The following is a 137,254-nucleotide window of genomic DNA, read 5'->3' as shown; positions in this document are numbered from 1 at the left end:
TTTGTTGAAGAGCAGAAAAGCGATTCAAGGTACTAGTAGCTGGACGAGTAGCGTCTGGTGCTAGGGAGACAGAAAAGTGCATTAACCTACTTCTGCCTTCTGAGTCAGGGTTTCAGGAGTGCACATCTTGCGCTCGCTTTCCTGCTTTATGCACCGCTCATCATTTAGGACTCTCCATCATAGTGACGACAGGAAAGTAATTCACTCCTTGGCATCATGGACACAACTCTCCTTTATTCATTCCCTAACTACTTATTCTGAGGGAGAAGAGCAACTGCCCAGCTCCCTACCGTGGCCGCCATACCTGTGTCTGAGGGCTTGGCTCCTGAGCCCCCACTGCTGCCCTTGCCCCAACTCAGTCGTCCTCCAGGTGCAAAGAGCTGGTTGTTAGAATCGATGGAACCAGGCTGCAGAAGAGAGCAGACTCACATCCCTGACCTTGCTTAAGCCCTCAGCCTACACTACCCCACACAGCCACTCTGGATGAACTGCCCAAAGGAGGGATGTGGCAAGCCTGACTGTATACCCCGACAGTACGCACATCACATAAAGGAATAACTGTTGTTGAATCAAGTAAGCATTCAGACAGTGGAATTCAAATTCTACACACCTAAAATATTTATATGGTATTCTGTCTGCATGTATGTCTCCAGGCCAGAAGAGGGCATTAGACCTCAGCATTAGATTAGATGGTTGTGAGCCATCATGTGGTTGCTGGGAATTGAACTTGGGCCTGTGGAAAAGTAGCCAGTACTCCTACCCTACGATCCCAAACTCGACATACTTTATAGAGGATAAAGTATCACCCTTTAACTTTTCTCTATCTGTCAAATGTAAATTCACTCTTAGCTTGATTTGTGTCCCTCTCAGTTTACTAAGACCAATGTGAACAGACACTTCCCCTAACTAGTTTATGAAGAGAAGTTCAGCTATCACCACCCTAGCTGTGGGGACTAATAGACCTTTCAACTCACCTATCCCAGAATAAAACCCTACCTTTGTGATCTTCGTGAGCCGTGAGGTATCAATGGGGCGGCTGCCTTTGCTGATGGGGACTGTATTCCAGCCACCATCATCCACAAGTGGAAGGCCACGGTCTGAGACAATGACAAGGGGGGAGAGAGAAGGAGCATGTTGGTGTAACAAGTTGCTAGCAACCCCTTCTCAGGCACCCTCAGCCTCTCTTCCTCAGATCCTCAATCCCATCACGTGGTCTCAGTGGCCCAGACACGTGGCACTAACAGAAGTCATCAGTGGAAAGCATGATACCCTCATATCCTCCAGGAGCCTCACTGTCTCATCCTTAGTCCTAGCCTCAAACTCACTGATGGGCGGGCCTGGAGGTCCACCCCGACGCTTGTCGCTGCCCTTGGCCATGAGCTGCTGCACTTTGATGTGTTCTCGGTGCTCTTCCATCTCAGCCTCCTTATGGATCTGATCAATAGTCTTAGGACCTTGATCTCCTCGGCGTGGCACCCAATTGCTCTTTGGGACCAAAATGAAAATAGCAGTTATTTTAGGGTCAGCAGGGAGTACACAAGGCAGTGTCAGGGCCTGGAGTGGCAGATGGGAGTGGGGGACACACCTGCCGCAGATCGAGAACATCCTGCAGCATAAAGCGGATACGAGATGAGGTCTTCTTCTCTTTAATGATTTTTTCCATCTGGTTGAAATACTGATCCATTCGAGGCTAGGAAGCAAAGGGATCCATCAGGCCAGGAACTTCTCATACTTCACCCCTGACACTGGCTAAGCACCCCAGACCTCTGCCTGTATACTGTCAGTAAGCAGGAGGCCCACTCACCTTACCCATTCCCACCACACCCCAGGACCTCTACCTTAGCTTTTGCAAAGTCCAGGTCTTTGCCAATAGTGGTGAGCAGACGGCAGAGACATTCCAGGGACTCCTCATCATGGTTCTTAAGTAGTTTCACCACACAGTCATGCATTATTGCTTCTGTTAACATCTTTAGCTTGAATAACTCTCCAATGAACTTAATATTCCCTAAAGAGCGCCGCCGGGCTATGTCCCTGGCCTCTTCTAGCTCTTCTTTCAGGCGCCCCCGTTCTTCTGCCTATCGGTGACAGGACGAAGACTATGTCAAAAAGATAACAGGGGACTGAAAGAGATGGTCAGTGGTTAAGAACACTTCTGCTCTTGGAGACCTGGATTCAGTTCTCAGCACTCACAAGATAGCTCAGAACTATAACTCTGGATTCCAGGGATTCCAGTGCCCTCCTCTGGCACCAGGCATGCACATCGTACACATGTGTGTACACACACACACACACACACACACACACACACACACACACACACACACACACACACACACACACACTGTAACCCCAGCACTGCCCAGAGGCAGAAGCAGGCGGATCTCTGTGATTTTGAGGCCAGCCCAGTCTACAAAGTGATTCCAGGACAGCCAGGGCTACAGAGAGAGACCCTGTCTTTAAAAAAAAAAAAAAAAAAAGCTAAGAACAAAACCCAATAGGCACTTGGCTGACATCTCCTCGCTCTTAGGTAGAGCCAGCTGAGCACTAGGCACCGCTGTCCTAAGGCAGAGCGCCCCCAAGATCCTTAGTACTATGCCCAGACCTCTAAGGTCAAGCTCTAGCTGGCGAGGAGGGTGGGAAGCACAGGTGTGACTGGCGATGTTTCCTCACCGTAGCAGCTTCATCCATCTCCTTTTGCTTTTTTTCAAAAACTTCATCATCATCTTTATCCTTCTCAAATTCCTTCTGGCACCGATTTAACAACAGTTTTCGGAAATTCACAGTCACTGTTGGCTTTTCTGTAGTGGGCACTTTGAGCTGTAGGCCAGAGAGGACATCACACTGGGATCAGTCAGTACAGGGCACAGGAGGACTGTACTGTACTGCACACTGCGCTATCATAACAGGCAAGGGCTGGAACCAAGGAAAGCTGGACTCCAGGAGCCCCAGGAAGATGTAGGAAGCTAAACAGTAAGATTTAGAAAACTGGGCTAGCAAGATGGCTCAGTGGGTAAAGAGGCTTGCCATACAAGCTGGCCAGTCTGAGTTTGATCTCCAGAATCCACATAAAGGTGAGAGACAACTGAGTCTGTCAGTTATCCTAACTACTAATTGGGCTGTGACAGACACGCAAGTACACACACAGGCAGATAAAATAAAATGGCAATTAAATAAAAAGAAGGATGAAAAAAAATCTGTAAGAAAGACTGAGCAAATGGTGGAAACTAACCGCCATGAGGCATCGGCACATGTTGGCATAAGCCACAGAGAAATTGGGCTCTGAAATGGCTTTCTCAAAGATGAGGTCAATAACTCCTTTGAGGCGTTCCTCGGTGTCAATGGCCAGCTGTGTCACCTGCTTCATCAGCTGCTGGAACATCTGGGGTGTCAGCTTATTTAGGATGGAGCGCACCCTGCGGAACAGGTCCTGTGGGGAAGAGAGGGTAGAGAGTAGACAGGAGCTAGTCAAGTCTCAAGATAAACACAGGCTGTTGAGACAGGACAAAATGCTGAGGACTAAGCCCAGACACTGGGAGTAAAGTGGCTCAGAAGGCAGGTCTTGAGAAGCAGAGATGGAGACTAAAGGCCAGACTCCCCAGTACCTGGGTTTTGCTTCCATCAGCATCCTCTTCCCCTCGATCCTTATCAGCAGCTGTCCGTTTGCTACTGGGTTTCCAAGCCTTCTCTGCTTTGTTCAGTTTTATGTCTTCAGTCAGTATCACTGAGGAAATGATCTTGCGTGTCTCCTTTCGTGGGCCCTGCTGAGAGCGCCTGGGTCCTAGGCCAGCCTGCTAGACAAAGGGTAAGGACAAGACTGAAGACAGAACCTCAAATGTATACATAACCCCATTACCACATAGCACGGTAGACTTCTCCCCAAAGGGGAGACACATAAGACCCCACATTCTACCCATCTGTCCCCCAGCCAGCCCCACTCACCGGCCCTCGGGGCAGCTCCCCACCTGGCCCACCCCTTGGGGGCCCGCGGTTGCTGAGGGCTGGTCGGCCAAGGTTGGCAAAGGATGGAGTGAAATCTGGGCCACAATTTATGCCAGGTAATCTGGAGGGATCCAGTGGCCGAAGTGGTGTTTTATTCGCCTGCAAACAAGATGTGTGTCTTAGAAACAGGTCTGGATGACTGTGGTCTCTTTGAGGACCTCAGGCACTTCCAGGGCAAACCAACCCCCCTCAAAACACCAACCTTGTCCAGCACCACATCGGTGATGTGAGGCAATCCTTCTGGCTTCTGCATGCTGGCAAAGATGAACTGAAAACCCAGCAGGAATTCCCTATCATAACGCTTCTTCTCTTCAAGGTTTAGAGGCTTCCACTGATCTGCAAGACAGGATGCGTCAGCGCCACTGTGCCCCAGCAGGGCTATGCCCTCTCACATGAGCAGGCCCGCGCTGTGCAGCCTCCCCGCGCCGTCAACACACCTGACTTGTACTCGTACTTCTGCTCCCCAGGCTGGATGTTCTCAGCATTCTGAATCTTATCTTCCTTCGAGTCCCAGCTTTCCTCTGCTTCCTCAGGCTGTGGGGGCACAGTGGTGCCCTCAGACTCTGGGCTGGGGCTGCTGCCTGTGGGAGGCTGGTTCTCTACCTCTGGCACTGCTGGGTCCACCTTCAAGCACAGATGAACACCCAGGTTCAGTTTATAAGCACTGCCCCTAAACTGTCTCGTCTCCCTCAACTGTTGATCGCTCCCTTACCTCCTTGAAGGCGTCCAGAAGGTCACCCACAGCCTCCTTCTTATTTAGCTCTTTAATTTTCCGTCTCCTCTTTGGCACAGATACTGCCACTAGAAGGAGAAGAGAGAGGAGGGTACGGTATGAACAATTTAAAAAGTATCCCTTATAGAGGAAAAAGTAAAAATAAAAACCAGTCACAGCAATACTCTACCCATCAATCCCACTTGAGGCTCTAAAATGCTCTCTGTAAACCAAGCATCATGTGGCACACTCAGGTAATACCAGAACTTGGGAGACAGACACATAATGGATCAGGAGTTCAAGGCCAGACCAGGCTACATAAGACCTGATGTTAAAAACAAAAAAACTAAACAACTCGTGTCTTCACTCTCTTTCTTAGGGTCTATTACTTGCCAAAATGGGAGCCTATTTTGTGGGAGGCTGTGCTTTTAACTCTAGCACTTGGGAGTCAGAGGCAGACAGACAGAACTCTGAGTTTGAGGCCAGCCTGTCTTACATAGCAAGTTCCTAGACAGTCCAAGCCACGCTAGAGACCCAGACTCAAAACAAAAGAAAACAGAAAAGATGCCAAATGGGAGGTCAACGATGCAAGCATCCCTGGAGTGGGCAACATCAATCATCTAGCACCGCCTCCTTACCTTGGGCGGCTGCCGCCACCTCCGAGTTCTGAGACAACTGGGCTAGGACAGGAGCACTGTCAAGAGGTAGGTCCTCTCCTGCCTTCTCACTCTCAATGTCTCCGCCTTCCTCCTCCTCCTCTATTTCCTCCTCCTGAGCAGGAGAAATATCTGCAGGAGCCGCAGGTGGAGGGGGAGAGAGAATGGCGGCCAGTGGCACTGATGAGACAACCTCCTTGGCCTGCTCCTCTGGCTCACTGACGGGGCTTAGGTCCGCAGCTGGTGGCGAGGGGGCTCCATTGAGCAGTTCCTCAGGTTGGGCAGTTGGAGCGATGGGCACAGGAGACTCAGAAGCACAAGCTGAAAGAGGGGGAGGAGCTGGCTCTGTGCTCGACTCCACCTCTGGGTCCAGATCCTCAGAAGGGACTACGCCATTGGGCTCATGAGTCTCCGCCCTGTGAGGCAGCAGGGCCGTGGGAGCCTGGAGAGGACTGGAAGAGAACTCAGGCTCTGGACCGCGTTTGCTGAGTGTCACTTCGACTTCCAGTATGGGTTCAGCAAGTGTGGGTTCTGGAGAGAGGCAATATGGCTCCCCGGTTTCACAAGAGATGGGGGTTGATTCTTCTACAGACATTTGCATTATCCCCGTTGTCATAGTGTCCCCAGGAAGAGAGAGGACTCCAAGATTAGACTCAGACCCCGGCTCCAAAATTGGGGGTGGTGATGGAGTTGGAGAAGGCGATGAAGGCTGAGATTCTGTGCCAGGGCTGTGCTCCAGGCCAGGCAGTCCTGGCCGCCCCCCAATGGCTGCTCCCTGTGACCGGTCATCTGCACAAGAATGCATGTGTGATCCTTCACTGCTGCTGTTCTTCCTCCCAGTCAAGGTTACTTCCAATTTAACACTCTCAACCCACATCCCAACCTTCTCCACCCCAAGGCTGTTTTCACTGTTCAGCTAACTGCAAACCCACCACATGAACCGAAATCATTCTTCTCTGGTGCTCAGTTCAAATCACTCCACCTCCTTCAAGTTAAAATCCTCCTACTCCCCCACATCCCCATAAAGGCTGTGCTACTGCCTTGCTTACCTGGCCGGATAATGACAGCAACCTGAGACGACTCCCCATTGGGTTGAGGCTCCAGACCGCCTCCCGTCTGCAGGACACAAAGTGTTATAAGTTTGCACTGAGGAGTTCCACACCCTTCTTTCCTAGTCATTTCTACTTTAGCTCTGCCTAGAAATCCAGGAGACCAGGGAAACAAACCCCTTAGGTGAAAGAAAAGATCAGGTGACTTGGGAAGCCAGGGCAGAATAGCTGTCCAAGCCAAGGTATCACTCAAAAGTTGACAGTACCTGGGGAGGAGTGGGTGTGGAGGCAGTGCGGGCCCCAGACATGATCTCTTCTGTGATATCCTTCCCTCCTTGGTTTGGGTCTCGAATTCGGATCTGAGGGAAAAAAACTATAGGATGAGTGGGAAGCAGAAGGAGCCCACGGCTCCACCCTGTCCCACTCCTAAAACTCGGGGCCGACCTCCCACCCCTACTGGGAAGCAGGTGGGTGGGTGCCAGAAACCCCATGAGTTCTACTGTCAACCCATCCGGCTGCTCTTGTAGTCGCTGCCCTAGCCCCCACCCTCAAGACTCTTGACCTCACAGAGCAGTCCTGTACATCACAATGCCCCTCCCTCCCTCCCTTCTACCCACCAGCAATCCCTGAGTCAATAGCCACACACCCTGGGGCTCAAGACCCCCAGCTAGCATCCAGCTAGCTCACTTGTGGCTAGTCGGCCTGATCTCTAGGGGTAGGGCCCAGATGCAGTGGGTGGAGCCAGGGTGACTCAGCGGCTTCCCCAGCCCTGGCACCCTATTCTGGGCACCATGCCCAGGGCTGGAGGACTGAGCAGAGGCGTAGGCCTCCAGAGCTTCCAGGACTAAGGGGTGAGGAGCACAGAAAACAAACCATTTTCAAAGCTAACCACCAGCAACCCCAAAACACTCACATATCTTGTGAGCCTACTAGAGCCCAAGTCTCTTGGGACTCTCCCTGCTGCCCACTTTAGTCTTCCCATGAGTTGCTTCTACACTGCAATCCCCTTAGAAGGGACCTTCTTACTCCACAGACCTTATGCCAGATAAAGGACTATGAATTTTTGCTGCCACAGGTACAACAGTCTAGCAACACCAGACCATGAATTTCCCTTCCCAGGTGTCCCAGAGCCCCTCGCTGCTACTTACAGTTTTTCGTTCCCTCTTAGGAGCAATCTGGGGTGGCTGGTTCATCAGAACAGGGGCAGGAGCCACACCAGCAGGAAACTGCTGCACACCTTGGGCTGGGTAATAGGCACCAGCTTGGGGGAAGAAGGACAGAAAGGAAGACTTGTGACAGCATCAGGACCCAAACATATACTAATATGTGCTTGAATGCCTCCCACTGCAGAACCTCTCATCATATAGAGCCGGCCCCTTGCCCTGCCCTGCCCGCCTCCCTAGGGAATTAGGTGTCTGTCAAAGCAGAGGAACCAGTTTGAACTGCATTTACAAGAATTCCTCACATAGACACACACAACTTGTAGGCAGGAACTCCTTCCTGTCTACGCAGCTACCAGGTTCTGCTCTACCCCATGAGGTACTCATATATGTGCCCTACCTAGCAGCACATGCGCACTCTCAACTTGAGGCACAATTAGCTCTTTGGCAGAGAATGAAGAGCCATTCCACTCAAGCTGACTCCAACTCCTAATCCAGCCCTTTGCAAGGGGCAACGGCAACAAAAAGTAACATTGGGCCCAAGAGAAATAAAAACTAATTCCCTAATGCAATTGTTTCCAAAGTGGGGTAAATTTGTAACTCATCCCTAATTCCCACTTGCTCCTTTTGAAAACATCAGTGCTGGTTATCTACTTAAATCCCACACACATACAACTTTACACATATCACAAGTAGAGACTTAACATCTTCCTGATGGGAAAATTTTTTAGCTACTGCTGTAAGCTACCAGGGTAGTACACACTTGTAATTCCAGCCATCAGAGGCAGGGGGATCACTACAAGTTTGAGGCTAGCCTGGCTTCCACAGCAAGCTCCAGGCCAAGCCAGACTACCTAAAAAACCAAACCAAATTACATATGGTTCATAATAATTCTTTGAACATAAATGAAAAATAAATGCAAAAACCACCCAAATCCATGTTACTGTCTCCCAACTATGAAAGCACCATATAGAAAGTCCATTCACTTGGCCTCATTTCCCCCGCTGCCCCCAAACAGGGTTTCTTTGTGTAGTCCTGAACTCTTTGTAGGCCAGGCTGGCCTTGAACTCACAGCTATCCACCTGCGGAGTGCTGGGATTAAAAGGCATACACCACAGCATCAGACTGGAGCCTGAATTTCTTTCAGTTTATTTTTTATTATGTGTCTGTGTGGAAATATGTGTGTGTACAGGTACCCCCCAAAGCCAGAGGTGTTGGATTCTCCCAGGAGGCGAAAGCTACAGTTGTAGCCTGCCTGACTTGGGTACTAGTATGGAACTTGGGTTTTCTACAAGAGCAAGTCACTCTCAGCCATTGAACTGTATCTCTAACCCTTTACTTATTTAATGGGCTTTTGTTTGTTTGTTTTTTGCTCTTTGGATCCCTCGCCCCCCCCCCCTCCCAGAAGGCTTCTCTGTGTAACCTTGGCTGTCCTGGACGCACTTTATAGGCTAGGCTGGTCTCAAACTCAGTGATCCACCAGCCTCTGCCCCCGAATGCTGGGATTAAAGGCGTGCGCCACCACTGCACAGCTATTGGGTTTTTTTTGTTGTTGTTCTGTTTTGTTTTTGAGATAGGGTTTCCCTGTGTAGCCCTGGCTGTCCTCGAATTAACTCTGTAGACCAGGCTGTCCTCAAACTCAAGAGATCCACCTGCGTTTGCTTCCCAAGTGCTGGGATTAAAGGTGTGTGCCACCACTGCCTTTTTTTTTTTTTCTTTTAAATGATCAGTTTATTTTGTTTTGTTTTTTGAGACAGGGTTTCTCTGTGTAGCCATGGCTGTCCTGGACTCGCTTTGTAGACCAGGTTGGCCTCAAATTCAGAGATCCACCTGCCTCTGTTTCCCAAGTGCTGGAACTAAAGACATGCACCACCACGCCCGGCAACGATCAGTTTATTCATTAGTGTGTGCATGACTGAATACCACGGCTCATGAGTGGAGGCGAGAGGACAACTTGTTAAAGTCAGGGATTTTTATTGTTGTTGTTGTTTAAGTTTTTCAAGACAGGGTTTCTCTGTGTAGCCTTGGCTAGCCTGGACTCACTTTGTAAATCCGGCTAGCCTTGACAGAGATCCACCTGCCTCCCCAGTGCTGGAATTAGAGGTGTTTGCCACCTCGCCCAGCTTTCTGAAAGTCAGTTCTTTCTACCACCTAGGTCCAAGCGATCAAACTCATTTCATCAGGCTTGGGGCCAAGTGCTTTGATCCACAGAAGCTTCTTGAAGGCCCTGATCCTATGGGGTTTCTGTCTTTCTTTCTCTTTTGAGGCAGAATTCAACCCTGCACCTCTGGCTGTCCTGGAACTCACTATGTAGACCGCGTTGGTTTCACACTCAGATCTGCCTGCCTCAGCCTCCTGAGTGCTGGCTAAGATTAAAGGCATACGACGACACGCCTGGCTTAATCCTGTGCTTCTTCAAATGGGGAAGACTGCAACTCTCTTAGCAAAGGAGCAAATCTTACTTTACCAACGTAAGTTAAATATTAGGCACCAATTCCTAACCTATTAATTCTGTCATTGAAAAACCAAGCCATGCTGAGGAAGGGCTTAAGAGTTTAGAGGTGCTGAGGACGTGAGATGTTCCCTAGGACGCACTCTCACCACAGACTCCTTCCCCTGCTTACCGTAAGTCCCAAACTCGGTAGGGCTTGCACCCGGATAGAAGCCTGGGGCTCCTGGCTGCACAGGGTACTGCTGTGTTGGGACAACATATGTGGAACGCCCCTGATAGGGGTTGGGGGAGAGAAAGGAGGGAAAAGAAGGAGATGAGGAAAGCTACAAACACCATGTCAGATTATGAAGCAGGGTAAGCCAAGCCTGGGCAGTGACCGGAAGTCCCACCTCTATAAGAGAAGTGGGTCTAGAAGGTCAGGTAGGAGAGGCGGAGGATGAGGCACAAAGCAGCCTGTCTTCCAGCCCCCAGCCTCACCTGTCCAGGGATATAGTAGGCTCCTTGGGAAGCTGAGTAGGAGATCTGGGAAGGGATCATCATTACTTGGGATCCAGCAGGGTAGACATGGGCAGCTGGGCCAGGTCGGGCAGGGGCTGCACTCTGCACTCGGGAGGCTGCACTGCTCGGGGGCTGAGCCCGGCTAGGGTAGAAGTGCTATTAGGAAGGAGGAAAGCAGTTGGGGTCACGAGGGAGAGGGAATGAACAGCAAAATCAGCACTCCACAATGTCCACACAAAACCTAAGAGGACTGCAGGCCTCAGAGCACGGAGACCAATCCTTCCAAGACCCAATGACCAAGTAGCCACTTGTACTAATCTCCAAACCTGGATGAATACTTTGTATCCTGCACTCTCACTGCCATGCATACTCAGTCACTTCCAGACTGTCCCTCCACACAGAGGATCCCTAACATCAAGATGCAGCATGCCTAAGTAAGGCCCTTCTAGGCAACATACTCCCCAGCATGCACTATTTCATCTCAAGTACTGAGGTTAACTGCTACATGCAACAGTCTTCCAGGTCTGGGATACTTGTTCAACAGTAAACCTCTAGCATGCAGTGTTTGGACTCAAACTAAAGACCTAAACAGCAAACAAAGTCCTACCCTGAACATCTCAATAGGTGTCTAGCTATGGACTAGGGTGGAGGATGGGTGACACCAAAGAGGTAGCTCAGGATTAGGTAAGGGGTATTACCTGCAGAGACCTGAATCCTCCCTGAGAGCACATGGGGGCAGGAAAGACGACAATTATCCCCAAGGTGATGGAGGGGGTTTAGGGGGAGCGAAGTAGGTAGGAAAAGAATCCTTCCACTTGGGAAGAACTTGGAGAACAGAAGGGGGGGAAAAAAGAAGAAAAAGAAGAAGGAGGAGGAGGAAAGAAAGAAAGAAAGAAAGCACAGCTGGAATGTTTATATCATCACAGTTCAAAGAGAAAGTGGAGAAGACAGGATAACAGCAGCCTCCTTGTGTAACAGGCAAAGAGACAGGGCCCATAGCACTGCGCCCAATTCTCAAAGTCATTACGACCCCAGTAATGCCACACTCACAGACTACAAACTTCACAAAGGGTCAGCCACCATAAGTAACTAACACGGGACAAAAGAACACAGAGCAACTGTCAGGAAATGGGGTGGGGGGAGGGTATACACAGCCCCCATAGTTCCCATACTAGCCCCAAACCGGCAGCACATTTCCCAGTGCCCACCCAGTGCCCTACTCTATCCACAGCCCCTCACCTGGCGGGGCTGAGAAGGCGTGTTCATTTGTGTCGCTTGTGGCGTGCTAAACACCACCGGTGCAGTCTGCCCCGGGGGAAACGCTGGCTGAAGGGGAGAGACCAGAGTTCAGGAAGAGGGGAAACATGGGTGGAGCCGAAACCCAAGCTGGTGAAATAAGGGGAGCAGACCTGCAGTAACAGCCCCAGCAGTCCACATGTTTGCTCCCTGTGACAGCCCCAGGGACAGCCAAGGGGCCCTATCTCAATTTGGCAGCAGGCAGCTGCACTTTGACCTGACACAGATGGGGGTGGGAAAACTGAGAGCTGCGGTGACCTCCACCCCCACCAGAGTCCTGGTTCATTTAGCCTTGATTACCTGTGGGAGTCCAGGGGACCTGGCGGGTGGGGGGCCTGTGGGCTGAGGAGCTTTGTTCATTTCATTTGGTGCCACATCAGGGTCCCCCCAGCACCTGTTGGAAAGAGCAGCGCTCGCAACCGGGAAAGGACCCAAGCTTATGGCAAATGGGCTGGGGAAAATGTTGTATCATGAGCTAGGGCCAACACGGATCAAGGGAGGTGACAGGGGAGTGGAGAACAGAAAAGATACAGCCTGTGGACCCCCACCAACACACCGCATCACCCCGACCCCACCCTTGCCTGCTCACAACAGCCCCTGCTCACTCACCCCCTCGGTTAAGAATAAGTCCACAGTGCGGCCTACAGGTTCTGGGCATCCGAAGGCCTGGGGTTGGGAGGTGAGGGGTATCAACCTGGCTCCACGGGGCCCAAGACCAACCAGACCGGAAATTCCAGGTCTCGCTGGCACCAGGCTCCCGGATCACAAATGAAGCCGGCTGCTTCGGCCGTGATATCCCCACCCCCCACCCGGGGACACCGAGTTCGGAGCCTGGCGCAGGGCACTCGCGCGGGGCCGGAGAGGCCTTGAGGCCGCCCGGGAACACAAGCCAGGAAGGGCGCGCGGGTCTGGCCGCCCCAGCAGGGCGGGCGGCAGCGGCGGCGGCGGCGGCGGCGGCTCGGGGCAGGCGAGGGTCGGCCGCCGGGCGGGGCTGGGGGGCTCCTCCCTGCCCGCCGCCGCCGCCGCCGCCTCCCTGCCCTGCGCAACGCGGCCAGTGCCAAAGAACAACGTGTCACTTCCCGGCGGCCGCCCGGGCCACGCAGGGGGAGGGGGCGGCGGGTCTGCGCCGCGCAGCCTGCGGCCGGGCCACGGCCCAGGCCCAGAGAAGAGGTGGCAGTCGCGCCGCCACCCCAGCGCCCTCCCCGCCCGGGCCCTGCTCCCCACCCCCACCCCGGGCCCGACCCGGCACACGTGGGCCGGGGATCGGCCTGGCGACTAGGGCCTGGGCGCGGGCACGGGACCGGGGCGCCCCGGCGGCGGCGCAGGGTGGCGGGCCCCGGCCCGGATGGCGGCGGATGCGGGGGGAGGGGTGGGGGGCCGGGTCGGGCCCGGACATGGCGGCTTTACCTTCAGTCTCCTTCAGTCCGCGCGGCCGAGCCCCACGCAGCCGCACAGACGTAGTCCACAACCATTTCCGGCTCCCCGCACAGATCCCGCTCGGCGGCCACCGCTTCTCCGCAGGCGCAGCCGGCGCCCCACGTGACCGGCGCGCAGAGGGCGGAGCCGCGCTGGCGCCGGGGAAGCACATGGGATTTGCTCCGCCCCGTCACGTGACGCCCACTGCCCGCCCCCGTGTCCCCTCCCGAACTTTGGAACTCCCAGGCCGACCCCCTCTGAGGCTCCGCCGGTTCTTTTTAGTTCATTCATACTTTGCGCAAGCATTTATTGCGCGCGTGAGTGCTAAGCGAAGTGCCGGCCGGGAGCCGAGAGTGCTGAGTTTAAACGCAGTCCTGCCCTAGAAGATGGCACACTGCCTCTGAAAACGCTGTAGATCTGATCTTTGGATAGGCCTATTAACAAAGGAAATTGAATGTTGCACCGAAAGAGCCGATGCATGCTAACTAAACAGGCAATTTTATATTCGCTGTTTACAAAAAGTCTCCTAGGGGAAGGCAGACTAGTGGAAGAAGCGATCCCAAGCCTAGTGTAGAGGTGCTGTTTGTGATCCCCAGAATTCTGATGGGCAAGGCAAGGAGACTGGCACGAGTAACTGTTAGCCCTTTTTGTTTGTTTTGTTTTTCGAGGCAGGTCTCTGTGTTAACAGCCGTGGCTGTCCTGGACTTGTAGACCAGGCTGGCTTCGAACTCACAGAGATCCGCCTACCTCTGCCTCCCTGAGTGCTGGGATCAAAGGCGTGCACTACCATGCCCGACTAATCTGCCTATTTTAAAGCTGACCATAATTGTGCTAGGCGTGACTGTGCACGCCTTTGATCCCAGCACTCAGGGGGGCAGAGGCAGGCCGATCTCTGTGAGTTCGAGGCCAGCCTGGTCTATAAAGCTTTAAGACAGGCTACACAGAAAAAGCCTGTCTCAAAAAACAAACAAGAGATCCTATTGACCTTACCAATATAAAGTCTTACTCATCCGCATTAAAGGGGAATCTTGATCAGAAAAAAACCCAAACAAACAAAAGGAAGATTTCTGAAAGATGGCTCACTGGTTAGAGCACTGGCTGCTCTTCAAGGAGACCTGGGTTCAATTCCCATCACCCATATGGCAACTCACAACCATCTCTAACTCCAATTCCTTAGGATCCTGCCCTCTTTTGGCCTCTATAGGCACCAGGCATGCATGTGGTGTACAGATATATGTAAAAGCAATACACTCATACACATAAAATATTTTAAAACAATATTTTCCTTAGTTTTTTGAGACAGGGTTTCTTCGTGTATCCCTGGCTGTCCTGGACTCACTTTGTAGACCAGGCTGGCCTCAAACTCACAGCGATCCACCTGCCTCTGCCTCCCAAGTGCTGGGATTAGAAGCATGTGCCAACTGGCTAAAAATAGAAAAATTCTGAACTGGGTAGTGGTGACTCACACCTTTAATCCCAGCATTCCAGAGGCAGAGGGAGGCGATTCTCTGTTCAAGGCCAGCTTGGTCTACAGAAATAGTTCCAGGACAGCCAGGGCTACAATGAGAAACCATGTCTCAAAAAAAAAAAAAAGAAAGAAAGAAAGAAAGAAAAACAGATAGACAACAATAAAACACACACAAACAAACAAACAAAAAACATGATCGCTAAAAGCTGAGAACCTGCCTGGTGTGGTAGCGCACGCCTTTAATCCCAGCACAAAAACAAACAAACAAACAAAAAACCCTGAGACTTGAACTAGGCTGGTTTCAATTTTTCCTTTGTTTTTGTTTTTGTTTTTCAAGACAGGGTCTCTCTGTGTAGCCTTGGCTGTCCTGGACTCACTTTGTAGACCAGGCTGGCCTCGAACTCACAGCGATCCACCTGCCTCTGCTCCCCGAGTGCTGGGATTAAAAGTGTACGCCACAATACCTGGCCCATATATATATATATTTAAGAGAGATCATCACCACACCACAGCTTTTTTCAGAATCAAAATTGCATTCTAAAGTGGCGGTGGTGCACACTTTCTTTCTTTCTTTCTTTTCCTTTCTTTCTTTTGTTTTTTTCGAGACAGGGTCTCTCTCTGTGTAGCCTTGGCTGTCCTGGACCACTTTGTAGACCAGGCTGGCCTTGAACTCACAGCCATCCACCAGCCTCTGCCTCCCGAGTGCTAGGATTAAAGGCGTGTGCACACCACCGGGTGTGGTGGCACACACTTTTAATCGCAGTGTACAGGAGACAGAGGCAGGCAGATCTCTGAGTTCCAGGCCATCCTGTTTACAAAATGAGCTGCAGGCCTGCCGGCACTATCTAAAAACAAACAAAACAGGCTGGGTGTGGTGGCGCACACCTTTAATCCCAGTACAAGGGAGGCAGAGGCAGGAGGATCGCTGTGAGTTTGAAGCCAGCCTTGGTCTACAAAGTGAGTCCAGGACAGCTAAGGCTACATAGAGAAACTGCCTCAAAAAACAAACAAAAAAACAAAAGGAAGGAAAAGAAAGTGAATCTACTCCAGAAGACTCTCTTGGAAGATCCCTAGGGATTGCCAGCCAGCTAGTTTACCTGAATCAGGTGAGCTCAATATTTATGAGAGATTTTGTTTCAAAAAGGAAGATTGACAGCTCCCTAGTATAACACCAACCTCTACATGCATACACATATGCATGTCTACCTCTACAATAGAAATATCCATACACACACACACACACACACACACACCAGATGGGTGGGTGGGGGCATTAGGAAACTAAACCACTACTCTAAAGACCTGAGCAACAGTTTTGAATAACTAACAAAATATTCAGTTATAGAAGGAAACAATGTAAAAATGCATAGTATTTTGTGACTTTTCACTGTATTGAATGACTGTTGTCATGTAGGACTCCTTTCTCTGCTGGCTTTTTGTTCTTTCTCTAAACAAACTAGTAAATAAAAATCAATTACCGGCCGAGCATGGTGGCGCACGCCTTTAATCCCAGCACTCGGGAGGCAGAGGCAGGCAATCTCTTGAGTTTGAGGCCAGCCTGGTCTACAGAGTGAGTCCAGGACAGGCAGGGCTACACAGAGAAACTCTGTCTCAAAAAAAAAAAAAAAATCAATTACTGTGGACCTCAGGACTCTCTCAGTTCATTACTAACCAGAAACCACTTTTGAACTTTTTCTTTTTTTTTTTTTTAAAGAATCATTTATTTTGTGTTTAGGAGTGCTCTATTTGCATGTACACCTGCAGGCCAGAAGAGGGCATCAGATCACACTACAGATGGTGGTGAGCCACCTTGTGGTTGCTGGGAATTGAATTTAGGACCTATGGAGGAGCAGTCAGTGCTCTTAACCTCTGAGCCATCTCTCCAGAGCCCCTGCCCACTTTATTTTTTATTCTTTTCTTTTCTTTTTCTTTCTTTTCTTTTTTTTTTTTTTTTGGTTTTTCGAGACAAGATTTCTCTGTGATAGCCTTGGCTGTCCTAGACTCACTTTGTAGACCAGGCTGGCCTCAAACTCACAGTGATCCACCTGCCTCTGCCTCCCAAGTGCTATGTGTGTAGCCTTGACTGTCCTGAGAGTCCAATTTGTAGACCAGGCTGGCCTCAAATTCAGAAATCTGCTTGGGATTAAAGGTGCCAGCTGGCTTTGAACTTTTTAAACATCCTAACCTTCCCCAGGCTGATGCCCGGAATGAACATCATTGGTCTTTAATCAATGGAGTCCCCAACTTCACCCCAAATACACTGTTGTTCATTGTGGTGGTTTGAAATGAAAGTGGCCCACATAGGCCAGGAAGTCCTAGGGCTGGTGAGATGATTCCGTGTATAACGCAAACCAGGAGACCCGAGTTCCACCGCTTGAACCGAAGCCCACCAAATCTGCTCCCTTTCACTTCCCACTTCTCCTCTTCCAGTTCTGGGTCCATCTCCTATTCCTTATCAACTGGCTCTGACAGGCAGAGCTTTCTCCAGACAGACCCTGCCACTTACCTATTCTCATCCTCAGGGAGAATTCTTAGCAAAGCTAAACTCTTTTGGACTTAACTTGAGCCTGAAGTTTGGAGACAGGGTTTCTCTTTGTAACCCTGGAACTCATTCTGAAGACCAGGGTAGCCTTGACCTTACAGATCAGCCTGCCACCTGAGCGCTGCAACTAAAGGCACATACCACCACCACTACCACGCAGCCTGGGCCTGAATTTATAGTGTAATTTCCTTTGCCACCTTTCCCTGGACTCTATATCCTTAGCCAAACAGAATTACGCCTGATCTTTGGAAAGGAGCTCTTCCTCCCACCTGCCTCTGCCACTCCAAGCCACATCCTGAAGTCTTTGCCTCTGCATGGCTATGTTTCTCCTAGTCTCAGATTCCCATCTGACCCAGGTTCTTTTTTATTTTTGAGAAGGCCTTACTATGTTGCCCATGGTAAGTTTGTTCTTTGTTTTTTGTTGTTGGTGGTGGTGGTGGTGGTTTCTTTTTTGGAGACAGGGTTTCTTTGTGTAATAGCCCTAGCTGTCCTGGACTCTCTTTATAGACAAGCTGATGTCGAACTCACAGCGATCCACCTGCCTCTGCCTCCCGAGTGCCGATCCAGAGTAGTTTTAAACTCATTATGTAACCCAAGCCAGCAGTGACTCTTCTATGAGACTTACAAACAAGTACCTGGGTTTACAGGCCCATAGCACCTGTCTCTGGCCTTAGGCCATGTCAAAAGTACCAAGTAGCTCTTCACATTCCAGCATAATACTTACTGATCACAACACAAACATACAATTGCTTTCATGTGACTTCCCCACACCCAAACATGGTTTCTCTGTGTAGCCTTGGCTGTCCTGGACTCACTTTGTGCATCAGGCTGGCCTTGAACTCAGGGATCCACCTGCTAGGATTAAAAGTGTGTGCCACCACTGCTTGGCTTTTTGTTTTGTTTTTTCACTGCATAATTTAGGGGATTGGGGCAAGATTTCACTCTGTAGACCAGGCTCAATTTGAAACCTTGAAAATTCTTAAGCCTCAGTTTTCTGAGTGCTGTGATTACAGGTGTGAGCCAACACACCTGGATTACATTTATGTAAAAATTTTGAAATAAATTTATTTTGTGTGTGTCTGGAGTGTGTGTGTGTGTGCTAGTGCACATGTGAGGCTCCTCAGACAACTGCTAATGGTTCGCTTTCTACCACATATGTCCAGATAGCATATCAAGCTGTCAGCAGGTTTGTTAAGTGCCTTTACTCACTGAACCACCATGCTGGCCCTGGTTTTTGTCTGAGATAGGTCTCTTGTAGCTCAGACTGGTCTCAAACCCAGTATGTAGCCAAGACTGACTGCTTCTATGTACCACCTCGCCCAATTCATGCAATGCTGGCAACGGAATCCAGGGCCGCATGCATGTAAGAAGGAGTCCACCAACTGGACACAGCGCCGCCCACGTCAAGCTTATGCTTATTTACTACTAGGCCACATCAAGCTTTTGTTTGTTTATTTATTTACTTATTGGAGACAAGGTCTCAATACGTAAACCAGGTTAGTCTGGAACTCAGATCAGCTTGTTTCTGCCTCCAAGTGGCCTAACTTATCTTATTATTGCATCTAGAAACCAGGTAAGGCAATTAATTCTCTCACTATTAGACAGTAATAGAGGCTTTTTCAGGCAGCAGTCACACTGACACAATAGGCTTGCTTGATACCCAAGGCTTAAAACCCTTTCACACAGGCTGCCAAGTGAGAGCCATGTAACTGTGGAGTCCTAAAGCTGCTGTTGCTTCTCCAGCTGAGATCCCGAGTTACAGGGTTTTGGGAGGTGACTCAATGGTTAAAAGCAGTGACTGCTCTTCCAAAGGACCTGGTTTGATTCCCAGAGCAGCTTATAACCATCTGTAACTCTAGTCCCAGGAAAGTGACCTCTGGCCACTGCACACACATCCAAACAAAACACCCCCTACACACACACACACACAGATCAAGCCAAGTGTGGTAGTGTACATCTTTAATGCCAGCACACAAGAGACAGGCAGGTGGGTTTGAAGTCAGCCTGGTCTATATAGCAAGTTCCAGGACAGGGCTATATAGAGAGATCCTGCCTCAAAAAACGAAACAAAAGCAAACTGTGTGCATGTGCACAACTCTTAAATCCTAGAGTCATGCCAGGGATGGTAGTGCACACCTTCAATCTTAGCACTCCAGAAGCAAAGAAAAGCAGATCTCTGAGTTCAAGGCCAGCTTGATTTACAGAGCAAGTTCCAGGACAGCAAAGGTTACACGGGGAAACCCTGTCTCAAAAAACAAAACCCAAAAAACAAACAAAAACAAATCCTAGGGTCATATTACCATGGTGACTAAGGGCATAAGATATATTTTAGATCCCAGGCAAAGATCATGTTATCAACCTCTCCCAAAACCACAGGACTATACTCACCTCTGAAACTGCTGTACACTCAGATACCCAGTCATTCTACCAACATTTAAAGCAGAGGTTAGCTCAAGGTAAGTGCTGAATAAACCTAGGACTATTTGGGAGGACCATGTGCTACTCCCACTGACACACACATCTACCAGGCACATCCTGAGTAGTGGATTTATGCTGGCACTAGCCATGCCCAGGAGTGCTGCCCAACTAGAGCGATTACCTTTCCAGTAGCTGCTCTTCTTCCCTATGACTGCACTAGGAGGCCAGTCAAAGTCAAGCAGAGATGTCAGCATGGACAGATCTCTCAGAGCAGCCTCCTCTGAGGAGCACAGTGTGACCACCAGATAAAAACATCCCTCTCAGCACAAGCTGGAAAGGAATGGAGCTGCTCGCTCTTGTGCTTCTGTAGCCCACGGTCAGAAGAAGATAGGCTTGAAGGGAGGGGGGCACAGAATCCTTTCAAAGTTAGCTAGAAGAGCTTACATGTAAGCAGGCACTGGTAGTACATGCCTGTAATCCCAGCACTCTGGGAGGCAGAGGCAGGAGGATCACTGTGAGTTCAAGGCCAGCTTCGTATACAAAGTGAGTCCAGGACAGCCAGGGATACACAGAAAAACCCTGTCTCAAAAAAGTGAGAAAAAACAGTTTACATGCAAATATGCACAGATCAATCTTCTAGACTGTTTTAATGCTGGGTGTGGATACATGGACTATAACCTTAGCACTCTGAGAGGTGAAGGCGTAAGTATTGAGATTTCAATGCCAGACTTAGAAATTAAAGACCTTTAACCCCAGAACGCAGGGAAGAAGAGGCAGGCAGAACTCTGAGTTCGAGGCCAGCCTGGTCTACAGAGTGAATTCCAGGATGACCTTTAGTCTCAACACTCGCATACAGAGGTTGGCAGTTCCCTTGAGTTTGAGGCCAGCGTTGTCTATATGGGAAACTGAATAAAATTTAAAAAAACATTAGATCTTTCAACTTCCTAGGGACTCTAATAAGCTTAGTTTCTCTTAGGCTCAGTGTTACTCTAACCAATGCTTTCCCACATCCACTCCACTCTCCAGTATAGCCCCAGACCATGACACCCAGTAAACAGACAGAGACCTTGGGGATAAAGGCCTTTATTCAACAAAGTTATCTTACTCAGTAACAAAACAATAGGAGGTAACAATCCCCCCCAAAAAACCTGGAACTGTATCCACCCTGGCAGCAAGCAGTACAGCCTGCTAGAAACTCAGCTGCAGTCAGGGTCTCTAGTAGCCACTTAAAGATCATAGTTGGGGTTCTTCCGAAGAATAACGAAACCTTCCAGAATGGGAGTAACAGGAAGAAACTCCTCAGTGGCCAGTTCTGCCCGCTCCCCATGGGCCAACAGCACTGGAGTGGTGTGCGTCTGGAAGCCTGTGATCGTTTTAGGCTTCCCAGCCTGGCCCACCACATCCACAGCCTGTGGGATGAAGAGTTGAAATACAGATTCCAGAAAGGCGAGAAGCAACATCCCCACCCCCGTCACTGCCAGAGGTTGTGAAATGGATTATATCCACACTGTCCAAGTTCTCTGATATAGCCTGAGCCCTCCTTTTTAAACTACCCAATTCCTCACCTGACCCACACGGACAGAAACCGGCAATGGCCGCAGCTCCTCATCGAACGTCACCAGCATTCGCGGCTGCATGGCAGCCACCAGCCCATACAGTACGTAGTGAGACTTGCCTAGAATGACTGAGGGAAGGAAGCAGAGAGTGAAGGCTGTGGACACTGGGGCAGGCCTGGCCTGGCCACTACCCTATGAGCTAAGGGTGAACTCTGCTCCAGTACACCCCACTACTAACCCACGATGCCTCTCCCAGTCTTTGCTCACATCCCTAGGACCTGAAAATCACATTTCCTGGTCGCTTAGGAGTTCATCTTGAAACCTTTTGGGCCAGATCGAAAGTGTGAGAAGTTGGGGCTGGAGAGATGGCTCAGAGGTTAAGAGCACCGTCTGCTCTTCCGAAGGTCCTGAGTTCAATTCCCAGCAAGCACATGGTGGCTCACAACCACTTGTAATAAGATCTGGTGCCTTCTTGTGGTGAGCAGGCACATGTGTGGACAAATATTGTATAAATAATAAATAAATCTTTGGGGGGAAAAAAGTGTGAGAAGTTAAGGTGTCCTAGGGCCTCCCATAAGCCCACTGAATCTAGCAAAGTTAACATGGGGTCTAGACCCTAAATTGCCAAGGTGGCCGTGGTAGGGGCAGATCCAGGCACAACATGCACCATGTACTGTTTCTGACAGGAACTCACTGTTTCGAACGTCCAGGAAAGAAACAAGCACAGTGAGCAATCCCGCCACAGCTACTTGACTCATGAGCTGCCGATCACTGTGGTACGGGCACAGGGTAAGTGTGCCCTTCCCTAAGTGTGTCAGGCCCTGCAAAAAAGCAGAAGTGTCAGTGAGGAGTCAGACAGCTTACCTGTCAGGCAAACAAAAACTCCATGACCCATTCACATGTCCTCTCCTAGGCCCTCCTAATCACCACAGACACTGCTCCTGCCACACTTGAAAGAGGAGACTCCTGTTCTTTACCTGTGCCAATCGCACCATGAAGAGGTTATTGGGGTCCTTGGCATGATATTGGGCTAACTGGCGCAACATGGCAGCCAGTCGGGCGTTATTGGTACCTAGAAACAGGAAGCATTACATAAGTTTAAAAAAAGAACCTGGAATCTTCTAGTCTGTTCAAGATCTTTTTCCAGTACTTACCGCTGCCTACCATGCCCATGGCGAAGATGGAGTTATAGGAAACTTCTGGATCAGCATCATGAGAGAATTTGCTTAAAGTATCCAGGATGTTGAGTCGTGGATTTGAAACAGAGATTAGCGCCAGTGCTAAAGGTACGGCCCGACGGAGGGTAGGCTCCCCATATCTCAGCTGGGGATAAAGTAAATAAGTAAAGTAGCATGGAGAAGAAGGAAAAGCAAGCTCAGGGCTGAGGTAGTTCAGGGGGTAAAACTGCCTGCTGTGTAAGCAAAGGAGCCGAGGTTACATTCGTAGACCCAACATAAAAACCAGAAGAGTAGTGCAGACACCCGCACTCCAGGGCTCCTACCAGGAGACGGGTGGTGCCAGCTAGTCTGGTGGACTCAGAGGAGACATGTGAGAGACTGTGTAGTGGTCTCAATAGAAATGCCTTCCATAGGCTCATATATTTCAGTGTTTGGTCTTTAGGAAGTGGTGCTACTTGGCAGGGAGGTGTGGTCTTGTTGAAGTGTGTCACTGTGGAGTTTCAGAAAGAAGCCCAAGCTGGGCCCAGTGTCTCCCGGCCTGCTGCCTGCAGATCTGGATGCACAGCTCTCAGCAACTGTCTAACACAGCGGTTCTCAACGGAATGATTCTTTCACAGGGGTCCTCTAAGACCATCAGGAAACAAACATTTACATCAAGATTCAAAACAGTAGCAAAACTACTACTGTTACGTTATGTTGTAGCAACAAAAATAATGTCATGGCTGGGGGCCACCACCACATGAGGAGCTGTATTAAAAGGGTAGCAGCGATAGGAAGGTGGAGAACCACTGCTCCAGCACCATGTCTCGTCTGCATGCCACCATACGTGCTGCCATGAAGACAATGGACTAAACCTCTGAACTGTAAGCCAGCCCCAATTAAATGGTTTGTTGTTGTTTTGTTTTTTCGAGACAGTTTCTCTGTGTAGCATTGCCTGTCCTGGACTTGCTTTGTAGACCAGGCTGGCCTCGAACTCACAGAGCCCCACCTGTCTCTGCCTCCTGAGTGCTGGGATTAAAGGCATGCGCCACCACGCCTGGCTTTAAATTTTTGTTGTTGTTTTTGCTTTTTTCGAGACAGGGTTTCTCTGTGTAGCCTTGGCTGCCCTAGACTCATTTTGTAGACCAGGCTGGCCTCAAACTCACAGTGATCTGCCTGCCTTTGCTCCCAAGTGCTGGGATTAAAGGCATGTGCCACCACATCTGGCATTTTATTTACCTTTTTGGCTTTTTTGAGACAGGGTTTCTCTGTTTTATCTTGGCTGTCCTGGACTTGCTTTGTAGGCCAGGCTGGCCTTCAACTCAGTGATCCACCTGCTTCTGCCTCCCAAGTGTGGAATTAAAGGAGTGTGCCAGCACTCCTGGAGACACCTGGCTTTTAAATGTTTTGTTTTAAAAGATTGTATTTATTTTATATATGTGAGTGCTTTATCTGCATATACACCTGCTTCCCAGAAAAGGGCATTAGAACGTCCAGATGGCTGTGAGCCACCATGTGGTTGCTGGGAATTGAACTCAGGGTCTCTGGAAGAGCAGTCAGTGCTCTTAAAAGCTGAAGCACCTCTCCAGCCCTTCCAATTAAATGTTTTCCTTTATAAAAGTTGCTGTGGTCATGGCGTCTCTTCATAGCAATAGAACGTTGACTAAGATAGAGACCCTACCTCAGAGAATGTGGAAGGTGAAGATTGACACCTCTAAGCATTGACACATGAAGATGTGTGGCAAATCAAGTTTAACGATAGGAAAAGGTTAATGAGTTAAACAGGACTTGCTTCTCCACAAAGGAACTCTAAGACACCAAAATTAGAACTACCCGGGGCGAAGGTGTAGCACGGTGCTGAGCCCCTTCCACGTATGCATAAGGCCCTGGGTTTAATCCCCAGCATCAGACACAGACACCCCTCCTGCCATGTTTTAGTCTCCTTTGTGCTACTCACCAAGTGACCAAAGGTTCGCAATGCCATCTCTGCACCAATCTCTTCCCCCATGGCAATAAGCGCAATCCCCAGAACTGCCACTCCCTGTAATTCAAGAGGCACAAGAACCCAGTGAGCTCCAGGAACAAAAACCCAGCACCCAAGGCTCATCTCAGCAGAGCTGTCCTGCAGGGAACACCTTGCCTTCGTGGACAACTCAGCTCCGTCCAGCTATTCTGATGTGTGGCCAGAACCGAAGCTAAACTCTGCTGTGCGTCTTGTGTCTACATGCTACCTCTGCTCAGAGAACCTGCTGGCCACACCTGGTGCGCTCCCATGTCGGCCGGGGCGTCCTTCTTGTCCTTGTCCTTCTTCTCCTTCTTGTCTTTGTCTTCTTCCTTTTCTTTGGAGTCAAAGTGCTCGCTGCAGATGTGGAGAAGCTGCTGAACCTTGAGCACGTTCCCCGAGCCTGCAGCGGGGCAGCGAGAATGAGGGAAAGCACGAGAAAGCACTGAGAAGAGCATACTCTGTAAATACAAAAAGCCTTAAAAATCTAAAGCACTCTGGGGGGCAGAGGCAGGTGGATTGCTGTGAGTTCAAGGACAGCCAAGGCTACACAGAGAAGCTGTGTCTCAAAAAACAAACAAAAATCATTATCCTTATGATGGGTGGTGGCTTTTAATCCCAGCCCTTGAGAAGCAGAGGCAGGTGGATGTCTGTGAGATAGAGGCCAGCCTGGTCTACAGAGTGAGTCCAGGACAACCAAGACTACACAGAGAAACCCTCTGCGGGGAGGGGAGGGCGGGGATCTAAGGAGTGGAATTTAAGTCAAAGGAGAAAAAATCTGAGAAGAGGAGCAGGGGAGAAGTGGGATTGCTGGGAGACAGTGAGGTACAGACCTGCATAGGCACAAACATCCACCAAGGTATTGGCAAAACTCCGGAATGGCTCCGACACCACCTCCAGCGCAGCCAGGATGGCCTCAATAGCTTCACCCTTCCCTAAAAGAGATTCAGAGGGTCAAAGAACGCAAGCCTGGACCCTGCCGGTCTGAGACACAAACCCTCCAATGTGTCAGCCCTTTGAGAAACACTGCCTCACCCAGGTGATTGAGGCCCAGGCCAAGAGGAAGCCAACGAGCATAGGTGTCCTTGAGCTCGGTCTCAGATTTCTCCATGATGGTCTGAAGGATGGTGGAGGTGACGTCTCCATTGCAGGATCCCACTGCTATCATCCCACAAGCTAGAGCCGTCACACCTGCTACCTAGAAGAACAAGTCAGCATTATACGGAGCCAAATTGCCTTTCCTGGTCTTTGAGACTAGGCTAGCCTGGAAATCAGAGACCTGCCTGCCTTTGCCTGTGTGTGCTAGATCCAAGGTGTATGCCACGTTATTACACTTACTTACTTAGCATGTGCATACACTGTGAGGTCAGAGGATGAGGTGTAAGAATCAGTTCTCTCCTTCCACAGTCCTCAGGCTTGACTGCAGTGTCAACAGCCCTAGCTTTGCTACTCCTAAATACTTACTCCTTGCAACTCCCTAAAAAAGAAAGGTGATGGGAAAAACGAAGCCTGAAGAGTCGGAGTTACCTGTTCAATATATCCTGCTTTTAAGTAGAAGTAGCAAGATTTGAACTAGGATCTTTTTACTCTAAAATCTCTGCTTTTGGTAACCATACAGTATTTATCATTAAAATGACTCTGCATAAGAAAGAAAATTTAAGGCTAGCTAATGACTTCTGTGGCTTCTACCTAGAATGTCCCCTAAACCATGTGTGAGGTGGCCTGGACCTCTTGTCAGTAAGACGGTGGCACTCTTGGGAACTAAGGGGTACAGCTCTTTAAAAGCATCAGAGGAGCTGCCTTGAAGGGGACAGTGGAAAACAAAGTGGGAAAGAAGGGGAGGGTCCTGGTGGGATCCTGGCTCTTTCCCGCTTCACTTCCCACCATGATGTGCTGCTTTTCACAGCGGCAGGATGGCCAGCACCATCATCAACCCTCAGGCACTGGCTTTCTCCTCCTTATAGTCTAAGTAGTTAAACGGGTATCTCAGGGGCTGGAACTCAGCACAATACGACACTAAGCTTCATCTGGTCTTCAATTTCCAATCTGTCTCTCCCTCTTTTTTTGGGTTGCGGAGGGTGGGGTGGGGGGGTGGGGGTGTTAGAGGGTGCTTGGTACATGATCTTACTCTGTAGCCAGGCTGGAGCTCATGGGAGTCTTCCCACCTCAACCTCCAAGCACTGGCATTACAGACATGAGCCATCACACACAGCTTGAACTGCAGTTCTAGGAGCCTGTGTTGGGGGCCCCTTCCTTTTTCACTGCACATCAGCGACTCACCTCCATGCTGGACTTGGAATCTCCCATCACAGGCAGCAGCAGGGTTAGAACATCTTCCCGGTTAGAGCCAGCATAGGCCAAGCCTAACCTACAGAGTCAGGAGATAAGTCCCAAACACGTACTCAGGGAGGCGGCAACAAAGAACAAACCACAACAGCTCACCAACACATTCACCATGAGCCAGATTATTCAATGGCACACGACAGTCTTTGGCAATATCTTCTCTAGTGTTTATAAGCTGAGCACTAATAAAAAGAGAAGCAGTCTCATAAAGATCAAAAACTTAAAAAAAAAAAAATAAGCCAGGCACTCAGGAGGCAGAGGCAAGTGGATCTCTATGAGTTTGAGGCCTGCTTGATCTACAGAGTGAGTTCTAGGACTGACAGGACTACACAGAGAAACCCTATCTCAACAAACCAAAACGGGGCCGGGCACTGTGGCCCACGCCTTTAATCCCAGCACTAGAGAGGCAGAGGCAGGTGGATCACTGTGAGTTTGAGGCCAGCCTGGCCCACAGAGGGAGCTCCAGTACAGCCAAGGCTACACAGAGAAACCCTGTCTCAAAAAACAAAAACCAAACAACCAAGGAAAGAGCGGCAAGAAACCTTACCCAAAGATGGAACCAAGTCTCATGGTATTGCTGTTATGGAGAACATAATCTGAAAGCAGTGCCAGGGCAGGGTCACACTCATTCCGGACCCCAGAGTTCACGATACCACAAGCAAGGAGAGCGCCAGACTGCAAAAAGCAAGCAGACTCTACTCAGGCTGTCCACCCTTTTAACTACAAAGTGCAGTATAGGCCTCTATGGTGCCTGCCTTACCTGGGGTGGAAACTAGGCATGCCTCATGTGGTGCTCTCATCAGAGGGATCACACAAGACTATGATGTATTTGAACTCTTGTCCCTACTTGGTGGAATCGTTCTGGGTAGGATTAGGAGGTGCAGCCTTGTTGGAGGACATACGTCAATGGGGGTGAACTCTGAGTGGTTTTTTTGTTTTTTTAAAGATTTATTTATTTAATGTAGATGAGTGCTCTATCTGGATGTATACCTTCATGCCAGAAGAGGGCAGGAGATCTCATTGCAGATGGTTGTGAGGCACCATGTGGTTGTTGGGAATTGAACCTCTGAAACAGCAGCCAGTGCTCTTAACCACTGGGCCATCTCTCCAGCCCCAGACTTTTGAGTTTTCAAAAGCTAACACCAGCCAGGCCCAGTCTCTCTGCCTCCAACTTGCAAATGAGATGTGAGCTCTCGGCTACTGCTCCAGCACCATGCCTGCCTGCTGCCTGCCATGTTCCCCACCACGGTGGACATGGCTACCCTCAGAAACTGTAAACAAGTCCCATCTATTTTCTCTATAAGTTGCCTTAGTCATGGTGCCTCTTGACAGCAATATAAAGTAAGACACGTCATCAATGAAAGGAGGCATCTGAAGAGGAAAAAAAGCCCCCAGTTGCTAAGCTTTCGCAGACTAACCTTGATGTAGTCCTCAGAGGAGTACAGGTACTTGTCAATCTGAGTGAGGCCACCATCCACATCCCACAGCAGAATCATGCCGAGGGACGCAGCAGCACTTAACATTCCTGTGACAAGGAGGACTGTCAGCCTTGGCAGGGGCCCCCCGACCCTGCTAGGCTCCCTCTGAGACCCCCGTGGGCCCTCTCAGGCAGCGCCGGCACTCTAACAGAGGCTAGGCTCCCCCTGAGACCCCCGTGGCCCTCGCAGGCAGCGCCGGCACTCTAACAGAGGCTAAGCTCCCCCTGAGACCCCCGTGGCCCTCTCAGGTAGCGCTGGCACTCTAACAGAGGCTAGGCTCCCTCTGAGACCCCCGTGGGCCCTCTCAGGCAGCGCTTGCACTCTAACAGAGGCTAGGCTCCCCCTGAGACCCCCGTGGGCCCCTCTCAGGCAGCGCCGGCACTCTAACAGAGAGAGAACGGTACCATGGTCCTTGTTCTTGTACAGCCATTTGTTGCCGTCATCAGTCAGCAGCTTGTCTTGACCAAAGGCTGCATTCACGAAGCCATTCACAAAAGAGGAGGCCAGGTTCATGCGGGCAGAATCCACCTGAGAGCCGCTGCCTCCAAACCCTGGACAAGGGAGGGAGGCGCAGCTCAGCACAGGACTCAAGGGCAGGCCCCGGCCCTTTCTGCTGTTGTTTTGTTTTGTTTGAAGACAGGGTTTCTCTGTGTAGCCCTGGCTGTCGTAGAACTTGCTCTGTAGACCAGGCTAGCCTGGACCTCAGAGATTCATTTGACTCTGCCTCTCCCAAGCGCTGGGATCAAAGGTGTGTACCGCCACCACCACCCCAGTCTATAACTCCAACAGAGACCCAGAGACTGGGACACCAAGTTCATGGGAATCTGAAGTTCTTTACAAGTAGGTTATCTTAACTGGCATTCCCAATTCTTTTTCTTTAATTAGACAGGGTTTCTCTGTGTAGCCTTGGCTGGCCTGGACTCACTTTGTAGACCAGGCTGGCCTCGAACTCACAGAAATCGGCCCCAGCACGCCCGGACTGTTACTCCCAATTCAGTAGAAGACTCAGCAGTCCCTGCAATGCCCACACAGAGCTACTCACTGTTATTCTCCAGGTGGGTTTTGTAGATGTCATCAGGCACCTTGGGCTCCATGATGTCCAGCTGAGGAGAAGGCAGAGGGTCACAACTGCGTCCCCAGCACTCCCCTAGCTGTCCCTCCTGCTCTCCCACTGAACAGCAGCTTTAACCAGGGGAGTTCCTGACAGGCGTCAGGCAGGGAGGTAGAACAAGCAGGTGGAAGTTCAGCCAAAAAGCTTTAGAGCGAGAGCAGAGGGCCTCACCTCCCGAGCTAAGGCCAAGAAGTTGCTGTTGAGCTGCACGTTGGACATGATCTCTGTGAGGTCCTCGTACTCTTCCCCATCCTCACTCAGCTCCAGGAACACCCCGTGCCGGCCGAGCATGAACGCCATCTGCTTCTGGACCACCCTGCGGGGGAAAGCCAGCACACCTGCTCGCCCTCACCCGCCACGGGACGGGACAGGAAAGCGTCCACGCTGATTTTCACACAAAGCGCACGCACAGACTTAGCTCCTTTGCCCGTCTCCCTACATACACATCCTTGCAGGAGGTGAAGATGTCTTCCACCAGTTCCATGTCGTTGAGCATCAGCGCCAATCTCAGAGCTTCCGGGAACCGGCTGAACTTCCGGAACACACCCAAGGCGCAGCGCAGCAGGGCGGAGTTCTCAGGCTCTGGTACGTAATTCACACAACTACAGAGGCAAAGGAGTGAAGCTTCAGCTTCACCCAGCGCCGTTCACTTCACTTCGTTCCGGGATAGCTAAGCAACGAAGTTCCTGTCCTCCAGAGGTGAGCTGACCAGCCCAGGAGGAAAGGCGCGAGGGAGACCTGTGCTTACCTGGTGAGATAGAGGCAGACCTTGGCGTAGGCGTTCTCATCGATGTCTTTCTCCAGCATATCCACCTGCTCGATCTCCATGAGCAGGTCACAGGCCTCGTGCTCGGCGTTGTGAGCCATGTTGTAGGGCACGATTTCCTTCACCAGGGTGAGCAACGGTTCCCGCTGCGCCTTCTCCGCGTCATCCAGCTCTTGCCACTCCTTGGCCACTTCTCCCGCCAGATGTCTATGGACAGACACGCCATTAGGAAAGCAGCTGCCCAGGACCGACGGACTCAGGGTCTGGGGAAGTCGATACAGTGACACTTTCCCAAACCAGCAGCACAAGGCCAAGTCCCTTCACACTCCCAAAAAAAAGCCGTCCTACCTGACATACTCATGACCCCATGATGCCAGTTCCTCCTGGGAGCCCACTAGCCGATACTTGAGGCATTCCCGCTCACCGCTCATTGTCATGGCCAAAACGGAGATGATGTCAGCAGCGAAACACTGTAAGGAAACCAATCTTTTAAAGTCAAACCCAAAGAAAACAGTGTGTGACGTCACAGAATCGAGATCACCGTCTGCAAAACTCATCAATAAAGTTCAGTATATACTAGTCTATACACACACACACCACACACACACACCACACACACACCACACACCACACACACACACCACACACACACACCACACACACACACACCACACACACACCACACACACACCACACACACACACCCATACCACACACACACACACCACACACACACCACACACACACACCACACACACACACACACACACCACACACACACACCACACACACACACACACACCACACACACACACACACACCACACACACACACACACCACACACACACACACCACACACACACACACACACCACACACACACACCACACACACACACATACACACACACACACACCACACACACACACACACACCACACACACACACACCACACACACACACACACCACACACACACACCACACACACACACCACACACACACACACACACCACACACACACACACCACACACACACCACACACACACACATACATGGTGGTTGCGCATGCCTTTAATCCCAGCACTCGGGAGGCAGAGCCAGGAGGATCACTCTGAGTTCGAGGCCAGCTTGGTCTACAAACTGAGTCCAGGGCAGCCAAGGCTACACAGAGAAACCCTATCTCAAAAAAACAAAAAAAGAAAAAGGGAAAAGAAAATTACTATGTGATCTAAGCTAAGCCTCACACAAAAAATAGATTGGTGATGTCAGCCCCCTCTGAAGCTAACCTAACTGAGGGTGCCAAACACTGGTGGTAACAGAGGGACAGACGCTCCTGAGTTTTAAGTTAGGAGATGGTGGTTCTCATTACATGGCCTAGTTTGGCCTCAAGTTTCTAGACTCAAGAGGTCTGAGTGAAAGCCAGGATTAGAAGTCTTCACCACACTAACCACAAATTTTAATTGCAATAATAAAGTAGTAAAAGGTTTTATAAAAAAGATCCATAATCTAGGAGTCTAGAGAACTGGTTAAACAGTTACAAAAACATGCTGCTTTTACAGAGGACCTGAGTTCAGTTCCCAGCCCCACACAGGGGTTCACAACAGTCTAACTCCAGTTCCAGGTGAAGTGCTCCCCGCTTCTGGCCTGACAGACACTACAGGAAGGTAGTCAGCATACACATGGGCAGGCAAGCAAAACATCCATTCATATAAAGCAAAGATACGTCTTTAATAAAAATTCCCATGATCTAGGCAAACCACTGTAGCTGCTGGATGATAGACAGATGACGTAGGGGGTCAAGGACAAAAGCAAGCAAGTCAAATAAAGACTTCCGGGTTGTACAGTGGGTTCTTAGACATAAAAGAAATGAATGTACATGGGACAGAAGGTGGGGGGACATAAGCTTCAGAGAGCCCGGCATGCTGGCTTATGCTGGCATGCTCACACTCCGGACGCTGAGGCAGGAGGGAGAATGGCATAAACTCAAGCCCAGCCTAGGCCACATAGTGCATGTAAGGCCAGCCTGGGCTATAGCACGAGACTCTCACAAAAACAAAGCAACACAGCACTTCCTGCATGATCAGGAGGAACAGAGTTCAAATCCCAGCACCAACGAACACACCAGGCATCCCACAACCACCTATAAGCACCGAGGGTCTCTAGCTATGCAGTGGTGTGACAGCTACGTCCATGCACACACATAGAACTTAAGTTAGAAACACATCATGCTAAGAAAACCTCAGACCCTAATGAAGCAGACACTTCTGAGGAGCGGAGGGGCATTTAGGGGCTATTCTGACTATGATCAATTTTCCAACTATGTGGGGTCTACTAAGCTTTCAATGACATACCATGAGTCCTGTTTTCTAGTTTAAAAAAAAAGAAGAGGAGGAGGAGGAGGAAGAAGAATAATTATTTAACTGCCAGACCCACTCCACACGCACACCATATTCCAAGTCACCTTATTCTCCCCAGGAGCCATGTTCTCATAGATTTCCTTCAGTTTGCCATAGTGTGGACGCAGAAACTTGAGAGGCTTGGGTACCGAAGTCATGGAAGTTGTAGAGGAACGAATTTGTCTTCTCAGTTCCTCCAGCGCTGGTCGATACAGAGATGTATCCTTCTCCTGATCAAGGGACGACGTTGGTGCTCAGACTGAAGGGAGTCGCCATCCTCCACACCATAACCCAGACATATTTAACCAACGCTGTGCTCAAAAGGCAACTGGTTCCTATCCCATGATTACTCAACTCCTGTCAACGACCCCATCTAAATATCCTTTGCCCTCAAATTATCATAATACCTAATATGTGGGAATCTGATTCTTGTCTGAAAATGAAATAGGGCAAACCAAATGGGAAGCATGCGGATATACTTCCGCCTCGGGTAACATCTTGACTCACCCCGAGCCGTTCCACGAGCATCTCCAGTTCATCCTGAAGTTGTTTGTCTTCCTCAGACTGGAGGGAGGAGAAGAAGCTCCATCAAAAGATGGAACCCTAACCACAGTCTCCTCCCATTCACCCCGGGAGAGGTGGAGAGTGCGAATGTCTCTTCGGGAGGGGACCAGATGCGTTAGGAAAGGGAATGAGAGGGGAAGCAGCCTTGCTGGAAAGGCTGTCTCCTTCTGAGCCAAGGAGGCTCGGCTTGGAAGCCATTCTAGAAAACTACGGCAACGACCCGCGATGTGGTGGTGAGGGCAGCATGGGGTGGCAGAGCGTAATGAGGGGGGGCGCATAAAGACAGGGTCTCCCCCATGCGATGTCTCCCGGGGTGCGATGGGCCGTAGGGAGTCGGGCCCGAGGCCTTCAAGGCAGCAGTGACTCAGCCCAAAGCCTCCATCCTAGGCTCCCGAGGCTGCGCCTCACCAGCTCCTGCTCTTTGTCTTTGTCCCCGGCATCCCGCCGCTCCTTGCCGCTCGACTTCTCGTCCGCGCCGCTGGGGGCTGTCGCTGAGGGTTGCTGGGACTGCACCGGCGTCTTGTCTCGGCCACCCTCCTCCATCTCCGCCACCACTGCCGGCCCGCTGCGCGCGCACCTGATCGGACCGCCCCCTTTTCCCAGACGGCCTAGCGCGTTGTCCTCCAGACCGGAAACGCCCGGCGGATCCCGGGGCCCCCCGCACGCTGAGGCAGGCCGGGAATTACAGTTCCGGGTCTCCAGCGCGGACGGCTAGTACTGAACTCGGGGTCTCAGCCGTGAGAGTGCTCCGCCAGAGGAGATGACTAGCTTTCCTCTCCCTAGGCTTCGCCACAGCTGGATGCGCGGTGCGACAAGAAGGACAGAACGTCCGTAATTTTTCATGCTTGCGTTAAGTCCTCTGTAGTGGATTTCTACCAGGACAAGAGTCTTGAACTCTTGACTGCGGTATGTGTGACGTCAATTGACTTATGTCTAGCCTCCCGCAAAACACTCCTCCCCACGTGAAGATGAGTGATACCACCCGAAGCTTACTTAATAGCCCAGCCCAGCCTCGAACTTGCTTGCATGTAGCAGAGAACGATTTTAAATCTGATGGTCCTGCCTCCGCCTCGGGAGTGCTGAGATTACAGGCATAAACCACCACTACCACTGCCGCTGCCGCTCGTTATTAAAACCTATCACTTTTAAATCCAGTGCTTGGATTCTAGGCATAACCATCCATTTCCACTGTCGATGACTTCTCCAACCTTTGGATAGAGATTGAACGGCCCATAGCTGCTCGGCATGTTCCGTCTTGAGGATGTCCATGCATTTTCATGCTTGCTTTAACTTTGGTGTGTGTGTGTGTGTGTGTGTGTGTGTGTGTGTGTGTGTGTGTGTGTGTTCTAGTCACATACAAATCAGTACGTTGGAAATGAATTGGATGCTGTATCATAAAACACTTTATCAAACAGCTGATTAGATGACATATGAAAAGTTGTTGGAAAGATGGGAGAACGCAAACTTTAGAAACAAATGATATTAAAACCAAATTCCGCCATGTACCAGCTGTGTGGTTTTGGTAAGTTACCTAAACTCAGCCTGTTTTCTGCCTACATGAGGTACAAAAAGTCCTCTTGTAAGAAGACTGAAAAAATGAAATGAAGCCGGGCGTGGTGGCGCTCGCCTTTAATCTTAGCACGTGGGAGGCAGAGGCAGGCGGATCGCTGTGAGTTCGAGGCCAGCCTGGTCTACAAAACGAGTCTAGGATGGCCAAGGCTACACAGGGAAACCTGTCTCAAAAAACCAAAAAAAAAAAGCAATGAATAGATATATAAAGGTGCCTAAACTAGGCACAGTGGCCCCCACTTTTATTCCCAATATTTGAGAGGCAATGGCAGACTGTTCTCTGTGTGTTCACTGCTAGCCTGATCTACATAGTGAATCCTAAGCCAGCCAGGAACTACACAGGGAGATCCTGTTGAAAAATTTTAAAATGTTATTATTATGTATACAGTATTCTTCCAGGGTATATGCCTACACGCCAGAAGAGGGCACCAGATAGCCTTATAGATGGTTGTGAGCCACCATGTGGTTGTTGAGAATTGAACTCTAGACCTTTGGAAGAACAGTCAGTGCTCTTAACCTCTGAGCCATCTCTCCAGCCCTGCTGTTGAAATTTTTAAAAGTGCCTAACAATTATACCACTTGGGGCGATGTTCCTCTCAAAGACCATAGGCAGTGCCAGGCACAGGAACCTTCCTCAGAGTTGTTGGTCAGGAGTCCAGAAGACTCCTAACACGATATAAGCTATTGCTGCTGCCCTTACTTGCCTCCCAGAACTAGATGGCAAGGCTTTGCTACTGAGGACACCATACATTTCACTTGGAGGAGCCTCCTCCCTGAAGTCTATCTCTCACAGTGCCCAGAGGTGCTATGCAGGCTGCCAAGGAGAAGAGTAATCAATAGTCCTACCCGGCTGGAAAGCTTATAAACCACAAATGACCAGCTCAGTGTGATATTCCCAAGGGTGCAATAGTGGCCCTTATATTTTGGGGGTAACCAACAACCACCTAACTGGACTTGAGGCCTGCTCAACGGGAAGGAATTCATGCCAAGTGTCGTAAACCTAGCCAACTAGGATTGCCATTGGGGCTACATAATGGGACAGGGCTGTTATTTTTTTGTATGTTGTATTTTTCTAAAACCAAATGCTTCGTGGAAATTTTTACTGTTAACTTTAGACGTGACTGCAGATGTTGCATTCACTTTTATTACTGATACCCAGGTGGAAATTACAATATGTCCATTTATACTCTGACCATCCTAAACATTTCACAGTTCTGAACACGCTGATTGGCCTTTCCAAGTAGTTGTTCCATCGGGAAGGAATGGCCTTTCTTTCAGCTGGGACATCCTACCATCCCCTGAGCTCAGTATCGTCTCCTAGGATGCTTCTCCTTTCTTGCCTCTCAGGTTATTCATTTCTTTCCTGAGTTCCGGCTGCACTTGGCACATATCTCTCCCACCTTGGACTCTGAATTCCTGGAGAGCAAGGAACTGTATCTGATTAAATTTTGTGTCCCAAGTACCCACGTAATGCCTGGTTTGAGGCAGGCTTTAGCAAATACTTAACAGATGACTGAATGGTTTTGCATTGGTCCTTAGGTCATCTTTGTATATAGTAAGACTTTGGGGGTTTCTCTCTGAAGCCCAGAGCTATGAATCAACTGTCAGGGTTGTCCACTGGTTAACCATAAAAGGCCCTTCAAATTTGTGCTTATTTTTATGAAGTACTCTTTTCTTGCCTGATAGTTCTAGAGTTTTACCAAGGGTAAAATTGTTTTTCTTGGCAGGCTTCTTTATTTTGGATGGAAATGAGTTACTCAATGGGATAGCATAGATGGCCCAGTGTTGTTCATTTTCTCTTCTGGCTCAGCACAACAGAATATATAACAGAAGCATTATTCATCAATTTGACAGGGCTATTTTTTCTTTTTATTTTTATTTTTAAACTTTTCTTTTAGGTTTTCAAGACAGAGTTTCTCTGTGTAACAGCCCTGGCTGTCCTATACTTGCTTTGTAGACCAGGCTGGCCTTGAACTCGCAGAGATCCACTTGCCTCTGCCTCCTGGCATTAAAGGAGCGCGCCACCATGCCCGCTTGGCAGGGCTATGAAGCATAAGGGTACATATATTACCTGAGGTCCACTTTGCCTCACTTTAGGTACCAAGTCCTTGCGGAGTGCTCACAAAGAGGTGCCACCTACTCTAACCTTGGTTCGTTGCATCTAAGTCTCCTGCAGCTATCTGGTTGTACAGGTGTCTGGCCCAGGCGATCTGTGTCGTATGGAGAAACACTTGTTGCTGGTGATGGTCCCACTCAGTCTGGAAGACAGATGTCTGCATTTGACTTAGGTCAACTGCTGGTAATTAAGAGCACCTGAGTCCCAAGTGTGTCTTTAGTCCAGTCTGTCTTGTCTGAAATTGAAAGTCCTGGAATCTTTTCCCATTTTCCCCACTCCTAAAACAGAGACGGTGGTGTTGTGGGCATGTGAGATTTTTCTTTTTGTGAGACAGGGCCTCGTGTATTCAAGCTAGCCTCAAATTCTCACCTGTAGCTGGGGATGATGCTTCTTTGTCTACCTCATGCCCTATGATTATGTAAATGAATGCCTGTCACCGTGGACACCTTTGTGGGTCCGGCTGTCTTGTTCCACTCATACGTGGCTTCTGGAGCTCAAACTCAGGTTAACCACTGAGCCATCTCATCGGTCCCAGTCAGGGGTTTTGCCTTGTTTTGTTTAGACAAGGTCTCACTGGGTAGCCAGGCTGGCCATGAAGTCACAAGGAGCCATGTGCTTCTGCCTTCTCCCAAGTGCTGGGATTACAGGTGTATGATGCCATGCCTGGCCTGATCCAGGTCTAAAGATGCTCTCTGCAACCAGGCATCAGGAAGGCGGAGCTTTGCATCACCAGGCACCTCACACGATCGGTATGCTTTAACATTCTAAGAGTTACCCCCTGTTCCACAGCCAAGCTCCATTCATTATTTATGAGTATCTCTTTGGGTTCTGGAATTTGCAAAGCACATAAATTCATTTTTCCCCCAGTATGTGGATAAACACAGACCCTCATTTGTGCTAGGAAAGCAGTCTACCATTGAGTTACAGCCTTTGGCCTTTTCTATTATTTTGAGTCTCACTAAGTTATTCAAATTGGCCTCTGACGTATGACTCTGCCTCAGCCTCCCAAACAGACTGGACTCAAGGCCTGTATTACTATATTGGGTTGAATGTCCTTGCCAAGGTATTGAAGCTGAATGGTCTCAGAAACCGTCTTACCCAATCCACTTATTTTACAGACGGCCGAGAAACCAAGGCCTGAAGAAGGGATGAGCCCTGCCTTGGGTCATACACTAGTGGGTGACAGAAGCTGGCACCAGACACCAAAGCTCTCCTCTCCCGAATACTTTGTGTCCACCCTGTGGTTGAGCTTAGAGGCTCAGACCCAGCACTGTGGCTCAGTGGTTCTTGTCCCTTTTGGAGTGTAACTGCCTTCCCTGGATAAGCAGCTGGTGCTTCCAGATAACATGACAGGGCCCCATATGGGGACAGCCTTGTCCCCTGAAACGCTGGGGCAGAACACAGGTTATGGGGTACACATTAGAGACATACCCAAGGGACCAGAGACACCAGACAATCATAATAAGCCCTGTTTTCTGTTCCTTACAAACCTGACACACTCACCCATACTTACACCTCCAAGAGTGTTCATATGATTGGTCTCTTTCCACTGTTTTGCTGCCATTCTCGTTTTATAGATGAAGATATAAAGGCTCACGGGGACAGGCAGACGGTAGGTCATAATTATCAGAGCCTCAGGCTCAAACCAGATGTCTTTGATTACAGTAAAGTGGCCAGGGCTAGATCTGCATCCTGGGAGCAGAGTACTAATAAAACACCATGGCTGTGGGGACTGGATCAGCTTGTGAGGGCGAGAGTGAAATAGCGGGGGGGGGGGGGGGGGCGCTGGAGGATGGCTCAGTGGTTAAGAGCACTGGCTGCTCTTCCAAAGGACCCTAGTTCAGTTCCCAGCATCAACATGGCAGATCTCAACTGTCTGTAATTCCAGTTCCAGGAGATCTGACACCCTCACACAGACACACATACAGGCCACACATCAATGCACATAAAATAAAAATAAATAAAAATTTAAAAAGTGGGGCTGGAGAGATGGCTCAGAGGTTAAGGGCACTGACTGCTCCTCCAGAGGTCCTGAGTTCATTTCCCAGCAACCACATGGTGGCTCACAACCATCTGTAATGTGATCTGGTGCCTTCTTCTGGCCTGCAGGTATACATGCAGGCAGAGCACTGTATACATAATAATAAAATAAATCTTTAAAAAAAAAATTTAAAAAGTGAAATAGAGTCACCAGAAGAAAGAAATCACTTTATCTTCAGAGCCTGAGACATAAATTAGTGGTGGCCAATAGCTCATTCAAAAGTAAATCTAAAGATCAATAAAGTTGAGCATGTTGACCTTTAATCCTAGCAGTTTGGAGGCAGGGGCAGGTAGATCTTTGAGTTCAAAGCTAGCCTGATCTACATAGTGAATTCCAGGACACCAGGGCTATTTCGTGAGGCTCTGACTCAAAAACAAAACAAAAAACAAGCTGACCTACCACAACAACCCACCTACTCCCCAGATTCAGTGACAGGCTGGCCACAGATGCAGGGGACAGCTGCAACTCCTTCCAGATGTGGACAATGCACTGTGACCAAAGAGACCCCACTGTGCTCCCCCTCTGTCTCCATGTGCTTCAGATCTCAGCGCCCTGTTTCTACGAGTAAGTCAATGTAGCAAGAATTACTGATATACTGTAGTTGCTCGAATATTGGCAGGATGGAGAGGCTGAGTAAGGAAAAGGAGGACTGAAGGAAGAGACAGGCTGACTGGTAGGGATCTATTCTTTATTAGCAAAGGGTCCTATAAAGCCACGACTACACCCTGCCCACCCTCTACCCTGCAAAAATAAACTCTCTTTCCATTTCTTTACTAGGTCTGCTTTTCTGTTCGGCCCAGGGACAATCAGTCATCCCTAAGACTCACAGGGAACCAGTGCCCACTGCACATACACATTTCTCCTGTCACCGGTAAGAGCCCTTGGCCACGTGAGTTCAGTTGTTCTGTCCTTGAGGGGAGCAGCAGTACTAGGGAGGAGCACAAGGGACATAGGTGGGGGCAGCCTGAGGGTGGGGCCCAAGGGAGCTGAGTTTATTCCCATAGAGCACTGGGTATGCCCAGGGAGAGCTGGGCACGCCCCAAGCATATCCTCTTAGCCTCCAAACTGAGTTAAGCTTGGAGCCAAAAGAGACAGAATCCTCTCTGGAGGAGCTGATCCTACTGCCTAGACTCCCTCCAGGGTGACACATGAATGGATGTCACAGTGAATGGCTGGATCTCTGCTAGAGGCATGGGCACCCCTAAAGCAGAGGCACAATGTGGTGGTGGTGGTGGTGGTGGTGGTAGTGGGGACTAGATTCATGTCACTTGTGGTGTGGAGAGTCAACCACACCAACTGACTTTTACTTCTCCTAACTTGGAAGCCCCAGTCCCTGGCCATGGTTGCCCGCTTCTCTCCCAGCCCAGGTCTACCACACCTCACACAGCTGCCCTGGGTTCATGGGGGAGCCGACAGGGCAGCCGAAGTGTCGAAGGAAGTCACGGGAGTTGGAGAGAGTGCCCAGCACTCGGTAACGGGCAGGGCTGTGGGGGTCGGTCACCAGCCCCTCGTGAGAGCTCTCTGGTGTGCGGACCGAGCACCACACCTGCGGGCCAGGACAGACATGGGGACATATGGTGTCTAGTGTGGAAGTGAGCTAAGCCACAGCTTCAACTACAGCAGAGCCATCTTGGTCATGAGCCACCTCCGCTGCCCAGCTGGTGAGCTCAGGAGGTCAGGGCCACTGCAGGAGGCTTGGTCAGCTCCACGGGAGGGGAACATGCCTCCTTAGTCCCTGCAGACTGGGTGTCCCAGCACGGCCATGGCTGTGGGGAAAGGCTGAGCCTTGAAGATTGCTTGCTGTGGCACAGAGTACTTGTAGAGGCTCTGCCTGGTTGCCAAGTCGGCTGCTTATTTTATCCCTGGGTCAGCCTGAACTAGCCATTTTGTACTCCCAGGCTCTAGCTTTCCTCTCCACATCCTTCCATAGCAACAGAAGTGGATCAAGGCTTGTTCTCATCCATTCCACTCAGGCCAGCGGCTCCCCTTCAAATAAAATCCTACGGAAGACTTCCCTCTCTTCAAATCTGCTTTCAGGGGCTCTGGACTTTAAATGCATTTCCCACATGGCAGCTGTGGCCCCATTTCCCAGCACCTTTCCTGCATGACCCCAACTTTTTCTTTCTTTCTTTTTTTTTCAAGACAGGGTTTCTCTGTGTAGCCTTGGCTGTCCTGGACTCGCTTTGTAGACCAGGCTGGCCTCGAACTCACAACAATCCGCCTGCCTCTGCCTCCCGAGTGCTGGGATTAAAGGCGTGCACCACCACGCCTGGCTGACCCCATCTTCTTCTACCGGCATCCTTCTTTCGAAGGGAGTGGATAGGAGCCGCACCCAGTTCTCCCAAGGGGCCATACCTGAGCAAATCCCACAAAGAAGAGCTGGTGATTGGTGAGCCCCACCGCGGGCAGCTGCTGCTCCTCCCCGTGCTTTCTCAGCCATGCCTTGTAAGCCTAGGGGGGTAATCAGCAGCTTGTCCACCTGTGCACTTCGCCAAGCGCCCTTCCACACAGCCTGGGGGACCGCGGCCACTCACATTATAAGCAGCCTTAAGGCCGCCATTATCGGCGATGTTTTCCCCCAGTGTCTGGAGTCCGTTGAGCCTCTCCCCGTTGACCTGGTACTGGCTGTACTGTTCTTCCATGCAGGCTGTGTGATTCTGGAAAGCCGTCAGTGACTCATTCTGCCACCAAGGACGCAGATTCCCTTCTTTGTCATATTCACGCCCTGAGAAGAACTCATCTTTGCAAGCCACTGTGGGGCAACAAATGCCCAACCGTACCCCCAAAGACGCCAGGGTCCCCAAGGCTTGCCCTCAAAATCCCAGATCCCTGAAGTGGCCACTGGAAATTCTGGCCTGGGCCAGGCTCCTACCTTGGTCATCAAAGGCATGTGTCAACTCATGGCCCATCACTACGCCGATGCCACCAAAGTTCAAGGCCCTGGTAGGTGGGGAACGCTGAGTAAGGATGTGGCAGGAGCATTTCCTGATTTCCCTCCAGCTCTTCTCCCACGTGGCCAGGCCCCAGAACCCAGACCCTCCTGCCTCAGACCCACTTTGGGTGGTTGTGAGCATAGAAGGGGGCCTGCAAGATGCCGGCAGGGAAGACTATCTCATTCTTGGTTGGAAGGTAGTACGCGTTCACAGTCTGAGGGGTCATGCTCCATCTGCGGGAAGAAGGAGAAGGCTGAGGCCCCTTGCTCTCCTTATGCTCCTCAGACCAACAGCAGCCCAGGCCTGCCCTGCCTGCCTCCTGCAAGGGCCTCCTACCACTCCTCACCCCATCCCCCCAAAGCCCTGGTCTACCTCCCCGTGTCTGCCCTCCCGTTCTCACTGATCTCTGCTGGGAGGTTTGCGGAGCTGGTCAGCCATCACTTTAGCAGAGAAGTTGTACAGATTCAACATGTTTTGGAAAAAGGAATCTTCGGACACTTCATACTATGGGAACAGTACAAGGGCGAAGGTGAGAGTCGGAGCAGTACCTGTCCAGGTGAACCTCAGCCCCCACCCCCACCCCACCCCACCCCGTCCCCTGCTGTAGAATGGAAGTAAACGGCTAATTGATAACATTTTTAAAAACAAAAAAGGACTTAGGCCTCAAGAGCCGTTTTGGGTTTTTTGTTGTTGTTGTTGCTTTTGCTTTGCTTTGAGTAAATTCTTCACTGGCCTGAAACTTACTGTGTAGACAAGGCTGGGCTGGAACTCAGAGAGATAAACCTGCCTCTGCTTCCTGTGTGCTGGCACTAAAAGTAAGCCACCACACCCGGTTTTGGTTTTTTTGTTTTTGTTCTTGTTTTCATTTTGTTTGTTTGTTTGTTTTGAAGCAGGGTTTCTCTGTGTAGCCTTGGCTGTCCTGGACTCCCTTTGTAGACCAGGCTGGCCTGGAACTCACAGAGATCTGCCTGCCTCTGCCTCCTGAGTGATGGGATTACAGGCGTGCGCCCTGCAATGAGCTGAGTTGAGTCTTTTTTGTTTGTTTGTTTGTTTTATTTTGATTTGTTTCGAGACAGGGTTTCTCTTGTGTTCTCTTGTATTCCTGGCTGTCCTGAAATTCAATCTGTAGACCTGGCAGGCCTTGAACTCAGAGATCTGCCTGCTTCTGCCTCCCAAGCACTGGATTAAAAGGTGGGAGCCTCCACTCCTGGCAAGGTGAGTATTATTTAAATTCCATTTTACAGATGAAACCGAGGCCCAAAGATATCCTGTCCAAGATTACACAGAAGTAGGAACACGGTCAACTGAGGCTGCAGTCCAAGTCCCTACACTCATTAATGCTACACGTTCTGCCATCTGGCCATGTCTGGCATAGGATCGACATTCAAGCCGCTTAGTTACTTGTGTGTGCCCGCTCTCCTCGGCGCTTGGGCTTCTACTGCTGAGGCCAGGAACCACGGCCCCATGGCTCTGAAAGTTAGTGCTGAGAACAAAGGTACTCACCCCGTCATAAACATCATCCAGGTCTTTGGGTTCCAAGATGAAGTCAGGGAAACCAATCATATCATAGATGGCGTCTGCCTGAAGAGACCAAATTAAGAGTTTCCCTCGCGGCTCCCCGCAAAACTGTGTCTTCTATCACCACCTCAAGATGGCGCCCCAAACACAGTCACGGCTCACTTTCTCCTTGGCTGCTAGCCGGGTCTTCTCGTCCATCCAAACAAGCTCTCCCAGTGTCTCCTCAAAAGCCGAGCGGATTTCGCTGATCATCCCCTCGGCCTGCGTGGGCGGGGTCACGAGTCAGCTCCCAGCACTTGTTGCCACTCACCCTTGGGTACCATCCTGATCTATCCAGGAGTCATGCAGGGGCAGTGAGACCACCACAGGTGACAGCATTGCTACTGTGGGTGGCATTTTTTCTAAGTAATTAAATGAACATTTGAATTGGCAGTTAGGCAAATTCATATTATAACTTCATATGCTACATTGGTCTTCATCTGGTGATGAAGGGAATGCATGAAAACCAAGGAGAACTAAACATTCATAATCTTCTTACACAGCTGTCTTCTTTTTTTTTGTTTGTTTGCTTTTTGTTTTTTGTTTTTTCTTCAGCTGTCTTCTTTTAACAGTCTGATGATTCCTAGTGTTTTTCCTAGCCCAGAAATTCAGACCAAATATGGAGCTGTGTTATGCAATGTGTATATATTTTTTGCAATCTACTTTTGTTCTGCTTAAAAATGTATCACTAGGCCAGGTATGGGAGGCAGAGGCAGAAGGCACATCGCAGGTTTGAGGCCAGCCTAGTCTAGTGAGTACCAGACCGGGTTCAGCTCATGGTTCGACTTCTTGCTTGGGGATAACAAACTTGTCGAGCATGTTAAGGGCACCACCAATGCCTTTTTTATTCTAGAAAATAAAGCCAGGCACAGTTGTCTAATTAAAAATAATAATTCCAAGCCAGGCGTGGTGGCGCACGCCTTTAATCCCAGCACTCGGGAGGCAGAGGCAGGCGATCGCTGTGAGTTCAAGGCCAGCCTGGTCTACAAAGTGAGTTCAGGACAGCCAAGGCTACACAGAGAAACCCTGTCTCGAAAAACCAAAAAAAAAAAAAAAAAAAAAAAAATCCAGCTGGGAGGTGGTGGTGCCTTTAATCCTAGTACTTGGGAGGCAGAGGCAGGCGGATCGCTGTGAGTTCGAGGCCAGCCTGGTCTACAAAGTGAGGCCAGGACAGCCAAGGCTACACAGAGAAACCTTGTCTCAAAAAACAAAACAAAACAAAAAAACCCAAAATAATAATAATAATTCTAGGCATCATAAGGCTGAGGCAAGTTCTAGCCTGGAATTCATGGTAAAGTTCAGGCCAACTGAACTGTTTTTAAAATGTGAGACTGGAGCCAGGAGTGGTGGCGTACACTTGTAATCCCAGCACTTGGGAAGTAGAGGCAAGAGGATCTCTGTGAGTTCAAGTCCAGGACAGTCGGGCCTCTATTACACAGAGAAACCCTGTCTGGAAAACAAACAAACAAAGAAAACAAAAAGAAAAAGTGAAACTGCTAAAAATTTTAAATAAATAAATAATTTACCAAACAAACAAACAAAGAAAACAAAAAGAAAAAGTGAAACTGCTAAAAAATTTTTAAGTAAATAATTTGCCTTCAATTTAAATGTGGCATCCTATTCCATCCTATTATTTATTTTTCTTTACTCCATAATTGGACATTTCATATCTCCCCATTATAAACAACTTTCCCATAAATACCTAATATTTAAGTATACTCATTATTATCTCTTAGTATTATTTTTGTTTTGTTTTCTTTTGGTTTTGGGGTTTTTTTCATTTTTTTGTTTTTTAAGACAGGGTTTTTCCTGGAACTTGCTTTGTAGACCAGGCTGACTTCAAATTCACAGAGATCCACCTGCTTTGCCTCCTGGGTGCTAGGATTAAAGGCGTGCGCCACCACACCTGGCAATTTTTGGTAATTATATAGGTAACATAAACCCAGTATAAGAATTTGTGAAATTACAGAAAACTTTAAGGAACCCAACACTACACAGCCCCGCCATCCAATTTGCTGTTTAGTGAGCTCCCTGCCCAATTTTCTGTGTATACACATATATGACGAGCAGATTTTTAAACAAACCAAAGAGTAGTTTTAGAAGCCTGAAGACTCACGATTTCCTTGCTTTGTCGGTCAAACGTGGCCTTCACAAAGAGCGAACCCAGCGCAAAGCCAAGGGCATCGTCCGTGTTGGAGATGCAGGTCTGCCACCTCGGTGTGCAGGACTGTACAGGGACAAAGACAGCACGGACTTCTGGTCTGAAGGCCTCTCTCCCTCTCCGGGACTAAGCCTTCTCAGCTGAACAGAGGCTTGGACTTGGGGTGCCCCTTCTCCTCCAGACTCCAGAGATGTGTAAGGCAGTATCTCAAACTGTGCTCAGCCCAGAAGCAAAGCTTCAGTGGAAAAGAAATAGAGGTGCTGCCCACCCTATTCTCAGTTATCACTCCTGTTATGGTCCTAAGAGTCTCCTTTGGACTTCAGGCTTATTGTTGTTGTTGTTGTTATGTTTACTTATGGGGGGCATTCTTCCTTGCCATGGTCCAAGTGTGGGGGCCACAAGACAACCTAAAGGAGCCACAACGTTGGACTTGAGTTTGAACTCAGGTCACCAGGCTTGGTGGCAAGTACCTCAGCTGTTCTGAGCCATCTTGCTGGCCCAAGTTTCTTTGCTCTGTTCTACAATTCAGACTTACGTGCAATCAGTCCGCTAACCCTGGAGCCTGGCTATCACCCCGGCTTCCTCGACTGCCTCCTCTACTAGTTTCTACTAGCTCAGCCTCATTGCCTCCTGTGTAGCCTGTTAGCATTTTCCTGTCCTACTACACTGTCGTCATCTGTCAAAGCCAGACTTTTTTTTTTTTTTTTTTTTTTTTTGGTTTTTCGAGACAGGGTTTCTCTGTGTGGCCTTGGCCATCCTGGACTCACTTTGTAGACTAGGCTGGCCTCGAACTCACAGCGATCCGCCTGCCTCTGCCTCCCGAGTGCTGGAATTAAAGGCGTGCGCCACCACGCCCGGCCAAAGTCAGACTTCTTAACATAACGGCCAAGTCCCCTCATAGATGTCACGTGCCCACTTTACCTAATTCAGTCTGCTGCTCTGTTTGCAAGCTCATCCCAGAACCCCTACAAACACACCGAGCTCCTCCAGGCCGCGGTGAATTTGCACCTACATTTTTTTCTGTATATATCTTTCTTTTTTTGTTTTTTGTTTGTTTGTTTATGTTTGTTGAAAGACAGGGTCTCTCTGTGTAGCCCTGGCTGTCCTGGACTCGCTTTGTAGAACAGGCTGGCCTCGCTCAGAGATCCTGCCTCTGCCTCCTGAGTTCTGGGGTTACAGGCATGCGCCACCGAGCCCAGCCTCGCACATGAATTTCTTATGCCTGAAATGCCGCCCCCCTCCCTGCATTTTCTCATTCCTCACATGACATATTCTGAGAAAAATTCCCTATCACCTCCCCCCTGGTCCCCCACATTGAGTGTGCTGTCCTGACATTCTCTCTAACAGAAAGGAGGCCTATCATTCATTGTGGACAATTAGAACCCGCCCGATACACGCATCTGTTTGCAGTTTCACTCCCCACACTAAATGAGGCCTCTTGAAATGAGGAGCAGCACTTGATAACCTTCATCCCCATCGTCAAAGATGGATGCTATACCCACCACACGCTGGCATTAACGCAAGTGATCCCTGTCTTACAGACCAGGGAAATGGAGAGCCAGGGGAACTGCCTCCATACCCAAGGTGCCATAGGCTAAAACAGGAAGGAGCTGGGACTGGCAATCATGACGGCTCCATTCCAAATCTGTCCCATACCACATGCTCATGTCCCATAAAGAAGATGTTCCTGACACAGTGCGGGCAGGTAGTGCTGGCTAGATTTGGTCAGAAAGGAAGCAGAGCCAGGGAGCCCACCTTCTTCGTACCGTAGAGGGTCTCCAGCAGCTTCTCCTGTGCAGACTCGAAGCGCTGGTCAAGGCTTGAGGTCGTCTTCTGCACCAGGTTCCAAATTAGGTAATTGTTCAGGATGCTGTTCCCATACCGGAACATAAGGAAAGACAGACGTGTGATAACCCATTTCCCTCCCCCAGCAAGTCCCCAGGAGCGCGTAGGCTATGGAAGTCCTGAAAGGTGTGTGAAAAAACAGTCCTGGAGGCTCTTACTCTGGGACAAAACATGAGCTTGGAGCAGGGTGACGGAACAGAGGTCACAAACGGGCACCCTAAAACTCCACCCAGAGGAAGGGTCTGCAGCCATTTTAATCTGAAGTTTGGAAGGTCCAGGGCCTTGTCACTCAGTCTGTGTGCCAATTCACTGCGGCTGCTCCTTCCAGAGGTCTCCAGAGCCCTGAGTCTCCTCCACTACCACTACCCTCTCCCTAACTCCCATTCCCAGTCATACCTCGGCTCCGTGCGGTTGATGAGCTCCGATACCTGCTGTAAATACTCAGTCCCATATACCACCACAGGCTCAGAGGCTCCCAATTCAAGTGGCGCCAACAAGAAAGACAGGAACTCGAGCCAGTCCATGGAGGGCGCTAGAGCCTGAAAGCAGACTGTTTTCAGGCTCCCCTGCCTTCCCTCTGGGCTCAAGAGACACTCCCCCCCCCCCTTCCTCCACCCATTTGCTATAGCCTGGGCATCTTTCCCATTGCCATAGTAACAGTTACCGGCTGCTTGGGGACCCCTTCCTGCAACAAATGCTTTTCCAGGCCTAAATGCCCTGCAGTCTGGGAGCCTAACCACTTATTATACAAGGAAAGCCACTATGTGTGATATTCAGCTTGGGCACAGAAATTCAAATATTTTCATGCCGGTTGATAAAACACCACTTCCCCAGCGCGTGCCACATACCTGGCCTCGCTCTAGAATCTCCTTTTCCTCAGTCTTTCCATACTCCAACACCCAAAGGGGTGGCCCGGGGGGGGGGGGTCAGGAGATACCTCACACAAATTCTATTTTATAGGTATCTCATCAATTTGGTTTTCCCTTTACTTGCTTACTTGAGTTGGGGTGGGTGGGTGAGGTATCTCACACTGTAGCCCAAGCTAACTTGTAACTCATTATGTAGCCTAGGCTGGCCATGAACTCACAGAAATCCTCCTGCTTCACCCTCCTAAGTTCTGGGACTACAGATATGAACCACCATGCTTGGATACATATATGTGTGTGTGTGTGTGTGTATGGGGGGGTTGTTTTGTTTTGTTTTTGTTTTTTCGAAACAAGGTTTCACTGTGTAGCCTTGGCTGTCTTGGACTCTTTGTAGACCAGGCTGGCCTCGAACTCACAGCAATCCACCTGCCTCTGCCTCCTGAGTGCTGGGATTAAAGGTGTGCACCACCACGCCCGGCTCCTGGATATGTATTTCAAATACAATCTTTTCATGTAGCCCCAGACAACAAGAAAAAGACTAACCGTTGGCCTCGAGAGAGGTGGCTTAAAATGTTTACCACTTTTCTTTCCAAGATAGTGGCACGCATCTGGAAAGCCCACAAAAGCAGGAAGCAAGGAAGGGACTGGTTGCCTCAGGAAGATGGGGCGATGGGGGTGGTCTTAACGGAGGGCTAGCCTCTCCTGAGGTCTCTAGTCCCCGCCTACCCCACCTGCAGCTCTGAGATGCTCATCTTATGGTAGATCTTCTCCTCATCGCGACGCTGGTCCTGGGGCACGGTGATGTTAGCCAGCTGTATCTCCAGCTCCAGCACCTGCTGCATCTGCTCCCGCGTGGAGGCTGGCTGTCCCCCCAGCAGAATTCCCAGCTCCTCCATGTAGTCCAGGTAGGCAGTGAGGACCTGTGAAGGCCCCAGTCATCCTCAAAGCCAGCAAGAAGCGCTGCCCAAGGCTGGGGTCTGCTCTGGCCCTCGCCTCCTCCCACTGTCTCCTTAGCTTGGTGCACCTTGATGAAGTCTTGGTGACTCCAGCTAATTTCTGATCCATCACTGACCACTGTCTGTTTGACTTACTTAATTACGTGTGCATTTCTCACCTATTCCCCCAGTAGACAGTTCCAATTATGTTAGCTGTTCACCACTGAACCCCAACAGCCTGGATCAAGGCCAAGCACAGAATTGGTCCCCTGTAAATGTTTATCCAATGGATGGACTCCCACAGTGCTTTGCGTTCTCCTTTCCTAACTCCCTTCTAATTGTCCCACTCCATCGAGGGCCATGCGCTCTTTACTTGAACAGCTGAATGGATCCTGTAGGGAATCTACTCAAGACCCTTCCTCAAGTCCCTCATTCTAACAAGCCTCAAATGTGCTTTCTCTCCATTCTCCTAGGGGAGAGAAAAGCACAGAAAAGGAGCAGTTACATTGAACATTATTATGTATCCATTGATCAGATGGCAAAGGGGTTTACACGTAATGTATCTTGTCCCCACAGCCTCACAGCTATTCCATAAAATCCACATTAGTCGCCATGCATGCGGAAGCAGGGGAGGCCGAGGCAGGTGGATCTCTGAGTTTGGATCTCGGAGGTCGAGCCAGTCTACAAGAGTGAACTCCAGGACAGCCAAGGCTACACAGAGAAACCCTGTCTTGAAAAAAAATCCGTATTAGTCCCAATTTTCACAGAGGAAACAAGCTTGGGATGATGCAGTAAGGACTCCTATCATAAACTACTCCTGAGAGGGTCAGAATGTGGTAGAGGCCTGAGCACCACCTGGGCCCAGCACCGCCTCAGGCCAGGCGAGTGCCATCAGGACAAAGCCTGTTTGCTTTGCTTGCCACTGGAATGTTGGGTTACAGTACGTTGTCCTCCCTATGTTTTTGTTTGTTTGGGGCTTTTTGTTTGTTTGTTTGTTTGTTTGTTTGTTTGTTTTGGTTTTTCAAGACAGGGTTTCTCTGTGTAACAGCTCTGGCTTGCTCTGTAGTTCAGGCTGGCCTCAAACTCATGGAGATCCGCCTGCCTCTGCCTCCCAAGTGCTGGGATTAAAGGTGTGTGCCACCACCGCCCGGTGCATCTTCCCTATGAAAGGTTTTCATTAGGTATTTGTTGTGGAAAGGGAAAAACATGGAGTCAGATCGTTAGCTCTGCTCAGCAGCTGACTCTGTGACCCCTCACCCCTCTTCTGAAGACAAGATCTCACTACATCGCCCAGGGTGGTCTTGAACTCACAGTCCTACTTCAGCTTTCAAGTGCTAGAATTACAAACATATACAACCATGTTGGGTTTCCTTCCAACTCCTGACTTGAAGCCCTGCCCTGGGCTCACTTTAGTGCTAAAGGCCATCTCTGCGGAAGGTTTTGGTCTCTTGATGTTCATTTTTTGTACTACAAATTTTCTCCTTTTCCGACGTTATTGTTGCTGGTATAAGAAAGCTATCAAAAAAAAAAAAAAAAAAAAAAAAAAAAAGAAAGCTATCAATGTGTCACCCATCCTAGCTTCTAAGGGGAGGCTGTTAACTCAGCCAAGACATACAGACACGCACACCTACCTTTCTCTGCCTCCTTACCCTCAGCTTAAGACTTACTCTGAGACCTTCCTGAACCCTCTGCACTCCTGTCACCCTAGCTCAGCCGTTGGACTACACCTTCCCCTATCTTATGGCAAGAGGCTTCGTTCGTGCCTAAGGGAACCAGTGACATAAAGAGAATCAAACCCAAGGCCTTTTCCAAAACCACGCTGTTTCTTCCATGCATACACGCAAACATGTGTGACTGCGGTCATTGGGCCTTTCTGCTGGCACCTGGTGCCTGCCGGGCCATCTCTCCAGGGGCTCATTTCCCTTCTTTTGGGGTGAAGCCTAAACTAGCCAGCTATGGAAATGTACTGCGTGATACAATCTTAACACTAATGAGGCTGGGACAGTAAAGCTACTAAATGCAGGAGTTCAGACCCACGTGGGATGCGTGGGTTGCGCTGTAGGGAGGACGAAGGGCCGGGGAGGGACCTTCCTTATTTTGTTTCCTCTCTCCCTCAGTTGCCTTCTGAGCTGCTTCCTCTTTGAGCTGTCCTCCTCAGTTTCAGCCCCACCCCCACCCCCATTCAGCTCGCTCCCAGTTAAACACTGTGCATCTCCTCTGTGACTGTGAGTGACCAGGACTGTATCCCAAGATGCACCCCTTTCTCTCCACCAATGGGAGAACACACATGACTAGAGGACGCTCCGGATGACGACTTCAGGAAATGCTTATGACGTAATGATGCAGGACTCCCCCCACTTGGCCGCCTCATCAGGCACTCTCTCTTCCACGGCCCTTAGCACCCAAGCACCTCTGCTTCCTTTCTCCCACCTCTTCCACACCTTTGTTGACATTTTGAAGGAGACGCACCCTTGAGCTTCCGGCTCCTCACAAGGTCCTCTCCAGCACTCCACCAACCTCCTGACCTCTCACACAGAAGGCGCCAAAGTTCCTCCAACTCACACATCTAAAATGAGAGACACCCCTCCCCGCCACCACAGACACTGCTTATCTGTCCCACGCAGGAGCATAGGCTTGTACCTCACTGCTCAAACCTCCGCTTCCTGTCTTACAGAATCAGAGTCACCAGGCAATTCCTACAAGCAAGAGAGCTGAGCTTGAAAACAGTCACTCCTGGTGTGGTGACATCACACGACACCGCCTCCTGGTGCCCAGGTTCTATCGGCCCACTGCATTCCACCATGACTAAGCCTTGTAGCTTCAGCCGCCTTTCCCTCTTTCCCCTGCTAGCAGCCATGATTTTAACTCGGTGGTCTTGCAACTTCAACTTCTTAACCCTCACCCTCCAACGCTCCCTCACCTGGGCCCTTGCTGACTCAGAGTCCAGGCACTGTAGAGACTCCTGTCTCCAGGTCCCCTCCTCAGCTTGTCTTCCCTCCAGACAGACTGGCTTCCTAAGGCACTGCTAACAGAATCACTCCATCCCTGCTCTGGAACCTGGAGGTGCCTTTTGAGGGGCTGCTGAATAAAGCCTTCTCCACAGCCAGTCACTGACCGCCTTTCTAGTGTTCCATCAGTAGCACATCTTGCCAAACCATACTTCCTGTTACAGTCCAAACACATTTAGTCTTTCCGGCTTCAACATGTACTCTCTATGCAGAACGCCTTTTTCATAGTCCAAACACACTAAGCCTTTTTCCTTCCAATATTTGCTCAACCTGTCTCTACATAGGACAACCTCTGTTGATTTCTATTGTAGTTCTTTTTCTTTTTCTTTTTTTTTTTTCCTTTGAGACGAGGTTTCTCTGTGTAAGTAGTTCTTTTTTTTAAAAATTACATTTATTAAATGCTAGCACTTAGAAGGCAGAGGTGGGCAGATCTCCGTGAGTTTGAGGCCAGCCTGGTCTACAAAGCTAGTCTAGGAGAGCCAGGGTTACACAGAGAAACCATGTCTCTAAAAACCAAAAAAGAAAAAATTAAAAAATTATTTTAAAAATTACATTTATTGGGCCAGGTGGCAGCGGCACATGCTTTTAATCCCAACACTTGGGAAGAAAAGGCAGGCAGATCTCTGTGAGTTTGAGGCCAGCCTGGTCTACAAAGTAAGTTCTAGGACAGCCAGGGCTACACACGGAGAAACCCTGTCTCAAAAAGCAATAAAAAATAAAAAATGCTGGGCATGGTGGCACTCGGGAGGTAGATGTAGGCAGATCTCTGTGAATTCAAAGCCAGCCCGGCCTACTAGGTGAATCCAGGACAGCCAAGGCTACACAGAGAAACTTTGTCTCAGAAAAAGAAATTATTTATTTTGATATTTGCATGTGTATTTGCATAAGTATAGAGGTCAAAGGGGATTTTGGAGGAGATGTTCTTCTCCTTCCATCAAACGTGTCCTAGGGATAAAAGTCAAGTCACCAGGCGGGACAGCAAGTGCCTTTACCTGTTGAGCCATGGTGCGGGCCCTCATCTTTGCTTTTATAGAGAGCCCAACTCAAAACGTGATCTCATAAGGAAAGCCCTAGATGCCTGCATCTCACATAGGTCCTGGACACCTTTTGGTCCACAAACCTATTGGTATCAAAGACTTCCTGTGACACTGACTCTGAAAGGTATATCTCCGAGTTTTCTCCACTGCATCTGGTGTACGGTTAGGTGTCTTCCCAGGGCCGGGGGTGTAACTCAGTGGTACAGTGTTTGTCTAGCATGTGTTACGCACTGGGCTTGGTTATCGGCACCACAAAAAGAAAGAAAGAAAAACTACTTTCCCGGAAGACTAATAGGAAGAGAGGAAGGGAGGGAAGAAGAAAAGGAGGAAGAGAGTCAAAGAAAGGAGAGAAGGCGGAATACAGGAAAGTTGGCTTGTAGGCAGCGCAACAGGCTCACCTTTCTCACGCTGACCCTAGGCAAAGAGGAAAGAATATAGGGACCAGGCAGCCGAGCAAGGGATGGGTAGGAGTACTAGGCTATGCCTTACTTTCTCATTGGCAGTTCTATTTAGGTAGTAATCTCGAGAGGGCAGGAAAAGCCCAGACTGGTCCACCTGCAAGAAAGGAGGAAATGTTAGTCTCCTTCTCACTTTGTACCAGACTTTCCTGTACATCGGGGTGGGGGTGGGTGGGTGGGAGTTGGGGTGGGGCATGAGAGTGGGGGTGGGAGTGGAGTTTGCTCAGCCTGCAAGTCACAGAAGGGGGAGATCTTGGTTCAGCAAAGGTTCCCGTGAGTCCCCACCCGTTCCCAGGCAGGCACCTGGATGACACTGCTGTTGGAACTCTTAGAATCTGCACTGACATAGACGGTGAAGAACGGGGTGGCTCTATAGGTCCCAGCTACTGCCTTTAGCACTTCCATGAAGTTGTCCTCGTCCCAAGGCCCCGTGACATTCCAACCACCAATCTGAGCAGAGATCATAAGTGTAATCTGTAGGGCAGGGGTTACCAAAGCTTCCTTGAACCTCATCCTGTCCCTCCCTCCTCCTCCTCCTGCCAGCAGCCCACCCAGTGGCCCTGCCTTGTCGATGAGGTCTTGAAGTGGCTTGGCTCCAAGCCTCTCGATGCGTTCCACCTGTAGGCAGGATAGGTAGAAGCGCTGCGTCTTCCGCTCAGCTTCGCTGCTGGAATTGAAGGTGGTGTTCTCTGCAATGGGTAGGACACAGGATGGGAACCCAAGGACTAGGCCTTCATCCCTCTCCTGGTCCACATGGGTATGTATCTACGTGGTGCTGCTGCGGACTGAATTTGGACCTTCTACATGCTGGATAGGAACTCTCTCCCAGTCCTCTCTCTGTTTTTTTTTTTTTTTTTTCCGTAAAGTCAAAAATAGGGTCGTAATAAGTTGGCCAGGAATAGCCAGGCATGGTGGTGCACGCCTGTAATCCCAGTAGTCGGGAGGCAGAGGCAGGTGGATCTCTGTGAGTTCCAGGCCAGCCTGGTCTACAAAGTGAGTTCAGGACAGCCAGGGATACACAGAGAAACCCTGTCTTGGTTGGGGGGATGGGAGTTGGCCAGGCTGGCCTTGACCTTCGAAACCTTCTGCCCTCAGTGTCCTTGTCCTGAGTAGTTGGAACTATTGGTGTACATTAACAAGCCAGGTGGTCGTCGTCTTCTTCTTCTCCTTCTTCTTCTTCTTCTTCTTCTTCTTCTTCTTCTTCTTCTTCTTCTTCTCTCTCTCTCTCTCTCTATCTCTCTCTCTCTCTCTCTCTCTCTCTCTATTTCTATCTCTCTCTCTCTGGTAATTATCTCACTGTATAGACCAGGCTAGACTCAAACTCACAGACATTCACCTACTTCTGCTTCCACAAGTGCTGGGATTTTGAAACAGGGTTTCCCTATGCAGCACTGGCTGTCCTGACACTCACTCTGTAGACCAGGCTGGCCTAGAGTTCATAGCGATCTGCCTACCTCTGCCTCCCATGCTGGGATTAAAGGTGTGCGCCACTCAGGAAGACTGAAAGAGCAAACTGTGGCTTTCCATTTCTGTTTCTGGAGACCCTGTGGAGGCCTCTGTCACTCTTAGAGGTCTGCCTCATCGGTGCCATCTCCAGTCACGGAGAGCTATATACCCTCCCTTGAGAGCATCACAGGGTGATCCTAGGCCTTCACTTGAGGACATTTATTGAGTACCCACTAAGTGTTAGCCCATGTGCTGGACATGAAGCCTAAGATCGGCAGGCACAGCAGCCCTCACAGCCCTCACAGCCCTCACAGTCTCACCAAGCAGATGCTTCAGGATGGCCTGGTTCTGGTCCCAGAGGCTATTGAAGGTGTTCCAGCGAGACCGCCCGTTGGGTAGAGGGTTTCTTCGAATCCAGCCTCCACAGGAGAACTGGTAAAAGTCCTGACAGGGGCTCACCCCACGGTCCAGAGACTCCAGGATTTTTCCAGCCACCCGAATGCAGGCCTCTGTGAGGCAGGTGCTATGGGCTGGGTCTGTGGCAGGAGACACGGTGGAAGGTGGGAGGCTGTCAAGCGTCAGGGCGGAAGAAGCAAACTTTTTGAGATGGCAATGACAACAGGAAGTTGGAAAGTCTCGCCCCAACAAGTGAAATATTCAGAGGCCCTTCAGTTCCTAGACCCCAGAGCTACTAGCGCTGCTGACAGGTGTGGACCCACCTACCTCTGTGGTACTGGACCCACAGAGCCACGAGGCAGCCCAAAAGAAGGGCCGCCAGGATTAGAGAGAGGCCTGCCAAGACCAGCTCCAACTGTGTGTGTGACCCAAAGGGCTGTCTTGTCCTCTTCTGGAATCCCACCTAGGGAACACAGGACAGGGGCAATTGAGCTGCATCCCAGGGACCCAAGATCACAGAAGTCCTCGCAGCAAATAAAGGTACCGACTGTGGTTTCTAGAGTCATGGAGCAAATAGCTAGGGGGTTAACTTCCAGGGCCCAAGAGCAAAGAGGCAGGTAGAGCCTGTTTTGTGCAATGTCATGGTTTTGAATTGCCTCCCCGTAGTCCTGGCGCAGAGGCCAGAGCTGGCGTGGAAATCAGGACAGTGACCCACCGGAACAAGCCAGAACACATGGTTATAGCAGGCAGGCGTCATGCCAAGGGTTAGGCCTGATTGAGAAAGGGGGAACCCCCTTGCCCACCTCCAGTGAGTCCGGGGTGGCCCTGCCTTCTCCTGGAGTCTCCGGTGCTTCTTCATCCCGAAGCTTGGCTCGTTTGTAGTCCATCTGCAAACAGTTCGGGAGTGCCAATTGAGGTCGAGCAGCTGGGCCGTTTGTTTGCTCAAGGTCCAGCCCGGCCCGGGTGTCCCTCTCTGGGCCAGCTTCCTCCTTCATGCAGAGAGGCCCTTCCCAGATGCCGGATTCCCCTCTGCTGGGGGGGTCCCCTCTGACACCATCCCTCTCTAACCCGCACAAGAATCCCCATCCCCGAGGCCAGCCCGGTGTCCTTGCCAGACGCCGGCAGCTCACTCGCACCCTCCCCTCCACACGTTTTGCCCTCCCCACCCGGGTCCTCTCCCCTGGAACCCAGGGCCACCACTCACGCCGCCTCCGCCACCCAGCTCGTGCAGCGCGACGCTCATGGTGGAGTGGAGCAAGGCCAGGGCCGCGCCTTAGGGCAGGGCGAGGTTGACCCGCCCAGGAACTACGGCCCAGGGCCCCCGCTGAGCCCAGCCGCGGCCCCCCATCACAGCCACTACCGCAGCCCCTAGCCAGGCTGCCGCGGCCCCCGCTTTCTCATGTCTCCCCCACCCAGCGGCGCTCCCGGGGGTAGGAGCAGGGGGAGGGGCGGAGCGCGCGCGCCTCCCCGCCAGCATCGGCGCTCAGACCGCGCAACCGCTGCTCTCCATCAAGCCTGAGAGCCCCTCAGGCCAGCCACCCATAATTTGCTTTCCTTTAGTTGAGACCCCATATACCTGCTAATAACCTTTACCCGGACACGCCAAATTTCAGGCCTTCTCCAACACTTTTAAACACCATAGATGAATCATGCCCCTGTGAGGAACCTCTGCGTAGTAGTCTGTCTGCGGGGTCTTCTTTTTTTTTTTTTTTTAAACAGCCAGCAAATATACATAGAAGCTACAGGCAGTTCACTCCTATACACGTGTCCATGGGAAGTCTATAACAGCACAGATACCAAGCACAATTGCACACAGAGAACTCAGAAGCAGCACTGAAGATTCACAATGTATATATATATGCGAAAGCCCACTGTCATTGGGGACACACACAAGCACACACCAAGTCTCGGGACAGCATGCACTAGACACACAGTCCACGATAATGTCACTCTTACACATTGCTTCAAGATGGCACTTTTACTCTCTGAGATAATTGCTGTCATCAGATCGTCTCATAAAGGGAGGGTTACAGATGGTGACAAATTGGCAGGGAAAAAAACAGCCATGCACAGATATTTAAAGAAAAGACATGCTAACACTTCTAACTCAGGAAGGCAAACGATTTTATTTGGGAGGTTTACAAGGGGAAAAAAAAAAAAAAAAGCCCAAGCAATATTTAACTGAAACGCAACAGTGTGGCATCCATGCATCTGCCATCTGCTTTCCATATTGTCATTCCTTGAACAGGCAGGGGAGTGTTACAGTCTGTTGCACCAAAGAGTGCCTCATGTTTTTTACAGTGCTGGGGCAGGAATTGGGACACTAAAGCATTGCCTCATCTTCCTCTCTCTAGCCCTACCAGGAAAAAGCAGGAATTTGATCTGAGGAAGCCTTAAGTAGTGGCAATGGATAATAATGTATTGATTCGCACCTCGGTTCTCAGACATCTTACTGCGAGCAGTTCTAGCGTGGAATATTCCTGTGGCTGAGGAAAGCAGCTCAATGAATGGATTCGGCAGGGAAGTGCTAGACTGCTCTCTCAGGCACTGTTCCAGCCCCCAAACTACGTGTTCTCGAATAAGACAGACCACCGCGTCACTATTAGGATGAACAGCTCTGGATTCAGGCTCAGTTTCCCCATTTGTAAAATGGAAATGAGAGTAGTATGCTGGGCAATGGTAGCACACTCAGGAGGCAGAGTGCTGGGCGGATGGATTTCTGAGTTTGAGGCCAGCCTGGTCTACAAAGTGAGTTCCAGGACAGCCAAGGCTACACAGAGAAACCCTGTCTGAAAAACAAACAAAAGTAGTGCCTGCTTCACAGTGTTCCTAGAAATAAATGAAATAGTACATGATGTAAGGTGATTGGTGGGTTTTTTTCTTGCTTGCTTGTTTGTTTGTTTGTTTTTCGAGACAGGGTTTCTCTGTGTAGCCTTGGCTGTCCTGGACTCACTTTGTAGACGAGGCTGGCCTCGAACTCACAGCGATCCGCCTGCCTCTGCCTCCCGAGTGCTGGGATTAAAAGCGTGCGCCACCACGCCCGGCTATGACTGGTGTATTAAGAGTGTACTGTGATTCAATCTGGGCCCTGCATGTACTAATAGGTATTCTACTTCCACATTATTTAGGGGCTGGATTGATGGCTCAACAGTTAAGAGCACTGGTTGCTTTCCCAGGGGACATAAGTTCAATTCCCAGCAGCCACATAAAGGCATATGACCATTAATAACTCAAGTTCCGGGAGAGCTAGCACCTCCTACTGGCCTCTGCAGGTATCACATGCACATGCATACATGTATGCAAAACATCCCTATACATAAAATTAAAATAGATTTAAATTTTTAAAAATAAAATTAAGAGCCAGGCATGGTGGCCCATGCCTTTAATCCCAGCACTCGGGAGGCAGAGGCAGATGGATTGATGTGAGTTCAAAGCCAGCCTGGTCTACAAATTGAGTCCGGGACAGCCAAGGCTACACAGAGAAACTTTGTCTTGAAAAAATAAAATTAAATTAAAATAATGTTTTTTTTGGGGGGGATGAGGTATTTAAAATAATGACTATTTTGGCTGAGTGTGGCACTGCACAACCGGGAAGCAATGGCAGATGTATCTATATGAACTCAAGCCAAGCTAGTCTATATATTGAACTCCAGGCCAGCCAGGCCTATATAGTGACTTTCAAAAATCTATTAATTTTTAATATTTATATTTGTTTGTTGTGTGCATGATGCGTGTAGCAGGAGAGGGGACAGTGGCACACATGTGGAGGGCAGAGAACATGTATGATTGGTCTTTTCCTTCCCCTATGTGCGTTCCAGGGATCAGACGCAGGCGGGTAGGTTCAGCAGCAAGCGCTCTTACCCTCTGCGCTGTCTCTATTATTATTAATTTAAGGGAAAGGCTCACTAAATTGTCCAAGCTGACCCTAAAGTTGTAATTGTTCTTCCTCAGGCTTCCCAATAGTTGGAATTAATAAGCCTGACTAGTTTTATTTTATATTTAGTTATTTTGGGTTCCCCCCTGCCCGAGACAGGGTTTCTCTATGTAGCCTTGGCTGTCCTGGACTCACTTTGTAGACCAGGCTGGCCTCAAACTCACAGCAATCCGCCTGCCTCTGCCTCCCGAGTGCTGGGATTAAAGGCATGCGCCACCACGCCCGGCCTATTTTGGGTTTTTCAAGACAGGGTTTCTCTATGTAGCCTTGGCTGTCTTGGAACTCACTCTGTAGACCAGGCTGGTCTTTTTTTTTTTTTTTTTTCCTTAATAAAGATTTATTTATTTATTATTATGTATACAGCACTCTACATGTACTACTGCAGGCCAGAAGAGGGCATTAGATCACATTATAGATGGTGTGAGCCACCGTGTGGTTGCTGGGAATTGAACTCAGGACCTCTGGAAGAGCAGCCAGTGCTCTTAACTACTGAGCCATCTCTCCAGCCCAGACCAGGCCGGTCTTGAACTCAGATATCTGCCTGCTTCTGCCTCTAGAGCACTGGGATTAAAGACACAGCCTGGCTTTGTTTATTTTGATACATGTTCTCACTACGTAGCTGGGGCTGGTCAACTTGCAATGATCTCCCTGCCCCTGCCTCTGCCTCCAAATACTGAAATTATAAGTGTATGCCATTCTGCCCTGGTGTTTTTTTGTTTTGTTTTGTTTTGGTTTGGTTTGGTTTTTCGAGACAGGGTTTCTCTGTGTATCCTTGGCTGTCCTGGACTCACTTTGTAGACCAGGCTGGCCTCGAACTCACAGCGATCCGCCTGCCTCTGCCTCCCGAGTGCTGGGATTAAAGGCGTGCGCCACCACCGCCCGGCTATGCCCTGGTGTTTTAATTAGTGTTATCATCATCCAAGCCCTATAATGAGAGTAAGACTAGCAAGGCTGGAGGAAGTGATGGCGGAGCAGGCTAGGTTGGTCAGGGCTTCCCTAAGAAGCAAGCGTTCACACTTTGCTCTGCTAGGGTCTGATGCAGCCATCTACTTGGGCCAAGTTTTTGGCTTGCTCGTGCTCACTCTGCAGGCAGTCTGTCATCACAGTGCCATCCCTACTTCCCTCCCAAAACTAGATGGAAGAAAACTGAGCTTGGGAGAGTCAGGTGAAGTGGCATATGCCTGTACTTGGAAGGTGGAGGCAGGAAGACCATTTGTAGAGGAAGGTTAATGCAGAACATGGCCGTTGTGGCTAGAGATCACCTCCAAAGACCTTCTAGGTCTGTGTCATCTGGTGGAAATACAAAAATGCCTTTAATCCAGGAGACCGAGGCAAACAGATCTGAGTTCAAGGCCAGCTTGGTATAGAGCAAGTATCAGGTAAAGAAAAGCTTAGGTCTTGGTGTGGTGGTACATGCCTTTAATTTCAAAAGAAGGTAAAGTTACTTTGTAGGAGGAAGCACCCATGTTTGAAAGTGAGGTCTAATTGAGCGGCAGAAAAGGTGATGAATCAGAGAAAATTTGACAGAATGGATACACCCAACTCTCAGGCGAAGAGAGAGGAAAGGGAAGCTACTTAGAGGCAGTTTTACAGAGAGGGGAGGCAGTTTTATCAGGACAGTTATAGAGAGATGGGCTGCAGAGAGAGAACGCAGGTGAAGATGGAACGAACCAGAAAATGAGAAGAAGCCAGAAGATTAGAGCAGATTGCTGAGTTAGTGTGAGGCCAAGGAGAACAATTCCGGGCCGAGGGTAAAGCCAGATTAAATAAGTCAGCTGGGAGAAGAGTTTGAGCCAGAACAGCTGAGTTGAGCCAGCCAGAGCTCAGAAAGAACAAGTAAGGGTGAGCTCATTAAGCAGTAAGTCTCAGAAGCTGAAAACATTCTAGGCCTTGGTTAGACTGTATAGAGGCTAGAGGCTTCCAGAACTAGGCCTACGTTAGCAGAAGGCAGTAAGCCTCCCAGACAACAACTGAGTCAAGAGAATAAAAGGTGCTTTTATAACCATTAGTTCAAGGTCATCTTCAGCTATACAGTGAGTTTGAGTCCATCCTAGGATATCTTGGACCGTGTCTAAGAAGGAAAAGGAAGAAACAGAAAGAGGAGGAAAGAAGGAAGGAAGAAGGGAAAAAATAGACTGAGTCAGATCTGGTACTACAGTTCTGTAATCCCAGCTGCTTAGGGATCCTGAGCACTTGGTGAGACCTTGTCACAAAATCCAAAGAAGAAAAGAGGCTGGGGAAACAGTTCAGGCGCAGAGCACTTGCCACCATGCACGAGGCCCTAGATTCCATCTCCAGTAACTGAAAGACAAGAACGGGAGGTAAAAACAAACCCACCAAGTCTATACAGCACTTCAGTTAGCGGTGGTTTGAATGAGAATGGGCTCCATGGGTTCAAATATTGGAATAACCGGTTCATTCCAGTTGGTGGAACTGTTGGGGAAGGACTAGGAGGTGTGGCCTTGTTGGAGGAGGTGTGTCACTGGGGGTGGGCTTTGAGGTTTTCAAAAATCTCACATGCCTTGTCTGTTCTCTCTCTGACTCCTGTTTGTGGACCATACTCTCTCAGCTATTGCTGCAGCACCATGCCTGCCTGCTGCCACGGCTCCCCGCCACGATGGTGGCAGACTCGCCCTCTGAACCAGGAAGTTCTCATTAAACACTCTTCTGTAGGTTGTCCTGGTCATAGTGTCTCTTCACGGCGACAGAAAACAACCAAGACAAGTGTTCCAGATCTGTTACGAATATATGGACTCTTTCATCCTTGTGACACAGTTATTGCTAATTAGCTGAGCTAGGATTCAAAGCCAGGGCTTCTGACTCCTTTCTGGAAAGCAGATTGGAAGTGTGAATCAACAGGAAGCCAGGCTTCTCCAACACCGTTGCTCTTCTTCTACCGTATCTCTAAGAAAAAAGAAGACACATGTCTGCCTTGACGCCAGGCTAACTTGGACTCAAATCTAGGCTCCATTTCTTTTCTTTTCTTTTAAGATATTTTTGTTTGTTTTTTGAGACACGGTTTCTCTGTGTAGCCTTGGCTGTCCTCGACTCACTTTGTAGACCAGGCTGGCCTCGAACTCACAGCAATCCGCCTGCCTCTGCCTCCCGAGTCCTGGGATTAAAGGCCTGCGCCACCACACCCAGCTTCTTTTAAGATATTTTAAAAATTGCATTTGTTAATTCTTTGTATGTGCATCGCTGTTTCGCCTGCATGTCTGTGTGTTTGTGTAAGGTTTTCGGATCCCCTGAAACTAGAGTTGGACAGTTGTGAGCTGCCATGTGGGTGCTGGGAATTGAACCGGGGTCCTTTGGAAGAGCAACCAGTGCTCTTAACCACTGACCCATCTCTCCAGCCCCCCCCCCCCAGGTTCCATTTCTTATTAGCTGACATCTTTATCAAGTTACTGGACAGCGCTAAATTTTCCTTGCCTGTAAAACAAAAGCCACCGCCCCTATGCCAGAGAACTAAACGCAGCCACCACACAGAAAGATCTAGTACATTTACAGTGTTCTCAGACACCTGAATCTTTTGCTTTCATGTCTCCTTCATGATCAAAATCAGTTTTTAGGCTGATTTCGAAAACCAAAATAAAACCCGACCAGTAGCTGTTCCTGTCTGCATTTTAATGCCCTACATTAGAAATTTGGAGATGCCTCTAGTCTCCAACCTCTTGTCCTTGCTGTGTGTTTATCTCCTGTTTCTTTCTCTGTCCTGTCGGTCCCTTCCTTCCCTGTTCTTCCTTTCCTAGGTGTCATTGATTTGCTTGGTTCTAACAGAGTCTTACAATGTAGTCTAGGCTGTCTTCAAACTTTCTTTTTTCTTTTTAATTATAGAGTTCAGTATTTATTTATTATTATTATTATTATTATTATTATTATTATTATTATTATTATTAGTTTTTTGAGACAGTTTCTCTGTGTATCTTTGGCTGTCCTGGACTCACTTTGTAGACCAGGCTGGCCTTGAACTCACATCGATCCACCTGCCTCTGCCTCCCGAGTGCTGGGATTAAAGGCATGTGCCACCATGCCCGCGAGTTCAGTATTTTTTAAAGCTTATTTTTATGTATATGGCTGATCTGTCTTCACACGCACCAGAAGAAGGAATCAGATCCCATTACAGATGGTTCTGAGCCAACATGTGGTGCTGGGAATTGAACTCGGGACCTCTGGAACCACTGAGCCATCTTTCCAATCCTTGTCCTCAAATTTTCTATTCCCTGCCTCAGCACGCAGGGTATTTGGTTTAACAGATATATACAAGCAAGCCTGCCTTTCCTACCCCTACGCTTCAGGCTTCTTTCTCTTTGATTGGTTTTGAGTAAAGAGAGAGTGGGCAGACACTTTACTCCTAAATTTACAAGGACAGTGTGGCCATTATGACATGAAACACCAGTGGTCAGTATTGACAAAGATGGGGAATACAGTTGCCTCCATATACTACAGTTATCTGGTAAATTCTTTGTGCTATGAAAGGTGAGAATGTGTGTACGTTCTGATCGAGAAGGTCTACCTCTAGGAAATGTTATCAAAAAACAAAACAAAACAACCCAAACCCGTCGGCATCAAGTAGCCTTTGTTCCATAACAAACCACACCAAATTTAATGTGTTAAAGTAAGAACTAAACCAGGCAGTGGTGGCACACACCTTCAGTCCCAGCACTCCGGGAGGCAGAGGCAGGCGGATCTCTGAGCTCAAGGTCAGTCTTGTCTACAAAGTGAGTTCCAGGACAGCCAGGGCTACACAGAGAAACCCTGTCTTGAAAACTTAAACAAATAAATAATAAAGAAAGAAATAAATAAAGCAAGAGCTATTATTATTCATGTTCTATGGTGTGGTTGGACGGCTCTTCAGGACTGGGGCTGGCCGGTCTAGAATACTTAGACGGCCTCATTCGTTTTATAGGCTATGACTGGGAAGACCAAACCCTTTGTAATTAATTCCTCTTCTTCCAATAACCATGACATATCAAAATAACAAAAAAGGAGAAGAAATGCTGAGTTAGTGTTATTCGTCATGCTCCCAGCACACAGCCATCGCTCAGACCTTTGCGTCTTCACATTTGCTAGTGCCCCAGGAGAGCAAGCAAGTCCTGTGGTCAAAGTCAGATGCAGGGACAGGGAAATGGACTCTACTTTTGCATTGGAAGAGCTATAAAATAGTGTTGCCTTTTTCTTACTACATTTGTTCATCAGAGCATATTTATAGTACTCTCTGCCAAAATATAGAGGAAAAATGCCTGAGTATAACTCAAACATCCATACAATGAAACAGTATGCAACATATGCAAATGATAGAAGAGGAAGAGCATCAGGAGAAATTACCATATGAAATTAAGAGAGGAACAGGCTTGGGTTTTTTTGTTTTGTTTTTGTTTTTGGAGACAGGGTTTCTCTGTGTAGCCTTGGCTGTCATGGATTCACTTTGTAGACCAGGCTGGTCTCGAACTCACAGTGATCCGCCTGCTTCTGCCTCCCTAGTGCTTGGAGTAAAGGTGTGTGCCACTGCACCCAGCTAAAATCTAATTTTTATAAAGCAAAATATATAATCCAATACATGCAAGTACAGGTTGAAAAAGGGTCAAAAGGATGTAAACAAATGTTTATTACAGGGGCTAGAGAGAGGGCTCTGTGGTTAAGAATACGGATTGCTCTTCCAGAGGTCCCAGTTTCAATTCCCAGCAACCATATGATGGCTCACAACTATACAGAGAACCTGGCACCCTCACACAAATGTGCATAAAATAAAATTGAATAAATTATTTTAAAAAAGAAGAAAAGGCAGGTACAGGGGTGATCCTAGCACTCGGGGACGCAGAGGCAGGCAGATCTCTGTGAGTTCAAGGCCAGCCTGGTCTACAAAATGAGTTCAGGATAGCCAAGGATACACAGAGAGACCCTATCTCCAAAAACCAAACACCAAACATAAGCATTTGAAACATACATTAAAAAAAAAAAAAAAAAAAGCTTAGAGCTGGAGAAATGGTTCAGAGGTTAAGAGCACCGTCTGTCCTTCCAACGATCCTGAGTTCAATCCCTAGCAACCACATGGTGGCTCACAACCATCTGTAATGAGATCTGGTGCCTGCTTTTGTTTTTGTTGTTGTTTTTTTGGTTTTGGTTTTTTTTTCCCCCAAGACAGGGTTTCTTTGTGTAGTCCTGGCTGTCCTGGACTCACTTTGTAGACCAGGCTGGCATCGAACTCACAGAGATCCGCCTGCCTCTGCCTCCTGAGTGCTGGGATTAAACACGTGTGCCACCACCGTCCGACTTTTGGGTTTTGTTGTTGTTGTTTTGGTCTGGTCCGCTCTTCAGGCACACATGGGGCAGAATGCTGCATAAATAACAAATAAATAAATCTTTTTTAAAAGGTATAGTATGAATTTGCTTAATGATGATGTTACTTTCCCCTTTTTTTTTTTTTACTTATTTATTCATTGTTATGTGTGTTTGCACATGCCATAGCACACATGTAGAGGTCAGAGGACACCTTGTGGGAGTCTTTCCTACCATCATGGGGATTGAAATCCTGTTGTTTTGTCAGGCTTGAGAGCATGTGCTTTTATTTTCTGAGTCATCAAGCAAGCATGACGTCACTTTCAAGCTCTTTGTGTTTGTTTATAACAGATAACCATTTATATGCACCCCAATTTAATCTCTACAACAATCTAATAATCTATACTCAACTAAGATACTGGGAAATTTAACAACCTGCCCCAAATCAAATAGTAACTCTAAGGCAGGAGTCTGATTTAAATCTAGACCTTGTATTCACTAATCACCACACAAGTTCTTCAGAGTTAACTGATGTATCCTCGGCTCTGGTGTAAGCCTTGGTAAATGGATTCTATCATCAAATAGGGTTTTGTTGTTGCTGTTTGTTTTTCCGTGCTAGGGAACCAACCCAGAGTCTTAATGCTCTGTCCCTGAGCTTCGTCCCCAGACCGGATCTCAAAGAAGACCAGGCTGGCATGGAACTCAGAGATCCTCCTGACTCTGTTTCCTGAGTGTTGGGACTAAAGAAAGGCATGGACCACCACTGCCTGGCTAAGACAGTCTTTTAAAAAACAAACAGCAAATGAGCATCAGGTTAAATCACTAACCTTATCACTTCTGTCCCCATACAATACCATCCTTGGCAAGAACCCCTGGGCTCCTTCCTCCCCAATTTAGGTGAGTCGCTGCTCTGTTCCTGAAATAATGCAGCTTAGCTCAGGGCCACTTCATCCACAAAACTGGCCTTAGTGAGTAGCCTCTATTTTTTCTGTTTAGACTAGAAGCCCAGCTCAGAGAGGTCTCATGTCTGTCTGTCTGTCTGTCTCTGTGTGTATGTGTGTGTGTGTGTGTGTGTTTCTGACGGTGTTTTCCTGTGTAGCCTTGGCTATCCTGGATTCACTCTGTAGACCAGGCTAGCCTCGAACTCGCAGAGTTGACTGCCTCTCCCTCCTGAGTGCATGCACCACCACACCCAGTTGACAAATTCTCATTGGGGAAGATGAAAGATATACAGCCCAGGTTTTGGGTGATTTTATTTTTCTAAAGCTATACAAGCAAAAATATAATTTTTGGTTTTGGACAGGGTCTTATTATGTAGCCCTGGCTAGCTCAGAGCTCACTATGCAGGCTCAGCTGGCTTTGGATTCACAGAGATCAGGCTGACTGAGCACTGGGAGGAAAGGCCACCTCTACTAGGACCAACAGAAATGATTTTTTAAAAAATATAACATGATTATTGGGCCTTCGGTTCAAGGTCATTTAGAAAATGGCAGATTCTGGATTGAAAGTCATTGCTGTGCAATTTCCAAGGGGAAGGAGATGTTCTGGACTCTCTGGTCACCCAGTTACTCCTTTCTTCCTTCCAGATGTCAGGGCCCTTCCATCTCCACCCCCAAGGCCCAATTGGTGGCCCCTCCTGCCAGCCACTAGACACAGTACAGGAGTGTTAGAAGGAACCTCTAGCTGGGCTGCAACCCAGAGGTAACGCCAAGGTAGTGCCCAGCACCTCCTCCCAATGCCATAGGCCCCATTCGGTGTCCTGACAGCAGAGACCTTTGCGTTTAACACCTGAGGAAGTGGCATTTAAGGACAGAAAATCAGAACCCAGCAATCTCACTAGAGCGTGATTTGGCGGGACTAAAGGGAAGGTGTTTTGCTGGGGGGGGGGGGTGCGGGGAGAGGAGGTGGACAGAAGCAACAGCGTCATTATTTTCTTTACCAGCTCGTCACCATGAGTGAATGTGAGACACACCCTCCCTCCCAAGGCCAATGATTGCGCCAGAGCCCTCTCGCGCCAGAGAGCCGGTGACGCTGCAAGCTGACTGCAAGGCAGAGGCGGGGTTGGGGGCGGGGGGGGGCCGTAAGAGGTGAAGGGGTGTGTGTTTGTTCTGGTCCATAGGAGTGGGGGTGGGAGAACTCTGCCCCGGGCCCCAGCAACAAGGGCGGGAGACACCCTGTCCCTCCCGACGCCGCTTACTAGCGCGCGCCTCGTGCTCAGGCACTCCGGGCTTCCCTGCGTCATCCTCAACCAGGGCGCCCGCCGCGATGCTGCCATTCATTTCTCCCACACTGCCAGCTAGAGCGAGCCTCCTGGGCTAAGGGAACCTCGTGGAGCGACTGGCGCTTTGAGTCTGGATTTTGGCGCCAACAGCGAGCCCAGCGTTTGTGGGGAGTCTATTCTGGTGCTCGCTACGGTTGCGGTGTTAAGATCCTTTCCCCTGAAGGGTCGCTACGTAGTCTGGGAGGACAGACCCAATGGTACTCATACGGGGGCCAGGTATGAAGGCAGATACAGAAAGTTCAAACCCGACACACAGAGACCGAGATCAGACGCACAGAGGTAACCTGACAGGCGCACAGACAGTCGAAAACAAATTGACCGACTGCTGAAGACTTGCGAGCCTCTAGGATACTGGACCGCGCCAAGCACGGTGGCACTCCCCCTCCCCCCAGGTCCAAGCTCTTCCCGCGCTCCGGTCGGCTGGTACCTTCCCCTCTCTGCCCGCGTAGTCGGCCCTTTCCCAGCCGCTTTTCAGAGGCGGGGTCCACGGCCAGTCTAGCCGCCGACTTCTGAGGCCCTGCCGCGCCCCCAGCTTTTGGCGCCCAGTTCCCAGGCGCTCTCCCACTAGCCCCTGCCTATCCTCCTAGGCACTTGGCTAACCGCTCTCGCCTGCCTGTCGCCTGCACCGGCCACTGCGGTTCCCCCAGGCCCACGTGGCGGCCATTCCCGGCCACATCGCGGGAACCTCCCACGGTTGCTCGCTCCACTCCAGGGATCACCGGGCTCGCTCGGACCGCTGGGCCCCGCCTCTTTCCGCTGGCCGGTGCCCGCCCCGCCTCCACCGCGCCCCGCCCGCCGTTCTCTGCCGCAGTCGGGCGCTCATCGTCATTCCGCTCTCGCCGCCGCCGCCGCCCCCGCCCCGCCCCCGCCCGGTCCCCGCCGCTGCCGCCGCCGCCTGCCCAGCGGCCCGGGAGGCGGAGGCGCGGGGGAGGAGGCCCCGCTCGGCTCCGCAGTCCCGGATGCTGTATGACTTCATCCTTCCGCCGGCTCCCCTGCTGAGCTAGGGCCGGTCCGGCAGCTAGCCTCTGCCCGTGCCCCCGCCGCAGTCCCTAGCCCTCCCGGTGCCCGCCATGTCCGAGATCCTACCCTACGGCGAGGACAAGATGGGCCGCTTCGGCGCAGACCCCGAGGGTTCCGACCTCTCTTTCAGCTGCCGCCTTCAGGACACCAACTCCTTCTTCGCCGGCAACCAGGCCAAGCGGCCCCCCAAGCTGGGCCAGATCGGCCGAGCCAAGAGAGGTACGCGGCCCGGGCCCGGAGTCGCCGCCTGACCCAGAAACCCTTCGCTTGGTGTCCCCAGGCTGCCGTTCCCCGTCAAGTGGCAGCTGCTCTTGCCGCAGACCAGCGCAGCCAGCTGCGCGCCCGCCCGGGGTGGGGAGGGTCCCTGCTGTGGACTTGTCCCATTCTTTCCCTCTCCCGGGAATACGGTGTCCCGGATTCGAAGCTCGCCACTTCTGGAAAAAGAGCCCTGGCTTTTGGTCTAGGGGGAGGGGCCTCTTAGGGTATTTGGGTCTGCTTGGCACTGGGAACGCAGGATGGTGGGCCAATTCATTGGGCTAAGATGAGTAGGTGGATGTCACTGGAGGGCAGGGAAGCCAGGCATTCGGTTGTCTTGTTTGTATGGGGAAGGGACTCCGGGTAGCAGTATCAGAACACGGATTCAGGTGAAGGACAGGGTTATACCAGGTGGCAGTTTCATTTGAGCCCAGTTTGAGGAGGGGGCTGTGTCGAAGGGAGAAATTTCTGGTCAGTTTAGATGGAGGCAGGCTCAGGTGACAGGAGGGTTCGCACTGGGAGTCTCTGCAAGAGGAGTGTTCCCACATAGGGAGGTTTGGATCCCAGCTTTGGTAGCGGGTAGGGTCCGCAGGAGAGTTTGGGTATGGGAGGACATGGGCTTTCGAGTGGTGTCGCGGGAACATAGGCAGTAGAGTAGAAATGCGCGGGGCGTGAGGACACGGGCCCCACTCGCGCCGCCGCCCCCCGAGACCGCGCGGCTGATGCGCTTTCCTCCCTGCGCAGTGGTGATCGAGGATGACCGGATAGACGACGTGCTGAAGGGGATGGGGGAGAAGCCTCCGTCCGGAGTGTAGACGCGCCGGCTCTGGCGGCGGGCTCCGGGCCCAGCCCCGCAGCGGCCAGGAGCACGGGCCGGCGATGCGGCTGCCGGCGCACCCCCGCCCGGGCCGAGGTGCCTGCGGGCGGGGGCTGCAGGGCCACGCCGCCGCGGGGTCAGTGTTGCTACCGCCGTTGCCCGGCGCCTCGGAGCTGTCCGCTTCAGCACCACGGCGGCGGCGGTAGTGGTGGTGCGGACCAGCCCGGAGCCCGCCGACGCACTCATGCACTTTAGAACCTCGGGCCGCAGCTCCACCCCGCACACCGGAACCGACACAGAGACCCACGGCCCCCAGCCCGCCCCCTCCCGCACGGCTCCCCTGCCCCGCCCCTCCTCCGATCAATCTGGTCTGCAGCCCGGGCAGCTGCGGCGCGTTGGACTGCGCGGCCAGGGAGGTTTGGCTGCATATTTGCATGAGCTTCCTTCCCACTTCCATCTAGCCCTTCGGGCCTTTCCTCAACTGTACCCGTGTCTGGCGTGACCCCAGCCTCTTTCTAAGGGACTCCTCAGCACATTTGTATTTTTATATCCGATTCTTTGTTTACTGGCTCCCCTCATGGTTTGTGCCCTTCCCCCACAGCCTCCGCCATGCTCTTCTGCGCCTGGCAGATAGGACAGGTGTTGAGACTGGGATGGGACAAGCCCCCAACATGGTAACTAACCACATGGCCAGTCTGCCCAAACCTGACCCCAGGAGGCTCCTTGGGAGACTCCTCCCTCTCAAGGTATCACCTTTTAAGGGCCCAGATCTGATTTTACCTTGGACCCCTTCATGCTACCCCTGGGAACCCAGATGGTGACTGCTCAATACCTTTGGATGACACCTGTGGCCCTGAACATGTTCTCAACCCAGGGTTGTCCTTTGTAAAAACGTTTCTCCATCCTCAATGTAACAGGAGTGTGTGAATAAACACAGACCTCCGCGTGTGTGAGGGTGTGAGTGTGTGAGTGTGTCTGCTGCTTCAGTCTGCTAGGGGACAAGTGTCGATCACTTGGGGTGCAGGTTCCTGGTGGGGAAGGGTTACCCAGCGAGCACTAGCAGGGAATCCTGGTGTAGGAACGTCATAACTATATGGCCTCCTTAAGGACATGGGTTGCCCAACAGGGCGGGAGGCTGGCGTTGGGGCTGGAGCTGGGATCAGAGGCATAAAGCAATCTAAACGCTAAGTCTTTAGCCTCTTACAGATAAGTCCAGGTTGGATGAGCATAGCCAAGGCAGAGGAGCTGTGCTGCACTCTCCCCGTGTCATTCAGTACGGTGGTGGAGGAGGAGGTGGGACAACCCTGTAGAGACGAAGATCCTAGAAGCCGGAACCCTGGGATCTGGGACCTAGATGGTTCCCATGGGCTTGATCCCACAGCACTGGGATTCGAGCACCCAGCCACCGATCCCCAGCGCCAAACTCAGAATTCTGACTCCCCGGGAGCCTAATGCACAAAGGCAGAGAGGGCTGGGAGGCCTTGCTTCCAGTCTCACAGCTGGATGGCACTGAGGAAGTCCTCGTCATCCGAGTCTTGGAGGAAGCAGGGTGAGGCAGAAGGGCTGGGGGGCGAGAGGATCTTGGCCCCCAGGGCCAGCTGGGTGGCACTGAGCTCTCTGCCCTTATGCATGATGTAAAAGTGGAAATGAAAGCCACTGCCATAGGTTGTATGCCTCAGTGACCAGCCATAGCGGGACTGAGCATAGTGTCTGGTCCTAAAGTGGGGACCCGCAGAGGTCATTGAGATGAACCGGCCTCCAGGAACCAGCACCCGGCTCACCTGCAAGGCAGACAGAGAAGCCATCAGTGTGGAATCATCTCTAGTTACGCTCAAAGGTCAGTACAGCCCATAATGATCTCCGAAGCAAACCTTAGGTTCTACTCTGTCCCCAGTAGTTCTGGCTTTCTGTGGCAGACTAAGCCATCCTCCGCCTTTGGCTGTGCTATATAAGGTTCAGTTCCAGACAGGACAGAACAGGACCATGCAGAAGGTATGGCTTTGCTATCAGCCACTCTTCTGGTGTTAGTTTTTGGGAGGGGCGAGGGCGGGTTTCGAGACAGGGTTTCTCTGTATAGCCTTGGCTGAGACCAGGCTGGCCTCAAACTCACAGCAATGTGCTGTGTCACCTGTCTGGAACCTGGCAAGCTATGTCAAGCTAGCATCCAACCAATGATTGGCCTTTGTGAGCCTTGGTTACTTCAGGCTCTGTCCTCCAGAAAACCATACTTTTTTTTTTTTTTTGGTTTTTGAGACAGGGTTTCTGTTTTAGCCTTGGCTGTCCTGGACTCGCTTTGTAGGCTAGGCTGGTCTCAAACTCACAACGATCCGCCTGCCTCTGCCTCCCAAGTACTGGGATTAAAGGCGTGCGCCACACCGCGCGGCTTGAAAAACCATACCTCCGACCTCCTCCAAACCTCACTTTCTGATCTTCGAGTTCTTCCAATCTCCTGAAAGTTCAACCCCCTCCCCCTGCATCTTGCTCGGTTGTCTCGCTGCTTCCTACCTCACGCAGCACCTGGTCCACAGTGTGGACGCCTTCAGAAGATACATTCCAGGGATCGGGCTCCCCGGCCAGCAGGGCATCCAGCGTGCCCTTCTCGAGGACAACATCAAAGGAACCGCTAGGGAAGTCCAGCGCTCGCACATCCATGGTCTCCCAGCGCAGACTGGGTACATCGGCGTAGCGAGCTTGCATGGCTACCACAACGACTGGAGAGTAGTCCACACTGCACACGTTAGGGAAGCCTCCAAGGAATAGCTCGTAGCTCAAGGCACTGTTCCCGCAACCTGCAGTGGGGTGGGGGCGGGGCGGGCAGCAAAATAGCTGGGTGAGCTTCCGCTCTCAGCCTGCAGCTACGACACACTCACTGTTTGCCCTGTCTCCACTCCATTCATTTCCCCGACCCCCTGCACCAAGCTCTTCAAGCAACAGGGGGTAGGAGAGTGTAGAATTCTGGAGTCACAGAGACATGGGCACAGACTGTCTCTGTCCTTCTCAGCTATGTGGACTAGGGTAAGTTGCTACAGCAGCAAGAACTTGGATTTTCCATTTAAGAGAGTGACAAGCACAGTCGGTAGCTAGCCTACACACAGATGCAGTGCACTAAATTTAAGAGCTGAAAACATCTGCGGAGTTGCTGGAGGAGTTTGGAACTCAAGAGTTCAAAGATTTCGATTTTACTCTCCCTGTTACAAAGGAAAAGTATTTGGTTCTTGGGGCTTCAGTTTCCTCAAACTCAGAATGTATAAAGTATTGGCATCATTAGGACCCTGATGGTACCCCTGACCTTCCGAGGATCTTAGAAGATACCAACCCCTGGAGGATGTCATGTTAGAGGTTATAATCTTACTCTGATGGCCAAGGCAGAATTAATAAACTAAGGGAGCTGGGAATGCCTGTGATCCCAGCACTGGAAAGGCAGAGGCAGGCGGATCTCTGTGAGTTCCAAGGCCAGCCTGGTCTACAAATCGAGTCTGGGACAGCCAAAGCTACACAGAGGAAAAAAAAAATTTAATTAATTAATTTTTAAAAACTAAGGGAAGGCTAAATGGGGACATGCAGCCAGGCTAATCTGCAGTTCTAAATGTATGCATTGGACACTCAGCTTTAGTCTCTGCTGATAATGAGTGCCTGCTCTAGCTGGGTGTGGTGGCATGCGCCTGCAATCTCAGCACTCAGGAGGCAGAAGACAGGCAGCTCTCTGTGAGTTCGAGGCCAGCCTGGTCTACAAAGTGAGTCTAGGACAGCCAAGGTTACACAGAGAAACCCTGTCTCGAAAAACAAAACAATTCAAGAGTACTTGCTCTGGAGGAGTAGCTGTGTGGACAGAGTGCACCCTGGCATGCACAGTAGCCCTGGGTTGGCTCCTCAACACCATAGAAACCGGATGTTGTAGTGTGTGGTAGTGCAGGCCTATAATCCCAGGAAGGGTCAAGAACAAACTCAAAGCCAGCCTAGGCTAAAACAGACCCTCGGTTTTTGGCTTTTTTAGACAGGGTCTCTCCGAGTATCTGGCTGTCCTGGGATCCACGCTATAGAGCAGGCTGGTCTTGAAATACAGATCTGCCCTCATGTCTTCTGAGTGCTGGGACTGACGGCATACACCACCACTGCTCAGCTTTGGTTTTGTGTTTGTTTAAGTGCTTGCTGTCAAGGAGTTTGTGCTGTGCTGGGAAGACCAAAATGCAGATTTACAACTACCATATAATGTAATGAGGGGCAGACTAGCATGCACATGTGCAACTGACCCCTACCTAAGGTGGGTCTGGGGTAAAGTGTCTACAGTGCAGTCTCTAAGCTAGGTGTGGGGGTGCACACCTTTAAGCCCAGTACTTGGAGGCAGGGACAGGGGCAGAGGCAGAGACAGAGGCACACTGAGTTGGAGGTCAGCCTGGACTGAAGTTAGACCCTGTCTCAAACACAAACCAAGACAAAAAGAATGCAGACTCTAAGAGGGCAGGGTCGGGCTGGAGAGATGGCTCAGGGTTTAGGAGCACTGACTGCTCTTCCAGAGGTCCTGAGTTCAATTCCCAGCGACCACATGGTGGCTCACAACCATCTATAATGAGATCTGGTGCCCTCTTCTGGCCTGAAGGTGTACATGCAGGCAGAACATTATATAAATAATAAATAAATAAATCTTTAAAAAAAAAAAAAAAAAAAAAAGAGGGCAGGGTCAAGGAGGGTGGTGGTGGTAGAGATGATAAAGAGTGACTATATAGGGCTAGAGAGATGGCTCAGTGGTTAAGGGCATTGCCTGCTCTTCCAAAGGACCCGGGTTCAATTCCCAGCACCCACATGGCAGCTCACAACTGTCTGTAACTCCAAGATCTGACACCCTCATACCAATGCACATAAATTAAAATCCTAAAAAAAAAGGAGTGAATATATAGCCCAAAGGACACACCCGCTTTGAAAGGCACAGTGCTCTCTTGCAGGTCTTCCTGCGACCAGTTTTGGCCTAAGAATGGGCCTAGGTGGCAGCTCTTGGCAGGTCCCATACAGAATCTCTCTTCTTGAGATCCAGACTGCTTCGAATCCTTGTTTGTCTATATCACAGAATCATAAGAATAGGAATTTAGGGTCAATGTCATCTCCATAGTAAATTCCAGGCCAGCCTATGTTATATAACACCATGACTCAAAAATCAAAAACAAGCTGGGCGTGGTGGCACATGCCTTTAATCCCAGCACTTGGGAGGCGGAGGCAGAGGCAGGCAGATCGCTGTGAGTTTGAGGCCAGCCTGTTCTACAAAGGGAGTCCAGGACAGCCAACCCAAGGCTACACAGAGAAACCCTGTCTCAAAAAAAAAAAAAAAAAACAAAAACAAAACAAAACAAAAAAAACAAACCAACACCAACAAAAAATCAAAAACAAGCTGGGCTTGGTGGTGGGTGCCTTTAATCCCAGCAGTGGGGGTGGGGAGCGGGCAGAGGCATAGATCTCTGTGTTCCGGGCCAGCCTCGGCTATATAGTGAAATCCTACCTCAAAAAAACAAAGACTACAAAATGTAAGTACTTTCTTTTTAGATAGGATGGCTATATAGCTGAGAATGAACTTCCAGCCAGTGTGATGGTGCACACCTGTAATCCCAGCACTTGGGAGGCAGAGGCAGGCAGATCTCTGAGTTCGAGGCCAGCCTGGTCTACAGAAAGAGTTTCAGATCAGTCAGGGCAGAGAAACCCTGTCTCGAATAACCAAAAATAAATAAATAAATAAATAAATAAATAAATAAATAAATAAGAAGGAGAAGAAGAAGAAATTAAAAGGGAAGGACATGACTGCTCCTAAGTATGGTAGAGAAGGTTTATTTTTATTTTTTAGAATTTATGTATTTATTATAATTTATTCACATTACACCCCAATTGTTATCCCCTCGCTCTTACCTTCCAGTTCCCAACCTTCCTCCCGGGAAGGTTTATTATAGATAAGTGGGAGAGCATAGCCAGAGGCAGGGACAGGTGAGAGAGTCTGGAGTGGACAAGCCCCTGAGCCATGTGAGGACAGTGGGGCGGGGAAAGGATAGGAGAGGGGAACCAGGAGCAGCAGCTGGGAGGCCCAGATGAGAGTAGATAAAAAAGCCAAGTAACCAAAATGGTTGCATTACGTATGGAAGGCAGCTGAAGGAAGGACAGACCAGACCAGCCCCTGGGCTGAAGAAGTTTAGAGTAGGAGGGCAGTGGTGAATTCCAGCTGGGAGGGCTCTCTAACAGGTAGAAGCCCAGGGATCCCAGGGAGACCAGGGCTTTTGGTGGGATCCACTTTGATATGATAAATAGGCACCTCAGCCATTTGTCCCAGATTTGAAACCTGGCACTTCTACGTCTGGAACGCTGGGATTTCAGTGTGTACTACCATTTCCAATTTATGTGGCGCTAGGAATTGAACCCAGAGCTTCGTGGATGCTAGGCAAGCCCTCGTCAAACCAGGCTACATCCCTAGCCCTCCCCCCAAATTATTCCAGTTAATAGTCACTGGATACTCAGTGTTATGTTAAGTAATTCACAAGCATTGTCTCAGAGCCAGTGTGACGCAGTGGCTCACACCTTTAATCCCAGCACTCAGGAGGCAGAGACAGGCAGATCACAGTGAGTTCAAGGCCAGCCCAGTCTACAGAGTAAGTTCCAAGACAGCCAGGGTTAAAACAGAGAAACCTGGGGCTTAGAGGTTAAGAGCACTGAATGCTCTTCTAAAGGTCCTGAGTTCAATTCCCAGCAACCACATGGTGGCTCACAACCATCTGCTGCCCTCTTCTGGCATGTAGACAGAGCACTGTATACATAATAAATAAAAATCTTAAAAAAAAAAAAAAAAAGGATAGAAAAGAAAGTGGGTACACACACACACACACACACAGAAACCCTGTCTCAAAAAAAACAAACAACAACAACAAAATGAAACAAAACAACTATCTCAGTTTATTTTCAATATTGATTCATGCAGAAATAGTATTTTATTGTCCTCAGTTTTTAGATGAGGAAATCAAGGAAACGTAGACAAGGGACCTTTCCGAGGACACACAGAGACGGAGCCAGAATTTAGGCTGACCCTCATCTCACCCCCAGCCACAGCTTTTGAATACTGCTCAACAGCCTTTCAGTTTTCAAGAAGCCCACTCAAGTCTGGTGGTGATGCTCCAGCTTCGGCTACAGTAGGCCGGAATTCACTAGGAAGCCATTACTGAGTTCTGATTGCCTCTCCCAACCAGGAAAAAAAAAAAATCAGATATGTAAGTTTTTCCGGTTTTGTTTGTTTGGTTTGGTTTTTCAAGACAGTGTTTCTCTGTGTAGTAGCCTTGGCTGTCCTGGACTCACTTTGTAGACCAGGCTGGCCTTGAACTCACAGAGATTTGCCTGCCTCTGCCTCCTGAGTACTGGGATTACAGGCCTGCATCACCACACCCAGCTAGTTTTCCTTTTCTTGTTTGTTTTGTTTTTGTCAAAAGAGGGTCTATGTAGCACCCTAGCTGTACTGAAACTTGCTGCATAGACCAGACTGGCCTCTTGCCTCCCAGGGCTGGGATTCAAGGCGGGAACTACCACACCCAGCTAGGTTTTTATTTTCTTAAGGCTTGGAAATGGCGGCACAGAAATGTAAAGATTTTGTGCAAGATTACAATTCCAGCTAAGACAAGTTTCTTCCTGCTCCCAGAGTCCAAATTCTTAGGCAGTAAGTTATATTTTCTAGTCTTGGTCATTTTCTACTTCCCAAACTGAGCAGTGCAGACACACACATTATACCATTTATTCTTTACATATATATTGTATGTATAAGAGATATCCTTTTGGGGGCTGGAGAGATGGCTCAGAGGTTAAGAGCACTGGTTGCTCTTCCAGAGGTCCTGAGTTCAATTCCCAGCAACCACATGGTGGCTTGCAACCATCTATAGTGTGATATAATGTGCCCTGTATACATAATAAGTAAATAAATTTAAAAAAAAGAGAGAGAGAGAGATCCTTTTGATCTCTATGGAGTATTCCACTATATGTGTATACAAGCTTTAGAGACAGTAGAAAGTGGACCTCTGTGGGTTCCAAACCAGCCTGTTCCACAAAGTGAGTTCCAGGCCAGCCAGGATTACAGTGTCTCAAACAAAACAAAACAAATTGCATACATGAGACTGTCTCAAACAAAACAAAATAAATTGAATACATGTATACTGAACAAAATGCTTAAAAACTATATTTGGGCCCGGCGGTGGTGGCACATGCCTTTAATCCCAGCACTTGGAGAGAAGAGGTAGGTGGATCTCTTGAGTTTTAGGCCAGCCTGGTTTACAGAGTGAGTTCCAGGACAGCCAAGGCTACACAGAGAAACCCTGTCTCGAAAAAAACACAAACCAAACCAACCAAAACAAAACAAAAAAATCCCAAAACCCGTATTTGGAAGGCAACTCTACTTGTTCAAACGTCTGAGTTTCCAGAGACACTGGGAGGGAAACACCAGCTGGCGCACCTGGACCGCTCAGAGATCCTTTCCGTCCTAGCATCATCTTTCACCTACCTTTGCTGCAATTCCCCATCAGACTCAGAGGGCGTTATTCTACCCTATTAGTGATTAGGACCGAGTTTCAGCTGGGGCTCTGAGCTGCGGTAACTCCCTCTAGCTGACAATGGCTCCAGGTGCCCACTGGTGCGAAACGAAAACTAGGTGTTATGCTCGAGGTGCACACGACTTACTCCAGAAACTGTCTCAATCCTGTTCCTAGAAATGGAAGCTGAAGCACACAATGGATTCATGACTTGACCCGGGTTACACAGCCAATTTATGCTGGGACTTGAAGTAGGTCCACAGAGATGAGCTCTCTGTTGTCCTAGGCTGCCTCCAGTGTACTCGATGGGACACCGAAGCACTGTCTTTTTTTCCAGAGTGGGTACGATCTCATATTTGTTTGCCCTGGCTACAGACAGGTGGATTCTGAAGGTCTTGGCTCTGAACTAGGGCGTCCGCGTACAGGGGAAAGCAGAAGGGAAGGGATGAGGTCCGGCCAGCAACCCGTGGCTGGGACACTACCCACCTAGCACGAGGATACGGTCCCCCGGACACAGCTCCGGCTCTAGGAGGGCACGGAAGGAAGAGAAGTCCCCAAACCACTCGTAGGGTCCAGAGTCGGCCGCATCTTTATAGCGCCGGTCCCAGTATTGGACTTGGCAGTAGTGGAAGTTCCGCTCGGGTAACTCCGGAGGGGACACAGGAGTCCGGGAAGAGGCCATGCTTGGGGCTGCGCCGCAGCCAGCCAGGGCGGGGCTTGGGAGCCCAATCACCGGGGTAAGAGACGGGAGGCGGGGCCTGCGTCTCCGCCCTCCCCTGCGGTTACTCTACACGAACACGTGGAACTTCCGTCATCTTCTAAGCTCTTTTTTGAAAGTCTTCCGGCTGGGAAGCGGAGTTGCTTGGCGCCTTAATGTACTCCCCACCTCAACTCGACCACATTAACTCGTGTCAAGACTCTCACCCGGGCTCGTCGCTTCGACCTCTCTTGTTCAGTTTCAACAATCCTTTCCATGAAGAAGCCTAATTAAAGGTTCCTTTCTTCCCAAGGTTTTTTTTTTGGAGGACCGGAAGGAAGGCTAGAGGGATCTAATGTGATCACAGTGGAAAGCTGGGCTTGGAGAACGCAGGCCAGAACTGTTGTTTTTCTGAGCAAACGTTCTGGTATGTTAGCGTTTATGTGTTCTGGATGGGACATACAACGGGAAATGTGTGTATATTTTATATTACAGTAGCGTGTAGTCCTCCAAAGAAGACTGCCAGCTATCTTATCCGTACTCAGGTCCACATATACACATTAGAAATATCTCTCACCATTGTATATAATAAGCACTAAATATCCAATGAGTCGTCTTTACCTAGAAACTCCGGCGTCCTAACCCCAATTAGAAGAAACACGTTGCTATGGAATAAACAAGGATTCTGGTTACTCGATCAGCGTTTAGTTTGAGAGGGCGCCCAGGGCGGCCAGCGGAACCTAGTGTCCTAGGGTTGGGTTTCCCGGGTGGTGGGAACCACAAGACTGGCGCACCGTCAAGATGGCTGCTAGGCTGCGGAAACGCGGCCAGCCGGGTTCTGTGCCCCAGCCGGATTCTGTAGACCAGCCGGCGGGACTCTGGAAACAATGGCTACAGCGGGCCTGGCAAGAACTCCACCAGCTGCTGCAGGAGCCACGCTACACACTGCTGGTGGCCTCCTGCCTCTGCCTGGCAGAGGTGGGCATCACCTTCTGGGTCATTCACAGGGTGGCATGTGAGTTCACTGAACGGGAGAAAACCGGAGGGAGGGAGGAAGACCCGAACCTCTGACGCAAATTAGATTACAGAGCATTCATTCATCATTCAAACCCTTATTCTTTACGGGAGCCCGGAGCCCACTTTCCAGAAAAGTGATCATAATCTGTCTCCCATAAGGGAGGGAGGTGGCCCTAGAGTTTGCCAGCCCTCTGCCTGTTAAGAAAGTGTAAGCAGTCGGGAAGTAAGTTCTGGCCAAAATTAATGCGCTGTTGCTGCTCTTTGTACCCGTAGACAGTCACTTCCCCTCTCAGATCTGTTTTTTCATGCATTTAATACTTAGGTCTTGAAAGCCCTTTTGAAGAATGGCATTTTGTGACCATTTGAGTCCATTAGGTACTGGTGTCTTTTTTCCAGGATCAAAAACAAAGAAAAACAGGGCTCAGCTTGGGTATCTGTAGTCCCAGCACTGGTGAGGCAGAGTCAGGTGGGTCGCTGTGAGTTTGAGGCCAGCCTGGTCTACAAATAGAGCCTAGGACAACCAAGACTACACAGAGAATCCCTGTCTTGAAAAAACAAAACAAAACAAAACAAAAACCAAAAAAACAAAACAGGGGTCTTACTATGTACACCCAATTGGCCTAGAATTTGCTATGTAGACCAAGGTGGCCTCAAACTCACAGGGATCTGCCTGCTCTGGCTTCTGAGTATTGAGGCAGACACCACTGTGACTGGCTTCATTAAGACCCTGATTTTAAAATGAGAACGAGGCACATTCATAAAAGATAACGCACCATTAGTCTTTAGCCTCCACATGCATGCATATATACATGCATACACACCCACCTATCTGTGCACCCACATTTATGCATATGCACACACACAAGACAGAGAGCAAGCCTGTTTCCATTTAAGATCTTAAAAGGAGAGAAGTGTATAACAAGATACCCAGGTGAGTGGTACTACCTGAAGAACCCAGGAAAGAAAGCAAATTTGGAGTAGGAAGAAATATCATAAATTCAATTCTAGACATTGAGTTTGAGACACCTGGATTAATGGGCCTAAATAGATGGCTTAGCAGATGGTGTTTACATGTAAGTGTGAGGACCAGAGTTCAGATCCCCGGCAGTCTACATGAAGGCGAGGCAGGCATGTTGGCCTACCTGTAACTCTAGCACTGGAGAAGCAGGACAAGGGATCCCTGGAACAAATTGACTAGCTAGACTCTATTATATGAGTGATGGAGGAAGACACCAAATGTCAACCCCTGGTCTTCACGTGTATGCATGCGTGCGCGCGCACACACACACACACACACACACACACACACGTATCTGGGTTCATCCAGACAATGCCCTGTGTGCAGTTAGATAAGGGATAGTGATGTAGTGATGGAACCCTGTGCTTTGGTGGTCTGAGGGCATGGAGGTTACCATGTTCTTTTGTTTGTTTGTTTGTTTTTGTTTTGTTTTTTTGTTTTTCGAGACAGGGTTTCTCTGTGTAGCCTTGGCTGTCCTGGACTCGGTTTGTAGACCAGGCTAGCCTCGAACTCACAGCGATCCACCTGCCTCTGCCTCCCGAGTGCTGGGATTAAAGGCGTGTGCCACCACGCCCGGCTCCACCATGTTCTTTTTATCTCCTTCCAGACACAGAGATTGACTGGAAGGCCTACATGGCCCAGGTAGAGGGTTTCATCAGTGGCACATATGACTACACACAGCTGCGGGGTGACACCGGACCTCTTGTGTGAGTGAGGATAGGCGGTTTGAAGAGACTGTGAAGGGCTGGGTGGGTGGGTACCAGGCTGGGGGTCCTGACCTAGGCTTGTGCTCCCTTCCGTCTTCCAGCTACCCAGCTGGCTTTCTGTACATCTTTATGGGGCTGTACTACGCTACTGGCCGGGGCACCGACATCCCCATGGCCCAGAACATCTTTGCTGTCCTCTACCTTGTCACCTTGGTGCTTGTTTTCTTAATCTACCACCAGACCTCCAAGGTGAGTTTATGCTACAGAAACCAACTGGCGCTGGCCTGAAATAGGGGTGGGGGGTGGAGGGGGGTGGGCTGGTAGGTGGCCCTGGGTTTGGGGAGCTGACCGTGGTGCCCACCCTTTAGGTACCTCCCTTCGTCTTTTTCTTCATGTGTTGCGCCTCTTACCGTGTCCACTCCATCTTTGTATTGCGGCTCTTCAACGACCCAGTGGCTATGGCCTTGCTTTTCCTAAGCATCAACCTCTTCCTGGCACAACACTGGGGCTGGGGCTGCTGCTGTTTCAGGTCAGTGCCTCTCTCTGCCTCTGCCCCTCTGCCACCGCGGACATTTGCATATCTCCCCAGTGTTCTGCAAAGAGGCCATAAAGAGTGGTTAGATAATGGGGTCACTCTGGGTCTCCCCGAACAAGTCAAGGATCTGTGGAGAGTCCCTCTTTCCCCACGCTTTCTTCCTGCCTTGTCCCCAGAGGGCATCTGTTTGTTGGAGCTGACCCTCGAATGTAAATATGCCATTCAGCATGTGGCCAGCTAATCTGGCTCACGGACTGGGTGTTATTCCCTTCCTCCCTGGACGTCTTACGCCCCTCCAGCGGTTCTGGGTGGGGACCACATCCTGGTGCTTAATGGCCTGGGAGAGAAATCTATGGGGAGGTAGGTGGGTGTGTCTTTGGTGGGACACACAGTCCTGGAGCTGACCCTCAGCCTGCCCTGTCCTTTGTCCATTTCAGCCTGGCCGTGTCTGTGAAGATGAACGTGCTCCTCTTCGCCCCAGGGTTGCTCTTCCTTCTCCTTACTCAGTTTGGCTTCCGTGGTGCCCTCCCCAAGCTGGCCACCTGCGCTGCTCTTCAGGTGCCTCTTCACCCTCCCTTAGCAGCAAGAAAGGACCACTTTCAGGCCTCCTTAGATCCCTTAAAGCTTCCTCAAAAGCCAACAGGCGAGAGTCTGGGGTTGGTTCTGAGCTGGGCAGCCACTGGCTCTGTGCTTTAGGTCCCATGGTTACTGAACTTGGCGGGCCTCTGAGACCTGCCTCCTTGAGACCTGGTGAATCGGCTGGGCATGGTGGTACGTCTTTAACCTTAGCATTTGGGAGACAGAAGCAGGTGGATCTCTGAATTCAAGGCCAGCCTGGCTTACAGAGCAAATGCCAGGCCAGCCAGGCAACCCCCTCCTATGTTTCTTTGGTGTCAGCCTGTGGCACAGTTTGGGAGCGGGGAGGCTTTCTTGATGCTCCTTGTGGAAATGAGAGAACTTCTGGGGCTCCCCTCACACTGTGCTCTCCTAGGTCTCACCCTGAAGTCTGGGGTGAGCCTTAAAAGCTCTGCTGGCTTCATGCCCATCCTCAGGTAGTGCTGGGACTACCCTTCCTGCTGGAGAACCCCATTGGCTACCTCTCCCGCTCCTTTGACCTTGGCCGACAGTTTCTTTTCCAATGGACAGTGAACTGGCGCTTCCTCCCTGAAGCCATCTTCCTCCATCGTGCCTTCCATCTGGCCCTGTTGGCCGCCCATCTTGGCCTCCTCTTGCTGTTTGCCCTCTGTAGGTGGCACAGGTAAAAAAAAAAACAAAAACAAAAACAAAAAACAAAAAACCAAGAGTCAATGTCATGAGAAGACTAGGGGGATGGAGTGAGGGGCTTCAGCCTTAGGAGTGACTTGAGGGAGATGTTAAGTTCATGGTGGTTAATCTTGAATTTGGCACAGGGCAGTGGTGGCAAGGCATGTAATTCCAGCACTGGGGAGGCAGAGGCAGGTGGATCTTTGTGAGTTTGAGGCTAGCCTGGTCTACACAGTTCCAGGACAGCCATGACTACATAAAAACCCTGTCTCAAAAAAAACAAAATAGAGCCAGGTGTGGTAGTGCACGCCTTTAATCCCAGGCAGAGGCAGGGGAATCGCTGTGAGTTCAAGGCTAGCCTGGTCTACAAAGTGAGTCCAGAATAGTTAAGGCTACACAGAAAAACCTTGTCTTGAAAAACCAAAAGAAGAAAAAATAAGTAAGTAGAGTGTGGCATACACTCGGGGCTTGATAAATGTCCGAATGATTTCTCTTCAGAACAGGGGAAAGTATTCTGTCGCTGCTGAAGGACCCTTCCAAAAGGAAAGTCCCACCCCAGCCCCTCACACCAAACCATATCCTTTAAATCATGGAAAGATAAGTTCTGAGCTCTCCAAGCGCAAACAGAATCTTAGTCTGCTGGCCTCCGGTGGCTGGAGCCGTTCATAGACTGGCCTCTGCAGCACACGCTGCACTGGGCATGTCACACCTCAGCACAGCCGATCCTGAAGTCCGCATATTGGGCCAGCCGCCATTATAGGTGCATGCTCTTCTTGGTATTGCCCTGAGAGTCCATACATCCTAACATGTAAAGTCCACCTGAGTCAGGGACAGGAAGGAGAAATTAATGTTAGTAAGTGAGGGGTCCAATCTCCTAAGGCTTTACGGCCCCACGCATTCCTGTCTCCCTACTAAACTGAGGAACAGATCCAGAGAGGCTAAGAAGCATGTTAGAGGCATGCATGTGGAAAGGCAGAGCCAGGGTAGGGTGCTTTCTCACTCCAGAACTTCTGCCCCTCTTTTTGAACCCTTGTTTCCCCAACTCCCCCGCCTTCTATTCATGCCCAAAGCCTTAACCATCACAGTACAGATTGTTTCCACCCTCTTCACCTCCAACTTTATTGGCATCTGTTTTAGCCGCTCCCTGCACTACCAGTTTTATGTCTGGTATTTCCACACACTGCCCTACCTCCTGTGGGCCATGCCTGCAAGCTGGCTCACAAATCTGCGCAGGTACTGGCTGGGACTTCGTGGGAGGGTGGGGGAAGGGCTAGGGAACGCCTCCTCCTCCCAAGACTGTGAGCCCAGAAGGGGGTGGGGGAGGGGTGGGCCTAGGGCATAGGGATGAAATCCTTTTCCTTCCCAGGCTGCTGGTGCTGGGCCTCATCGAGCTCTCCTGGAACACATACCCATCCACGTCTCTGAGCTCCGCTGCCCTGCACATATGCCATGCTGTCATCCTCCTGCAGCTCTGGCTGTCCCCTCAGGCGCTCCCTAAGAAGGTCAAGTCTAGAAGGAAGAGGTCCTGAACCCCACCCCTGTCTTCTAGGACTCACTCAGGATCACGGGTGGAGTGGACTCTGTTCTTAGAATAAACCTTGCCAAGTCTACCTTTGTGCAGCCTACGTAAAGGGAGTGGTTGCTCGTACCTACACCTGGCTAGGAGGTGCATCTTCCCATCTTCCCAACAGGGGAAAACAAAAACAACTCATCAGGCAATCTCAAGAGGCACTTTATTGCATAGGATTTGGGACTGTAACTCTCTCCTCTTCCATCATCCTATAGAGAGCACATGGAGGGTGGGGGGTTATGGAATGGGAGGAGAGAGAAGAGAGCACAGGCAGGCACTTTCTGTGGTGGCAAGAGTGTTTGGGGAAGAAATGAAACAGTGGAGGACAGCAGACACCAGCTTATTCTTTCCCAGCACCAAGAGGCCAGCCCTGGGTGGCAGTGACTTTGTGTTGGCAGTCCCCAGCCAGAGCTGCAGGCAGCCTTACACATTTGCAGGGCTGTAACACAGCCAGTGTAGCTGCAGATTCTGGTCCCAGTGTCGCAGTAACAGGAAGAGGCCCCGGGCAGCGGCTTTAAGAGCAGTCAGATCAAGGCCATCAGGCAGGTGCTGGGCCCTGAGCCAGCAATCAGCTTTGGATGCAGTCAGTTCCCACTCGCCGAAGGCAGCAGCACAGCGGTGCTCCAGCCATGCCAGGGCCACAGCTGTGGCCCAAGTGCGCCCTCGCAGATCGCAGCTGCCCTGCCTTTCCACTCCGTCTGAGGCCTCGGTATCGGAGCCCCGCCCACTATCTACCTGGCCTGGACCCTCAGAGCCTGAGCTGGGTGACTGGCTGCAGGAGGCTGTGGCACTGTCACCCTGGCCAATACCAGGGCCCAGAAGTGCCCAAGGAGATGAGGCTGAGGTGGGACTGAGGCTGGCGCGGTGTGCCGCAAAGGGTGAGGCTCGGCACAGGCGGTCTTGAGGAATGCACACAGCAGCACAGAAGGGTTCATCCAGGCGGAAGGAGCCTGGTGCTTCTTGCAGTCGCACCTGAGGAGAGAAGAGGTGGGGGGAGAGGGGAGCTGAGCCAGAGCTCTGGCTCTCGTGGTTCTACCCTCCACCTCCCCAGTCCTCACCAAAGGCAGGTAGTCATGATTGCTGCCTTCATTGTTGCTCTCGCTTGTCTGGCCCTTATTGGAGCTGCGAAGTCTGCGATGACGACCCAGGCTGAGCCTGGAAGAGGCTGGAGGCTGGTAGGGCAAGTCATGATGACCTCCAGGAGGGGATCTGGGCTCCCCCAATGCTGACTTGGGGTTGTCATTTAGGTGCAGTTCCCCGGCACCTGCAGAAGAGCCTCCCTGATGTCCTACAGTAGGGTCACCCCATCCCAGCAAGTGGTCTCCAGCCCGCCTGTGCCCAGCCCACTGCATTTGAGCCCTACCTTTAGAGTGGAGTGCTGTGGGCGGAGGGGCCGCAGCTGGGTGGTCTCGAGAGGCAGACGTGCCTAAGAGCTCAGCTGGATCTGCAGGAGTCTGGGAGTCAGTCCCACTGGGCAGCCAGTGAGTGAGGGCCACACCTTAGGTCACCAGGGAAGGACCGTACCTGAACTCCACACCTGTAGGGCTCCAGGCAAGACCTCCCTAGTGACAGCATCTACAGCCACAGGGCAGGTAAAGCAGGATGGGGCACAGCTAACCTTGCTTGTCTGAATGGCTCGGAGCCAGGACCTTCTGACTCGACCTGTGAATCAAAACAGCAGCATGCTCAACTCCTGCCCTCTATATAGAAAGCTACATAAAAAACATTGAGGTGGATCTCTGTGAGTTCAAGGCCAGCCTGGTCTACAAAGCGAGTCCAGGACAGCCAGGCATACACAGAGAAACCCTGTCTTGAAAAACCAAAACAAACAAAACACTGGCAAGCCACACATGGTGACTTTAATGCCAGCACTCGGGAGGCCAAGGCAGACCGATGTCTGAGTTCCACGCCAGCCAGGGCTACATAGTAATACCCTGCCCCCAAAACAACTAGAATACCCACAGCTTCAGTTCCCCCTTCAACATGGTGGACATCCATCTTTGGTCCAGAACCAGCTCTTTCCAACTTTGATAAGAAATAGGCTGACACCTCAACCCAGGACCCCCTAGTAGCCCACAAATTTGGTAGTCTGGAGTGATCCTCCTGTGTCTGCCTCCACAGCGTTGAGATTACAGGTGTGTACACTATACCCACACCCAGCTTTTGGTTTCTTGTTTTGTTTTGTTTTGTTTTGTTTTGGTATGCTTCCAATGTAGAGAGGGGCAAGACAAGCTTCAGGGTATTAGACAGTCCCATCACAGGCCTTCCCGGATGCTCTTTACTCTTGACAGGATCTCACTATGTAACCTAGGTTGGCCTGCTAGAGTTCCAGGCCTGTGCCACCACAGCCACGGCCGTGTGCACTGCCCACAGCTCATTTCAGCACTATCTAGAACTTTCTGCCGCTATGAATATGTTCTATCCATATCATCTAGCGTGGTAGTCACTGACCACAGGTGACTGATGGATACTGACAGTGTGGCTAGGGACAGTGAGGACTGAGGTTTTAACCTGGAATTTAGTAGTTCCTGAGTGGGAGATTTTTCATGTTACACGTGACTTATTACGCAATCACGTTGCCTTCCATTTAGGCTGCTAGGAAGCATCCTAGTTTTGGGTCCTTTGCTTGTGGAATATATAACTTAGTGTTGTATATCTTGTAATATACCTTTATGTTTCTTTTCTTTTATCACTATTATTACTTTATGTGTGGAGTGTTTTGCCTGCATGTATGTCTTTGCACTACATACATGCCTGGTGCCCACAGAGGTCAGAAGAGGATGTTGGATCCCCTGGAAATGGAGTTACAGATGGCTATGAGCCACCATGTGGGTGCTGGGGATTGAACCTGGGTCCTCTGGAAGAGCAGCCAGCACTCTCAACCACCGAGCCATCTCTCCAGCCCCAGTTTCCCTCATTTTCCCTTTTTCTCATTACTCTGCTAAATCTTTTACCTTGTCAGTGTGGCGAGTCGCATCAAGTCCTTAGGGACAACGTGAGGGGTAGAGTGGTCTAACACACGGATCTGAACTCTCACGACTTTCTCTTCGAAGCCTTTGTGCCTGAGCTGTTTTTACTGGAAACTTACCGGGCTCAGCTGTGGTTTCAGCTCTTCCGCGGAGAGCCAGCTGTTCGTTGTCCCGGACCACAGAGGCTGCTGTCAGCCGGTGGAGTGCCTGATCCCATGCGGCTTCTCTCACAGGGAGCGGTGCAGGTTGTGAGCCATTCCCAGGACCCCAGAGTTCCTCCAGCCCAACCTCCACCTCCCAGCACATCGGCTGCTCCCCACACAGGGCCCGGATCACCACGTGACAACGTGGAGTCTGGGGAGGCAGAGGCTCTGCTGGAGGGGCTGATTCCCCATTGGGTGGCACAGCCTTGAACAAGAAAGATGGTTCCATCAACATATCCCAGTCCAAGGGGGCTGGGGAGAGCAGGTTTCCTGGGGAGAGATGCCAGAGGAATAGGCAACATGGTGCGCTGTACTCCATCCACTTCCCCAAAGCTTTGGTACCAGAAGCCCAGCTTCCCATCCTGCCCTTACCTGAATCATCCAGGCCTTGACCCAGCTGTTGTCCTGGCTCAGGGCCTGATCCATCTGGTATTGCATCTAGAGACGGGTGCCTGGGTCTACCAAGGACTGGGTTTGCCCGGCCTGAGGGAGATGAAAGACTTCGGCCAGCCAGAGCTGCTCTGTGCGGGCGGCCCAGCACCTCAGCACTCAAGGCTCCCACCTGTGTGTGAGATACTGGAAGGTCACTGCTCAAGGAATGCAGTGTTTTATGCAAACCATAAAAGACTTGCAGCTACCCGTAATTCCTGTCTTCTATCTATATTTCCCACTTCAGGCTGTTTCTTGTTGGTTGTTTGTTTTTGTTTTTTCTAGACAGGGTTTCTCTGTGTAGCCTTGGTGTCCTGAATTCGCTTTGTAGACCAGGCTGGCCTCAGGTTATTTCTTAATATATCTTCAATGTCTTTTAACTTGTTTATTCTTCCTGAAATAGCTTAGTTTCCTAGCCCCCTCTAACAGCCATTCTGACCCCTGTGTCCATTACTTGTGATGTCACCCATCTGTCTCTCTAGCTAGACTTCATAGTAAACGTCACACCCAGGAGGTGGCAAGTACATGTGGCTGGATGCATGATGGATGAGTGTGTGCTAGATCTCACCTTGAACGGAGATGGTGGGGGTACAGGTAGCGGGCAGGAGCGGGAGCCTGCAGGTTCTACCCAGGCCAGGCTTCGGCAGCCCTGCTGAGAAGGGGGATCCAGGGGAAGGCTACCACTGGGGGAGCCAGGGCCTTGGGAGCCTGGGGACTCGCTGCTGCACGTGGAACCTGGGCCTGGCTCAGGGCTGGCGGAGCAGTGCGTAAGCACGTACTGCTCCCGGATATATGAAGACTGGAAGATACGGCGCCATATAGCTGTGTCGGAGGAGGGGTTGGGTCCAGGGTCCGTGACTGGGTCTGTCAGAGCTTCCATACCTGCCGGGGAGCAGGAGCGTGGACTCAGCCCTGACTCTACCCTTTGCCCTCTCCTACACAGCTACACACGCATGGCAGGGGACTCACTCTGCTCTGCGTCTCCCACAGCCCATGGGCTTGGCAGCTCTGCTGACACAGTGCCTGTCCCCAGCAGCTCTGTGGTGTGTGTAGGCTCAGTGCCAGGGCTGGTGACAGATACTCCCTCCTCTGGAGATGGGAACACTGAACCACCCGAGCTCTGCCAACCAGGCTCTTGGCCCTGGGGAAATAGTATTGAGGAAAAGGTATATACTAATTTACTAAGTTTATAATACCTTATCTTTTCTTTTCTTTTTGTAGGTTTTTTGAGACAGGGTTTCTCTGTGTTAGCCCTGGCTGTCCTGGGCTCGCTTTGTAGACCAGGCTGACCTTGAGCTCACAGAGATCCATGTGCCTCTGCCTCCCGAGTGCTGGGATCACAGGTGTGAGCCACCATGCCCTACTACTTATAATTACCTTTTTAAAGCATAATTTTAAGATGAGTCGTAGCAAGTAAAAACTAATAATTCAGAAGTGAAAGCCAAGTAACAAACAAGAACCAGGAAAAAAAAGTCTAAAAAGAAAGAAAACCAGAGCTGGAGAGATGGCTCAGCTGTTAAGAGCACTGGCAGCTCTTCCAGAGGACTCTGGTTCAATTCCCAGCACCCATGTGGCAATTCACAACTGCCTGTAATTCCAGTTTGAAGGAATCCAACACCCTCACAGAGATGCAGGCAAAACACCAATGCACATAAAATAATTTTTTTTGAGACAGGGTTTCTCTGTGTAGCCTTGGGTGTCCTGGACTCACATTGTAAACCAGGCTGTCCTCGAACTCACAGTGGTCCACCTGCCTTTGCCTCTGCCTCCTGAGTACTGAGATTAAAGGTGTGCACCACCATACCCGGCTCTCATAATAATATTTTTAAGAAAGAAAGAAAAGCCTTTCCCCTGCCACCATCCAGTTGTGTGGAGGCGGAGGCTCGGGTGTGTTCAAGATTCGGCCTCACTCGTAATCCACTGCCATGGCCTAGGAAGGCGTTGCTGCTGTAGGTGTGACAGATGTCAACACTGCTCTCCAAGAGGTGCTGAAGACCACCCTCATCCATGGTGGCCTAGCACATGGCATATGCAAAGCTGCCAAAGCCTTAGACAAGCGCCAGGCCCACCTTTGTGTGCTGGCATCCAACTGCCATGAGCCCGTGTATGTCAAGCTGGTGGAGGCACCGTGTGCTGAGCACCAGACCAGCTTGATTAAGGTTGATGACAACAAGATAGGGGGAATGGGTAGGCCTCCGTAAAATCCATTGAGAGGGAAAGCCACAGAAAGTGGTTGTTTGTAGTTGTGCAGTGGTTAAAGACTATGGCAAAGAATCTCAGGCCAAGGATGTCATCAAACAGTACTTCAAATGCAAGAAATGAATCAATACATTTTTGCTAAAAAAAAAAGGAAGAAAGAAAAGCAAGTGTAATGCTTGACAGGACACCTCTCACTGGGAAGATCCCAGGCAATCTGTCTGGGGCTCTAGGGAAGTCAGGGAAGAATGGGAATACAAGGACTTCAGCCCTCCAGGCCCACCTCATACCCCAGCCCAGTCCTACCCCTAGAGCACGGGACCGGAAGCCATCCACCCTGAAAAGTGAGCAGTAGCCAAGCAGCTGGTCCCCAGGGTAGAGTGTTGGGATCTCCCGGGGGGTGAGCAGCGCCTCCACCGCATCAGGCACAAACCAGTCCACGGAGATGTCACTCAGAGCAGGTTCCAGTGCCTTCCGCAGGGCCTGCACCAACTGCTAGGACATGGGGAGGGGCGTGGAAGGGGATGTCACAAACAGATGAAGCCATCAGGCTGCCTGTCCCCCAGTGTCCTCTGCCCAGGCCTGAGCTGACGGAAGCATAATCAGGCTGGGCTGAGAAGGAGTTGGGGTATATGCAAGCCAGGGAGGGAACTGAGAACTCAGTCCTCAGGCTTGTTCCGGCTCCTGGCCTGAGCTTTGTCACATGAGAGAGACAAGACTTGAGGAGACTCCTTTCAGGTCCTAACAGTAAGATTTCGGGGCTGCCTACAGGCTGTGTATGTCCCCAGCCTAGTGCCATCGATAGCTCTCCTGGTTGGTTTCTCAGGGAGCGAGAGTCTAGACTAGACAGAAGTCCTGGTTGGAGTGCTAAGGTCATAGGCCAGACCAGGCTTTCTTTCAGATTCCATGCATAACTTTGGAGAAGGGCCTCCAGCAGTGGGCAAGCAAGCAAAGACTCACACTCACCTTGGGCTGCAGTCTCTCCCCAGCCCTCAGGACATAGGTCTGCCCCCTGCTGAGGACAGACAAGCCATGGAGCAGCTGGTGGCAAGCAGGTGCCAACACAAAGGAGAAGCACCTGTCCGGGGGAAGGGAAACAGCTGTGACATTCAGGATATCTTAGGAGGGGTGCCGTTCTTACCTGGCTGCTCCTACCCACTCCATACCTGGCTGCCCCTCTGTGCCACCTCATGAACTCCAGGGCTTGGTGAGTAGTGGCAGCCGTTGGCGAGGCAGCCGTGATCAGGAACAGCTGTCGAGGGTAGGCCCTGTGCTGAGGTTGCCCTAAGGCCCAGTCCAATACAGCTCGCACATCAGGGGAGCCACTAGGGGCCTGAAGAGCCTCGATGCTCTCACAGATCTGCTGTACAGTCTCCTGGAGAGAGAAGGCTTAGGTTGGGCTGAGCTGGCCTCAAACATCTCCACAGAGGCACCCAAAGTCTGACCCATACTCACATCACTGCAAGGCCGGCTCTCTGGGAAAAGGGGCTGGACCAATGTCCCAAACATGACTAGGTTGACAAGTGTCTGGGCTGGGAGGGATTTTACAGCCAAAACAATAGCATCCTGGAGAGACCCAGAATAAAAAGCATGAGAGGCCCCACTGGCACCGGTGGGAAACAAGAAACACCAGATTGTTTTTCTCCAGACGGTAGCTAAACAGGGGCTGGCTAAGAGAAGCCCTGAGCATCTGAGGGAGTGGGCTCCTTGGAGCATAAGGGAGTCTTGAAGTATGTGAGAGACATTTGGGTGTGGGACTCTCCGGAGGAGTATGTCTGTGTGAAGTTTTTTTTGTCTCTGTGCTTAGCTTACAGAGTGTAACTCTGAGCCAGGCAGAGTGGCGCACGCCTTTAATCCCAGCACTCAGGGAGCCAGAAGCAGGCAGATCTCTGTGAGTTTGAGGCCAGCCTGGTCTACAAAGGGAGCCAAGGACAGCCAGGGCTACACAGAGAAAACCCTGTCTTGAAAGACCAAAAACCAAACCAAAACAACAACAACAACAAACCAAACCAAACAAACAAAAACCAGAGTGTAACTCTGTAGAAAAGAGACACTCATGAGCACCAGGGATGGTGGTGCATGCCTTTAATCCCAGTACTTGGGAGGCAGAGGCAGGGGATCTCTGTGAGTTCGAGACCAACCTGGTCTACGTAATGAGTCCTAGGACAGCCACGGCTATAGAGAGAGACCTGTCTCAACAAAATGGAGCAAAAAGGGTGTCTCTTAGAGATTGGGAGAGACCCTGTGTAGGTATGAAAGAGGCAGAAGCAGATCTGGTCCCTCTGGGTAGAGAGCATGTTAAGCAACCAGAGACCACTTGACCCAGAAAGGCTGGTTCAGCCTACCTCAGCAGGCTGCCAACCCCACCCTCAGGCCCACGCTGCCCACACATTGTGCCCCACAGGCCTTGTGTCCTGCTCCGCTGCCGTCTAACAGGAAGAGGAGCTCCCGGGTAGCTTCACTCAGGTGTCCAGGCTTGGAGCTCAGGTCTGGGCAGAAGTTCAGCACCAACACAGGGTTCAGCAAGATGTCCTTATGGAAACGTCGCTGTAGGAACCACACCTGAGCACGGGAGCTGGGGTTAGCCTGAGCCAGGGGCAGTGCAGCTCACCTAGGAGCTGGGGTTAGCCTGAGCCAGGGGCAGTGCAGCTCGCCTAGGTAGGGCAGGGGGACCCAGCCTTGGGTCAGATTCAACAAGACAGGGCTATTTTTTGTAGCAACTGAATGGCAACGTGGCTGTAGTCTGCCTACCTTAGTCCTGCCTCCACCCTCAGAGACCTATCTGAGAGGGATTCGTACAAGGCTTTCTGGGACTATTGGCTGCCCTCTGTGATGGTTGGGGACACCTAGTGAGAGAGCAGGCTGAGAGCAGAGGCCCCCCCCCCATCCTGACATGGTCCACCTTCCTGCTTCTCATGGGCTGTTTTAGCCAGCATCAAAGCTTGACCTCGGCACAGCCATACCTGCCGGTCCCCATCACTGTCCCTTCGCTGCAACCTCTGAAAGTCATGGCGGGTCCTCACTTGGGCCTCATATTCTGCCGAGCTCAAGCTGCCAGCCTCCAACATCAAGTGTGGCTGATGGGGCTCTGAAAAGAAGAGACACAACTGTCGGGTAGTCCTTGCCTCAACCCCAACCGCCCAGCCCTTCTATCTTCAGAGGATCCCTGCATGTCCAGCCTCCTTGCCTCATGGGCCCATCCTCCAAGACAACTTGGTCCATCTTGCCTGAGGGTTTGAACTCTCAGTGAAAGCTGCTGCCCAGGCCATTCCTAAGCATATCAGAGCTGGCCCACTGTGTGCCCCATCTCTCACCACTGGGGTACAAAAGGATCTCCAAGGCCCGATCACATCGATGGCCCTCTGCCAGGGTAACACAGATCGTAGCTGCAGAGCTGGCATGAGGGAGGGCATCTGCACGCAAGGCATGCGAGGGGCTCTCCAGGCCTGAGGAACAAAGAGGTAAAGATGAGGCAAAGTCACTTTACTTCAGGCCCCAAGAGCACAGGTACTGGCTTTCCAGATAATGGTGGCTATGGGCAGGGATTCTGGCGGGTTTAGCGGGGTGCCCAAAATCTGATCATATAGAGACTTATATAAGGCTTATACGGGCTTATAAAGACAAGGAAGGGCTTATCTGCTTAAAGGGACTAGAATGTGGATTTCCAGTTCTGTGCTCAAGCTGGTCAGAAGGTTACACACTCAATTAGTATCCTCCCCCCACCTCTTTTTTTTTTCCAAGATTTATTTATTTATTATTATACAGTGTTCTGCCTCCATGTACTCCTGCACACTAGAAGAACACATCAGATCACCATGTGGTTGCTGGGAATTGAACTCAGGACCTTTGGAAGAGCAGGTGGTGCTCCTCACCTCTGAGCCATCTCTCCAGCCCCCTCCCCCTACCTCTTGCACAAAAAGAATTTACCCCATTACTTGGATCAGTCCCACTGTTTCTCTCTTAACCCTGGTGAACGGAGTAGTATATAAATAAATTACATTGCTAAAACCAGTGTGGGAGCCGGTTTGGCATAGGCTGTGGGGAGGCAGGAGGATCAATGACCTTTGTCATCTTCCCCTATGAGCTGTCAATGATTTCCCTGTCTGCCACACTGAGTAGGGTGGCAAAGCTAGGCGGGATACACCACCCACCTGCCAACAGACACGGTCCAGTCACCAGCATCTCGAATGAGAAGGTGTATGGAGCAGGACAGCGCGCGGGGCCTGAGAACACGTCCGGAGGGGCCGCTGCTTGCTCCCATGTCAGCCTTTCCTCCTCAGGGCTGCCTATCCCGAAGCAGCTGGTGGGGCTAGAAGGGAGCATGAGGGGGGTTGGTTGGGCTACTGCTAAGGTCACTGGCCCTTCTGACTGACTGGCCCCCAACCCTTCTTCACTCTGTCCAGCCCCTGGGGGCCCCCTCACCCGCACTAGACCCAGAGAAGTTGAGGGAGGGATGAAGAAAATCACCATAGGCCCAACCTGTCGTCACAGAGCCCCGGAGACCTGGGGGACCCTGGCAGGCCTGGCTGGGCCAGTGGAGTGAACACAGTGGGCAGGACCACATGCATCACCCCATCAGGCCTGGAGGGCAACTCCCGGCTGCTGCACAGGGTCACGGTCATGGTACCAGCCGCAGCAACAAGGCCAGTGGGCAGCACCAATGTGGACCGAGCTTGGGCCAGATCCAAGACAAGATGACCTATGGTAAGGAAGAAAAGGTTTTCAGACAGCACTAGAAGCAGAGGAGATGAGGGACGATGGGGGGGGGGGCAGGTACTGAGACACAATGCCTGGCAGAGCAGGTCTTTGTGTAGTTGGCAAGACATATGAGACAGGATGACACATAAGGTGAGTGATGGTGGGACAGTCAGAGTCACGTAGACAGAGGGAACTGGCCGTCAACAGGCAAAAGCACAACGACATTACAGGTAACAGAAGACCGAAGAGAAGGCCCTTTCCTTCCCTGTCTGCCCCATCTTGTTTAACCTTGGTTTACCAATCGCCCTTAGAGCCTCTCTTGCTGACTGATACTTCCCGCTAGAGTGGGACCTGATGTGTTCACACATTCTCTGCTCATGAAAGGTGGAGGACTCTCTGGCGCCCACCAGAATGGATCTTGACCTTAATACCTTCTCAATGAGGTTAGGGCAGCAACGTGCTTAGAAGCAGGCTGGAGGACACAAGACAGTGTTCACATGCAAAGCACAGGCTCTGGTTAGGATATAGGCTTCTTTGTGGACTGGGCTGTGTGTGTGTGTGTGTGTGTGTGTGTGAGAGAGAGAGAGAGAGAGAGAGAGAGAGAGAGAGAGAGAGAGAGAGAGAGAGAGAGAGGGAGAGCCCAGTGTGGTGGTTCACATCTTTTGATCCTAGTACTCAGGGAGGCAGAGGCAGGAGGATTGCTGTGAGTTCCAAGCCAGCCTGGTCTACAAAGTGAGTCCAGAACATCCAAGCCTACACAGAGAAACCCTGTCACAAAAAACCAAAAGTAAAAAATTAAAATAAAAAAAAGGGAGACCTTGTCTCAAAAAATAAAACAGACAACAACAGCAGCAGCAAAGTAGGTGGCCCCACCCACCCAGCCAAGACCCCGACACAGTGAAAAGAAACAGAGTCAAGTTTTAAGTCACAGCTCCATGACTTCTAATTGTGTCATTTGACAATGCTCTTAGGGGCCCTTCATTTCCTCACCCACAAAATGGAGAACATAATTATACCTCAAAGATTATGGTGAGGAATAAATGAAATAATTAATGCAAATCACCCAAAACTTAAGGGTCAGGGCCATCACTTTTGTTACCAATAAGAGACTGAAGGAAAGAAAGCATAGCCTATGTTCTCTGTATAGAGTATAGGATATATAGGCTTTGTGAGCTGAAAACAACTTGGGGTCCTGTATATCCATTGCCACCTTTGTTTATCCCATCACCCCTAATCTCCACTTCACCAATTCAGACTCTTCCAGTTAAATGCTGGTCCCTCTTTCTGGACCATTCCTGGGCTAGAGCCCAGCTCAGTCCTTATTCTTGCTTCTATTTGTCTGTGAAGCTTATTTATTTATTTATTTATTTTGGTTTGTTTGTTTGGTTGGTTGTCTGGTTTGGTTTGGTTGTCCAGACAGGGTTTCTCTGTGTAGCCTTGGCTGTCCTGGACTTACTCTGTAGACCAGGCTGGCCTCAAACTCAGAGATCCGCCTGCCTCTGCCTCCCGAGTGCTGGGATTAAAGGCATGCGCCACCACGCCCAGGTGTCTGTGAGGCTTCATCCAACTCTCAACACCACTGGATTCTGTCCCTTTTCTTACCTGATAAACACGTATGGGCAAGAAACAAATGAGTATATAAACTAATAAACAAAAGAACAGGATGCAGAGCACAGCACATAGCCCAGGGCGAGACTTCCTCCTCCTCCAGCACTCACTGGGCCCCTCTGTCCCAGATTCTGTGTTAGATGATGGCACCTAGAAATGACCAAAGCACAGGCCCAAACTCAGGAGCCAATGCTTCAGGAGAGATAGACAAGCAGAAGCGGTGACATTCACTCTCCCTCTTAAGTGCTTCTGGCTGGGGAGCAATGGAAGGCTGCGATCAATTATTTGTGGAGGATAAGGGAGAATTTCTCAGGGATGCTTGTGTGCGACTCTCAACAAGCAAGCACAAACGCATTAGTTAGAACCAGGGGGTGGTGGAGCAGGGAAGTATAAAAAGAGCTGTTGTAGCTGGAGAGATGGTCCAGCGGTTAAGAGCGCTGATTGCTCTTCCAGGGCACTTGGGTTCAATTCCCAGCACTGGCATGGCAGCTGACAACTGTCTGTGTAACTCTGAATCTATGGGATCCAACACTCTCACACAGACATGCACTCAGGCAAAATTAAAAATGAAGAGGAGGGGGGAAGAGAGAGAGAGAGAGAGAGAGAGAGAGAGAGAGAGAGAGAGAGAGAGAGAGAGAGAGAGAGAGAGAGAGAGAGAGAGAGAGCGCTGTTGTAGAAGTGCTGTGTTCCTGTTGTTAGAGGGAGGCTAGCGAGATGGAGTGAGAACCTGGCCTGTTAGGCAGGACTCTGCATTTGATTCTGGAGCTAGTTGGTCCACGGGGTCAATGGGAATTGACTCATGTATGTAGCCTAAGAGATAAGAAAGTGGGGAGCCCTCCCTTGGGGAGGAGTGTTCTCCGCCCCATTCTAAAAAGACTGTGGCCACCTGGACAGTAGAGGCCTTTGGCACCCTGTAAGCTGTGTAGTGCCTGTTGTGTCTGTCTGCCTGTCTGCGAACCAGCAGACAGGCACCAGGTCCAGGTCAGGTGCCCAGTCCATGACTGCTGGATACAGGGATGAATCAATGGGTGGAAAATAAAATCAGTGTCTGGAAGAAGAAAGAAGGCTGGCGGGAGGCTCGCGGGTGCAAAAACTTGACCTGTGGCTGTCATTCGAGGGCGCGGGCTTGGAGCTTACTCACCCTGTGCGCAGCGACGGGGCGTAGAGATCCCCAGTCCCGGGCCCAGAGCGCGGCAGCAGGCGGCCTGCGAGCGACGCCGGCTCTGCAGCTGGAAGGAGACTCGCCGTCCAGCCGCCTCAGCCTCAAAGCCAGATACCACCTCGGCCTCAGCCAGCGGGTACACGAACACGCCTGCGAGCGGGAGCGGGCAGAAGCGCTGTCGAACCCCGCCCGGCACTTGCTACCTCCCCGCGCCCGCACCAAGCCTCACCGTCCACGGGCTGGGGCTGCGGGTTGTGGTAGGTGAGCCGGGCCCGCAGGCTGAGGCAGGGTCCCTTGGCATAAGCCCGGACACTGGAGTCGGTGAGTGGCAGCGGCGTCCAGCTGGAGAGGCAGTACAGGCCGGGCATGGTGCCCACCCTGCGTGAACAGGGGCTGGATGAGGGGCGCCCTGCCCCGCGCCCTGAAGTCTAGCTATGCAACCCGACCCTAACTCGGGCAGGGGACCAGAGGATGAAAGCCAGCAGAGAGAGCAAGGCTGAATGGGGAGACACCCCACCCCCCACCCCCCAGCCCCAGCCTCCAGGCAGACAGGCGGTGGGGCAGATAAGAAGGGGGGGAAGGTGCGGGGATGGCAAGGTGGGCATCCTCGCTCAGTTACCTGGGTAGCCTGAGCCGAGCTCAGCTCTCAGCAACCAAGAAGTGGAGGGTTAATAGTTAACTCTCCAGCTAGGCGCCCGCCAGTACCGCTGAGAGTTGCGGGGGCCGCGGGGGGGGGGGGTTTGTCCACAGCTGTTCCTACACCTTCTCTGGGCCTCGCCCCCGCCCCCGTACCTGCCCCCTTCCTCCGGGCTCCCCACGGTTGCCAGCTGTCGGAAGTGGCGCTTATGGAGAGATGGAAGATACTCTGGGTGGAAAGCAAAGGTTTAAAGGGCCAGCATCGTGCCAGGCGCCCCTAGCTCTCAAGGGTCCCCAGGGACGGAGTAAGACAGGAAGCTGAAAGGGCTGCAGTCTATATGTCTCCTTGCCTTTCGTGCCTGGAGTACTGAGAGAGGCTGCAGACCGACTTGGAAGGTTGCAGTAGGAAGAACAAGAAAGGGACGTGAAAACGAGTCAGATGTGCAGGTCAGATGTGCAGAGGTGTCACGGCAGCGAGAGTCCATGTGATCTGTCTAGAGCGCCTCTCCCCTCCCAGGCTGGCCTGAGACTATGTAGCTGCTGAGGTAGCCACCCGGGATGCTACAGGGTGGGTCTTGGAATCGCCCCCTCCCTTTGGGCAGCCCAAGCCTCACCGTCACTTCTTGGCCGAGTTGTGGATGTCGGGACCAGAGGAGAGTGGGTGATGCTTCCTCTGAGATCCAGGCTGCCCTTGTTCCTGCACCTGCGGGATCCCACTCAGGAACTACAGCTGAGAGCCTGTGAGCCGGGAGAGGGGCGCCCGCAGGGCTGCTGGAAGTCCCGCCCGGGTACCAAGAGGCCGCCCCTCCGGCCCGCCTCTGCCCCGCCCGTCACTGCGGTGGGGGCTGCGGCTGGGCTCCTCTGGGCACCCTACCGCCTCTGCGCGTCAGCCCAGGCCGGCGGAGCCGGGCGAGAGACACCGCAGTGCAGAGAGCCAGCATCCCAGACGCTGCACGACCCCCACCAACGCCAGAACGAGGCCTCCCAGGCCCCACCTCTCCATCCTTCTGGAGGTAAGGAGTTCCTGAGCAAACCAGGGCAGCCGAACCTGCAAATACACACACCCCTTCCCAGCACTGCAGTGGCCCACCCACCACCACCCCGCCCTGGGTGGACTCCCGTTCGCTGCAGTGACCCTCCCTCACCACTGCAGCGGAAAACAGTGCGCCACCATCTAGGACTCGCCACTTCTTGGTTTCTGCAGAAACCTCCCCTTTCTCGCGGCATGTGCCTTCGTTTTGCGTGCTCACCAAAGTGACTCCCCTCAGTCGAGGCCCCCTATTACTGCGGCAACGTCCCCACCCGGAAGCAACCTGCCCTACCCTCACTGCAGCGTTATCCTCTTCCTTTTCTGGGAGTAAGGAGGGTGCGCTGGATGGTTTGCTTGCTCAAGAGCCTTGAAAGTAAAGCCTTCCAGCTTTCCCAGGGGTTGGGCTGTTCCTGTCACACCAGTGCCCCACCGCACCCCAAAATCCATCCTCAAAGACCCTGTGGAAAAAAACATTCTTGCTCGGAAAAACAGGTCTCTTGAAATCTCCCCTAGGACTTTGAGGGGAGAGCCCGAGAACCCCGGGAAGTGAGAGGAGGTGTGTTTGTTGGGGTCACCTGGGCAAGCACTTCTAAAGATGCCCTACTCCAATTCTGCAAAGAGAAGCTAAGGGGAGCTGGGGTGGGAGTGGCCTAAAAGGAAGGGCTTTTAAGCCAGATTCAGGCGATTTCAGTGCCACTCATTAACGCTATCCTGCTAAACCCAGTTTCCATCAGCACCATCAGCACACGATACTAGGAGGCATCCCTGCCTCTTTGAGTACCTGAACCCCTGTACCAGCTCCTAGCCTTCTCTTCGCCTGCTGCACTGCTGCATTTTCCTGCCTCACACCCACCTACCCATTTTAGGGTTGTGTTTTTGTTTTTGTTTTGTTTTGTTTGTTTGTTTTTGGTTCTTCAAGACAGGGTTTTCTCTTGTAGTCCTGGCTGTCCTGGATTTGCTTTGTAGACAAGGCTGGCCTTGAACTCACAGAGATCTGCCTGCCTGTGCCTCCCTGAGTGCTGGGATTACAGGTGTGTGTCACAGCACCCAGACACATTAGAATATATTTTATTTGTTCCTAAAGATTTACTTGCAGGGGCTAGAGAGATGGCTCAGTGGTTAAGAGCACTTTCTGCTCTTCTATAGGTCCTGAGTTCAATTCCCAGCAATCACATGATGGTTCATAACCATCTGTAATGTTATCTGATGCTCTCTTCTGGCCTGTGGGTGTATATGTAGATAGGGCACTCATAACACTAAATAAAGAAATCTTTAAAAAATATTTATTTGTATGTGTCTGGGTTTTGTCTGCATGTAAGTCTGTGTGCCAGTGCATGCATGGTGCCATGGACCCAAAAGAGGGTATTGCATCACCTGGGAGTTACAGATAGTTGTGAGCTGCCATGGGAACTGAGCTTAGGGCCTCTGGAAGAGGAGTGATTGCCCTTAAGCACCAAGCCATCTCTCAACCTGTAAAATATCTTTTAAACCCGGGTTTATAACTGTTTCAAAAATACATGTTTCGATGCGATCATCACAAGGAAATTTGACTAGGACCTGAGAGAGGAACCACAAAACATGTTTGCGGTGGTTAGAATGAAAATGTGTCAGGCATTTAAACACCTGGTCCAGAGTTGGTGGCCCTGTCTGGGAAGGTAATGAGGGGTAGCCTGGCCTAAGGAAGAAGGACAAGAGGGCAGGTCACCCGGGAGGGCAGGTCACCCCACCTACTTCCTTTCCCTTTCTCTGCTTTGTCCTTGCAGCTGAAGATGTGCTCTCTCAGCTTCCTGCTCTTTCTTTTCTTTCTTTCTTTCTTTCTTTTTTTTTTTAAAGTATTTTTATTTAATTTTAATTTATGTGTGTTGGTGTCAGATCTTGGAGTTACAGACAGTTGTGAGCTGCCATGTGGGTGCTGGGAATTGAACCCAGGTCCTTTGGAAGAACAGGCAGTGCTCTTAACCACTGAGCCATCTCTCCCGCCCCAGCAGACTCTGCTCTCCGGAACCATAAGCCCAAATAAACTCCTTTTTTATATAACTTTATCATAATGTCTTAGTTAGGGTTTCTTTTGCTGTGACAAAACACTATGACCAAAAAGCAAATTGGGGAGAGAAGGGTTTATTCAGCTTGCACTTTCATATTGCTGTTCCTTATCGAAGGAAGTCAGGACAGGAACTAAAGCAGGGCAGAAACCTGGGGGTAGGAGCCCATGCAGAGGCTGTAGATGCCTGCTGCTTACCAGCTTGCTCTGCCTGCTCTCTTGTAGAACCCAGGACAACCCAGTCCAGGCATGGCTCCACCCACAATGGGTTGGCCCTCCCCCAGTGATCACTAATTGAGAAAATGCCTTTACAGCTGGATCTCATGGAGGCATCTCCTCAACTGAGGAGCCTTCCTCTCTGATAACTCTAGCTTGTGCTCAGCTGACACAAAACCAGCCAGTACAGGCAACAACAAAAAGGAAATCAATATAATGTTGCTTGAGATTTGAGACTTAAAGGATAAATAAGAATTGCCAAGGCTAATGAAAAGGGAGGAGAACAAAAGCTCTAGTACTTGCTGGTTTAGTGTGGCGCATCCCTCTACTCCCAGCACCCAGGAGTCAGAGCAGGCAGATCTCTGTGAGTTCAAGGTCAGCCTGGTCTACATAGCAAAGCTCCAGGACAACCAGAGCTACCCAGTGAGACTTTGTCTCAACAACAACAACAACAAAACCCTCCAAAACTGACTAATGGAAATTCAAGAGAGAGGTATTGAGGGAATAAAGTGACAGATACATAGCCAAGGCTAATTTTGAACTCCTGCCTCCACCTGCACTATTGGGATTACAGGTGTATGTTACAGAATTAATTTTTTAAATTAATTAATTTATTTTGCATTGGTGTTTTGCCTGCATGTATGATGTCTGTGAGAGCGTATCAGACCCCCTGGAACTGGAGTTACAGTTGTAAGCTGCTTTGTGGGTGCCAGGAATTGAACTCAGGACCTCTGGAAGAGCAGCCAGTGCTCTTAACTACTGAACCATCTCTGCAGTCCACAGAATTAAAATTTAAAGGGATATCTACATGATGGTAGGGAGAGCAAAGAATATTAAAAAGCAACTAGGGGCATCTAAGAAATTAAAGCCAGGCTGGGCCTAGCATTTAGGATGCAGAGGCAGGAGGACCACTGCAAATTTGAGGCCAGCCTTGTCTACTAACAACTTAGAGGCTAGCCAAGGCAACAAGTGAAATTCTAGCTCAAAAAGCAACAAACAACAAAGGGAAGTCTGCTCTGAGCATGGTTGTATAGGCCTCTGTTCAGTCACAGATATCAGAGGGCTGATGTGTAAAAGGACCACAAGCTCAAAGCACACCTGGGCTAGACAGTGGATTCAAGGCATATATGTGCGCTTCTACATACATGTCCACCAGCCAGTGCACACATGTGCACACATACACAGTTATTAATCATTAGAGAATTTACTTAACTTAAAAAAAAAAAAAAACCAGGCCTGATGGTGCATGCCTTTAATCCCAGCACTCGGGAGGCAGAGGCAGGAGGATTGCTGTGAGTTTGAGGCCAGCCTGGTATAAAAAGCGAGTCTAGGACAGCCAAGGCTACACAGAGAAACCCTGTTTCAAAAAGAGAAAAAACAAAACAAATATATATATTTAAAAGCCTGATTTTCTGTGCATAAAAAGCAACAACAAATTAACCCTGGTATTAATGTGATTCTGTGTGGAGGGGCCACTGTGTGAAGCTATGAAAGTGAAGCTTGGATTTCATCGGAGCTGTCAAGATGGTAGAGGTGCCAGAGCTGTGAGGCGGCTGCAAAGGAGAGCTGGATACACAGGAGGGGAACCAGCTGAAAAGGGAGCATGTGACAGAGTCAGCAATGCTGGAAGAGTAGAGTCGTCTAAGCCCTTTGACATCGGACAAGGACTTGGAGTTTGCTCTGATGGGGCTCAGCTCCCCAATCCATACCCCAAGGTCTACTACTTAATTGTTTTTCCTTTTGCTTTTCTTCCTTTCGTCCTCTTTTTTCCCCTTTCCTTTCCTTTCTTTTCTTTTCATATAGGGCCTCACTATATAGGCCTGGCTGTCCTGGAACTCACAAATGTATACCAGGCTGGTCTAGATCAGGCTGGCTTCAAAGTTGCAGAGAGCCACCTGGCCCTGCCTTCTTGGTGCTGGGATTAAAAAGGTGAGCCAGCCACTGTGCCCCAGCTTGTATTTCTTACTCCTAAAGGCTTGTTTTTGACTGGACTTGGAAGTTCTCCACAAGGACAATCTACATCTCTTGGCAATCTGTTCCTGGTGTTTTTCTTTAGCTTCACCTTCTAAGCCAAAATGTGCAGCCTCCTGAATTTCTTAGTGCATCGTTTCTTCAGAGCAATATGGCCAGATTTGTGTTGCAGGACACTTAGAGTTACAAGATACTGAGTCTTGGGTGCTTTAGTCCTAGGCCTCTTTGTTTATGGGCTTTCTGACAGCATATTGGTGGACACATTATCTTCTTTAGAGAGATTAAAATGCTTTCAGGTTCTGCTACGTTTTTTGTGCCCCAACCAAGGGACAGTAGTATGGCAGTTCAGAAATCAATCAAACACACACACACACACACACACACACACACACACACACACACGTTGGGAACACTTACATTGGCATCCGCAATTAAACCTGAATGTTATAGGGAGCCAACCCCAGAGATGATCACTAAGACACAGTTGATAGCCAATTCAAAGTCTTTGTTCCGCCAGGTGGTGGTGGGGCACGCCTTTAATCCCAGCACTTGGGAGGCAGAGCCAGGTGGATCACTGTGAGTTTGAGGCCAGCCTGGTCTACAAAGTAAGTCCAGCCCAGCCAAGGCTACACAGAGAAACCTTGTCTCCAAAAACCAAAACAAAAATCAAAGTCTTTGTTCCAGTGGCTGGAGAGATGGCTCAGAGGTTAAGAGCACTGGCTGCTCTTCCAAAGGTCCTAAATTCAATTCCCAGAAACCACATGGTGGCTCACAACCATCTATACTGAGATCTGGTGCCCTCTTATGGTGTGCAGGTGAAAAACAGTATACACACTAAATGTTTAAAAAAGAAGAGGGCTGGGCTTGGTGATGCAGGCAGCACTCGGAGGCAAGCGGATCTCTGTGAGTTTGAGGACAGCCTGGTCTACCAAGTGAGTCCAGGGCAGTCAAGGCTATACAGAGAAACCCTGTCTCAACCTCCCTCCCCCCACCAAAATCATGTACACAGGCTGCCTCCCTCTAAGGTGGGGTTTGGCAGGTCAGCATTGGATGTGAAGAGGACAGGGTTTTTTTTGTTGTTGTTGTTGTTTGTTTTTTGAGACAGAGTTTCTCTGTGTAGCCTTGGCTGTCCTGGACTCCCTCGAACTCACGATGATCTGCCTGCCTCTGCCTCCCAAATGCCGGGATTAAAGGTGTGCGCCTCCACGCCTGGTTAAAGACAAGATTTTTTTTATAGTTCAGGGGAGGAGGTTTCCAAATGAGGGAATTTGTCAGGCAAAATAGGCAGGAGCAGAACATCAGCAAGTCAGTCATAACTATCTCCTGAAACAAAGACAAGGTGGGTATGACAAAACAGTCATAACAACGGGTAGTCATATCCGGGCGGTGGTGGCGCAAGCCTTTAATCCCAGCACTTGGGAAGCAGAGGCAGGTGGATCTCTGTGAGTTCAAGGCTAGGCTGGTCTACAAAGTGAGTCTAGGATAGCCAAGGCTACACAGAGAAACCCTGTCTTAAAAAACAAAACAACAACAACAAACAAAAACCCAAAAAGGTAGTCATAACAACCTTTTTAAACAAAGGTAGGGTTGCAAGATTGTTATAAACCAGTATCTCTTTGAGTGGCTCACTCTCAAGCAAGACCAGGAGACCTTCTCGCCTTGCAAGAGGCGCCTTCCTCAGGTCCGCACCAGCCAGCCTTAGGACCTCCCCCTGAACAACCTCTCAAGCCCCTAGGCAGCTTTGTAACCACCCTGGAGCCCCCTCCCCAAGCCCTGGACCAAGTAAAAATAAAGCTTTTTGAAACAGAAAAAGAAAAAGATTGTTATAAACAACTTTTTTTTTTTTTTTCAAGACGGGGGTTTCTCTGTGCATCCCTGGCTGTCCTGGACTTGCTTGTAGACTAGGCTGGCCTTGAACTCACAGAGATCTGCCTGCCCCTGCCTCCCAAGTGCTGGGATTACAGGCGGGTGTGGCCACCACCACTGGGCTTTACATGCATTTTACATTGTGACAGGGAGAGAAAATGTGCTTGCGTGAATGACAGTGACCCCCTTGTGCTCGTATATTTGAATACTTGGTCCCCAGTATTCAATTTGGAACTGGGACTAATTAGGGGACGTGGCCCTGTTTGAGGTGGTGTGTGTCACTTTTCAAAAGATTCAATACCATTCTCAGCTCTGTCTGCCTCCTACTTCTTGCCTCCTGCCACGAAAGTCATGGACTCTGCAACCACTAGCTGGAAGCAAATGCTTTCTTTTGTAAGTTGGCTCAGTCGTGGTGTCTTCTCTCCTCACCGCCAGTGGTGTCTTCTCTCCTCACCGCCATCAAAAAGTAACCAAGCTGATACATTTGGAGCTGCAGACTAGTAACTTTGAAGCATTCTTCAACTTGTTCTCATACTTTAGAGTGGATGAAGGCTGGCTCAGCGAGAAAGACCACTTGCCTTGTGGGCATGAAGACCTGAGTTTGGACCCCAGCACCTACGTAAAAAGCCAAGCGCACAGTTGCATATGGCTCTAACTGAAACTTTGGTCCTGTAAGGTGAAGAGAGACAAAGGAAGCCATTCGATGGCCTGATGTTTTCTGCATGTGCACCACACATACACGGGAAAGCATAGTACACACAGGCAAATAATAAAAATACTTAACAGGAAAACGGAAACATGGATGTCAGAGTTAAAACAAACAATGCAGTCATTTCTATAAGGTAATTTCTTTAAAATGTGTCCGTGTGTGCGTGTGTGCACTTGCGTGCACAAGAATCAGAAGAAAATGTCTTTATAGTGGGAGAAGGATCCAAGAAGAGGTTCTCTCTGGGCCCAACAACGTGAAGCTAACAGGTTCATTCTGACTGAGAAATCTGACTAAATGCAGTGGGTTTTAGCCACATAGCATTACAAATGATAGCTCATTAAAAATCAGTAAGGTCCTTCCTCTGAGTGCCACCAGGTCTCCCCCAGAGGAAGGACAGCAAGTAGCCAAGAAGAGACTTGATACCCTATGAGAATATATAGGGGGACGTAATCCCCCTCAGGAACAGTCATAGGGGAGGGGAATAATGGGAAAATGGGGGGGGGGGAGGAATAGGAGGATACAAGGGATGGGATAAACATTGAGATGTAACAAGAATAAATTAATAATAAAAAAAAAAAAACCTAAAAAAAAAAAAAAATCAGTAAGGTCAGGCCAGCGCAATGGCTCAGTGCATTAAGGTGTTTCCCACCAAGCCCAATGACCTGAGGTCAATCCCTGGGACCACATGGTGGAAGGAGAGAACCAACTCCTACCAACTGTCCTCTGACCCTAACAGGTGCATTGTGGCATGTGTGGGCACATATGTATACACATACAAATAAATTAATGTACTTAAAATTTTTAAATCAGGTGGTGGCGCATGCCTTTAATCCCAGCACTCAGGAGGCAGAGGCAGGCAGATAACTGTGAGTTCAAGGCCAGCTTGGTCTACAAAGTGAGTCCAGGACAGCCAAGGCTACACAGAGAAACTCAAAAAACAAAACAAAACAAAAATTAAAATCAGGCCTGGCAGTGGTAATACACACCTTTAATCCCAACACTCAGGAGGCAGAGACAAGTGGAACTCTGTGACGTTGAAGCCAGCCTGGTCTACAGAGTGAGCTCCAAGATAGCCAGGAATACACAGAAAATTCCTGTCTCAAAAAAACAAAATCAAGGCTGGGCATGGTGGTACACGCCTTTAATCCCAGCATTTGGGAGGCAGAGGTAGGCGGATCGCTGTGAGTTAAGACGCCAGCCTGGTCTACAAAGGGAGTCCAGGACAGCCAAGGCTACACAGAGAAACCCTGTCTCGAAAACCAAAAACCAAAAAAACCCCAAAACAAAAGGAACCCTGGCCCTTCCCCCACCACAAACAAAACAAAACAAAAACAAGGGCTGGAGAGATAGCTCAGAGGTTAAGAGCACTGGCTGTTCTTCCAAAGGTCCTGAATTCAATTCCCAGCAACCACATGATGGCTCACAGCCATCTATGATGAGATCTGATGCCCTCTTCTGGCGTGCAGGTATATATATGTAGACAAAACACTATATACATAACAAATCTTTTTTTTTAAAGCCTCAAGTTATTAAAATCCTTTTGTTTTTGTTTTTATTTTTCAAGACAGGGTTTCCCTGTGTAGCCTTGACTGTCCTGGAATCACTTTGTAGACCAGGCTGGCCTTGAACTCATAGCAACCCACCTGCCTCTGCCTCCTGAGTGCTGGCATTAAAGGCATGCGCCACCACCGCCTGGCAAGTTAATAAAAATCTTAACAAAACAAAAAGGTACTTAAAATATTAAATTCAGCCAGCAATCGGGAGGTAGAGGGAGGTGGATCTCTGAGTTTGAGGCCAGCCTGGTCTAGAAAGGGAGGCCAGGACAGCCAGGGCTGTTACACAGAGGAACCCCATCTCAAAAAACAAAACAAAACTTTAAATCAGTAAAGCAAACTGGATGTGGTGCACAACTCTGTAATTGCAGCACTTGGGAGACAGAAGGCTTAAGTGTAAGGCCAGTTGAGGCCAGCGAGCGAGTTTTAGGTTAGCTCTGGGCTATAGTGAGACCTTGTCTAAAACCACCCAGTTGGGCTGGTGCTAGCAAGACACATCCTGCTGTTTGCAGGGCCCAGCGCTTTGTGATGACTCTGGAGGAGCTGAGGAATCAGAGCTTCTGGTGTAGGGTGACCCAGCCCACTCTGCTGAGTCCTGGAAGGCTGCACAGGAGCTGTGGCCATGGCTCTACTGTCCCCAGTGCTGCCTTCCCTGATGGAGGTTGCCTTGTGGCACTCAGCTGTGATGACCAGATTCAGGCAAATGACCCCAAGTACACGACAGGACTGAAGGAGATCCTGTGGGTATGGTTTAAAGACACCATTGTGAGCACCGTCAGACACCAAACTGTAACATGCACCCTTCAGCCGGGGGCTGCTCTTCCTACCAGCGGAGGCCCTCTGTGGTAGACCAAGTACTGCCCACGGGCCAAGGATAAAACAAGGTGCTCTTGGTGACAGCCTGGTCCATGGCTGTTCTAGAACATGCTTACTACGTGACCAAGAGCTCTGATGCAAACGCCACTGCAGATAACCTACCTGTTGGAGCAGGAGACTGACATCTTGAATTCTGTCTGCTTTGTGCCCAAAGAATGTATGTAGGAGGCCCTGAACATGTACTTGGACAAGGTCAAGCCAAAGCAAGACATGTCCAGCCATGCTTTATGCAAAGCCAAAACTTAACAAGAATCAACAAAGCAGCGAGGCTCATAGCAGATAGTAGTGATTGTCATAACGGCTAAGCCTTGAGTTACTAGAAACAGAAGGCGGCAAGCATGGGGTGTACCTTAGCAACACACCCCTCTCTGAACAGTACACCTAGCAACCTAGGATCCTACTAGCACCAAGCTGTACACACTCCACTCTGGACAATGGAGTAACCAGTTATTCCTGAGTGTCAAACTTGGACAGTTTTGCTTCTTAGCCTAATTGTGCAGCCCTGGCACTATGTAAGCCAGGCTAGCCTTGAACTCATGGAGATCCACCTGCTTCTGCCTCCCAAGTGCTGTGGTTAAAAGCATGCCCCACAATGGTCAGCTCCATGTCTAGTCAAATGCATTTCCATTGTACCTAGGTACAAGGGAAGGAGAGCCGATCGAGCTTGCATTTCTTTGGGGGTGCATGAGCAGTAAGGCAAAACCATGTCTCGAAGTTAACTTTTATTATTTACTTATTCATTTTTTGAGGCAGAGTTTCTCTGTAGGCTGGCTGTCCTGGAACTCACTCTGTAGAACAGGATGGCCTTGGATGAAGAGATCTGCTTGCCTCTGCATCCCAAGTGCTGAAATTAAAGGTGTGTGCCACCACTGCCTGGCTTCCAAGCTAACTTTTAAATAGGACAGTCCTCTATTTATCATCTTATGCCTATGTATAATTGGGTGTGCACACAATTACAATCAAATGCACATGTGCAGTGGATACAGGCTCATGCACTCCAAGCCTGTCAGACAAAATAGAACCAAGTAACCAAATCCCTCTCATCTCCATGAACGGCAGTTCCAAATGCTGTCAGGGTCCGTCCACCTTCACTCATGTGGCCCACTGTTCCCCTCTGCCTTTTCTATTGATTTGCTTTAAATAAAATTCCCTTGCTAGCCAGGTGTGGTGGCACACGCCTTTAACCCCAGCATTCAGGGAAGGCAGAGGCAGGTGGATCTCTGTGAGTTCCAGGCCAGCCTGCTCTACAAAGTGAATCCAGGACAGTCAAAACTATACAGAGAATCCCTGTCTTGAAAAACAGACAGACGCCAGGCGTGGTGGGCGCACGCCTTTAATCCCAGCACTTGGGAGGCAGAGGCAGGCGGATCACTGTGAGTTCGAGGCCAGGCTGGTCTACAGAGCGAGTCCAGGACAGCCAAGGCTACATAGAGAAACCCTGTCTCGAAAAACCAAAAAAAAAAAAAAAGAAAAAAGAAAGAAAGAAAAACAGACAGACAAAAAAGAAAAAGCCAAAGCCAAAACCCGAAACAAAACAAAAAAGCAAAGAGAGCTGAGTATAAGACTCTGCTCAGCTAGTGTGGTGTTTACTTGGCATCCACAGTGCCTATGGTCAACCCCCAGCACTGCACAGACCAGGTCTGGGGGGTCTGCACTCTACCCAGGTTACCTTCAGCTACATTTGACTTCCAGGTCATCTGGGCCCAGAGACTCTGTCTTTAAAAAAACACACACACACACACACACACACACACACACACACACACATACACACACACACCGAAAAAAAAATTGAAGACCAGGGTGGTGGCACATGCCTATAATCCTCTTGGGGGTAGAGGCTGGGAGTGTTCGGTTATTCTTAGCAATACAGCAAATTTGAGGCTAGCTGGGCCAGAGGAGACTGTCTCAATAAAAAGACCACCAAATAATAATAAAATAAAAATTTAGAAAAAGAGGGGTGGGGGGCGCTAGAGAGCTATCCCAAAGCCTGCACTATGCCTCCTACATGGCAGCTCACAATTGTTTGTATGTAACTCCAGTTCCAACGCTGTCTTTTGAGGACACACATGGTACACAGATGTACATGTAGACAAAACCATCTACACACATAAGATCAAAGAGCCTCTCTCAAGATCAGCTCAGCTGGGAGTGGTGACACACCAGGTGGATCTACAAGTTCAAGGTCAGCCTGATCTACAGATGGATTTGCTCAACCTGGGACTGTAGTTAGCTGAGTTGCAGACCACAAGCCGACTAACCCATAAGAGCCATCAGGCCAGTGTGCAGTAGGCAGCTTGATGGCTTTTAGCGTCTCTCTGCAGGGCTGTTTCCCAGCCCACCCCCTTGCTCCCAGGAAACCCAACATAACAAATAGCAAGCTGATGTCTGGCTTTCAACGATCTAGGCAAAGCAAGAATTTCCTCTGCCTCCTGCATGCTGGATTTAAGGCTTGCGCCAACATACCCAGTTTTTTAAAAAGTATAGTCTATGTGCCTATGCATGTGACACATATGCAGGTCAGAGAACAACAGATGGGAATTTCTTCCTCCTCCTCCTCCTCCAGGTGTCTGAGGATTAAACTGAGCTCTTTAAGTTTCATGGCTGGTACCTTGTCCCACTGAACCACCTCACCCACAATCTTTTTTTCTTGGAAACAGGGTCTTTTGTAGCCCTGTGTTGAAACTCACTCTGTAGACCAGGCTGGCTTTTGCCTGACAAGTGCTGGGATTAAAGTTCTGTGCCATTACACCCAGTTTATTAACTAGTCGTTTGTTGTCTTTTTGAGACAGCGGTTCTCTGGGTAGCCCTGGCTGTCCTGGAACTTGCTCTGTAGACCAGGCTGGCCTCGGACTCAGAGATCCACCTGCCTCTGCGTCTTTAGTGTGTGTCACTACTGTAAGAGCTACAGTCTGGGTTTTTTGTTTTGTTTTTTCATTTGCCAAGACAGGGTTTCTCTGTGTAGCCTTGGCTATCCTGGACTCGCTTTGTATACCAGGCTGGCCTCCAACTCATAGCGATCCACCTACCTCTGCCTCCCGAGTGCTGGGATTAAAGGCTTGCACCACACCCCGCTTTTTTTGTTTTTCAAGACAGAGTTTCCCTGTGTAGACCAGGCTAGCCTCAAACTCACAAAGATCCACCTGCCCCTGTCTCTCGAATGCTGGGATTACAGGCTTGGTACACCACTCCCAGCAGAACAAGTCTTAAAAGAGGGGGAGAAAAGCAACAGGCTGAATTGGGGGACAGACTCGAGAGCTCCCCACCACCGCAGGTTCAAGGCCTCCAGTGAGGGAAGGAAAGCTCTTTCACGGCCTGGGTCCACTCGGCCAGCACCTCCTACAGGCATGCTCAAGCCCAGCAGAGAAGCTAGGCTCTGAGCTCAACTTGGCCTGGAAGCCTGTGGGAAGTCAGGTCAACAGGAGTCCAGGACTTCGGTGAAGACTGCTGCCTGAGGGCCTTCACTGAGCAGCCCTGAGCAACTCAAAGACCTGACTTAGGCGGAAGAGCTCCAGGGTAAGGCGCTGTAGAGCAGATTCCCAGCTGGTTGGCTAGCGCAGCAAGCAGTTGGTGGGACAGGGCTCCCTTCCTCTTGTGTATCTCTCCACGCCTCTGGATCGTAACTTACACTCCCTGCCGTCTCATCCCAGAATTCTGGCAGCACAGGTAGGCTCGCCTCCCCATACAGCTGGGTTCTTCAGGTTCCTGGAGCTGCAGTCAGCAGGAGTTCCATCTCCTTCCATAAGGCTGCAGCACATGTGACAGCAGCCGGGGAGGGGGAGGGGCTGCATCTTTTCTTTAAGCCCTGACTGGCCCGTGATTAGTCACTGAAATGTCTTCTTTCCCAGTCCTTCCAGTCTGCTAGGGCACACAGTAAACCTATTCTGAATGGTTTTATGCTGTGTGGTGGCCAGTCCCTCACCAGTGCCACAAAACCTGGGAAACAGGTGGTTCCTTTACTTAGCTTTGATGGTGGCCCCTTCTACTGATGCCAGTAAGCGCTGAGCCTTTCCTCACACCAATGCTTCTGGTGCTCACGGCTCTTCCTTAAGTACTTACAGGACTCCCACGGGGCTTACCAGCTATGCCCAAGAGGGATTCAGGGGCTGAGCTTGGAAGACTGACAGGCATGGGGCTTCAAGTTGGAAGACAATCACATCTGAAAAAGCTCCCATCACTGCTGAGGGACACACAGCCACGCACAGGATCACTGCTGAGGTGCACACAGCCATGCACAGGATCACTGCTGAGGTGCACACAGTTCACGTGCACTCTTGGGAAGAAGGATCTAGCCCTTCTAGGGAGTGGAGTCCTTGAGGCACACTCCAGGAAGTATTAGCTCTCTATCCTGAGTTGTGCGTTCCCCCACCGCCATGTTCTGTTGCACTCTAAGCACGTGAGTAACATGGTCAAGCACCCACTGGCTGACGCCTATCAAACCCTGAGGCAAAATCCACCTTTCCTTGCTTCAAGGTTCTGTAAGGAACCTTGCTGCAGTCCAAGGCCAGCTCACAAAGTCTCCTGTACCCCGTGGGCTTCTCTGCCCACACTACCTAGACTACAACCTCCAGCACAGCCCAGAGATGCATGGGGTGAGACTCACGACTGTCTTCACCTCCTGTAGGCTCAGCCAGGCTCCAATGACTCCGTTTTAATGTCTCCCACACACCAATTAGCTACTAAGTCCCTGAGGACTAAGCTATGAAGCCAGACTCCTGCCAGGCATATCTCTTCCCTCCTGTAACAGCGATGGGTCTCACAGGGGCAGCTCAGGCCACTCTCTCAAATCCTCCTTCGGCTTGATTTGAAAAGAGTGAAATGCCCCCTTTCTTTCAGTTAGACAACCCCCTACTTCCAAGGCTACATCTACACGGTCAGAGAGGAATCCAGAACATTAAGTCACCAGGGCAAACTGGGAACAATAGTTTCTCTTGAGCCCTGAAGGTCCAGATTAGAGCAAAGGGAGGCCGGGCCAGAGTCCCCAGAGAAAGCAGTTGGCTGTGTATGAGGGTAGATTCCAGAATCATTTCAAACCCCTAAGCAGCAGGGGCTGAGACAGCAGAGCCCAAGGTCCTCTCGGCTGAGGCTAATTCCGGGCTAGGGTACGAGCAACAGGAATCCCAAAACATTGCTCTGCATTCTGCCAGCTCAGGCCCACCCAAGGGACAGACAGGTGACATCGCCCAACAAGAGGAAGGCTGGCACTACTGTTTGGTCTATGTGACTGACATTCACATCATAGGAAACGCCAACCAGAGAGCCTAGAACCACAGCAGAAAACCACAGCAAGCCCTGCCCATGAAGGAGCAGAGCTGAGGCAAGAGATACAGGAGGATATTTAATTTACATAGCAGCCATGTGGGGCCCTGTCAAGCTGGGCAGTGGGGTACTTATAACCCCAGATGGCACCCCTATCCTTTTCCCTCAGGACTGTATTCACAGGTCCTTTGATAGGTCTCCCCACATTGTGCAGAGGATGATCCAGTTGAAAGGAAAAGAGAAATTTAGGAAGTAAGGCCGTCCCCAGGCAGGAAAGTCCGCAGCCTGGAGTTGGTGCCTACATAGTAGCTCAGAGGTCTGCAGAAACAGTCCATGTCCTGGCACAGTCCCCTCAGCCAGGGACGCTACAGGAAGCCCTCCCGGCGGAACTGTTCTTGGAGGAGGGCACGGTACTGGTCAAATCCTCCCTCAACCCGGGTGACGCTGCCCTTCTCACACACCCACAGCTCCTTGCACACCAGCCTGATGAAACGCTCATCATGGGATACCAGAATTACGCCACCCTGAAAGACAGAACAGAAGTGTTCAAGGGCAGAGACACGAGGGATGTGGAGCCCCAAGGAGGAGCAAGGGTAATGCTCACCCTGAAGCTGTTGAGAGCCTGGCCCAAGGCCTCAATCGTCTCCATGTCGAGGTGGTTTGTGGGCTCATCCAGAATATAAAAGTTGGGGCTGGAAGGCAGAACAGGCATTACCAGACGGGAGGAGAAAATGAATCCCCAGGGCACAAAGAAGAATCATCTTGTACTGGGCAAGAAGGTAAGAACCCAAGACAATTGGACTCACCAAGGCATGGTCATCTGAGCAAAGGCTACCCGGCTCTTCTGGCCCCCAGATAAGCTTGCAACAGGCCGCATGGCTAGTTCTCCAGAGATGCCATACCGGCCCAGCTGGTGGCGATACTCCTCTTCGGGCCGCCCTGGAAAAGGCCCCTTGTCAGACGAGCGCTTGGCCTGATCCCTTTGCTACCTCCTAGCGTCTCCTTCTCCGGGCCCACGGTCTTACACCTAGACTCAGGCAGGCTGCTCTACCCTGACCCACGGCAGGGGTGGGCGCAGGCACCGGCTAACACGCTCTTGCTGCGGACTCTATCCCGAACGTACCAGGAAACTTGCGAGCCAGGAGTTCCACAGCACTGACGTTCAGGTCTAGCTGTTCCACGTGATGCTGGCTGAAATAGCCTATCTTCAGGTTCCTGGAGGCAAGCATGAGGGGAGGAGGCAGGCTGTGGAGCAGCAACAGCAGCAGAGTGTGTATGAGTAGGCATGGAGGGGGGTCCCTTACCTGTGCGCATGCCTGATACCTCCAACAGGGGTCAGGTCCCCCATGAGCAGCTTCAGCATTGTGGATTTCCCAGCACCATTCTCCCCAACCTGTAAGGAGCAGGAAGGTGGTTAACGAGTGTGCACGTATGGGGCGCAGAAGGTATGGAGGCGCGAGGGGCCCTGGGTAGTCCCGCCTTACAACCAAATCTGTAAGATCTAGAGGAACTTCAGGCCGGGCACTGAATCTGGCCCTCATATTTGGCCAGAAAGCATCTTTCACTTGTCGAGCCATCCCCCAGCCTGGGGCAAGCTACTGAAGCCTGTAAGCCGCGCTCCTGCTTTACTGTGTCCCGACTGCCATGGTTCAGAACCAAGAACAAATCACTGTCCTATGAACTCACAAACTGCCACATGCCAGGCTTCTCATCTCAGAGGTGGCCCAGTGAGGCTGCAGAGGACGCCACAGTGTGAGGATAACTTCCTGTGTCCAGGCCCCGCCCAATTCTCTCTGTACTCTTCCCTCTACTGTGTCAGGATTGGCCCAATCCGCCTTGCTAAGGAAGACAACGCCCAGGACACTGAGCAGGAGAGCAAGCATACCACGCATATGCGAGACTCAAGATCAGCAGAGACAGACAGGCGACTGAAGATGACGTGCTTAGGGTCATAGTAGAAATCCACCTCATCCAGCTGCAGAATAGGTGGTGAGAACTTCTCAAAGCCATCGGGGAACCTGCAGGAGGTGCAAGGGTGGAGTGTGGAAGGAGCCAGAAACAGGAGGTCCCCATCAGCTCCCCGGCTCAGCACTCACTTCAACACCACCTCGGACTCCTTGTCCACCGGCTTCAGTTCAGGTCTGAGGGGAGAGAGAGAAATGATTATTTTAACAAGATATGAAAGTAGAAAAAGCACCAGGGGTGGAGAGGGTTAAGAGGGGAGGGGAGACAGGAAGAGAACTGTTGGGGAGAGTCAACAGCAACTAAGGATGTGTGGGGAAGCCACAATGAAACCTGATACTTTATAAAATGATTAATAATAGTCTGGCATGGTGGCGCACACCTTTAATCCCAGCACTTGGGAGGCAGAGGCAGGTGGATCGCTGTGAGTTAGAGGCCAGCCTGGTCTACAAAGGGAGTCCAGGACAGCCAAGGCTAATACAGAGAGACCCTGTCTCAAAAAACAAACAAACAAACAAAAAAAACAAGCTGATTTAAAAAATAATAATAATAAAGTTTGGCTGGAGAGATGGCTCAGTGGTTAAGAGCATTGGATGGTCTTCTAAATGACCCCAGTTCAATTCACAGCACCCACATGGTAGCTCACAACTGTCTGCAACTTCAGTTCCAGGAGACAGGACACCCTCACACAGACATAAATGCAGGCAAAACATCAATGTAAATAAAATAAAACAAGTTGTTTTTAAAAAATTAGTTTGAGCTAAGTGGTGGTAGCATGACACCTTTAATCCCGGCACCCAGGAAGCAGAGGCAAATGGATCTCTGTGAATTTGAGGCAAGTCTGGTCTACAGAGTGAATTCCAGGATAGCCAGGGCTACCAAAAAAACAAAACAAAACAAACAAACAAACAACAAAAAAAAAAACCAAAAACCTGCCTCAAAAAACAAAAAATAAGCAAACAACTACCCCCTAACTTTTTAGAGAAATACTCTGTATGTGTGGCTACAGCTGCTCCAAGGAACCACAGGTTATTAAAGAAATCCCACTACCAGGGCCGGGCTACCTCCCTGCAAGCTGCTGGTCAGGAAGGTCTTTGAAGGCCCCAAACAATACAAGCAGTAGCAGCTCACAGGAACAAGGTGGCCAGGCCCCTATCACTACACACATGCACACACGCTCTGGTTACAGCACCGAGAAAGTGAGACTTCTGAAATGAAGCTCCTGGCTGTGGCGAGCCCTCAGTGCTGGGAGGGGCTCAGCAGTTGCTGGGGAGAACCACCATCAACAGCCTTCCTTAGCTGTGGAACCCTGTGCTACACTACTGACTAACCAGGAGGGTGTGCCTGCCCCGTGGCAAGTCTATTATAGGATAATCCACAGCTGTCTGATTGGAACTGAGGCCTGCAGGCCCCACAGGAGGAGCTCGCATCTGTACTGTAAAGCAGGTCAAAGTCTGTGGCCGGGAGGTCACAAGCTCTAGTGTGCAAGCCACAGCAAATTGTTAAGTCAGCACAGTGTACCCATCAAACCGCCTCCTAAAATAACTGTTCATCCCCACACTGGTCAGCTATGGCCGGAGACGCACTGAATGCAGAGGCTGAGAACTGCTCAGAGGGCCGAGGACAATCGACTGTTGAGGGCTTAGCCATAAATAGGCTGAGGGAACACGTATGCAAACTCATAATAAACCCCATTATATATAATTAACACACACAAATAATAGCAGGAAAATAATCAACTTTTATGTTGAATGTGGTAACATACCCACATACTACCCTCCTACCACTGAGGAGGCTGAAGCCAGCATATGTAAACATTCTGTGTTATGCAGGGAGACTCTGACTCAACAAAATGACAAAAACTAACAAAACTTAAAATCCATTACTCAATAAATAAATAAATAAATAAATAAAACTATCTAAAAAAAAATCCATTACTCTTGCACAGATAAATGCTTGGAGAAGTCAGCCGAGGGGGGTGAGAGGGGATGGGGGGGGTGGTGGCGGCGCACAGTTTAATCCCAGCACGTGGGAGGCTGAGGCAGGTGGATCGCTGTGAGTTTGAGGACAGCCTGGTCTACAAAGAGAGTGCAGGATAGTCAAGGATACACAGAGAAACTCTGTCTCGAAAAACAAAAACAAAAACAAAAAAAAGGGCACAAATTTTGACCTGGAGAGATGGCTCAATGCTTAAGAGCACTGGCTGTTCTTCCAGAAGACCTGGGTTTAACTCTTAGCAACGATATGGCAGCTCACAACTGTCTGTAACTCCAGTTCTCAGACTCTGGCACCCTCACACAGACACACATACAGGCAAAACACCAGGGCACATAAAATACAAACAAAATAATTAAAAAAATATATATGTGAAGTCAGGTATAGTGGCACATGCTTTTTTGTTTGTTTTTCAAGACAGTTACCACTGAGACATCTCGTCCGTCCTAAAGAAATTGTAAGGGCCAGGCATGGTGATACACACCTTTAATTGTAGTGCTTAGAAGGCAGAGATCAGGGATCTCTGTGGGTTTGAGGCCAGTCTGATATACATAGGAAATTCAGGCCAGCCAGGGCTACGTGGTGAGGCCCTGTCTCAAAACAAAAAACAGAACAAGTTACAGCTCCTTTTGGTTTGAGTGTGTCTGCATGTGTGCATGCATGTGGAGGTCAGAGGACCACGTGTCTGCATGTGTGCACACATGTGGAGGTCAGAGGACCATGTCTCTGCACGTGTGCACACATGTGGTAGTCAGAGGACCACATGTAGGAGCTGGTTCCCCTCTTCCACCAAGAATCTGGGGATGAAATTTGGACCATGAGGTTTGCTGACAAGTACCTTCTCCTGGATGAATGGTTCCCCAATTTAAAAAAAGAAAAAAAATACTAGGGGTTGGAGAGATGGCTCAAAGGTTAAAAGCACTGGTTGATCTTCCAGAGGTCCTGAGTTCAATTCTCAGAAACCACATGGTGGCTCACAACCATCTATAATGTGATCTGATACTCTGTTATGGCATGCAGGTGTTCATACAGGCAGTGCACTGTATATATAATTTTTTTTTTTAAAGTCCCATCTTTCAACATATATTTTTTTAAATGTTAGGTTTGTGTTATTACTGTCTGTTGTATATGTGCGGCAAGGTCTCACGAGGTTGGCTTGAACTTCAAGTCCTTGGATCTCAGTCTTCCCTAGTTGGAAGATTACAGGTCAGCACCCCTGGCTCCAGCTTCCAGTCTCTTCTGGGTAGCTTTTCCCTTTAATATACAGTGATAAATACTGGCATATCAGAGTTGTAAGCCTTATGAATTTAATCTCTTCCAGAGTTTTGAGAAAGACTCCTTCAAGATTAAACCCTCAATGAGCAATTAGTCATGGAACTGCTTATCAAAACTACAACAAGATGTTGCTTTTCATCCACCAGGACAGTGGAGACTGCTAGAGTTAAGAATACCTGCTGCCAAAGATATGGGGAAAGAACAGCTACCCTCGACGAGGCATGTGAAATAATGGATCTGTTTTAAAGTCTGGCCAGCCAAAAGTGGGGGCAGTGACACCAGCACATAGGAAGCAGACACACCCAGAGTTCAGGTCTAGCCTGGGCTACCACAAGAATGACAATCTCAAACTAAAAACAAAAAGACTGGTCTGGGCCTGCCAGCACACACAGGCCCTTTCTGCACTGCATCCAACTATTCTATCCAGCCAGGTTCCCATGTTCTTCCCAGGACCTCACCAAGGAAACCTCTTTTTGCCAACAAAGACCATTACAGAAAACCACAACCAATCAAAATGCAGAGTTGTGGAGCCCAGTCACAATGGGCATGTCCACAAAATCCTCTAGCACCTACGGCTCAGGGAACCTTTAGGAAGAGGGTGTGGGAAGAGCCATCGGGTCAGGGACTGTGCTGTGAGACTGTCTCCTGGCAGTGTGAGAAGCTACACCCTAGTCTCACCAACATGGCTGCTCAAACACGAGATGAACAGGAGTGTGTGTGTGTGTGTGTGTGTGTGTGTGTGTGTTTGGGGGGGAGGGATGAGGGCATGACACAAGGCCTCAACCCTATACAAAGAACTACAGGCAACTGAGGAATGCCGAGAGCAGGGGAGTAGTCTTGCCCAGGGAAGCACACAACTAGTATCCAATCCCAACAGTCAGCCCTGAAAACATGCATATGAGGAACATTATACAGATCAAACAAGTTATATTTAGGAATAGATCCATAAGCAGATGTTACAGCAATTAATGTAAAAAGGCATTAAAATGGAAAAAGAACAAGGTGGTGTGTAAAGGAGGGCCTGAAGGGAGGAGAGGGAAAGGAGAAATGATGGAACTACATCTCTAAAACAAGGAAAGAAAAAATTCATAAAAATGAAAAAACAAAAAAGTGCGGTATGAATTATACTAATTTTCTAGTGAGATTTGTATTAAGTGTGTCCAGTATAAAATAAATGTATACACCAAAACCAGCCTGGCATGGTGTAATTTTCCCCCCTGAGACAGGGTTTCTCTGTGTCACAACTCTGGCTGTCCTGGAACTAGCTCTAGAGACCAGGCTGGCCTTGAACTCACAGAGATCAACCTGCCTCTGCCTCCCAAGTGCTGGGATTAAAGGCGTGCGCCACCACTGCCCAGTTTGAGGCCAGCCTGGTCTAGAAATAGAGTTATGGGACAGCCAGGGCTACGCAGAGAAATGCTGTCTTGAAAAACAAAACAAAAAACCAACATCCCTCCCTCCCAAATAAAACCCAAAAAACAAAAACAAAACTGGTCTGGAAGGGGTCTGAGGATACAGCTCAGTTGCTAGAATGCTCGCTAGTACACAGAGGTCTCAGATCCAATCCCCAGCACTGCCCAACCAGTATGGTAATACATGCCCAACATCTAATCTCAGTGCCTGGCAGGACCAGAAGCTCAAGGCCATCCCTGTCTATGTAAGAATTGCTTTTTTTGTTTTTGGAGAAAGGGTTTCTCTGTGTAGATCTGGCTGTCTTAGACTTGCCTTATAGATCAGGCTGGCCTTGACTCACAAAGACCCTCCTGCCTGTCTTCCCAGTACTGGGATTAAAGGCGTGTAAGAATATAAGAATTTAAGGCCACTCAGGAGGCAGAAGCAGGTGGGTCAAGGCCAGCCCTGTCTACAAAGTGAGTTCTGGGACAGCCAGGGAAACAGAGTAAAACATTGTTTCAAAAGCAAAACAAAACCAAAGTTTAAGACCAGCTTGAACTACAAACTCTGTCTCAAAAACAAAAAAATTAAACATTAGGGTCAACTGTGGTGTCACACGCTTTAATTCTAGCACCTGGGAGGATCACAGGAGGGCTCTCCGTGAGTTCAGGGCCAGCCTGGTCCACAAAGCAGGTTCCAGGCCAGCCAGGGCCACACAGTGAAACTGTTTTAACACCACCAACCAAATCCCTCAAAAGTTAAATTGCCAGATAAAACAGCAATCCCATGGAAAACAAAATGAAACATCTGCCCAGGAACTTTTACATAGGACACTGAGAGGAGGGAAGGCTCAATGGTTTAAGAGCAGCTCCTGCTCCTGAAGAGGATTCAGTATCCACACAGCTCTTTACATCTACCTGTTAACTCCAGTTACAGTGGACTCAGCTCCTACCTCTGACATCTGACCAGTCACATTCACATGCCTTTACACACATGCAGGCAAAACATTTATACACATGAAAAAAAAAATTTTTGTTGTTGTTGTTGTTGGTGGTGGTGGTGATGGTGAAATAAAAATCTTTAAAAGACAAAAACCAAAAACATCTTAAGCTGGGCATGGTGGCACACACCTATAATCCCAGCACTAAGGGAGGCAGAGGCAGGTCGATCTCTGTGAGCTCGAGGCCAGCCTGGTCTACAAAGCAAGTCCAGGTCAGCCAGGACTGTTACACAGAGAAGCCCTGTCTAAAAAAACCACAAAAAAACAAAACACCAAACTTGCACATAAATATTAGGCAGGCCAGCTGTGGTGGCTCACATCTGTAATCTCAGTACTAAGGAGGCTGAGGCAGGAGGATGTTGTGTGTGCTAGCAGTCAGTCCAGGTTACCAATGGAGACCTGGTCTCAATCCCCACATCCCCTAAAAAGTTCACAGTATCATCCATTAGTCCCCAAACCAAAATATGGCAGTGTCCTAATGTGCACACCTGACTCCGTAAACAATGTTAGGCTCATGGAGCCGAGCACTATCCCACTGCAGAGGGAAGGGACGTGTTAACGCTACAGCAGGCGCGACCCTAGGATGCACACGTGTGAAGAAGCTAGGCGGGGTGACTTAGTCTGCGTGAGGCCCTAGGTTTATAGTCTTCAGCTCAGGGAGAAAAAAAAAGGCAAGACTGAACAAATATATAGAGACAGACAATAAATCTGAACTTGTGGCTGCCTAGGCGAGATGAGGGTAAAATTCTCTGCTTCCATGTTGGAGTGAAAGCTGGCTGCTAGCGGAGGGGAGACCTACAGTGGGAGCATGAAAGGTGGCTCACAAAACGAGGGAAGGGATGAAGGAGTGGGAGTCTGCTCCAGGGCGCGGTACTCACAGCTTCTCCAGCATCTTGAGTTTACTCTGCACCTGGGAGGCTCTGTTCGCATTGTATCGGAACCGGTCAATGAACACCTGGGGGGGGGGGGGAAGCAGGCCCTGGTCACCCACTGCAGCCAGCCCTGATGCCTATGGGCTGGGCCCAGAGTCCTGCCTCCCCCCACCCCCACACACCTGGATGTGCTGGCGATACTGCTGCTGTGCCTCATACTCGCGCTGCTGGTTGAGCAGCCGCTCCTGCTTGCTCTTGATGAAGGTTTCAAAGTCCCCCCGGTAGCCGTCCAGCCGCTGGCTGTGCAGGTGGATGATGTCTGTGGCGATGGCGTTTAGGAAGTTGCGGTCGTGAGAGACAACCAGGATGGTGGAGGGCCACGTCTGAGGAATGACAGGATGGCAGGCTGTTTGGGAGGGTAAGTGGCCCCACAGTGTCTCAGAGGAGGCAGATGTCCTCCAGACCCCAGTGCAGAGACTTTCCCTAAACTCACCTGCAGGTAATTCTCCAGCCACACGATGGCCCTTACGTCCAGCATGTTTGTGGGTTCTGGGGAGGAGGCAGGGAAATGCACGTTGGGAAAGAAGAGCTAGATTAAGGACGTTACCATCCCTGTGTAACTCCACAGTCAGGCGACCCGCTCACACTCACCATCTAACAGCAGAAGGTCTGGCCTGTGGGAAAGAACATACCACATGAGGTTTTAGGGGCTTGTTACGGCCTCCCATCGGGCTCCAGTCACACCCCCTCAGGCTCAGGGGACTCACCTGGCGAACAGAGCCCGGGCTAAGGCCAACCTCATCCTCCAGCCACCTGAGAACTCCCTGATGACAACAGACTCGCATTAGGGGTGGGTGTTCACCAGGACGAGCGAGTGGGGCAGAGCCAACAGGGTGCAGACCCAAGCACGGCCAGCGATGTCGACTCACCTGGTAGGCTGCTGCTGCATTTTAGGGGTGAAACCAAGCCCCGCAAGGATGACTGATGCTCTGGGAAGGAGAATGTGGAGAACCCGGTTGGAACCGTTCAAAGGAGAGAGCAACTAAACCGGAGAGGAAGTGGGACATTTTACATACCTGGCAGGTGCCTTATCGGCCTCACTTTCCTCCAGTTTAGCATAGACTTCTGCCAACTGTGAAACTTCTGAATCCTCTGCCCTGGGGAGGGAAAAGCGCCGACCATTTTGTGTAAAGGCAGGTTTAAGTGGGAGTCCCGAGTCCCGCCCCCTCCAGCTGGAGAGCAGGGGGGATGAAGGTTCTATAGCTCCACGGGGCAAATCCCAAGTTCCGCTGCTCACTAGGAAGGCTACGTGAGTTATGAAGACACTCTGTAAGGGACAGTGACTTATACTAATAAAACACCATGGCCAAAAGCAACTTGGGCAGCAAAGGGTTTATATTATAATACATCTCGCGGTTTATTTTCCCTTATAAACTTCAGGTCACATTCCATCACTGAGGAAAGTCAGGGGTGGGAAGTGAAGTGGAGCCATGAAGGAACAGCACTTACTTACTGGCCTGCTCAGCCTGCGTTCTTACTCAGCCTGGGACCACTAGGACACGGATGGCACCATGCCCATAAGCTGAGTCCTCCCACACCATCATCAATTAAGAAAAAGCACTACGGGAACGGAGGGTTGGATAGGGAGGCAGCTATAATTGGGATGTAAAGTGAAATTTAAAAAAAAACTTTTTTAATTAAAAAAAAAATATGCACTTCAGGCTTGCCCATAATCTATGAAGGTGTTTTCTCAATTAAGGTGCCTCTTTCCAAATCACTCTAGCTTGTGTCAAGTTAACAAAACCCGACCAGGACAGAAAGCTTTGACTTGTGCCCTCTCATCTGAAGCCTTCACCTGCCAGCAGCAATCTTGACACTGAGCTCCCGTTCCTGCCGTAGCAGGTCCTCTCGGATGGTGTCACTTTCCAGCACACTCTGCAGGGCAGGGGTGTCATCTCCAGCAACTTCCTGCTCCACGTGGAGAAGGGAAATATGGGCTGGAACCCGCAGGCTCCGGGTGGCCAGCATCTTCAGCAACGTCGTCTTCCCCAGCCCATTGCGTCCCACCAGCCCATAGCGTCGGCCCCATGCCAAGTTCACATCTGCTCCAGCCAGCAGTACCCTGAGGGGGGTTGTAGGAGAGGGATAAAGAACGGTCCAGAAACAGGTGCCAAGGAACTTTCACACTGTTCCAGTCCCACTTCCGAGCTCCAGATTCTCTCTTGGTTAGAAAGGCTGGGTTCACCAGCCACTCCCTCACCTGTCACCAAAGGACACATCGAAGTTTTCAATTCGCACATCGTAGGACTTGTTCTTGCCGGATGACTCCAACCGGCTCTCCTTTCTGCTGCCCGCCTGGCTGGCCGACGCCTCCTCCAGGACTCTTTTAAAAGGAGAAAGGGACAGCTGTTAGGGCTCGAGACAGCCAGCCCCTCAGTAGCGGAGCCCGTGCCGCTCCCTCCGCCCTGAGCTCACAGGGGGCTGCTGCTCTTCAGGGTCTCCTTCTCACCGCGTTTCTCCTGCTTTGCCTTCAGGCGAGCTTCAGCTTTCTCTAGTTTCTTGGCATTTACTGTCTGAGTGAGTTGCAAACACAGCTTAGTTCACACACTAGGGCCCAGGTTTAAAGAGGAACCCCAGAGACCACTTCAAACAGACCCGTTAACTTACCCACGATGACACAGACAGAGTCAAAGGTTCAGGGAGAGACGTACCAGAAATCTCTCCCCCAAAGATATGCCCACTATTTACAGTCACCCCCCTCTCACACACCCCCACCAGGGACACACAACCCCTTCCCCTGGCTCTCCTCACCGAGGACTGTTCCCTCTTTAGCAGTCCTGGTAGTTTGGTGTCACAGTCTGTAAGTGATTAAAAAAAAAAGCAGTCACCTTCTCCCTAAGGGGAATAAAGATTCTGACTAACAAGAACCTAGAAAGGTTTTCAAGACACGACTAGATTGTTATTAGCCTTGAAGTAAAGAACAAAAAGGCCTCACATTTAAGAAGCTGAACTGATGTACTCTTTCAGACCATGCTGTTGGCTAAGGTACAAAACAGGCAAAACCAAATCTGATTACTCCAAGGCCTATATGCCTCCTACAGTCAACGGCTTGGAGAACTCTCCAACCCTATTTTCTTTCTTTTCTTTTTAAAAATTTATTCTTGTTACATCTCAGTGTTTATCCCATCCCTTGTATCCTCCCATTCCTCCCTCCCTCTCATTTTCCCCTTACTCCCCTCCCCTATGACTGTGACTGAGGGGGACCTCCTCCCCCTGGATATGCTCATAGGGTATCAAGTCTCTTCTTGGTAGCCTGCTATCCTTCCTCTGAGTGCCGCCAGGTCTCCCCCTCCAGGGTCCAACCCTATTTTTCACCACAATCTTTTATGTTCACAAAAATACTACTAGCTCCTACAAGCCTTGTGGTAGAGGCGATGAAGAGAGTCCTGAGCTGCTCCGAGCAGGTGGCTGGGGGTGGGGGAAGAAGGCAGCTAGTTCAATGTCCCCTCACTCTCACCGTAGTTTTCCATTATCTTTGACAACTGGATGGGGGCGTCCAGTAGCACCTGGCTGTTTCCCTGGTTCTGTGGCTCAGCCCTACGTGGGTAGTGATAGAGCGTAGTCAGTTGGGAGAAGAGATTTGCAGCCTTCAGACCGTCCCCTTAGTTTGTACTCCACTCGCCCCCCTTTGCCCACCAACTCCATTCCCTTGGCACCTACAGGCGCAGAGTGTTGTACATGCGCTGACAGATAGCCCTGATGCCCTCGTCATCCTTGCTGTCCCCGGACACTTCTTGCAATAGTTCCCCCACAGCTTCTACCAGGTCATCCACAGACTCGAAGTCCGCGCTGCCGCTGTGCAAGACGCCTGGGCCGGGTACCGCACAACAAGAAAGACACCGGGTAGGGCGGAGGTACGAGGAGTTTCGGTGTCTGTTCAGCCCACTCGGGGCTCCAGACCCCACCGGCCCTCCAGATAAGAGGTCACGCAGGGGAGAGACCAGGTAGCGGTCTGCGGCACTGTCCGCCCTCAGTCTCCCCTCACGGCCTCCACTTTGGCCTCCCCGGGCAGTTAATTCCGTTTCGCTCACCGGTCACGTAATCGAAGACCTGCCCGTCAATTTCTGGGAACTCGCTCCGCAGGATATCGGCGCAAGTCGCCATGTTCACCCGGGATCCCGTCTGCGCAGTCGTAGTGAGACCTAGGCCGGGGACCGCCTCCCTTGCCTTTGCTCCCTCCCTCCCTCCCCACCCCAGGAACTCGAACACCCCCAAAGAGCATGCGCAACAATGACGTATGAACCAGAGGCCGGCGTAGAGCCCAGGGGGCGAGGCTAGTAGGACCACACGCCAGCGCCGCGAAGTCCCGCAGGCGCGACACTATCTGCGCCTGCGTAATCTCTCCTTCACGACTGCATCTGCCACCTGCGCTGGTTTTCGCTGCTTTCTGGCAAGCAGAGCTGGTTTGGAGGGGTGTGGCGGATCCGCCCGAGGTTTAACGGGCGAGGAGCACCGGTGCTGCGAAGGGAGCCCTGCCTAGAGACGGGCTGTCGCTGAAGTGGGCTTCTTTGCTAGCTCCGACACCTCCCCGCAGGCGCCTGCCGCTGCGCGCCCACCCACCCAGTGCTTTAGGCCGTGGCGTTCTGCTCAGCCCGGAGTGCCTAATCGGTTTCGTTTAGTCCAGCTAGTTAAATCAACTTGATGGTGACCAGCCTTCCACCTGCCCCTTTGCTCGCTCAGCTCCTTCACACTGCTATTCTGATCTTCCACCACACCAAGGCACGACCTTATCCACCGCCAGAAAACCCGAACAAGAAGCCCTCATAAATTCATTGTTTATCCTAGATCTGTAAAGCAGATTTTCTTGCCCCCTGAATCTGTCTGTAAAGACATACCCACCCACCCCAACGATTTTCCTAAGTAGAAGACTTTGTTCTTAAATAACGATACTGCTTTATACTTAGGTTGAAAACTCCTAATGTGCTTAAATTACACCTGTCTATCTTTTTTTGAGACAGTCTCCTCAGATAGGCCAAGCTAACCTAGAACTCCTGATCCTCCTGTCACTCAAGTGCTGGAATTAAAGGCATGTGTCACATTCACCCGTCTTGAGCATTACTGCAGTGGGTAGCCAGTGTTCACGGCTTTAGTTATCAGCCTGCCTGAGGTTGCAGTTTAGTTGGTAGAATGCTTGTCTTCCATGCCCGAAGCATTGTTGTTTGATCTCCCAGAATCTCATAAAACAGTGTGGTGGCATGCTTGTAACCTCAATATTCAGGTGTGATAGAAGGATCAAGAATTCAAGGTCAGCTGGGCAGTGGTGTTCCCACCTTTAATCCCTTCTCTCAGGAGGCACAGAAAGGCGGATCTCTCTGAGTTCAAGGCCAGCCTGATCTACAGAGATGCAGGACAGTGCTAGGGCTACATAGAAAAACTTGTATGTGGGGTGGGGGATGTGGGGGGGATTCAAGGTTACCCTACAGCTACAAAAGGAATGGAGGCCAGTCTGGGGCTACATGAGACCATGTTTCAATATTCCTTCCCATCTTAACAAAGCTACTGAGTACAACCACATGCCTGTAATCCAAGCATTTAGGAGACAGGGCAGGCAATTTGGGAGTTTGAGGCCATTTTGGGCTGTAGTAAGAGATCTGCATGAACAAAAGGAGCAATTGAACCTCTAAATCTAATAACTGTTTTACAGTAAATACCGGCTAGGGAGGGGCTTGGGAAATGACTCAGTAAAGTGCGTGCTATGCAAGCCTAAGGGCCTCAGCTGATCCCAGGTACCCAAGTAGGATGCAGGGACATGCTGTAACACATCACTTTGGTCCATTTTCTGTATGAAGTGTGCTTACTGCTTACGGGGAATCACACCTAAGCAGGAGGCACTAATGCCTGCTCTCCCTAGCTAGCTCTTAGAACCTCCTATCTGGGCACTTCTCAGTTTACCTTAGGGCTGAAAAGTTAGCTACACAACTAAGCCAGTGTATCAGGAAAGTGGGGAGACATCTCCAGCCGCAGGAGGATGGGGGACCTGGGGTTGGAACAGTGCCAGAGAGACAGACAATGGGAGACTGTGACTCTCTGGAATATCAGTCTAAGGGGGTTAACAGAGGGAAGGCTTTTTTTTAGATCAGGGACTCTACCAACTCAGAGGGCCAGCCAGCCACTTTTGCCTTTCCTCCAGGCTGATGACCAATTCTGCAAGGCTTAGCTTTAGCACGCTGAGCATCCAGTACCCTTATTATGACGCAAGGAGCACTGTTTCTCACATGCTGACATCCCAGTGCTGGGCACACAACCACAGCAAGATTCCCGGGACTTTCTAGCCTAGTCAGTTGAAGCAAGTAATGAAATTACACACACACACACACACACACACGCCTAGAGAGATGGCTCAGCAGTTAAAAGCATTTGCTGCTTTTGCAAAGGGTTGGGGTTTGGTTCCTAGCACCCACATGACTGCTCACAACTCTAACTCCAGAGTCAGGGGATCCAATGCCCCCTTCTGGCATCAGAAAGTACTGCAAGCATGTGGTGTCTGCAAAACACTCAAAGACAGAAAATGAAAATAAATTTGTTTAAAATAACCAAACACAATTAGGGGCTGAAAAATGGCTCCATGGTTAAGAGTACATACTACTCTTACAAAGGACCCAGGCTTAGTTCTTAGCACCAACTCCAGCCACAGGAGATCTGACACTGAGACTGGATCCTGATGCAACCGTAGACACTTTGGTAGAATACCTTGGGTAAAGTTAGCACACATCGGCCACGAGTTGTTGCTGTTGAAGCTGGGTGGCAAGATGTGGGGATTTGTTATATTATTCTGCCTATGCTTGAAATTTACTGTTTGTTTGTTTGTTTTGAGTTTTTTGAGACAGGGTTTCCCTGTGTAGCCCTGGCTGTCCTACACTCGCTTTTGTAGACCAGGCTGGCCTCGAACTCACAGCGATCCACCTGGCTTTGCCTCCTGAGTGCTGGGATTAAAGGCGCGCACCACCACGGTCTGGCCGCTTGAAATTTACTCTTAATAGATATGTTTTTTTGTTTTGTTTTAAGTTTAAAAAAGCTGAAACCTGGCAAGCTGTAACCGGTGAGGACAAACCTACTCTCTGTCTGTCCTAACACACAGGGTATTTGGGACAATCCTCTCAGGAACTCTAGAGGGATGAAGGCTTTCACCAGAGGAGTTTAACAAAATGCACAGGGAAAATAATTTTCTTTCCTTTGGTGGTTCTTACGGAAAGACTGGAACAAACCTAGTTTAAATGGGAAATGGATGGGGCCAAGACGCCAGCTTTTCAGGGCAGCTCTAAGAACAACTGCAAATCTTCCCTGACTTATGCTAGTTAGAAAAATTGCCATTCATGTCGGGTGGTGGTGGCGCATGCCTTTATTACCAGCACTTGGGAGGCAGAGGCAAGCGGATCACTATGAGTTCGAGGCCAGCCTGGTCTACAAAGTGAGTCCAGGACAGTCAAGGCTACACAGAGAAACCCTGTCTTGAAAAAACAAAACAAAAAAAATTTCCACATCTGCAACAATGCACTTGGGAAGTGGAGGCAGGAGGACCCTGCAGCCAGCTGTCTGAGCTCACACAATGGAGACCCATTTCAAAGCAAACAAAGCCTGGAGTGGAGACTCGGTCTGTGACACCAGCACTTGGGAAGCAGAGGCAAAGGGATCACCAGGAATTCAAGGCCAGTATGGTCTACACAGTGGGCTCTATAGGGCTACATGCAGTAAGACAAACAAAAATAGCCTGGCATGGGGGTGCACACTTTAATCCCAGCACCCAGGAGACAGGCAGGTGGGTCTCACCTGGTCTACAGAATTCTAGTGCCAGACCCTCCTGACAACCCTATTAACACTTAGGCAGCAACTCCACTCTACAGTTTATTGGGTTTATAACTGGACGAAGTCACACGTGTACAAAACAAAGCTCATACTATCCCAAAGCAGAGTAAGGGACTAAGGGCTGGGGATCTGTTACTGGCCTTTGGGGGAGCTCTGAGGTGAGAGGTAGTCAACCTTCCCACTGCAGAAGTGTTGGCCGCAAGGGTAGGGAGAAGAGGGGGCCACCTGGCTTTGGTCACAAAACACAAGGCCTGGCACTAAGCCAAGACAGAGAGATGGAAGAGAAGCCTCAAAAACCACCCTGCCCAGGAAGCCAGGGACTGCCTCACAGGCCCCACTGTAATGTGGCTGGTTCAGACCTATGCTCGGGGGCTGTTGTAAAGGAAAGGCAGCGAAGCAGGAGGGAGGGAAGACACTGATGAGTGGTCGGAGGGGAGGGTGGGGGACGGGGTGGACTTGTAGGACAGGGTGGGTGGGCAGGTGGGCAGGTGGGCCAGCTGCTACTTTGCAGCTAGCAGCGGGTTTCATAAATGCCACTGCGGCCAATGTATCGCACCCATTTGATGACATCATGGTCGCTGTAGTTCAGCTTCGGCTCGAAGACCTTCAAGTAGCGCACCTTGAGGCCAGAAGGCGCGAATGGCACCTGGGCAGAGGACACCTCCGATTAGGAACATGGCCATTCTATCACAGTGGCTACTCTAGCAAGGTTCATGGTTCATCCCTTCCATCTACCACATGGGACAGCCGGGGGCCTGAGGAAACAATGCTGGGGTTGTCACAGTTACTAGGAATCTCTCACGTCTGAAGAAGAGCCCAGCTGTGAAGAGAACCATGCCCTCCATCGGAAGGAGGTAACCAGACAACTGCCTTTGAAAAGTATGCACCCTTGTCAGTACTATGGATGGAAAAATGAAGTGGAGAAAAAGATGTGTCTAATTCACACAAAGCCAAGTCAGCTCTTCTTGTTTCTTAGCGGCATTCTCTTAATTTCCTTTCGAACAATCTAAATGTTTCTCAACAACTATGTTGTGACAAGCCAAGAGAAGTCAAAGCTTTTAATCAGTTTAAATTTCAATTTCTGCTAAGAGGCTTAAAGGGGAAGGGGTCTATCAAGCCAAGGCATTTCCTAGTCTAGGCCCAGTTTCCTTATCTCTAAGAAGCAGACACTGACTGGCCCCTGGCTTTCCTGTCACCCCAGCCATGGCACTAGGCCCCTCCTCTGCCTTACCTCGAAATTCATGGAAATGGGGGGTCGTGCCCATTTCTTCTTATCGTTGGTGGGCAGGAGCTCAATCTCTGCGCTGATCTGCGACTCCTTCATGCCCGCCATGCGCTTGATCCTAGAACACAGGGGTCATGGGCAACAGAGCTGTGCTAGTTTGGAGAATTTTCAAAGTAGGGCTTGCTTGCTTCCAGCATGGAGAGGAAGAGGGACTCGGAGCCTAGGAGCTCATGGGAGGCACCAGCACAGGGAGCAGTTAGGTTCCTGGTAACTACTGCAGCACTTGGGGCTGCAATTTCTTCTTTGATGGATGGGTGAGGTCTCCCTACCCAGACTGTGCTTCAGACACAAGACAAGGGCCAATGGGGAATATTCTTGGAAAACAGACACACAGATGAGCTCAAATGTAGATGTGCGTGTGCACACACACACACACACACACACACACACATGCACACACGCACGCACGCGTGCAAGCACTAAAGGCTGACAATACAAGCAGAGGTCCATGGAGAAGCACGCACGCTTCTCTCACCCCGTACTCCACACAGGAAGACAGAAGAGGAAACTTAATGAGAAGGCACACCACGGCATCTGGAGCCTGCCTGTGGCCTCCTCAAGACTCACTTCCATACAATGGCGTTCTCGCTGGCCTTGTACTTGGCCTTCCCCTTCATGCAGATCACCTGCACCCCGCTCGTGTTCAGTGGGGTTGGGATCCTCACCTAGAGGTGACACACCTGTCAGTGAGCTCTCAGAAGGCCTAAAGCATCTGCCTTTATCCCCGAGTCAAGTTTTCGGCTTCCGAGTCCCCAGTCCCCACCTCAATCTTCTGGGCCAGAAGTGAGGGCTTGAAGTTGGACTTGATGACCACCTTGACCTCCAGTTTGGTGCGTCCCACTTCCCGCACCAACGGGATCACCCGGAAAGGAAGAATGATGTCCTTGGTAGTTCGGTATCTTTGGAGAAAAGAACACGTTTGATGGCACAGGGCCACTCCCACTTCCTCCTCACCCCCACCCCGCAACTCCCGACTCCCGGCACCTCATGAGTTCAAACTCTCCGTCGGGAGGGATGAAGCTGATGCTTCGCTCAGAGTCAAACTTGCTGAGGCGCACACACTGGTGGAAGGTGCAGTCGTCAATGGCTATGGACTGCTTCCCGCTGCGAACAGAAGCAGAGCTCAGAGCCATGCCACAGCCGGCCAGCCGCGCACGCGCGTCACGGGAAGCTGCAGAGCACAGCCCTCCCACCTGGGAACCCCTGCTCGGCAGCTGGAGGTGAGGGAGAACCCTGCTGCTCAGGCCCAAACAAAGGAGCTTGCTCTCTGAGGACAGAGACAGTCTCTTCATCTGTCTTAGCACTGATGCTAAGACTAACCGGCCACAGATGCTCTTAGAAAGACAGAATTAGCAATTCCAGTCTGGTTTGCTAGGCCTCACTCAGCTTCCCCTGAGCTCCCAGACTCAGGTACCTCTTGCTTGTTTCATCAGCTGTGCCTTTGCCTTGCTTCTCGATGACAATCTTGTCATTCATTCCAAACTTGCACTCAGGCATGCCACTCAGGTAACTCTTCATCACCACCCGGCCCGACACATGGGCGCTCAGCACCTGCCCTGGTGACAGAACAGACAACCAGGGAGCAGCTAAGCCCTGTTCACGGGCTGGGATCCGCCCCACCCCCTCGGGTCTCATCATGAGAAGGCTCTTACCCTGTGGGGACATGAGCAAGTTTACACTCTCCAGAACATCTAGGAAGAGTTCATTTCGGCGATACTTGATGCCTTCCCGCCGCCAGCCAATCTGCCCGGTCACCTGGCTGGTGATCTGGGACTGCTCCTCTTTTGTCTGTACGAGGCAAAGGTGGCCAGTACACTCATTCCTCTCCCCACGCCAACCGTCTCTCCCGCTTCTGTCCTTTACTCTCTAACCCATCCTCCCTCACAACCTTTACGGGGCAGGGTCTGTACAACAGAAGGAGGCTCAGCGGCCAACGCAAGGCACGACATACCTGATGCTAGAAGGCGCAGAGCCAGCAAATTCCCAGCAGGAGGCAGCATGGTCAGCAAAAAAAAAAAAAAGAAGAAAGCTGTGAGGCTTGAGTCTGAGGAGAGCCTATGTGCTCTTCTGAGGAAGACAAGGCCTCCCCCACCACCACACCCACTGCCCTCGGTCTCCAAGAAACCAACTGAGCTGTATTCCTGGCAAAAGAGATGCCGAGTTGGCAGCTTCTGGGGTAGGAGAGCTACCCAGAGCAAAAGAGGTCTGCAGTCACGGCTGGAGGCTGAGGCCAGAGCTTCCTGCCAAGGGCGGTCTCATGAGTCAGCTGCGATAAAGCTGGGGATCAGCAGGAAGGAACAGAGTTTGGGGTCCACCCTACCTGTATGCTGTACAATTCAAGTACCTGACTCTTGATGCCCTGCTGGGTGATGAAGGTTTTCAGTGCACCTGTCTCTGAGTTCTGTGGGTAGCCAAAGTCCAGAATCTCTGCAAAAAGAAGAGAATTGTAGCCAGGAAGTGGGGTGCACAGCTTTGATCCCAGCACTCGGGAGGCAGAGGCAGGCGGATCTCTGAGTTCGAGGCCAGCCTGGTCTACAAAGCCAGTTCCAGGACAGCCAGGACTACACAGAGAAACCCTGGCTCAAGAACAAAAAGCAAAACAAAAAGAAGTGAATTATCAGTCTCCTTCCAGCCTGTCCTTCCTCTGGTCTGGATATCCCTGGCTAGCACAGGCCCTGGCGCTGTGTGGAATCATGTGCAGAAAGGTCTTCTAGCTCAAGAGCGGTCAGTTTAGGATTTGTTCTTCATAAGAAAATGTAACTTTTTTTTCAAATATTAAAAAAAAAAATCACAGAAGAGTCACATGGTCAGTGGGTTAAGAGGCTAAAAAAATCATGAGCCCTCATTTTCTCCAGAAAACAGATGCTGTTAAAGAGGAAGCTTCTCAGACTCTGAGAGAGGAAAGAGGACAGGCAGAGGGGCAGGCGGAGGGACAGGCAGAGGGGCAGAAGGCTTCCTTTTCTCTGGGCTCTGAGGCAGTGTTGAGATGAGAGCTGAAGGCAGTTTGTGAACTCCGGCTCAAACTGCAAAGGCGTGAGACTAACACAGGCGGCTCAGCCACCGGCCCTCCCAGTCAGATGCCTAGGCCCAGCAAAGAGCAAAACGTCATCACCCCACCTGCTGGCTTATTTTTGTATTCTACTTCAAACCAGCCTTTGGGTTTGGCTTTGGACTGGCTGTATCAAAGACGCCTAAGCGATCAGAGACTCAAGAAAGTTCAGAGTATCCCAAAATCTCCGGAATCCAAAATCCCTCCCAGTTAGGTTATCCCCCACCACGGCTATCAGCCCTCAGATGCCTCACCATCCAGCAACTCGTATATGAGCACAAAGTTGTTCTTGATGTTTTCCTCACTGATCTTGCCAAAGTAAGCAGCCATGACATCACACATCTTATAGAGGAACTCGAAGACCATGGCAGCATTCACATTCTGCTTGGTGACTGCTGCCAGCCAGATGTTGGACCTCTTAACATGGAAGAAGCTGGTGCGAGCGATGTTTGTGACAGGACTGCGCACCTGCTGCCGTGCGTGAATAACATTGACCCGGAAGGCATCCACGGCATTCCTCCTGAGGGAAAAGGATGCAAAGAGGCTGTTCGGCACCTAGGCAGACCTCACCCCACGGGAATCACCTACAGATGCTGGCAGCTCCACCCTCCAACCACTGAAATCTGACATTTATTTAAAAGTGAAAGCCTGAACCACTAGGGTTCCCCTCTTACAGCACCCAGTAGGGTCAGGGGGAGAGGGCCCACACTGGGCTGCTATCTGAAGGCTGTGAGAAATAGGGAGGTCAAAGGTTAATGATGGAAGGGTAGGTGCAGTGTCAATAAACTGATTCCCAGACCTGACTCTAACTTCCTAGATATAGCCCAGATGTCATCTCTCTAGCTTTCCAGGAAGTTCCAGGCCCTGAAGAGAAAGACATCTCTATTGGGCCCACCAGTGGGGAAAGCCAACTCCTCCGAAAGTTGGACAAAGCTAGTATGACCTCCGAGAAGACTCAACTGCACAGGGTGAGATGGGGCTATGGACCATACTACACAATTCTATTCTAAGATCCAACCCCTTAAGTTAAGGGGACGGAAAATGGCGAAGGAAAACAATTTGAGGGCGGGACCCCCTACCCGCCTGTACCTGAGTGGCAGCTTGACAGGCTGCTTACCTATTGCTACATCAGCCAATGAGATGGGATGAGAGAAATGACGCCAGCAAGAGGAGGAGAGTGACAGCAAGGAGAGATAGGGTTAGACGACACACAACACACCAAGGGCGGGGGAGGCACAAACCATGAGGCTGGAGCAGACAAGACAGGCAAAAGGTAGAGAGCACACACCAACACATGCAGAGTGTCACATGGCCCAGCAGAGGTGGGAGGAACAGGAAGAGGTGGAACCAGCTGGGTTCACTTAGGCTAGGCACTGCTACAAAGCCTAGCTCAGCTTTTTCACCGCAATGGATACAGCCACAAAGGCCAGGCCAAGCCAGCCCATCAGCCAGGAAGACAAGACGATAGGTCTATTTACTCAAGCTCTGAGAAAGAAAACCAAGGTAGAAGAGCCAGGAGTCTGGCCTCAGGGTAGAGCAGTGGAGGATTCCTAGTCAGCAAGGAGCCACAGTGTGAAAGAAGAGAGGGTGCAGTGAGCTCTTTGTGAGGCCTGAGGCCGTAAGACACGGAGCTTTGTGGTTCTACCCAGACGAACCCACAAAGGCAGCATGACCCACAGAGCGTATCAAGCCTGTTCACAGCCGGGGAGGGCCCAGAAGAAGCAAGAACAGCACACAGCGGAGGAGCCAGCGCACTAAAGAGGGCTTTTTAAAGGAGATCTAGGTAAGGCTCTTGGCATGAAAAG

At 50.3% G+C, this 137,254-nt stretch overlaps 8 protein-coding genes, 1 non-coding gene and 1 pseudogene across 11 annotated transcripts in view; 3 read left to right on the top strand and 7 right to left on the bottom strand.

Annotated features, from left to right (window-relative positions):
* The window catches only part of Eif4g1 (eukaryotic translation initiation factor 4 gamma 1), a 20,168-nt gene extending 6,796 nt beyond the window's left edge, over positions 1–13,372 (bottom strand). The window contains exons 1-24 of the mRNA XM_051150725.1: positions 13,230–13,372; positions 12,432–12,488; positions 12,123–12,216; positions 11,766–11,852; positions 11,225–11,245; positions 10,506–10,682; positions 10,201–10,300; positions 7,565–7,677; positions 6,683–6,775; positions 6,417–6,483; positions 5,350–6,156; positions 4,712–4,800; positions 4,437–4,623; positions 4,202–4,335; positions 3,940–4,098; positions 3,603–3,788; positions 3,230–3,427; positions 2,671–2,817; positions 1,839–2,075; positions 1,586–1,690; positions 1,326–1,485; positions 997–1,097; positions 305–407; positions 1–60 (exon numbers count right to left, since the gene is read on the bottom strand). The exon at positions 1–60 is cut by the window's left edge and continues 43 nt beyond it. Coding sequence (XP_051006682.1) covers positions 1–60; positions 305–407; positions 997–1,097; positions 1,326–1,485; positions 1,586–1,690; positions 1,839–2,075; positions 2,671–2,817; positions 3,230–3,427; positions 3,603–3,788; positions 3,940–4,098; positions 4,202–4,335; positions 4,437–4,623; positions 4,712–4,800; positions 5,350–6,156; positions 6,417–6,483; positions 6,683–6,775; positions 7,565–7,677; positions 10,201–10,300; positions 10,506–10,682; positions 11,225–11,245; positions 11,766–11,852; positions 12,123–12,182 — 3,391 coding nt within the window. The 5' untranslated portion in view covers positions 12,183–12,216; positions 12,432–12,488; positions 13,230–13,372. The remainder of the gene's footprint in view (positions 61–304; positions 408–996; positions 1,098–1,325; positions 1,486–1,585; positions 1,691–1,838; positions 2,076–2,670; positions 2,818–3,229; positions 3,428–3,602; positions 3,789–3,939; positions 4,099–4,201; positions 4,336–4,436; positions 4,624–4,711; positions 4,801–5,349; positions 6,157–6,416; positions 6,484–6,682; positions 6,776–7,564; positions 7,678–10,200; positions 10,301–10,505; positions 10,683–11,224; positions 11,246–11,765; positions 11,853–12,122; positions 12,217–12,431; positions 12,489–13,229) is intronic.
* Positions 1,185–1,259, bottom strand: LOC127193495 (small nucleolar RNA SNORD66). The gene has a single exon (XR_007831137.1). It is a non-coding gene; the product is annotated as a small nucleolar RNA SNORD66 (small nucleolar RNA).
* A 7,431-nt stretch (positions 13,373–20,803) lies between the features above and the next one.
* On the bottom strand, positions 20,804–33,632 carry Psmd2 (proteasome 26S subunit ubiquitin receptor, non-ATPase 2). The gene is made up of 21 exons (XM_051150721.1): positions 33,451–33,632; positions 32,986–33,042; positions 32,544–32,708; positions 30,428–30,549; positions 30,062–30,286; positions 29,757–29,915; positions 29,485–29,629; positions 29,245–29,305; positions 28,607–28,753; positions 28,143–28,249; positions 27,272–27,399; positions 26,662–26,749; positions 25,417–25,579; positions 25,215–25,316; positions 24,639–24,784; positions 24,337–24,420; positions 22,377–22,545; positions 22,200–22,294; positions 21,917–22,043; positions 21,232–21,350; positions 20,804–21,075 (listed from the first exon to the last, which is right to left on the bottom strand). Exons 1-21 carry the CDS (start codon positions 33,583–33,585, stop codon positions 20,893–20,895), a joined length of 2,727 nt encoding a protein of 908 aa, XP_051006678.1. The 5' UTR covers positions 33,586–33,632; the 3' UTR covers positions 20,804–20,892.
* Positions 33,633–39,338: 5,706 nt separating this feature from the next.
* On the bottom strand, positions 39,339–79,269 carry LOC127193389 (endothelin-converting enzyme 2). Of its 3 annotated transcripts, XM_051150718.1 has the most exons (20): positions 79,014–79,269; positions 72,499–72,782; positions 56,214–56,297; positions 55,738–55,873; positions 55,335–55,550; positions 54,133–54,257; positions 53,872–54,018; positions 53,600–53,665; positions 48,862–49,050; positions 47,661–47,803; positions 47,175–47,289; positions 45,375–45,485; positions 43,382–43,480; positions 43,205–43,282; positions 42,102–42,205; positions 41,824–41,934; positions 41,641–41,708; positions 41,303–41,493; positions 41,124–41,219; positions 39,340–40,314 (listed from the first exon to the last, which is right to left on the bottom strand). In XM_051150718.1, exons 1-20 carry the CDS (start codon positions 79,207–79,209, stop codon positions 40,138–40,140), a joined length of 2,736 nt encoding a protein of 911 aa, XP_051006675.1. In that variant the 5' UTR covers positions 79,210–79,269; the 3' UTR covers positions 39,340–40,137. The 3 variants fall into 3 exon arrangements, with proteins under 3 accessions (XP_051006676.1, XP_051006675.1, XP_051006674.1); XM_051150719.1 differs by lacking the exons at positions 72,499–72,782; positions 79,014–79,269 and adding an exon at positions 56,615–56,782 and having other exon boundaries at positions 39,339–40,314; XM_051150717.1 differs by lacking the exons at positions 39,340–40,314; positions 41,124–41,219; positions 41,303–41,493; ... (13 more) ...; positions 55,738–55,873; positions 56,214–56,297 and adding an exon at positions 71,383–71,774 and having other exon boundaries at positions 79,014–79,260.
* Camk2n2 (calcium/calmodulin dependent protein kinase II inhibitor 2) lies at positions 68,779–70,057 on the top strand. Its single transcript, XM_051150720.1, has 2 exons — positions 68,779–69,140; positions 69,921–70,057. Exons 1-2 carry the CDS (start codon positions 68,972–68,974, stop codon positions 69,989–69,991), a joined length of 240 nt encoding a protein of 79 aa, XP_051006677.1. The 5' UTR covers positions 68,779–68,971; the 3' UTR covers positions 69,992–70,057.
* Positions 79,270–80,016: 747 nt separating the features above from the next.
* On the top strand, positions 80,017–85,466 carry Alg3 (ALG3 alpha-1,3- mannosyltransferase). The gene is made up of 9 exons (XM_051150715.1): positions 80,017–80,239; positions 81,867–81,966; positions 82,068–82,215; positions 82,335–82,495; positions 82,939–83,059; positions 83,554–83,759; positions 84,263–84,339; positions 84,853–84,997; positions 85,131–85,466. Exons 1-9 carry the CDS (start codon positions 80,026–80,028, stop codon positions 85,291–85,293), a joined length of 1,335 nt encoding a protein of 444 aa, XP_051006672.1. The 5' UTR covers positions 80,017–80,025; the 3' UTR covers positions 85,294–85,466.
* A 291-nt stretch (positions 85,467–85,757) lies between these two features.
* On the bottom strand, positions 85,758–100,186 carry Vwa5b2 (von Willebrand factor A domain containing 5B2). The gene is made up of 19 exons (XM_051150714.1): positions 99,392–100,186; positions 98,829–98,977; positions 98,579–98,749; positions 95,599–95,830; positions 95,283–95,440; positions 94,446–94,577; positions 94,095–94,219; positions 93,538–93,693; positions 92,587–92,697; positions 92,298–92,506; positions 92,098–92,209; positions 91,438–91,623; positions 89,905–90,076; positions 89,504–89,817; positions 88,879–89,068; positions 88,423–88,776; positions 86,859–86,996; positions 86,393–86,778; positions 85,758–86,306 (listed from the first exon to the last, which is right to left on the bottom strand). Exons 2-19 carry the CDS (start codon positions 98,965–98,967, stop codon positions 85,758–85,760), a joined length of 3,834 nt encoding a protein of 1,277 aa, XP_051006671.1. The 5' UTR covers positions 98,968–98,977; positions 99,392–100,186.
* On the top strand, positions 90,861–91,257 carry LOC127193386 (40S ribosomal protein S12-like; annotated as a pseudogene).
* Positions 100,187–114,212: 14,026 nt separating the features above from the next.
* Positions 114,213–127,480, bottom strand: Abcf3 (ATP binding cassette subfamily F member 3). Its single transcript, XM_051150713.1, has 21 exons — positions 127,344–127,480; positions 126,973–127,120; positions 126,770–126,849; positions 126,064–126,110; positions 125,728–125,825; positions 125,513–125,635; positions 125,108–125,374; positions 124,329–124,409; positions 124,182–124,241; positions 124,020–124,076; positions 123,904–123,926; positions 123,746–123,801; positions 123,435–123,635; positions 123,259–123,335; positions 116,853–116,897; positions 116,642–116,774; positions 116,061–116,149; positions 115,880–115,971; positions 115,563–115,695; positions 115,361–115,448; positions 114,213–115,280 (listed from the first exon to the last, which is right to left on the bottom strand). Exons 1-21 carry the CDS (start codon positions 127,414–127,416, stop codon positions 115,122–115,124), a joined length of 2,130 nt encoding a protein of 709 aa, XP_051006670.1. The 5' UTR covers positions 127,417–127,480; the 3' UTR covers positions 114,213–115,121.
* Positions 127,481–131,594: 4,114 nt separating this feature from the next.
* Positions 131,595–137,254, bottom strand: part of Ap2m1 (adaptor related protein complex 2 subunit mu 1) — a 6,080-nt gene continuing 420 nt past the window's right edge. Inside the window, exons 2-10 of the mRNA XM_051150712.1 lie at positions 135,704–135,969; positions 134,745–134,827; positions 134,053–134,188; positions 133,815–133,956; positions 133,385–133,504; positions 133,164–133,299; positions 132,968–133,065; positions 132,347–132,458; positions 131,595–131,761 (exon numbers count right to left, since the gene is read on the bottom strand). Of these exons, the coding sequence (XP_051006669.1) occupies positions 131,627–131,761; positions 132,347–132,458; positions 132,968–133,065; positions 133,164–133,299; positions 133,385–133,504; positions 133,815–133,956; positions 134,053–134,188; positions 134,745–134,827; positions 135,704–135,969 (1,228 nt within the window). The 3' untranslated portion in view covers positions 131,595–131,626. The remainder of the gene's footprint in view (positions 131,762–132,346; positions 132,459–132,967; positions 133,066–133,163; positions 133,300–133,384; positions 133,505–133,814; positions 133,957–134,052; positions 134,189–134,744; positions 134,828–135,703; positions 135,970–137,254) is intronic.

This window comes from Acomys russatus, chromosome 8 (genome assembly GCF_903995435.1).
Source record: "Acomys russatus chromosome 8, mAcoRus1.1, whole genome shotgun sequence".
NCBI lineage: Eukaryota > Metazoa > Chordata > Mammalia > Rodentia > Muridae > Acomys > Acomys russatus.
Note: the sequence above shows the minus strand (reverse complement) of the source record. Positions and strands in the feature narration are given on the sequence as shown.

Excerpts from the sequence above, each read along its gene's own strand:
- Psmd2 (XM_051150721.1), bottom strand. The coding sequence starts at position 33,585 with ATGGAGGAGGGTGGCCGAGACAAGACGCCGGTGCAGTCCCAGCAACCC. Across the intron at positions 30,550-32,543 it reads TGGCTCCTGGGGAGAATAAG|TGTTTCGCTGCTGACATCAT; the intron begins GTGACTTGGAAT and ends GTTTCCTTACAG. Across the intron at positions 29,306-29,484 it reads TCTTGGCCTTAGCTCGGGAG|CTGGACATCATGGAGCCCAA; the intron begins GTGAGGCCCTCT and ends CCTTCTCCTCAG.
- Alg3 (XM_051150715.1), top strand. The coding sequence starts at position 80,026 with ATGGCTGCTAGGCTGCGGAAACGCGGCCAGCCGGGTTCTGTGCCCCAG. Across the intron at positions 83,060-83,553 it reads CCACCTGCGCTGCTCTTCAG|GTAGTGCTGGGACTACCCTT; the intron begins GTGCCTCTTCAC and ends GCCCATCCTCAG. Across the intron at positions 84,340-84,852 it reads CCAGCCCCTCACACCAAACC|AGATTGTTTCCACCCTCTTC; the intron begins ATATCCTTTAAA and ends CCATCACAGTAC.
- Abcf3 (XM_051150713.1), bottom strand. The coding sequence starts at position 127,416 with ATGGCGACTTGCGCCGATATCCTGCGGAGCGAGTTCCCAGAAATTGAC. Across the intron at positions 125,826-126,063 it reads TAAAGAGGGAACAGTCCTCG|ACAGTAAATGCCAAGAAACT; the intron begins GTGAGGAGAGCC and ends CAACTCACTCAG. Across the intron at positions 115,696-115,879 it reads CCTGGCTCGCAAGTTTCCTG|GGCGGCCCGAAGAGGAGTAT; the intron begins GTACGTTCGGGA and ends GGCCTTTTCCAG.
- Camk2n2 (XM_051150720.1), top strand. The coding sequence starts at position 68,972 with ATGTCCGAGATCCTACCCTACGGCGAGGACAAGATGGGCCGCTTCGGC. Across the intron at positions 69,141-69,920 it reads GATCGGCCGAGCCAAGAGAG|TGGTGATCGAGGATGACCGG; the intron begins GTACGCGGCCCG and ends CTCCCTGCGCAG.
- Vwa5b2 (XM_051150714.1), bottom strand. The coding sequence starts at position 98,967 with ATGCCCGGCCTGTACTGCCTCTCCAGCTGGACGCCGCTGCCACTCACC. Across the intron at positions 95,441-95,598 it reads GACGACAGGTTGGGCCTATG|CCCCACCAGCTGCTTCGGGA; the intron begins GTGATTTTCTTC and ends GCTCCCTTCTAG. Across the intron at positions 93,694-94,094 it reads ACAGTGATGGGGACCGGCAG|GTGTGGTTCCTACAGCGACG; the intron begins GTATGGCTGTGC and ends TCCCGTGCTCAG.
- LOC127193389 (XM_051150718.1), bottom strand. The coding sequence starts at position 79,209 with ATGGCCTCTTCCCGGACTCCTGTGTCCCCTCCGGAGTTACCCGAGCGG. Across the intron at positions 41,935-42,101 it reads AAACCTCCCAGCAGAGATCA|ATGGAGCATGACCCCTCAGA; the intron begins GTGAGAACGGGA and ends TTCTTCCCGCAG. Across the intron at positions 40,315-41,123 it reads TCTTTGTGGGATTTGCTCAG|GTGTGGTGCTCGGTCCGCAC; the intron begins GTATGGCCCCTT and ends CCTGGCCCGCAG.